This window comes from Balearica regulorum, chromosome 16 (assembly GCF_011004875.1).
Source record: "Balearica regulorum gibbericeps isolate bBalReg1 chromosome 16, bBalReg1.pri, whole genome shotgun sequence".
Taxonomy (NCBI): Eukaryota; Metazoa; Chordata; class Aves; order Gruiformes; family Gruidae; genus Balearica; species Balearica regulorum.
The window spans coordinates 7,967,276-8,084,318 of NC_046199.1; the positions used below are offsets into that span (position 1 = coordinate 7,967,276).

Genomic DNA, 117,043 nt, shown 5'->3' on the forward strand with positions numbered 1-117,043 from the left:
GGGGGGCTGCTGCCAGGCTCTGGTGACAGGCAGTGCCTAAATGTGTGGGACAGTGGGAATGCTCCCAGGAAAAGACTCGAAGCAGCATCAAAGAGCCTCAGCAAGGCAGGGACTTTTGGCTGGCAGGAGTACATGGGGTGGCACATGAGACATGGCTCTGGGCAACAGATTGGGGGTTTTGGCCCGTGTATGCTCAGCAAACTTAGGACAGCGCTGGGCTGTGTCCCTCCCAACCATGTTGTGTCAGCTCCATCTTGCTGTGGACACATTCTGTGTCGTATTAAAGGCATGTCCCCAGCTCTGCAGGACTGTGTCAGCATAGAATTGCTGCCTTGCCCCTGTGTCCAGCAGGAATCACAGTGCTGGGCCTTTTAGGGGGTGTAGAGCCTGTGGGGTATGAAGAAAGTCAAGTGGTGCAGCCAGCCCATGGGGTCTGGCAGAATCCAGGAAAGGCAGGGAGCAATCCGGGCATGTAACGTGGCATCCCACATTGCAGCCCCCAGGGGACAGGCAGTGTGAGGCAAGGACGTGCTGCTTGCAAGAGCTGGCTGCTAAGCACAGCAGGAGTGAATGTGACCACCCAGGGACCCTCTGCAGGGAGTCTGGCAGGGGCACTTGCTCCCATGCAGCCTTCGTGGTATCCTGAGCTGCAGCTCTGGAGCAAAGCCCTCTCTGCCAGTCCTAACACCCAGTGTTCAGCTCCTTTCAGGCTGAACTTGGAGGGCTGCAGACAGACTCCTGCACCCCATGAAGAGCGAGACTGGTGGGACTGAGCTGTGTGAATCTGTTTGTTCTGCTGAGATGAGGTGGGGTGAAGTCAGAGAATGAAAACAGGTCTGCTGGGCAGATGCTGAGCACCTGATCTCTGCAGCCAGATATTTCTTTGCCTAGCAAGCACCCATCCATCCCAGACTCTGTCCCCTGCTGTCATCCTGGGCAGTGGGCTGCAGACTGTCCATGTCCCGCCAGGGAGAAGCCCTGCAGGGCACCCAGCGTCAGGTAGGCTCTGACTGACAGGGGAGCTGGATCCTGGACAGAGAGCTGGACTGGAGATGGATTGCCTGCCAGCCAAATGTGGACATTAGACAGGGAGTTAGATTAATGGGCGCTGGCTCTGCCAACAGAGAGGTGAGTCACAGAGCTTGTCCTGTGCTGGATCTGTTTCTCCAATAGGGAAGAAGTAGGAGGATTTAGCGAGATTAGTCTCTCATAGAGTTGTGAGAATAGCCAGGGTTCACGGGCTTCTCAGCAACAAATTTCCAAGTAAGCAGACAGCACTTTGACTTGCTCTATGTGACACAGCACAACTCTGTACTGGTAACTCCGGAATTCCCTGCCACTGGTCACAGGTAAGATCGACCATACTTCTGTGCTCACACCTGAACCCCGCAAAGCACAGGCTGCAAGAAGCACCAAGGCAGCAGTGGCTCGAAAGCATTTCTTTCCTGAATTTTCCTGAAGTCGTTGTCTGCAGCTGCTCTACCCCAAACAATGCTGGACCCTGCACAGAACAGATGAGAAACTGGTAAGAAAAGAACTCCTTTTGGCAGCTGAGAGGGGTTGGTGACACATCAGCTGGGAGGGTTTGCCAGGTCTCTCTATCTTTGCATGGAGGAGAAGCAGGGAGCAGGACTGGACAAGAGCCAGAGCATCTTTCCTGGTGTGATCAGCTCTTCCCTCTGGCTAGCAGTTTGTGATACAGCAGGAACGACAGACCTGGCGGGAGCTGTGAGAGGGGAGGGAGAGCAGCTCAGTCATGGCTACCTTTTGGTAGGAGGTGATGGGGAGGTCTTGGGCACCCCTGTGTCTGCCCCTCCCAGCACTGAACTCACCAGGCAGGAGGATGAGGCCAGGAAGAGGAAATCTTGGTAAATGGGGTTTTTGTTGTGTTTACAGGAACTGTGGAGAGAGATCCTCAGTGCTGGTGAACCAGAGAGATTTTCTTGGAGAAGGCAAATTTCCATCCCACGTTGGGAGTCCTATTTTTTTCTGGTATTTCTTTAGTTGTTCATGTCATGGCTCTTCAGTCTAAGCAGTTTTACAAATGTGTTGTGGAGATGAAAGCACCAGGGAAAGCTGCTCAGGATCAGGTTGGAAAAGCTTTTAACTTTCAACTCCTTACAGACAAAGGCACACAGAGGAAGCGAGGGGGGGGTGCAAAGACTGGGAAAAGGAAGAGGAAGGAGCAAAAAGAGATAAGGAGAATAGATGAGTGAAAGGGACAGAGCAGAGAAGAAAAATCAAGACAAGAAAAGGAACAAGTCACTAGCAGAAAGAAAGGGAGAGATAGGGAGAGAACAAAGCAAAGGGGCCTGGAGCTCAATGAGATGGGGAGAGTATATCAGAATAAGGGAAGAGTGCTGCAGGTAGGGGAGAGCTAAGAAATACAAAAGAGCTATTTGAATGCTGGGATAAAGCGATGATGGGAATCAGAGGAAAGGAGAAGCCAGATGAGGACTAAATTCCCATGGAGATAAAGGGGACGGCAGCAAAGTCAAAAGATAACCCATCCATCCTTCTGTCACTGAGAATACAAGACAGGACATGAAAGTGACATGTCGACTTTTGAGACAGGCTGTGGGACAGAGCTATGGAGGCTGCGTTCAGTGTTCACACGTGTGGGGAGCCACGCTCCCAAAGGGAGTGATCATGTCACGGGTGGTCCTTGTTCTCCTGCTTTGCATCCTCCATCATCCCTTCCCCACAGTGCATGGGGCGGCTCTTGGCCTGTGCTGCTGCGTGACCTGGGCATACTCTGAAGCGCTGCTGATTGCAGGTCTCACGGAAGGACTGTCATGATGTTCCAGGGCTCTGTGGGGCTCCTTTGGGAGCTGGGCTGGGGTGGGCCCTTATCAGCACCCTGCAGGGCAGCAGCAAGAGGGCATAGAATCATCGACTCATCGCATCATAGAAGAGTTTGGGTTGGAAGAGACCTTTAAAGGTCATCTAGTCCAACCCCCACTGCAATGAGCAGGGACATCTTCAACTGGATCAGGCATGGAGCAGCTGGGACACAGGGGAGGGGGTGGTGGCAGGAGAGACAAACCTTCCCTGGCTCCAGAGTAAGGGGGTCTTAGCAAAAACAGATTGGAAAAGGGCACCACAATACAGACAAGTGCTGGAACCATCTCCACCCAGTATCACACCGGTTTATTGGGTGCTTTCTGCCGGGGGGGCTCAGCTCCATCTGTGCTGCCACTGCACTGTGAGACGCAGCCTCTTGGCTGTCCCAGGGAAAGGATCTGGGTGTTCCCAGTGCCTGTGTCAATGCTGGCACAAGAGCCTAGCAGCTGTCCCAGGGCTAGACTGGCACTGAGCAAGGTCTCTGTTTGCAGACAGTGGAGCAGCTGTGCTCCACGCTTTGCTCCTTTCCCTACAAGAGCATCAGGCACAAGTGGGATCTACTTTGGCAGCAGTGCTTGCAGCTGGGAGGTTTCTCGCTCTCACGCTGGGACTGAGGATATTTCTAGATGCTTCCATGACTGAAGGGGCTGATATGGAGCATTTCCTAGGTCTCCTTCAGGGCCCCAGTGGCCTTTGAGGGTGGGAGTCATGCAGCAGTATGAGGACAGGAAGCCTTGTGCCAGCCAGTGCAAAGGTGGGGAGGACAGCTGCCTGAGCCCGCTGCTGGATCTGTGCCCTGCCTGTCTCTTGGCCCTGGAACGGAGGAGTCACTCCTCCTGGATTCATGCTGTGGTTATAAACCTCTCTCTTTTGCTTTCCGTCCGCCTCTCTCTGACCTGCAGGCCGCCTGCCTGTGCAGGAAGCACCAGACCCAGGTGGTTTGTGGATAACCTGCTGCTGGGTTACCACTGTTTCTTGGCCTGTATTGGCCATGCAGAAGATTTGCTTGCCTTGCACAAGGCACTGCACTGCACACATGGAGCAACAGGGTGTTCCTTTCTCTGGTGTTCCCTCATGTTCTTTCCGTGGCCAAACTCCAAGGCCCAGTACCAGAGACTGCTCTGGAAGCAGGAGAGCATGTTCTTCAGGTAAAACATGAGACCCTGGACAGCAGAGACTGGAAAATGTCCCACTGGTGGCTGTTTGTCTGAGATGTGGCTAAACCCTGACTTGCATGATCAGATTTATCTGTCCCAAAATGATATTGCAGCCTCACCAGCCTTGAGCTTCTTCCCTGCTTCCACCTTCCACCCATCCTGATCATGCCCAGAGTGGTTGGTAAACTTGGCGCTCTGCTGTGGATCCTGCTGGTATGTGCCTCTCTCCTGCAGGCAGCAAGCTGTGCAGCCGTTCCTGCCCCTGCGACCCCAGAGTGCTGCTGAGCCGGGATGGTGCCCGCCATGGTTCAAGCGGGGTTCTGGGGGTGGCACCTGAGACCTGGGGTGGGTGCTGAGGATGCCAGCTGCCATGGCTGCCCAGGTGCACATCGGAGGGGGAGGTCTGCCAGCCCTAGCTCCAGCCCCTGCGGTGCCCAGAGCCTACCCGGCATGCCCAGAGCCCCTACGAGAGCTCCTGCCAAGCTGCCAGTGGGCCATTGGGATCTGGCCCCATTCAAGGGCCAGGGAAGGGTGGGCTGGGGTCTCCCTGACCTGCTGGATGCCCTGGCACCCCGGCACAGTGCTGCGCTCCCGTGCACAGAGTTTGTGCGTTCTCAGCCCCGGGTGCTGCCCGGCGTTGGTGCTCGGAGAGGCCGGGCCTGAGCCGGGGGAGGCAAGCTCAGCCCCTGCCCCCAGCGCCGCGGCTCTCTCTGCCTCCAGGGCGGCCCTGCCCGCTCCCGACGGTGCCCGGGCAGGCACGGGACTGGGGTCAGCGGAGGGGACGGGGGTGCCCGGGCACCGCAGGGCTGCTGACACCGCAGGGCTGCGGGCAGCCCCTCCCCGCCCTCCCGGGGGCCGCGGCAGCCCGCGGGGGGGAGCGGCTTGTCCCCAGGGCCGGGGCCGGGCGGGCCCCGAGGGCAGGGGTGGGGTAGGGCCTGGAGCCGCGTCCCGAGGCACGGAGCGGGCCGGTCCCAGGGGCGGGGTCCCCAGGGCCGGTTCCCCGCGGCCGGTGTCTAGGGGAGGTTCCCCAGGGCCGGCTGCCCGGGGCCGGTCCCGGGCGGGGACCCGGCGCTGCATTCTCAGAGTCTCCAGCAGAGGCTGGGCTGGGCTGGGCAGGGCTGGCGGGGAAGGAGGGAAGGAAGGGAGCGAAGGAAGCGAGGGGGAGGAAGGCGGCTCTCGCCGCACATGCATCCCCAGCCACACACCCCGCCGCCCGCGCCCCGCCTCGCGCCGTGCCCGCCCGGTGCCGGCAGCCGGCTCCGCTCGCCGCCGGTCGGGGCTCCGCACTGCCCGCCGCGCCGAGGCTGCGATCCGCTCCGGGCCGGGGCGCCGAGGCTACGATCCGCTCCCTGCTCGGCAGCCGGGGGTGGGGGGGCTCCGCTCCGTGCTCGGCTGCCGGGGCGCTCCGCTCCGTGCTCGGCTACCGGGGCGAACCGCTCCGTGGTCTGCTGCCGGGGCGCTCCGCTCCGTGCCGGTGCGCCGCGCCGCCCGGGTGCCGCGCAGGATGCCGCGGGAGGCCGAGCGCCCTGCGCGGGGGGGCCGCCGCGGCCGCCGCCCCAGGTAAGAACCGGTGCGGGCGGCGGGCTCGGCGGGGCGGGCACCGCGGGGGAGCCCAACTTCTCCGTCCCTCGCCGCGCCGCAAACTTTGCCGCCGCTCGGCGGGGCTGCGGCTGGCGCTCCCCGCAGGTGAGTGCGGGCTCGGCCCTGCCCCCGGCCGCCCCGGGACCGCGGGCTGCAGCCGGGGTCGCCGCCACCTCGGGCCGCACAGCCCCGGCACCCCGGGGTGCCCCCGAATTCGCGCCGGGGCGGGAGCGCTGGGTCGCTTCAGTGTTGGAGGGCCGGTGATGCTGGAGATGTTGTGCCCCTTTGGGCATCGCTGCCAGGGTGCTTAGCGTGTGGTGCCCAGGGCTCCAGCACCGGCTCTGTCAGCAGCAGGGTTCCAGCATACCCTTCAATTAAAGCGCTCGGGTGCTTAAAGAGCTGCAGCTCATTTTTAAACCGGTGGTATCTTAAAACATCCTCTTTGGGCTCCTTCCTATCCAAGAGCTATCTCCCCATTTTTCTTGCTGAGACCAGAGCCCTTCATGCTAGTTACCACAGGGGCTTTGCTTGGGGATGGGTGTGTGGACGTGAGCCGAGATGCCCGAGGAGTCCTGCCCGAGTCCTTTTAGCAGGCAGGGTAACATCTCTCTTTACAGAGCCACATTTTTCTAACAACAAACTAAAAATAACTGTGCTAAAACTAGCACTTTCCTCATTTAAAATGTGGTTCCCAAATGGCTGTGCACAGGCCTTCTGGGAGCAAGTGCTGCAGCCACGTCTGCTCCTCCTGCATGCCCGGCTACAGCAGCTCGTCCAGGCCCAGAGCTGCCAGCGCCGAGTGTGTCTTACTGAGCGTCCTGGGAGCACATCCTGTGGCAGCCAGGCTCCTGCGGTCGCTCGCCGTGCCGGCAGGGGAAGGAGGGATGTAGTAGATGCCTCTGTTCTCTTTTTTGTTTGATTTGTGACAGTTGTAACATCCCTTACAATCTGGGGAGATCTGTGTTGTCTTTTCTTCTAACCTCATTTTATGCACGAACAAGACCAGTTACAGGGATGATGGTGTAGATAGCAGCAAAGAGAGGCAGGCTCAGAGTTCAGACATAACTTCATTAGACAGTGCAGTGCATCGCAGTGAAGCCTTTGGACCTGAGAGAGCTGAGAAGGACGGCTCCACCAGAGCTCTGCTTCTCCAGAGCTTGCTTGTATGGTGTGAGGAAATAAATGGGGAGATGTGTCTCTCTGTCCCTGCTACGAGGCTGGTACTACGCTGTTAAAATACCATGCGTCGCAACGACAGCCAATACCATAGTCTTGCACACCACCCAGGAAATCTCAGATGATGACTGCTTCTTTGGGACCTGTTTCTATCTCTTCAGAGTACCTGATGTTCAGAGAATGGCTGAAGCCTGCGGTCTCTGTACTTGTAGGTCTTGTGTCCAGCTCAGACAGAGCCTGGGCTTTGCCGGTTTTCCCTTATGAGACTGGTGGATGCTCTCCACCTCTTTCATGAGCACTGTGTAAGGAGTATTTGCAGCAAACAATTATCAGGGTTGGAGATCATGATCCTGGTATGTCAGTTTTCAAATGCTGAAAATAAATTGCTTCTCTGGCTTTGGGTGTCACATAGCAGGGAGAAATGGAAACAAGAGTCTGGAACGGTTTTCCTGTACTGACACTGTGTGTGTTTGTGTTCAAGGCCAAAGGGTGGTTGTCCTGCTCATTGATGAGATCCCTGAAAATGTTGACAGTACCCTGAGTGCAGCACAGGGTAGAGCCCACTAAAATCTGAATAAGCTGCCCCAGATTCTGTCCTGACTTTTGTATCGCGTACACCTCTCTGCTCCAGTGAGGTGGGAGTCAGAGCAAGTGAGGCTTGGTCTCTGTATGAAATGCTGGTTGCTGAGTAATACAACGTTGAAATTGGTGGGCTTGTGAAAGAAAAAGTATGTGCTGTTTCATAGGTAAAAGGAGCCAGCTTTGTTCCTGCCTAAAAAAAGAAAAAAAAAAAAGCCCTTTGCTTTTTGGTGCATTGGCACTTTATATGATATGGTGATTTCATACCTAGGACAGGGAAGTGGCTACTGAAACAAGGTCAATTTTAAAACTCTTTTTCAAAAGAAGCTAGCAGGTCTCCGGAAAAAAAATGAAAAGGCTGTCGGTGGGTTAAAAATAACAGTTAAAATCCTATTTTTCCGAGCTCTGTGTCAAATAATATGATATTTTCATGATTTAAAATGCAATATCATATTTGAAAAAATCCATAATTCCTTGCTTGTATGTAAGGATTCTCAGAATAGGGCAATAATTTACTGTTTGTTGTGTGTATTGTCTGATCAGCTTTTTGGTTTTTTTTTCACTTTGAAAATGATAGTAAGCTAGCAGGCTTGTTTCCTAGCAAATTTTACTTTTGTGCTCCTAATCACTAGCCCACAGTAGTAAAATTTGGTTGCAAATATTGTGGGGGAATGTTTGTTTGTTTGAAACCCCTTTTGCTACCCACGAACTTTATTTCGTTCGAAGGATTAGATTGTTCCTTGAAGCTAGGAAACAAAAATGGACTTCAGGTGGGATTTGAGCTGATGTTATTCCTTTAAAGTATAATTGCATATTTTTCAAATAATTATTTTTATATTTTGAAAGCCCATATTTGAAAAGTAAAGAAAAACAGATTAAAGAAGAAATAGTGTGGTGATACGTGTGTTCTTTCGGCATCAGGTCGCTAAACCCTATTTCTACGTAAGAATACAACCATGTATGAATTTGTGTCGTTATCTTTTAACTATGTGGTTATGCAACTGTGTTTGGGTTTACAAGCAATGACACTTCTCTGCAGATAAGTCCGTACATACCCCGAGGCACGGGCCATTTTGAGTGATCTGCTTTTTTGAAAAATTACATGTAAAGATTAGGTGGGTGTGAGTCCCCACAAGATTCCTCGCCTGAGGTGGTAGGTGGACATGGTGTACAGCGCCTTGCTGTTCGCCGAATCTCTTTTGTCTCTACCACCAGTTTATGCCATGGCATTTCCTTGCAGGGAAGGGTGGCCGATGGGAAGGGATGTAACCAGCTTTGCCTCAGACGCTGGTTGGGGACCTGAGAGCATCCTGCCCTGCACCCTTGGCACTTGCCGGCTCCTTGCTCTCCAGCTGGCCGGGCTCTCCCCGTGTTACCTTTCCTTGGGTGATGTCTGTGTGGGGCTGTGCCCTGCGCAGGTGAGGGTGCAGAGCTCTGCCCCTTGGATTTGGCTACTCTAGCATTTGCAGGGCTCATGCCTCCACGTCCCTGTGAGCCGTGTTGCTTGTGAAGCGCAGTCCCTGCTCCACCCCAGCTTTGTGGCTGGGTTTGGGCAGCAGATTGCTGCCTGTCAGCCTTCCCTGCTCCCGTGCAGACCTGGTGTATGGGGAGCTCATTGCAGGGGTTTGGGCTGGGACTCACCCATTCAGCTAGCATGGGTTGGGTGCCCACTACGTGCTCAGCCCTGTGGGGCAGCTGCAGCTACATCCAGTTTGTGGGTTGGTTTCTGCTTCAGAGAGCTGTGGAGGGGGCAGTGGAGGGGCTCTCTGGTCCTGCCGGTAGCCACTGCAGAGACCCATCCTCCCGGTTCACAATTTCTTTTTCATTTAATCATCACTTTTTATTATTTGCAAAGTCCGTAAAAGGAATGCAGCACATTACAGTAATTTTCAGTCTTACCCTTTGCAACAACCCTGTTTACAGAGACTAGTCCAGACTTTAGTGTTTCCTTCATTTTTTTTTCTTTTCATTGTCTTTTGTGCTGCTGCTGAGAGGAGATAGTTCTGTGTTACCCTGTTGGGGAAGTCTTGTTGGGTGGCATTTTAGAGCTGGTTCTACAGTGCAATGTCTGGGTAGCAAAAGTGCTCGTCTTCTTCAGCAATCTGTGCCTTCCCTAATCCCACAAGGCCCGCCGGGATGCCCGCAGAGGGTGTAGGTTCTTTCTTTTTCCTACAGAAACTGTGGGTTGGTGATGCCGTTCCTCTGATCTTCTTGCAGTGTGGTTTGAGTTCTCCCTGCAAATGGACGTCTCCGACTCTTTGCCAGGGTTACGGCACCTTCTCTTTTTTCCTTTGAGGACTTGGGGGACACTGTGGGCATGTGGTAGGTGGCAGCCAGGTGTGGAGCCCGCTGCAGCTGCAAAGCTCCCTTTGCCATTAACAGTACCTGGTGCACGTAAGGGGATACACGGCACTACTCAGAGGTGGGAGCATGAGGAGAGACTGTTCACGGCGCATGGGTTGGTCTGTGCCTCAGCGGGTTGGGCATGGCTTTTGGCAAGGGCCGGGTTTGGACTGGATCATTCCCTTCTGCTAAACCTACAAGCAGTGCTGAAAACCAAAGTGCTTTGCAGAAAGTGTCTCCTTTCTGTTGGGTGCCCCATCTCAGGACAGCTCACTAAACACAAGTGAGGGTTATAATACTCATTGCAAGCTAATAACATTTTTTTCAACAAATGGCAGCACTTCTCTGGAACCCCAGTCCTGCCCTGCTTCTCTTGTTTGTGGGAAATCTGCACTTGCCTCCTCTCTGCGTGCTGTGCCCCGTTCTGCTGCCCTGCTTGTCCTCACTTCCTTGCCTCTCACTCTGGCTCTGGCACGGCCATCAACGAGCCTGGAGAAATAAGCCCAACAGAGCTCATTCAGTTTTGACTTTACTCAGTGCTACGCTTCCTAATTTCAGATCTCTTGTGAGAGAGCTATGCCTTAGCTCACTCGCCGCAGGAGGGAGACTCTGGGCAAGGCGCCTATTAACACTACTACCCAGCTGTTGTGTGCGGGGTCTGCCCCACAGAGAGCAACCTTGCCTGTCTCACACGCTCTGTCACTGCTGTCGCCTGCGCTGAATTTGCCCCTGAGGGGCCGATGATGGAAGCTGTGGCTGCGATGGAGGTGATGCTGGGCCTGGTGCTTGTCAGCAACAGCCACGGATCTGCAGCTGCCCTGCGGAATCATTTAGCCGGGTGCTAACCGAGCGGAGCTGGGAGCATCCTGCCCTGGTTTAGGAGGCGGCGTGCCAGGGCCAGCCGCTGCATAGGGTGAAGCGGTCCTGTGCTCTGGCCTCAGCAGCTGTGTGAGCCTTGCTGACTGGGAAGGCCTTCCAGGGAGTCGTGAAAGCAGAACTGTTTGTCCAGCACCTTTTTGCAGATACTCCTTACCCCTCTTTGTTGCTCCTCCCTGCTACAATACTCCAGAGAACACCAAGGGAAAGGAGACGTAGGATTGCTGACATTGCCCCACTCACCATTGCCACTTCAGGTGGGTTTTTGTTAATCTCTTCCTAATTAACAGTAGCTGGTGGCATTAACAACTGCAGGTGACTTGAAGCCTGAGGCCCTCAACTCACCTGAAGCTGTTGATGGGCAGAAGCTTTCTGCAGCCAATGATGGGATGTGAAGGGAGTCGCCATAGAAACATCTTGGGCAATAAATGGAGCCTCAAATGCTTTGAATTCCTTTTAGCAGAAGCCTATGTGTGAGTGTGGGCACGGGCAGGTAGTTGTGTGCACGTGGATGGGGAAAGGTGTGTGTGCCCAGCAGGGTGAGGAGCGGGACTTTTGGAAACAGCAGCTGCAGGAGCAAGCACAGGATTTAAGCGCTGCTTTGGTAAGCTAGCATTTCTCTGAGGTTTTGATTGTAAAACTGAGTCAGAGCTGGAGTGTGTGAAATGGTCCTGATGCTGGTCTGGCAGGAGAGAGCTCCCTCTTGCAGATGAGGTGTCTCGGGTGCCTTACAGCACGCAGCCCCTCCTGTGTGCTGCAGCCACAGGCTTGGGGGGCAGGCAGGGAAGCCTTGTCCCGCAGCGTGGTGCGCAGCAGCACCTGGGAACTCAGCACCGCCTCTGCTGGTGGCACCCATCTGGCTCTGACCTTCTTTCCTGACCACTGCTGCCCTTCCCCGTGGTTTGGCACTCGGGAGCTGTGTGCAGGCAGATCCCAGCTTACGGAGGGTCTGAGGTGCCGTGCCCACCCGAGAGGCACTGGAGCTGGGTACCCCAGGATGTGCATCCTCCACCCCCAGGCCCTGTCCTGGCTCTGCCCCCCACCGCCTTCCCCGGCGGAGCCTGGATTCCCCTTGCTGGCGGTTCACTTGTGGGTCACTTGGGGGCTGGGGAGCCTGATGGCAGGCTGTGGGGCAGGTCGCTCCTCTGGGTCTGAGCCCCCACATGAGCCAGGGTCAGGAGGGACAGACAAAGGTTTGCCTGTTCCAGAGGCTTAGAAACCTTCGTGGTCTGGCTGTCCCAGGACAGAAGGGTCCTGGGACCCTTGGGACAGACCCTTGTTCTGGCAGCTGCTTTCTGCTGTGGGATGGCTGTTCCTCCTGTGCGGGATGCCCTGTGCAAGACAGTAGCTTCTGTGTGTTCCTGGGGATGCTGTGCGTCTTTCTCCAGTCCTGCTACCTTGCATCTCTGTCTGTCACACTGGGATTATCTCCCTCTGCTCCTACTGCTGCTGCTTCCTGGAATCCCAAATCCCCAAAATGCTGTTTCTCCAGTAATCCTTGTCATTAAAAGTAGCTCCTAAGCTCAGAGCACCTCCTCCTCTCCACAACCAGCACCCTGTCACCTTCTCTAGAGAGAAGCAGTTTGAGATGGGTGTGTACTAAAAGTGAGCAAATGAGCTTATTAACCTGGGATGGGATACTGCCCCTGCCCCCCCCCCCGCTACCAAACTCCAGAGTTACCCTTGGATCCTTCTGGGTTTTCATTATTCTATCTTTTAACAGTGTGAAAACATGTTTTCTGCCTTGTTGTTATGGCCATGACAACAAGGCACGTGGCTGGTGGTGGTGGTGTTGTGCATGTGTGGGAGAGGCATTGTTCCCCCCGTCACTAGAGTCTAGAAGGTCGAGGACATATGGGTGAGGGGTTCCTTCAAGAGCTGGACTTCACCAGATTTCTGAGCTTGGCTGCCTTCCCACTTATGAAATACAGCTGAACCTTTTGATAGCGGGTAGGAATAGCTGAGCATCAGCAGAGTCCTTAAGAAATTACATCCCTGCTTAAACTTTTGAAAGTCAGCTGAACACCTGTTTGGTACAGCCCTCCTGGGCTGTTCCTCAAGGACATGATGCTTTTGCGATAAAACTCCAGCTCCAGTCATGCTGTCCAGAGGCGGGGTGCACCTGTGCTGGGCATCCCCACCTGCACCGCAGGAGACGGGGAACCTTCCCGTGCCAGACCTGGCGCTTGCTCTGGCGGTGCCCGCCACCGAGGTGCGAGGTCAGCTCTGCCCGCCGCTGGTGCGTGGCCGGGCTGGCACCCAGGGCCTGGCCCCGAGCCCTGGAGCAGCTGCAGGCAGCGAGCAGGCAGTGAGAGGGCGTGGGGCTCTTCCTCGGGCCGCGTGCCGGCAGAGGGAGCCATGCATCCTCCTTTCATATGCACAGCCTGACATGCCAATTAACGAATTAATTTGAAAGGTGCTGTGAGAGATGAGATTAGAACCAGGACGCTCCACTGGGCAATGGCTCAGCTAGTCTCGCTGTGGCTGAGAAGTGACCGTGTCCTTCCCAAATCCCTCCTCTCTGCGTTGCCACCCAAGTTCATCTCTCAGGTGAACCCTTGGGTGGGTTTGATCTGGCCCAGCTTGTGGTGGCCGTGCAAGGCACGAACGGCCTCCATGGTGGGTATGGCAGAGGTTGATGCCAGCGCCTTGGTCAGCTGAGTGTGTGGGCGGTGGGCAAGCCACAGGCACGCAGCGGACCGGGGCTGCAACTGTGAGGTTCCACGTGCTCTGGGATGAGTGACCAGGGACTGTGGCTGAGCCTGCAGATGAAGACATGGCCTTGCTTTGCCTTGCCCAGGACTTGGCAATGGATAAGCTAAGGCAGACAAGAGCTTGTGAGCTGGTGCTGGGGTTGTGAAGTTTGACATCATTAGTCCTGCCTACAGGACTGACTGTTGTGCTGCAGACAATGCTGCTCCCTTCCTTGGTACCACAGAGCGATTGAGGCATAAAGTGAAATGCGAGCACTGAACCTTCCCCAGCTGGAGTAGCAACCACAGGTGAGCATTTCTGGATTTTGTCTGAAGAAGCTGTTTACATTTTTGTGTGATGGGAGACTCATGGCGGGAAGGATGCTGGAACCATCAGTTCAGGCTTGGATTGGTTTTACACCTAGAGTGTTGATGTGCTTTGGTGAATTAGAGATGGAGGGGGGGTGCTTCAGTGGGAGGTGATGAGCAGGGGGTGCTGGGCTGCTCCAGGACGGGAGTTGTGAGCTTATATCACAGGACTGAGAGGCTCAAAGCGTTGTGCGAGGAGAGCGGCAGCTTCTCACCGTGCCATGGCTGCTGCTTTCTGGTTAATGCATTCCGAACAGGGTCAGTCTGACTTCCTCTGCTCTGGCAGTGAACGTGGCCCGCAGCAGTGCTGCCATGTGTTTTGGGACTGTTGTGGGTTAACCCCGGTAAGCAGCTAAGCACCACACAGCTGCTTGCTCACTCCCTCCCAAGTGGGGTGGGGGAAGAGGAGAGGAAGAGTAAAAGCAAGCAAACTTGTGCATCAAGATAAAAATGGTTTAAGTGAAGGAGAAGTGGAAGAAGAGAGAAAGAAAACAAAACAAGGGATGTAAAGGCAAACACTCACTGCCTTCCATGGGTAGACTGATGCCCAGCCAGTTTCTGAGCAAAAGGTGGCTAACCCCCCTGAGCTCCCTCCTCTCCCTTTGTATTGCCATGCCATTAGATGGCATGGGATATCTCTTTGGTTGGTTTGGGTCATCTGTCTGGTGGTGACCCCTCCCAACCTCTCGTGCACCCCCAATCTGTTTACTGGGGAGGGGAGGCATGGTGAGAAGCAGAGAATGCCTTCTCTGTGCCTGATGGCACATTAGTGTGTTATCAGCGTTGTTTTGGTCACAAACCTAAAACACAGCACTGTATGAGCTGCTGTGAAGCCAATTAACTCCGTCCCAGCCAGACCCCGTACAGGGACTGTTAAACACCTTTTATTGTGTGCCCCTTTGGGGTGCCTGCACTGTAGGAAGGTGCCTGATGCCCTTTGCAAAAGAGCCCTTGTTAGACCTGGGCAGTGCAGTGGGAGATGTGGCCTCTGTCCTGTGGATCTGATGACAAAGGCACACTCAGACTGTCCTGGGCAGAAGCATGCCCCTGTCTGCCATGCTGCCAGGTGTGGTTTTTGTTGTGAGACGCTAGAGACCACTGAGTGACGGAAGCAAGCTTCAAGGAGCAGGGCTGCATGTGTGCAGTGAGCTGCTAGCTCAGCTGGTGTGAATTAGCCTCAGTCCATCACAGTGGTGGAGCTGCAATGACAGGATCTGACCTGTGACCACGCTGGGGCTGCTGCTGCTGAGTATCTCCCTTCAGTTCCTGGGCACAGGCTGCAGCCAGGCTTGGTGCTTCTAGGGAGGTCTCTTCCAAACCTTAGGCTGTCCCAGAACCAGAAAATCCTGCAGCTGAGCCTGTGCTGCTTATACCAAGCACTGTCCTGGTTGTGAAAAGCTGCTGTGAAACAGAAATGAGAGGGAGGGACCATGAAGCACCAGGCTGGAAAGCCTTTTCTTTAAACCACAGCTGAGCTGAGCTTAGGCAGAGGTAGGACACAATGTCTGGTCCTGGCTTCCACAAGGTGACACGTGCATTTCCCTTGTGAGCGATCAAAGGCTGGTACTGAGAATCATCTCTATCTTTTTTTATATCTAGTCCATCACTGTGCTATCTGGTGCCTCCCAAGTATATTTAGAAATAGCAATGACAGTTTTTCTTTCTACTTTTCTAGCCGGTGCACGAAGTGTTTGATAAGTTTATATGTTTTATCTGGCTTTGTGTGTGAGGTCTATCTGTGGCTCTGTGCATCAAGATGAGGAAAGCAGTCTCATGAGCTAATGCTTGTGGGGGGCTGAGGATTGCACAGACACAGTGCTTGTGTCTGGCTCAGTCCTGAACCTCTCAAAAATTTGGTATCAGCCCTGCTCAGAGCAGCTGTGTCTTGTGGTTCTGTTTTTGAATCACAATGACTGCATGTTTCGGTGTCAATTCACTGTAAGGTCTGATGGGAGAGGCGAGCAGCAAGAGATGTGTACAGCTCTGAGTACAACACGGGGGAGAATGGCTTTTCGGCTGGACACCACTTGGCTTTGGATGCCCAAGCTCTGCCTGAGGCTGCTGCCAGCCCAGCAGCCTGAGAAGGATGGTTATTTGGAGGGGAGGACATGAAGGAGCGCATTTGGCTGCATTGCAGGGCTCCCAGTTGACTTCAGCCAGTCCAGTGTTCACCTCCCGATGAGCGATGGGGGCCGGGAGCCTGGCGTGGCAGCATGCAGGGGCCCGGCATGGCCGGAGTAAGGGTGCACGAGCAATTCGGGGTTTCAGCACTTCTGCGTCTGGCTGCTTGGGTTGGGGGTGGTGGGCTCTGGATGGACCTGTTCCTGCTCGGGCACGCGCTGGGGACTTTGGGGTGATGTGCATGAGTTCTAATGCAACTGTCGTGAAACAGGCTAGGGAGGAGCGTGGAGAGTGAAACAGCCTGTGGGATAAGGGGAGAGACAGCAAGGGACTGCAGCGTAGTGATGGAGAGAGCAGGATGCAAACGGACAAGGTGTGTGAGGATGACAAAGCCAGAGAAAGCTGTGTTTGCACGTGGGGAAGCAGGAGTGTGTCTGTGTACGTTTGTGCTGCGCGTTCTCCCCATCTCAAGCATGGAGCTGCTTTGGGGAAGGGATGCATGCTCCTGGTGAGGGTGCTCAGAGCCAGCTTCTTTCCATTTTTTTTTGGTTGTGAAGGTCTTTCTCTGTCACCAGTACCAAGTGGCTGTTGGGCTGTGTGCTGGATGGAGAGAATGAGGTCACAGGAGTCCTGCGCGTGCACCGGGGCATTCTGGGGGAGGCCCCTTGCTAAAGCAGTGCAAGGCTGCAAACGTGCAGTGGGTCTGAAGGACTCGGAACTGCAAATGACTGCACCTGCCCGCGTGGGTTTCCGTGCCCCCTCCTGTGTGCACGCATACTCACATGTTCCAGCACGCTCCCACTTGCTCACGTGTATGCATATCTCTCCTTGGCTCTATTCTTTCACTTGCACTTTGTCCATTTGCTTTTCTGTCCTCCCTGTTGCTACTGTAATCTCCCTCTCTCTCTCTTTCTGCCTTTGTTCCCTGGGCTGCTTTGCTGCCTCTTACTTCACCATGTCCCTCTTTATTCCTTTTGATAATAATAACATTAGAACCTACATACAAGGCCCCAAGGTCCCTGCTTTGTGCAGATACATCAGGAAAGACCCTTCAAAGCCTGTGTGCTGGAAAGAGAAGATTCTCACAGTCTCACTATTGCCAGGACTGGCAGAGGCAAAGGGCTCGATTGTGAAATACGACCTGTACAAAACCCCACAGCGTGTCCTGTGTCCATCCCGGAATGTCAGAAGTGAAGATGCCAGTCTTGTTTGATGGAGTTTTACACCAAAGCCCTGAACCCTTCTGCCTGATTGAGGAATTGGCCAATTAATCTCCCTTTATCACTTGTGCTGAGCAGAGTGGTTGTTCAGAGCTCCCAGTCTGTCCCTTCCTCGTTGTGCCGTTGGTTTGGTAGTGACATTAAAGTGAAGCTACTTGCGGATTCTGTTCTAGTCTGCTGTGTTCACGTGCTTCGAGCTTTCAGAAATGTTCTCCTTTTCAACTGCAATTTGCACATTTGGCCTCTGCTGAGAGCTGATGCTTCAATAGGATGCTGAAGTCTGGTGGTTGGAAAGCAGCATGACATGCTGAGGCTGTCTTGTTTTGCATATGTGGTGTCCACTACATTTCCTTTGCTTAAAGGTCCTATGTGGCTGCTGGATGCAGGTGCACAGTCTGCAAATACAGCTGGAGGAAGTGGAGAAGGAATCACATATTTTTTTTCTTTCACCTGACAAAGTGGTCTGAGTTTCTTGCAGAGGGAAGGCTAGTACTGTAGCTAGCTTGCAGAATCATATCCCGAAAGCTATGGTGTTCTTGTTGGTTGGTCATAAGGACATGGCTCTGCTGTGCTAGTCCATCAAGATTCAGGCTCTAGCTAGAAAAGGACTCAGAATCAGGAGATGGATTTAATGCTTTAATTTTTTTTCCTCTTAAAGTTCTCCAAGAAATGTGCATCCTGTCTGGACCTGGTCAGGTAAAGTCTTTGAACAGCACCTATAAGTACTGGCGGGGCTGCCCTGTGCTGGCTGCCTCTCTAAGGGTCTGTCTGTGTCCCATTGGACTCAACCAGGAGATGCTTGTGATACGGACAGTAGCAGGCATCGTTCTGCTTGTGGGGGGTATGTGAGAAGTGTGATGGAGTTGTCAGAGTAGGGAAAGCCTGGGTCTGTCTGGCCAGTGCAGGGCACGCTCCCGGGGCAGACAGGACAGAAACAGAGCAGGGCATCGTCGCCTGTTGTAGCGTTCACTGGTCTGTGCTGGAAGAGCCAGGATCTGCCCTTCCTTAAGGGGAGGTGGGAGGACCAGCACTCCTCACCTGCGTGCACAGGGGAAGGCAGTGGGGCTGGCGTGCCTCTCTTCAAACTGTCCCATCGCTCCTGCTCTGCAAACTCTCCTCCTCTTGCTAGTTAATATTAGTATTCCGTTTGTGGAACGGGCTATGCAATTAACACAAAGGTACAGTCATTCATTCTGACTGGAGGACTCGTGGGATCAGATGTACTGGGGATAGGAAGCAGAGGCTTTCTGCTGGGAAAGAATGTCACAGCACAGCGGACACAGAAATGAAAAGCTATTAATAATGATCCCAGAACTTCACTTCCATCAGCTGTTTATTTAAAGGTGCTCCGTATTCAAAGCCTCCTGATTTATGTGGGCAATAACACTCACAGTCCTGGGATCACTTTTTTAAGCAAGGCTAATGGGGTGAAACCATCATACTGCGACAGTAGAGATCAAGCTGGGAAAATGATACTGGAGAGAAAAATAAACTATTGCCTAGATTATCCAGGAGCTACGCTGGGCTGGGAGTTGGTGTGAGCTCCCTGCTCTTCCAGCATTTATTAAGGCTTTTACTTTCTTTTTTTTTCTTGTTCTTTGTGAACAGAATTTACCGGGCATGGAAGGATATAAAAATTTGATTCTACCAGACAGGATGCTAAAAGCTTCTGGTTTTGCATTCAGTTGAAGTTTTGTCTGTAGTGCAGCCATGTGTAGCAGTTCTGCCATGCAGGGCCCCGGGGGAGACAGCCTCCCCATCCTTGTCTCCAGGGGTTCCCATCCTGACTCAGCCCCGTTCCTGCGGGACCGGTCCCTCCAGGGACAGGGGTTTGTCCCTTGCTTGGTTTTGCTTGCGCAGCTGTGGTGCGGGGGCACCTCTGCCTTCAGCTGTGTGCCTGGAGGGGTGGAGGTGAAATGTTCAGGGCTGCGGAAAGGAGGGGGAGAAGGGGCTACTCTGCCCTGGGGGGAGACCAGTTTCCATGAGGATTTTCATCACTGGGGTGTTTGCCCTGGCAGCAACAGTGAGGGCTTGCTGGGGCCATGAGCACCGGGTCAGCACTGACCTGGCTGATAGATTTGGCACAAACTGCTGATGTTTACCTCTTCCTGCAGCTGGGAGGGTGGGTTGTGAGTGCAAGAAGGGCTCGGGGCGGGAGGAGTGAGAGCTGTGCCAGTGTCTGCTCAATGAGCAAGTGAGCCCTTGGGGGACAATAGTTGGTTTCACCAGCTCCCTCTGGACATCTGGCAGTGTGCAGGAGTGCCAAATGTTGGTCATCCAGAGCATACATGACTTCGTGGTGTCTGTGAGGCACTGAGCAGCTTTTGGCAAAACCTGCCTGGTTTTCCTGGGGAAGTGAAACAGCACTTAATGCCGCCGAGCCATGATGCTGGCAGTTATGATTCGTGTTGTTCTGGACAGGGTCTGACTCCTGGGACATGACTCCCAAGTGCTGTGCGTCATCAGAAGCTAGTAGTGGTGATGTAATCAGTAGAATGAAACAGATTATTCCAAATAAATAATGCATCTATCGTTAATGAGCAAATGCAAAATTTAGCCTGTTGCTGTTGTCTGCAAGTTGCCTACAAGATCATCATAATCTTAGTCTGTTATAGGCTGGAGAAAGCCTTTATCTACAGGTCCTTGGTGAACAGTGTGCTGTGAGGATTGCTTGCTTGGAGACTCGGCCCATCTGCTCCAGCGTGTAGGTCCCTGGCCCAGCAAGAGGGTCAAATTCCTCCTGGTTGTGCTGTGAGGGGAGGTGGGCTTTGCTTTGAATGAGTCTCTACCTGGGTGACCATCCAGAGGCTCTTCTGAGTCTGGGAAGCTCTGGTGCCCTTTCTCAAGAACATCTGCTCGCTACTGGCCTGTTTCTGCACAAAGTGCAGCCTTAGGGACCCAAGGAGGTACCTAGCAGGGCTGTGATTGCCTGGGGCAGCCCCGAGGGGTGTGCGGTGGCTCAGTTCTTGTTTGTGCTCCTCCTGGAGACACAGACTTTCAAATAGACTTGGCCTAAACGTGCTACCTGTGTAGGATTTTTGCCAACTGTGGTGGATTTTTCTGAGCAATGCTGAATCTTAGCAAAGCGTATTTGCTTCCTGTTTGGGGGTAAGGTTGTGCAACATTCAGCTTCAGGTTCCTGAATTTCTGTGTACCAAGAGTCCTTCCTTTCTCCCCACTGTGTTTGCTCAGGAATTTCTGGAGAGCCGGAAGGTTTGGGGCTGGAGTCTTTTTTTTTTTTTTTTTCCCCCACATGCCAGAAAAGTTTGTGTTTAGGTAGGACAGTATTGCTCGGGTGGTTGGTGATGATGACGGTGCATTTGGGAGTGACGTGTGCTTGCATGGTGCTCTGGCTACCGCACGGATGCCACAGGGGCAGGTCTGGTAGCCTGGGTGGCTGAGGAGTGCAGATGCAGAGCAGTGGATTTTGACAGAGTATCGTTGCAGAGATAACTTTCTTATCCGTTATACTGTCTTGTTTCTAATTCTTATTTAATGAGCTCCTCTGAAAATAAGAAAATCATTGTAACAGTTTTCTTAAGTGTGAAAGATCAGACTGAAATTGTCATTAAAGAGACTAATTACTCTCATTCTTCCACCTTTGTGACAGCTGTTTATTGCTGCAGACCTTGTCCTGAGGTGCTGAGGAAGCCACTTGCCTCTTCAGGCTGCTTTTGGCCTGAGGTACCTGCAACAGAAAGTTGGCGCCTGGTTCTAATGTGAGCTGTGCAGGACTCGATTGTCCTGTCACACCGGAAAAAAGTGCTGCTCCAGCTGCGGGTGTGAGACCTGTGGTGCAATTCCCCCAGCTCTTGTCCTGCTTTTTCACTGCTCTCTTGTCCTCCCTCGTGACCTCCCCACTTCAGCATGAGTGATCCTATGCTGACTTGGTCTTAGTTGCAAAATGACAGCGTGCTGCCACCCAAAGAGACTTCCCTGGTCTCCTGTGCTCTGTAAAGAGGGGTCATGTGTCTCCTATCACCAGGACTGAGAGATTTCCAGGGACAAAATTGCCAGGAGGATTAAAATGTACAGGGAAGAAGAGTAAGCAGCAGCAAGACCTTCCTGAAAGCACCATGTGCCTGTCTTAGTATTTATTTAACCAGAGGACTGAGTCTGAGCCTGACCTTGAACCCTGAGCAGCAAATTGAAGGAGGTTTCTTTGAACCCTCCTGGTTCAGTACAGTACAGGAATTTGGGGAGACTTTCCAGAGAGGTGGAAAGTGGCAGGCAAGAAAGCTGTGAACATCTGAACATCTTCAATTTTCCATGTAATCACACAATATTGAATGATAAATAATTCATGCATCTGCCAAACATTTGATTAAAAGAACCCAATTCCCTCCACATTTGTCAAAGTGTAAGAATTCCTTTTGTGGTTTTTTTTATTTTATTTTAATCTGTCCTTTAAGTCCTGTCCAGATGCCCACTTGTCTGGGCTATCAGCTTTGGGCAGTCCAGTGCTCGTGCCTTTCCTTTCTTGTCACTTCTGGCCCCCAGGGCCCAAAGAAGTGGCAGCAGGATGGACGGAGGGGAGCAATGGTGGTTCCTGTGTGTCCTTGGGCTGTGCCATGGGGATCAGCTCTGGTAGTGGCGGCTTGTGGGGGGTTCTCTGCCCTGTTGTGTGGAGCATTTCTGGCTCCTTAGGACGTAGTGGGGCATAAAAGATGCAAGGCTGTTGGGAATGCAACTTCTGACTCTGTACAGGGTGTTTGTAAGAGGATGACTTTCAGAAGCGGCTGTCTATCCAGAGGAACTCTGTCCGCCCCAGCAGTTGACAGAGATGCTGCAATGGCTGCAGACGTCCCCCCATGACCAGCGCTGTTAACCCTTGGCTTGTGGGGGCAAAGGACCTCTGATGCTCTGTGGTGGTAGTGCCAAACCTGGGGCAAGGATGTGCAGTAAGTGTGATGGCTCCAGCGTCCATTGTTGCAGGCAAACGTTGGAGGACTAGCAACGTCACCTTGTCTTCCTGTGCAGCTAGAGATAGCGTCTCCTTCACATGCTCTTTCAGCTTCAGCTGGGTGTTAATGCCAACTGGGCACTGCCTTCCAGTTCCTGCTTGGCCAGTCCCCTGGCTCACTCCAGTTCTTCAGAAGTTTCTTGCAATAGCCTTGACTAAGATAATCTCCTGTAATTTATGGATTTTGCTTCCTCCATGGGGTCCCTTGTCATTTTCTGCCAGGTCACGACTGAACTCATTGCTTGTTTTTTTCCCTTTCAGTTTTTATATCAGATTTGGTCTTGTGGCAATGGGGCTTCTCTTTTTTGTTTGGTTGTTTTTCTGTCTCCCCTCTTGATTTTTTTTTTTGGTCTCCCCTCAGCTGTTGAGAACTGATTCTTCTGCCTGTTAATGATTCTGGTCACAAGCCTTTGAGAAGCTGGACAGATAGGTCACGTTTTCTGTCTCTGCTGAAGCAATTGGTGGGTCCTGGCACGCACAGTGCTTAGCAGCGTACGGCTTTCCTATGCAAAGGAAAGGCTAGCTGTGCCCTGTCAGATCTGAGTGCTCAAGTGCTTTGTTTTGCTTTTTTGCTAGCACTTCAGGCAGTTTGTCAGGTTCACAGGAAAGAGCGACTTGCCTGCGGTCCCTTGAATCATCCCTTGGGATCAGCCTTCTCTCTTCCATAGGGTTGGAGACGCCAGCACTCCTGATGCATGGGGCTCGGCGCGGTGGCAGCAGGAGTTTGTGCTGCAGATGTTTTGCTCTACGCCAGCGTCTCTGTGTTCAGCTGTGCCAGTGCCGATGGGTGTACCCTGAGCTGCTGGATACCCAGGGGATTTGTGGGGCTAGGGAGACCTCCCCTCTCGGAAGCAGGAGGGAAACACCTGCTGCTGCTGCTCCTTTGAAGCTGTGCTGAGTGTTGCATGTGGGTGTTGGTCTCTTCTCCCAAGTAACTGGCATAAGGACAAGAGGAAATGGTCTCAAGTTGCATCAGGGGAGGTTTAGATTGGATATTAGGAAGAATTTCCTCACTGAAAGAGTGGTCAGGCATTGGAACAGGCTGCCCAGAGAGGTGGTGGAGTCACCATCCCTGGAGGTGTTCAAAAGATGTGTAGACATGGCACTTCAGGACATGGTTTAGTAGACATGGTGGTGTTGGGTTGATGGTTAGACTTCATAATCTTAGAGGTCTTTTCCAACCTTAAAGATTCTATGAATAACTGCAGCAAGCAGGATCCTGAGGGGGAGCAATGGGGATGTCCAGGGAGCAGGAGGGACTAGCAGAGCTGGTGTGTAATGGATGGGCAGTGCAAGCACTTGCAGTCCCTGTGCTGAATGGCAGGAAGGGACCTTGGAGGGTGAAATTCAGAAAGTGGAAACCACAAATGGCATAGCAGAGCAGTGGCTGCTGTCTCTGGGGTCAAGCAGTTCCTAGGCTCTGGATGTGGACAGCAGTCCTCTCTGGCGCTGTGGTTTCTCCCATCTATCTGACTCGCCTCCTCGGCGCTTGGAGGCAGAGCTTTTGCATGCTCAGCTGGGACAGCAGCTTGTCCTGGAGGCTGATTGCTCTGCCTGGTTAGTCAGAGCCTCCTGAGAGCTATGGTCAGCTGGCTCCTTCTCTGGGGATTGGTGCAGATCTGCAGGCCTTGCTGGTGCAGCTTGCTCTGCTTGATGCGGCCAGCTGTGCTCCAGCCTCCAGATGTGTTTTGGTGTAGAGTGGCTCCATGCTTTCTGCTCCTTTCTGGCTTAGAGGTGGTTTTTCCCAGGCCTGGGCAGAGGGAATCATGTGTGTATTCACAGCCACAGGAAGATGCCCTTGCTTCCACCTCCTCTCAGAGATTGTTTTTAAAGGCAAATTAAAAGTATTGTGTTCATGTAGACAAGGCATGAAAATTCCATATTTGGAAAAGAATTGCTGCAGAGCGAGACCGTTATGGCTGTAAAACCCTCTTCCCTAAGGCAGACTTTGAGATTTTCTTTGCAATTAAAATTTCTTTGAAACTTGGACCAAAGAAGATTTGGAGGAAAAAATCTCCTGAACTTTGAAAATACTTTTTTCCAAACAATGCTTGTGTGAGAGCTTTAACAAATACTGTTCCTCCCAGTGTGTCTGATAGCAGAAAGTGACTGAACATGAGAAGTCAAAAGGTTGTGAATAATTCCTGCTCTGACAGTTGCTGCACTCTTCTATTAGAATTTCTCAAGGCACCATCAAAGGTGACAATAATTAAACTTAAAGTAACTTAAAAAGAAGGGAGAAAATGGATGTTTAGTCATGCAGTCCTGAGTATTGTGTAGGTAGAAATTCCTTTTGGAAAAAACAACTTTACCTGGACTGTGTGGTAAGTTTATCTGAGAAGAAAAGCAGAGGAAGAAGTCCCCTGCTGGGAGAATAATTCCAAGGAAACAGCAAGAGGAAACCCAGAGATTTAATTCAAGAATAAGCATGACTAAAATTTTACTAAGTATAATGGGCTTTCTGCCCTGTGTCAAAGCTGAGGCCAGGGTGACATTAGTGAGAACTTGATTTTTATCATTATCTGCCTGTCTTCTGTGCTCTGTATCAGGGCCGAAGTCTTGCCAATAGGCAGATTGCTATCAAACTTTGCTTTGCAGAGTCTGGACCTGCACTTGGGATATGTTCATCCAGTAATTGTAGTTACACAACCCTTTCACTGCCTAAGTAAAAATAAAAGTAACTTAAATATCTTCTTTCAAAAGCCTCTACAGTTTTGAATCCCTTGGCCACTTATCTCCAGCATTTGTACACTCGGATGCTGTGCGCCATCCAGATTAGTATTTCTAGCCATTGCTCACTCGATTGGCAAAATGTGGTGAGATTCCGGAAAGGACGCCGAATGAGCGCGTGCCTTCTGCAGAATGTATTTCAGCAGAGGGATGCTTTGGGGGTTCCAGAGCTTGCAGAAAACCCGTCTAACTTGCAGTTGCTCTCTGTGGCACCACAGTATTCTGACACATTGTCCAGTGTTGTTTTAGCCAAACGTTGGGCCTCAGTGCCACATCACTGATGGGATGTGCTATGGAATGGGAACTTGCAGTGCAGTGGCGATGATCATAATCTGTCTTGATGTGAGTGGATGTCCCACACCTTTGCTCTCACCAGTGCTGATGTCCCTTACAGATGAGCAAAGATTCCAGCCAAAGACACTTGTTTATGGTGGCTGTGGGTAGTGCAGTGGTGCAGAGGGAATTGGAGCAGCAGCCAGGCTGTGGTGTTGGTCCCTTGTGTTTTAAATCTGCAGAGCACTCCCTGTAGGACTGAGGGCTGGATGCTCTGACTATTCCATTGTCCAGCCCAAAGGGGTAATGGTAAAATACCTCTTGGATGCTAGGAAGGAGCTGCGGGAAGTTTTGGGGATATAGGTGGGTGCTTGGCCATGGTGCAGTGGTCCAGGGTTGGTGTGGTACTGAGGTGCAGTGTCAGAGGCAGCGGGTGGGATGTCGGATGCTTGCATGTGGCATGCTTGCCATGTGGCCTGATCTGGAGCTGATAGTGTCTTATGTCTGGAAGATTGCCTCTTCCCTTGTATCTAGATTTCAAGAAGTTCGTAAAAGAAAATAAGTATCTTTGCCTCATCTTGTCTTACAATATCCAGTAGAGAAAGCGAGCTCCAGAGAGCCTGAGTTCACGTCTTAGCCCTAGGCCTGGAGATTATGAACCATCTTAAAGCTTTGCAGCAGCCTTGCCACACTTATATTACCTCCCTACAACAGATACTAGAAGCATGCTCCAGCCAGACCGTTCTCCTTTTCCCAGGAAGGGGAGCATTAAGTGGATTTGAATCCTGTTTAACAGGAGGAGACGTGGTTACACGCCGCGTGCTGCGCTGTAGGCAGCACTAGAGAAGAATTGCTGTTGAAGTAATTGCAGGCTTTTTGCTGCCCCATCTCCCAGCGAGGTCTGTCTGAGGCTGGGCTGTCATGCCGCCCACGTGCTGGGGTGCGAGCCAGGTGGGCTCCCCATGGATGCAGACTCTGAGCCGGCGCTAGCGCGGTCGCCGGAGCTGCTGTTGTGCACGTGGCCTCAGCTGTTCCCTTGCAGCTGATGCAGTTGGCACGTGTGGATGGTGCTGGACCCTGCGCTGGTCTCCCTGGTCTCTGCTGTTATTGCTGCGTGCAGGACGTGGCAGAGCTGCCCTTGGGCTCACCCGCTGAGATCTCGGGTAAAGGCACACTGGGGTCGGGAGGTGCTGGGCAGAGAATGGAGGGGTCTGGTTGGTGCTGGAGGTCTGCCCTGCTATTTGGAGAGAGTCTCTAGACAGATGTGTGTTTGGGGAAGGAGCTGGTGTGACGCTGTGGTCATCTTGCCGCTCCAACAGCGAGGCATGTCCGACTGATCACTGAGGACCCTAGCAGGAGCTTTTGTCTATCTGACTCCTGTCCTGTGTCATCTCCAAAGACGCTGTAGTCCTGCCCGTTGGAAGCAGCACTGCAAACCGCTGACATCTACACCCATCTCCAACCTGCCTCTGACATCTACAACCATCTCCCCGTGCTCTTCTCTCCACCCTCCCTGTGTAGTAGCTATGCTCAGTGCCAAAGGTGACAGAACAGTGCTGGGCCAGCATGGCTTCCTCGTGATGTGGTAAGAGATACCAGCTCCAGACCAGCAAGGCAGACCTTGGGATGCAGGCACACCACGGCTCTTCCCCAACCCCCTTTGTTGTTGCATGGTCTGCCCTTGGGAAGCCAGTGGAGAGCACAGTGTGAGGAGCAACTGGCCGGTAGCACAAGAGTCCACAAGCTCCCAGTTTTCAGCTGTGAGGGTGGGCTTCTGCATGCAAGTGCTGGAAGCAACTGCTGGTCCCTCCCTGGAGACTGACTGTCCCTGCTGTCCTGCTGTCTGCTCCTTCCTTGTCGTTGTTGGGTAACAGGGCTGGAGCAGAGTAACTGGTACTCCCAGTTTGCACTCGTTCTGCAGATGGCTAACTGAGCAATGAGGGCCATGCTCAGGACCATAAGGGTCAGGACTGAGGTGTCGTCTCTGACCAGCGACCTTCTTGCTGCAGCCTTTGTTTCTTTGTGTCCTTTGGGGTGTGGGTATGCTGCGGAAAAGCAGGAGAAGGCTTGAGCTTTAGGGAGCTCCTGTCTCGTGCTGGTATTCATTCTGTGACTCTGCCTTCCCAGGGGTGGCACAAGCAGAGCCTCACTCCCCAGCAGCTTTTGTAGCATCCCTGTAGCCATTCCGATCAGATGGAGCAGTCCTGATGCTCATGCAAGGCTGTTCATGCAACTCTGCTGGGAAGTGCTAAGAGCCAGCACCGTGCATCCAGGCCTGCGTTAGCTCCTGCAGCGAGCTGGGGTCGAGGAGGGAGGGCTCTCCTTCCGCTCTTTTGCGTCTTTCGTAGCTGATGGAGAGCTCTGCAGTTTTTGCTGATAAGGGCTTGTCCAAGAGGAGCAGTACTGGTGTGGCAGTCCTTCCCGTAGAGCTCCCGGGGGGGCTCGCCCGGCCTCTGGCTGGGATCACCCCTCCCTGCGCTGCTGGGGCACCGCTGCCCAGGCTCTGGGACTGCACCTGCGCAGGGCAATAGTGCAGTTTGGAGGTGTAGGACTCTGATGTACTGGGCAGTGCTATCTTTGTGTGCTGTTGTCTGCCTGTGTCTTCCCCCTCCCCCACTTGCTTTCCCCTGCATCAGCCTACATTTGTAAAATGAAATAAATATTGACACGGACGGGATGCTATTCAATTTGTCCTGATCACTGGGCTGCGGTGAGTTCTGACAGAGCACAGTGTAAAACATAAGCTCAGGATGTAATTTCTACTGTCAACATGATGTACAGTATGGCTGTGCCAAATACACACCGACAAACTGCACAAGCTCTTGTGGGGAGAGGGAGGGAGTTGTGCTGATAGTTGGGAAACAGGGATGACAGAGCAGCGGGAGAGGGGGGCATCACCCTGGGCCCAGGGTGGTGCGAAAGTCTGGTGCTTCATCGCATGCATGAAAGCCTGCCTGGCACAGCAAGCACCTGGGCACGCTGCCGCGTGGGTGTGTGTGTGCTGCGCACCTGGGGCCCTGTGCTGCTGCCTGCTTGGGATGCTGTGCTGCGGGCTGGATCTGGCTGCAGCAGCAGCTCCTGCTAGTTATTTATGGCTCCGCTACTCACGTGTGGCAGAGAGAAGTGGCACTTCCGGCTGTTGGTGGAAGGTCTTCAATAATATGGGGAAATAAATGTTGTGCTGGTCTCGGTTCCTGCGCACAGGACCTTCTGTGGCGCTTTGCAGCCCTGGGGTACTTTGAATCCTGCTGCAGCGTGTGCAGGCTGCTGCAAGGGCACGAGCAGAACTTGGGGCTCTTGGGTTCGCTGCCTCTGGAAGAGGTCTGTGATGTGGCAGCCAGAAAGGTGTGCTCACTGAGGAGAGAGATGGCACTGACCCTAGCTGTGGCCTGAAGCTGTGACAGAAGAGAAACAGGCTGAGAATTTGTGGGTGGAGAAGAAGAATCCAGTTTGTGGCAATGAGCCTTGCCACGGATGTGTGTCTGGGTCAGTGTTTGTAGGTGGCCCTTCCTACCAAGGGCTGGTCCTCGCAGTAAGCTGGATAGATTGGCTTTGCAGTCTGGGACCTGAGCCTCTTAGAGGCGCATCGAGGCGAATTGGGTTACACTGCCTCCATTGCTGCCTGTAGGAAGAGCTTGCAAACAGCTCAGCTGAATGTAGCTGAACTTTGGACACGTGAGGCAGCCACCAGCAAACCACATTAGTTCAGACGTAGCAATAAGATGAGAAATCTGTTAAATGTAAAAAGCGGCATAATGGCTGAGACTCTAAACACAAGGTTGTGGTTCCCACAGCAACGGCAGCCCAGCCCATGCGTGCTCAGCGGGACTCTCCTCTCTGTGGCAGTAGCTGCTCTGTGGAGTGCTCAGATGCAACAGGGCTGAGCAAGTTGCCTTGGGAACTGTGGGCCAGCTTGTCTGCCAGCCGGGGAGCAGCTCTGCTGGAGCCGTGCTTGCCCACTGCGGCATCTTTTGCCCTCTCTTCTCTGCCTTGCTTTAGTGCGTGCATTGAAATTGTTGCTTTTACTGGTTTATTGATACTGTTTGGGATTTAGCTATTCCGTTTATATGCTGTAACTCTGGCAAGGCTGAAAAGAGGCATGGTGCCTGTTTCCCCAATGAGTAGCAGTGCCATCCCTGCGTGCGTACAGCTGGCTGCGGGATGTGGCTCAGGTAGTCAGGTTGTGGAGGAAATCGGCAGCTCGCAGCTGCCACTCAGGTGTGAAACGATGCGATGAGGGGAAGGAGGATGGCTCCTGCTGCCCTCACGGAGCCAGTGTTGATGCTGTCTGCCAGCTGTGTGCCCGAGCACTGCGTGCTGGAGACAGCGTGCTGCCTTCCTGCCAGCTCGGCGCCCTTGGATGCCGACGTTACTCGTAGTGCCTGGGTTTGCACTGTTGGGCTGACTTTCAGCCTCCCCACGTGTTCAGGAGGTCTTCAGTGGTTGCAGAGTCGCTCTCTGGCAGTGGCGTTGCTGCCTTGTCAGGCTTCTGGCAGGGCTTTATAAACTGGTGTGGAACAGCCTGGATGGCAACGAGAGAGTGTCAGGGTGGGCAGAGTGGGAGACTTCAGCAGCTGGTGGCTGCCTCTCCCCAAGGCTCTGCTTACGCAGTAGTCCCTGAGAACATGTGCAAGTAGACTATTTGTAAAGTTCCCTTTCTGGCGGTTGCATTTACTGGGTACAACCCATTGGTACTTGGACTTTGGACACATCTGGAGGCGTTACCCGCAAAAGTGCTGCGGAGTGGCAAGGGCAGAGATACGGCATAGGGGGTTCTTCCCACGCTTTTGGACTGGGTGCTGGCCTGAAGCTCTTGCTCTGGCACAGCTTGTGCTGGTCAGTTTATTGACATCTCTTGCTGTCTGGGGAACTTACTCCAAAATAGCCACAAATTTCCCAGATGTGAGAAATTGGAGAGATACCTTTTGTGGCAGTGGTGCACTATATCTTGTTAAATGTATCTTCTATATATCCATGTAAGTGTGATAAAATGGGTTTGTACGTGTCCAGTCACTGTCATTGCGAGTGTCTTGCTCTGAAGTCTGCTGCAGGTGGGGCAGCCTCAGCTCCGTCGCCCCAGAGTGGAGACCTTGATATCAGTGTCTGATCGATGAAGGCTGCAGTTCCTTTACCCTGTGAGACTTCTGACGGTGGGAAGGACTGACTCAGTCCATCACCCATCTACAGGTCATCTTGCTCCCCTAGGTATAGTCTCTGATGTTAAATATTTTGATGTTTGATAAGGGTTCTCACCAGATTGGCAAGGGTAGCTGGCCCTTCAGGAGCAGTGGCAGGAACGGCTCCTGCGTGGGGAGGCCTGACTGCAAGAGGGAGTCGTGCCATTGCCGACAACCTTACGTGGCTGGTGCGGAGGTATCTTAATAACAAACGGTCTGGAAGAGGGGTGGGGAGGAATGTTTGTGCTTCTGTACAGTGATTGCTAACATAAAAATACACCGGAGACCCTGTGCTCCTTGGAGCATGAAGTGCACGGGGCCTGCACATGTGACATTCTGTGCACACATGCGTGTCACCTACAGCATGTGTACACAGAGGGGAAAACACATGTGTACGCCCAAAGGAGGCACAAACATGGACAAAATATGGATACAGCATGCCACTGTGTATAACTGCTCTTAGCTGTGCATAGGATGGAACACAAGTGCAAGCCCTTGTGCATGAGTACGTTTGTGCACGTTGCATGACACGCTACTTGTGAACCATGAGTAGGCAGCGTGAATGATGCCTGCCACTAGTGCCCCGTGTTTCTCAGTAAGTGTTTGTCCGGACAAGCAAATGCAGAAATGACAGTGCAGCTCACTGGATGCTTTGGGAAACTGCCCTGTTGGTGCGGTCACACTGGGGGAATGGCAAGTGCAAGGAAGAACCGGGGAAACGCTTGTGAGCTGCCCCTGCTCTGAACTGCTGGGGCTGTTTAGAATCACGCGGGGGGCTGTGCGGAGCACAGTCCAGTGCCCCTTCTATGGGGAGCAGATGGATATCTAGTCCAGGATCATTCCCCTTTCCATTCATCCTCTTTCCCTCTCCTATTTAGAGACAAGACAGATTAATTCAACAAACTGGTGAAAATGTGTGAGTTTCATGAATAGTTCTGCCTGTGGCTGGTGTTGCAGAGCTCTGGTGGAAGCTCAGGGTGTTGGTGCAGGGAGAGATGGATGCTGCTGGTCAAGGCCTCTTCTCCCCAGGTGCTCACTGAATGCAATCAACCCTTGGCCACAGGTCTCATGTCTTTATCCTTAGTGCCTAGTGAGTGGCTTGAAGCTTATTCCAGAGCCCTTTCTTAAACTGCTAGCGTTAAAGTCAGCCAGTCCTTGAACAAATGCTTTTCTCCTAGCCTATGGCTGCAGAGCGGAGATGCTGGGAAAACTTCTGCCGGGGAGACTAGCAGCCGCCGCTGTCAGGCACTGGCATCCCCTGGTGTGAGCATTGACCGTGTGTGCAGGACTGGTGTGGTCTGCCCTGCGCAGGCAGCAGCAGCTGTGCAGTGCTGGGGGTGCTGCCTACACATCTCCCACCAGCATGGGCAGCGATGACCCCCAGCTGGCAGCAGACCTCACTGCCCTCAGCAGCCAGGGCAGCGTGGTGAGGAGGTGGCCTTGACAAGCGGGGCTTCTGGGTCTTGGGGTCCCTGCTGGAGCAAATGTCCATAGTGATGAGAGCTCTGCAGCTTGCTGCCCTCCCTTCTGGGGTGCCTGTCCAGCAGGACCTGTGGGGCTGGGCTCTGTTGTGGGGCACCTGGGGCAGGGCAGGGTGGGAGATGCTGACCAAGGCTGCAGGGGCAGCACGGGGAGGTATGGAGCCCTGCTCTCACACCAGCACTGACACCTTGGCCTTTTCCAGGCTCCTGGGGATGCTGCCGGCTGCCCTGCACCTCCCCGCGTGAGCCAGCAGAGGATGGAAGTGACGGGCATCAGCTGGGCAAGGGACCCTTCACCAGGTGCTGGGATGTCGTCCCCCTGAAGATGGGAGTTACAAATGGGCTTGTGAACTGCACGTGCAGCACAGACGCCTGCGCTGCCAGACTCCTTGCGCAGTAGTCCAGGGCCACCGCGGGACAGGCGGACGTCAGTTCATCCTGTTAACTTCTCTGTGTAACCGTACGTGGAAAAGCTTCCCTTCGCTTCCTGTGAACAATGGTCACGGGTGCCCGATCCCCGCGCACCGCTGCGGAGCTCCCTGCCTGCTGGTGGGGTGGGCGGCAAACTGTGTGTGTCCCCGCTCCCCAGTGAGACCAGCGGCAGCCGAGCACAGAGCCGTGCAGGTCTGTCCCTGGGGACAAATGCCAGCTGCCAGACTCTTCTCTGGAGACCCAGGAGCAGCCTGCGAGGCACCAGCACTGACTGCTCCCGCATCAGCAGCGGGCGGTCCGGGACGCCTGTTGTCACAGATGTGACTCCAGCCTGCTGGGACAGGAGTGCTCCAGCTGCAGGATACGGCATGCAGCAGGGATGGGGATGCTCTGCATTGACTGGTGTGCCCCGTGCTGCTAGCGTGGACTTTCCTCCTCCTCTTCCCTAAAGGATGCTAATTGCCTGTCCAAAAGCTACTGCTCATGCAGCCTCCTAGAGTGCAATGGCGAAGGGTCTGCAGGGCTTCTCGTGGACCATGCTGCTGCTGTTCTGCGCCATCCAGGAGCTGGGGGCCTGGGCCACGCACACTGCGGTGGAGGGACCTGGCCTAGGGCAGCCGGGGGACCCTGCGCTGCTGGCCACCGGGCGAGTTAAGCGTGGCTGGGTCTGGAATCAATTCTTTGTGGTGGAGGAGTACACGGGCACGGAGCCACTGTATGTGGGGAAGGTAAGGTAACCCTATGTCTTCACGGGACTGACCAAGCCAGTGGCAGAGCAGGGCATGACAGCAGCGTGGTTGAGCCTGGCAGTGGGGGGGGAGGGCCCCCATGGAGGTTCCTTGTGGGGGCCTGGGTTGAGAAGTAGTCTATGGACTGGGATGGCGGGAGCCTGGTCCCTGCGGGGGGGATTGGTGAGGTTAATGTGCTCCCAGAGACTCTACGGCAGGAGCACACCAAAATTCACATCTACGTTCTTCCAGTTGTGTGCTGGGTTCTCGTGGTGTTTGGGGCGGGTGCAAGAAGGGGTGCAGCTCTGGCTGTTGTGGGGGCAGTGGGGAAGGCTCAGCCCCATCTCTGTGGGCAGACCTGGGCTGGAGCAGATGTGTAGACCAGACTGGGGTTGGCAGGACGGGCATCTGCTCGTGCTGGTTCCTGCCGTGTCTTGGGAGCCAAAGTGCTGTTGTAGCACCAAGAGCTTTCCTGCCCCAGCAGTTGCTGCCATAGGTGCAACCCTGACTTTCTGAAGGTGGTCCATCCCTGGTCCTGTAGCCCTTTCAGCATGGGGATCATGTGCTGGGGTTTGTTTCGTGGCCCCTCCCTGTGGCTTCCTCCTGGTCCTGGAAGGACTGTGCTCTTTGGACCTGCAGGCGACAGTGGCTATTTCCTGGCTAACTATCTCTGCAGGCTGGGGAGGGCAGAGGACATGTCCTGCTCTAGTTGTGGCATGGAAATCCTGCTCATCTGTGGCCTGAGCAAGGCTTTTTCAGGATTTATATAACTCAGGCTGGCCTGTACAGCATGGTCTGGTAGGTGCTTGGTGTGCAGGGCTTGCAGGGACCCTGAGGGTTGACACTGGTGATAGCTCCTGGCACCCCCCAGGAAAGCTCTATGTCCATCAGGCCGGTACTGCTGGCGCTCCTGGGTGCTGGCCGGGAGCTGCAGTGTGTTACTGTGCTGCTCGCAGGGCCAGACCCTCGCTGGGTTTTGCACGGGCAGTGGCACCAACAGACTTCCAGGGAGAGGAACTGGGAAGCTTCAGGTTTGTTGTACCCAGTGCATCCTGCTCTGCTGTCAGCAGGTGTGATAGCGGTCACTGGAGCGTGCTGGTCTCCCTGTGCTGGAAAAGCCCTGATCGCCTTCCGGCAGTCTCCCTTCCCTGCAAGGGGGTGGCTATTCGTGCTGTCCTGGCTCTTGCTGTTGCTTGTGCGCCCTGCAGAGAGGAGCACCAGCAGACCTGGAGCTGCTGGCAGATAATGGTGCCATGCTGGGCAGGACTGGGTCTGTCCTTGGGAACTTGCCGCTTCTCTGCTGTGTGACCTCCTGGGGCACGGGGAGGCTGGACATGGACCTCTGCTCCCTCCGCTCCTGCTGTCCTGAGGCTGAAGGAACATTTTTACCTTGTGGTTGCTGGGCTTTGTCCCTTTTCTGGGAGCTGTGGAGAAGCAGCACTGTAGCTCCCGTGTGTCGGGAGGATGTGTTGTTTGTGTACCGATGGAGGCAGTGCTAGCTGTTGGGACCAGTCAGAGGAGCATGCTGCAAGCCAGCTAGAGCTGCCCCTGTGGGAGCATGGGCTATCCCCAAAGGAAAATGCCCAAGAGCTCATGCAGCAGGGCTGTCTGATGGCCTCGGCCGTCTGGTCGTGAGCCTGGAGGAGGCTTGAAAATGGGCTTCTTGGCTAGGGGCCAGCTGGGGTTTCAGTGGTGATTTGTGTCCATTTCAGCAGACACTCGAAAGCCGCACTCCTCCGCCACGACGTTCAATGCAGTTACAGCTAATTCACAGCTCCCCTGGGAAGCGACTCGAAGCATCAGGCCCTGTCAAACTCCAGAGGTAGCCTAGCAACCACCTCATCTCCAAAACGAACCCAGGAACCTACAACTAACCCATTTTACAGCCCCTTTCCACATCATTCACTGCATCACCCACCCCGCTCAGAATAAACAGCCAGTCTGCACTGCAAACCATTCCCTGCAAGTATTGCTCCCAAGGGCTGAAAGCAACCCGGAGCCGGGCTTTTCCCTGGAGCTGGGAGAAGCTGGGGTGCCCATCTGGAGTGGCCAGGGCTGGGGTGGCCCCCAACTTCCCAGGGCAACGTGCCAGCCCTCCTGGCACAGTCTATGGGTCCAGGAGCCTTTCTACGTGGGGGGACCCGTGGATCCCTGTGGTGTAGCTGGGGCTTGCCCTCCATGGATGCTTCTTGCACACCTACCTGTGCTTTTCGAAGGGCCGATACCGTTTCCATAAAATCTGGGTTCTCTAGCTAATCCTTCTTCTGAACTGTAATTTCCCCTGAGGCTGCTGTCAGTTTGATGTGGATTTCTTTGGGTTTTTTAAATAGAATTATGGGGTCAGCACTAGTTACAAACTTCTGCATGTGGACAGATCTATTTTAGATAGAGGAGAGGATTAAAGGGAAAAAAGCAGATTTAATTAAGTTGCTAATATTTAAAGAAAATTGATGAACTCAGGCTTTATGAGTTGGAGCAAACAGAGTGCGCCTTTATTATGGGCTAGTTTTTATTTTATTTTCTTTCTTTTCCAGCCCCAGAGTCATTTTTTTATTTGTGTATCTGTGCTTTCTGTTTAATTGCTTTTAATAAGGAATGTGCACCTCTGTTCACATTTAATTTTGATTTAATTACTAGTAACTAATTAATGGTTTTGTAAAATTCCTGGTTGTAGCCTTTTAGGACAAGGAAACTATATTCTTGTTTAACAAACTCAACAGATCAGCCTTTTGTCCACCTTTTGGGCAGCCTTGGTTGCTGTGGACACTCTTGTCCTTGGCTGGAGGAGTGGAACAGCAGCCGGGGGATTCCCTCTGTTCCCGGGGCGCAGCGCTGCAGGCAGCTCCGGAGCCGGAGGGAGCTCGGGGAAAGGCACAGCGGGGCCCCCGTGCCAGGGCTGCCCAACTTCACTCGCCTGCCGTGCCTGGTGACGACGGGGGTCCCCAAGCCTGCGCGGGAGCGTGATGCTCCGTGAGCCTGCCCACTGTAACGGCGAGGGCGGGCAGGAGAGAGCATCCCTGGGATGTGGTCCGGGCCTGTGGCATCTCCCCTCAGATGTCTGTAGCGTGTTATCTAGCCCTCCCCCATTAGTTGTTGTTTAGTCAAGCAGCACAGATTTAGCTCTTTTAATCTCCCCTTGTAAATCAATCAGTACAGCCCCTTGAGCCCAGGCTCCATTTTTCTTCCTAGCGTTCCAGTTTGCAGGGATGCTGGTGTTTGCTCTGAGCAGTCAGCAATGAGCAAATATGTAAAGAGGATGTGCTGAGAGCTCAGTGTGGTTCTGGGAAGGGGTGCCGAGTGGTTTATCTCTGGTCTAATTATTAATCACGAGCCTGGTGTTCAGCAGAAAATCGCAGGTTTCTGTTACCTGCGCTGTACAGACCAGGTGCACCTTTTTCTTTCTGAAAAGCTTGATCTCTAGTGGAGTAGTAGTGAACGTTAGGGAGAGGATTGTAAAGCGGAGGGGGCAGAAAGCTTTCTGGCAGGCAGTGGGGAGGGCTGGGGCTGGATCACCAGGACAGGATGCTCCTGCAGACCCTGGCAGAGCATCCCAGCAGGTCTGTACCCGAGCCACTGCGGCGGTCCCAAAGCACCGCTGGGCTCACAGTCCCCGAGTGAAGGTCTCCTTCCCAGGCAAGCCTTGGGAGATGTTTCAACATGGGCAGTAATATGTGAATGTTGCGTAAAATGCATTGAATTGTCTAATGCGTGGGCCCCTCACTCATGAAATAAATATATAAACTGTATCTAACAAGACAAATATAATGAAGGCATCATAAAAAAGAGGCAGCTCTGGTATAAATTCTTGCTGGTAGAGCTGTATGTCTGAAAGGTGGATTATAGAACTGCAGTTTGGAAGATTGAATGGCCCATAAACATTTTCATATTTCATTAGCCAATTAATGGATGGCTTTTTTCCTCTTTTTGGGGGGGACACACATGACTTTGCTGATTCTAAGCAGAAATTGTGGGAAGCAAATGAAAGCAGCTGATGAAACCTTTCCGGGGGCCTGTCCCGTTATGGATTGTCCCAATTAATGCCCATGCTGCTCTCTGTCAAGATGCATTCTGCCTGTCCAGTTACTGTTAATAGATTTCTCATAAGTGGCTGGATTGTAAAAACCTCATAACTCAGTTTAATGCCACCAATAAAATTATCTTTGCATGTCTGGCCTGGATTCCAGTCAGCTCCTGGTCTGTAGGGAGCTGCTGTTTACCCTTTCTTTTCTTAATTTCAAATGTTGTCTTAATTAGAAAATGAAGCGGGGATTGGCTACAAAAGCATCTTCCCCAGGGTCTGTTTTTCATCCTGAACACAGCCCTAATTTGCCACATTCTCCTGCAGGCTTTGCTTAGGTGGGGGCTCTGGGTGTGATGATGTGAGGGGTTGACACCCCCCGCTACCTGTGCAGCGAGTGTGTGAGCTCTCAGGCAGGGACACTTGTCAGCACCGACTGCCCGGAAAACGGGGGGCGGCCGTGGTGGAGCAGAGCTTGCAGATGGGGATGGGCTTTGGGTAGATGGGGACCGATGCTGGTGGGTGAGCTGCCTTTACACCCTGCTCTGCTGTGCAGCTTGGCAGAGGTGATCCTACATTGTCAGGGCCCAGGGTCCTTGCCCGCAGGGAAGCCTGTTTTGTTTTGGAGTGCTGTTGAGTTGTCCTTCCCTTTTCCAGCATCTCCTAACCTTGTAGTGGTGCGGTTTGTCTCTTGGTTTGTGGTGTGGGCGGGTACTGGCAGGACTTGTGATCTGCTGAGCTTATGGTGGCATAGGCAGGACTGAAGTTCCAGTTTAGTGGGCCTTCCTCCACGCACAGGCATCGTTTGGTGCTCTGTGCTGCTCTCCAGTCCAGCAGTAGCAGAGGGAGCAGACAGTCATCACGCAGGGACCGTGGGCACCTCGCACCAGGGGCTCCACACCCACGTGGTCTCAGCCGTGGGGGCACCGGCATGGCCCCAGCCTGCTCCCACCCTCTCCCTCTTTCCCTGGCAGATCCACTCGGACTCGGATGAGGGGGACGGCTCCATCAAGTACACTATCTCCGGGGAGGGCGCAGGGACTATCTTCCTCATCGATGAGATCACAGGTGACATCCATGCCACTGAGCGCCTGGACCGGGAGCAGAAAACCTTCTACACGCTGCGGGCTCAGGCTCGTGACCGGCAGACGGACCAGCTGCTGGAGCCCGAGTCTGAGTTCATCATCAAGGTGCAGGACATCAACGACAGTGAGCCACGGTTCCTGGAGGGGCCCTACATCGGCAGTGTGGCTGAGCTGTCCCCCATCGGTAGGTCTCCTGGGTGGGAGGAGGTGGGTTGGGAGCCCTGCGCCTCTCTCCTGTCAAACCTTGAGCCCGCTGTACCCTGCAAAACCGGCTGCAAATCCCGGGGATTCTGGCTGAGACCAGAGCTAGGGAGACAAAAGGGAAAAATAAATAAGGTGGCTTAAGGAAAACAAGTGAATAAATCCTCTGAGCTGATTGCCAGCCTGTGGCTGAGCGCTCGGTCTCAGCCCTAAGCTGTGCCCTGGAGACAGGTCATGGTGGTGCCAGCTGCCCGCTGTGTATTTACCCTGGGTTTGCACAGCCCCCTCGCTCCCAAACGCTGGGGAAGGTGGGGGGGACGGACCGAGCCCTTGCATGCCGAGGGGCTCACGGCTTGCCTGTGGTTCAGATTAGCCTGAGTGGTGTTTCTCCCTCTCTGGCTGCCTGTGCCCCAGCCCATCCTCAGGCCATCCTGTGTGCTGCTTTGCTGCTCTCTAGAGCCCCGCGGCTGCCCAGCCATCCCCTTGTGCATCCCCGAGCAGCGCTGCCGAGCCCCTCTCACCTGGCCTCTGGCCTTCCTCCGAGGGGCCAGGCACTGTTGGCTGAGACTTGGGGAATTCACGTCCCCTGTGACAGAAGTGTGGCTTCCCCGTGTTACTGTTAGCCTGCCCATCCCCTTGCCACCAGGCATCTTTTAAGTCCGTTGGTGATCAGCCTCACCAAAGTGCTGAGGGCCAGGCTGGGATGTGTGCCATGAGGCTGCATGAGCCCACCCCCCTAGGGCTGGCAGAGGAGGGCACTGAGCTTTGTGCTCACCTGGGCATCACGAGGGGTTCAGGGAGGCGGTGCATGAGCTGCAGTGTTGCTGCCCTTGCCCCCTGTGCTGGCCCAAAAGCGGGTTCCCACACTGCTGAGCACAGCTCAAGTCTGGGGAGGGTGGCTGGCCTGCTGCACTGCCCAGAGCATCACACCGTTCCCCATCCACATCGGGCTATCTGTTATCCCCCATTGACTAGCCAGAGCGCGTAGCAGACTGCGCGTACCCGCATGCGCCGCGGGCAGGGAACTATAAATCACTGTTCTCCAAAGGCTGCATCAAGGTGGAGGACAGCCTGCAGAAGACTGACTGGCATCAAAGATCAGGCAGGTCCCCAGTGCTGTCAGCAAGGGATGAGTCAGCAAGCGGGAGAGTGACAGTGCCAGGAAGGCAGTGAGCTCAGGGAGGTACAGCATCTGGGGGGGCCAGGGCGGGGGGAGCAGGGCTGAAGCCACAGGAGGGGCTCAGCAGGTCAGGGGAACCGCCAGGTCCTGCTGTGCTTGTGCAGGAAGGTCTGGCTGAAGAGGCATCCTGGAAGCGGAGCACAGGGGATGGTGCTCAGGTCCCCGCTGCCTCGGGACAGAGCTCTGGCTCTCCGTGGTTAATGTGCAGCATATTGTGAGACTGGTGCACGGCCTCCAGCAGGTACGGATGTGCAGGAATTGCCCACACCAGAGGAGCTGCTGCTGCCTGGATTTCTGCTGATGGATGGAGAACGAGCTCTCCTGAGGCATCCCAAGCTCTCCTTCCTCTTCCATTTACCTGCACAAATCCTTTCCTGAGTCAGAGAGTGACCCCTTGAACTACAGCCATGTGCTCCTGGAGAAATGAAAGACAGCATGTGGGCAGCAATGCAGGAGGCATCCTGTTCCCAAAGGGAAGAAAGAAATTAAATTAATCTATTTTGCTTGAACAACATTTAAAAAGGAAGGAATTCTCAACTCTGAGTATTAGACAAGGATCCCGGTTCTTTGAAAATCACTAACAATTATGGAGCTGCCTGATCAGACTGATGTGAACAAGACATATCAAAGGAGACAGTTTCTATGCGAAATTGGAGATCAGAGAGAGAAAGAAACACGGTTTCACAACATGAAAGGAGGCGATTCCTGTGAATTAAAATACTCAAAAGTTTAATGTAAAGAGGAGTGCTGTGAACGGTGTGGGCTGTGCTTCCAAGCTGCGTGCTCAGAGAGGGAGGCTGGAGCCAAGAGCCTGCTCTGCTTACCAGGCTGATGTCTGTCTGCCTGCCACAACCTTGGAGCCTTCTGTAGCCTGGCCGTCCCGGGGAGCGTAAGGGCTCCTCCGTAGCAGCCTAGCCCTGAGATGGCCCAGCTAACGGGGCGGGGAGGGCTTCATGCAGCATCTTCAAGTGGTGCTGCCGCGTGGTCCCCTGCAGTCTGAATGCAGAGCTGGAGGGTACCCATGTGCTGCTGCAAGTCCCCAGCTCCCTCCCGGTTCCCCCTTGGTGTACCAGTGCTTTGCCCGGGAGCAGCTGGCACAAAGGACAGGGTGGACACGTCCTTTGGAAGCATAAACAAGCAAGCCTGGGAAGTAGCTTTCTCCTCAACCCTCTGGGGTTCTGCAGCTGCCCTGCTCTTCCACTGTGGCCCTGGTGTGGACCCAGAGGGAGATGGGAGCTGGTCATGGGCCTGGTGTGTGCAGTTCTGCTCCAGATGCTGTAGGAAGGGCTGAGGATGCAGGACATGGGATGCTGCCTGGGCCAGGGAGATAAAGTTCAGGACTTACGGAAAATACCCTGCCAGGGCCTGTTTGTGGGGGAGTGCTCCTTTTGTGGCGTCAAGGCCTGGTGCAGCTGTGATCGTGGCTTATTTTTGTGGTTGGTATTGGTGGCGATGATTGCTGTTTCTGAGCTGGACAGATGATCTCCCCTGGACCTGAGGGTATTTTTATAACAGTGAATGGGCACCTTGTCTTTTTGCCTTCTGAATGTGGATGGAGGTGATCCCCTGTACTGGACAAGCAGGGGTAGGAAGGCTGGGCAGCTTGGGGAGAGCTTGGACTGGCTATTAATAGATCAAGGTCAAAGCTTGGGGACCTGCTGGTGAACATGCCTGGTCTCAGGGTGCGGACGTTTTCCTGGATCACAAGCGTTTCTGGTTCAGCTGTGCTCTCTGAGGCCACCCCAGGGGTCAGGGGCTGCTCCCCAGCTTGGAGCTTGTTTGTAGGGAGCTGCTCATTCCCCGTCTCTGCTGCTCAGACAGCCTTTGCTCTGTAGCCCAGGCTGAGAAGTGAGAGGTGACCCCCTTCCTCCTCCTCGCACACTCCTGCCTCGCTGGGGTTTGTGCTTGGGGCTGCCCAAGTGGATGGTTTTTCTTCTCGCTCGTGGCAGCTATCAGCTGCAGCTCCCCGTTCCCTGCCAAAAGCGTAGTCCCAGCTCCCAGAGGTGGCTACCTTCCTGGGGCAGAGAGGAATAAAACAAATACGGTCAGATCCGCTCTGTGACAGCAGGAGCAGATCAAAGGACAATATTTGCATAATGAAGGAGTACTAATTGGGAGGGAAAGTCGTTTGATTTCATAGTGTCTAAGATGGAATAACAAATGAGTGAACTGCACAAACTCTGACAGAGTAGCTGGGAGTGCTTTGCAACACACCTGCCCCTTGCTCTGCGCTGGGGTCAGGGCAGCACGGTTGGTAGCAACGGCATACTTGCTGCTTGAGACTAAGTCGGGGGGACTAAAGGCCTCTTTGTTCCAGGATCTTCTCCTGGCAGTGGATAAAGTGGATGCTTACGGAGGAGGAGGAACAGCACACGCAGCATGTGATGCTCCTCTTAATACTCTCCCAACAGCAACCAGTTTCAGCTCGGGGGTTTCTTCAGCTGTGGGTGGTTTTCGTGGGTTTAGTCAACTTCAGCATCTGTCTTCCATGAACTCACCAGACTCATTGTAAACCTCTGCAAAGGGAAAGGAAAATGGGTTGCTATTGATGGATCAAAAATGGCAGATGCAAGATGGTCAGGAAGGTGAGGCCAGAGTCTGGGATTTGTGAAGGGGCGAAGGTGGGGCTTGGAGCTAACCCCAGCCCATGGAGCCAGGCTGAGCACGTGCTGTGCTCCTGGAGAAGTCAGTGTTTTCTACACAGAGAGCACAGACCTGTGGCTGGCACTGAGCTCCTGCACTTGGAGGAAGCACATCCAAAAGGGAAGCTGACCCACCAGTTCTACCTGGGCTGCCTTGGCATGGCAGGACTCGCTGCAAGAGCAGGCTTCAAATGACTCGTGTCTAGAAACCTCATCTGGTCTGGGGCTGCTGGGGCATCAGGAGAAATCGCACCGGTGCTGGGGACGGTTTTGTGGACACCATGGCACGGAGCCATCGCATGCTGCTGTCGGGGTGCAGAGGAGGCAGGTTTGACCTGGCGCTGCGTGAGGCTGGCAGGGAAGGTGGCTGGAGCTGCAGCTTGGCAGAGGGCTCTCCCTGCTCAGCCCCACAGAGGGAGCAGGGCCTTGTCCTGCCCCAGGGCTGGAGGCAATGCACTGGGTCTGCCTGGGCAGGGGAAGGCAGGGGCTGGTGGTGCTGCCTGGGAGCGTTTCTGGTAACTCCCCCATGCCTGCTGCCAGGTCAGGACAGCCAGCTGCCATGCATGCATGTGGGCTAGCCAAGGAGCAGTCTGTCTGCAGGATGGGGTCTGAGCTGCGAACCCTGTTGCAGCCCCGCTGCTGTCCTGTCACCTCAAGAAGAAACTGTGAGCTAAGAGCTTGCGCTGTGCTCTGTGCTGGCACCTGAGGTTCAGCCTCTGCGTAGGTTCCCTGGTGCACATCACTCCAAAATGCCTGAGTTGACCAAAGGAAGAGACCTGGAGCTACAGAAGAAGGTAGGATGGGACCTGGCCAACTGCCTGGGAACTGCAGGAGCTTCACCTTGTATCAGGAGATGCTAAAATTAGCTGTGGTTTGGGCTCCCTTCCTGAGCTCCCTGGGTTCTGCTTAACAGCTGTCTGCCACACACAGGCATGAGCCCAAATCCAGCACACAGTGCCTCCTGCAAGACAGCTCTGATGATTGCACAGAGTGGGTGCTGCAGCCCGGAGCTCGCTTCTGGGCTGTTTGGGGAGCGTGCAGAGCCTGGAGTAAGGGACACACTAGGAAATGTGCATCCTTTCATCAGAACATCACTCCTCCCTGGTGCATTTTGCTCTCCTTATTGCTCTGTGTAGCACCAAGTCCAGATTAGAGATGATTTGGCTGTACAGACAGAAACTTGGGGTCAAGCCCTGACTCTAGCACAAAGCTGGCTGAATGCAGAAGTGATTATTGTGAAGAGAAATTGTTTAATCTCCATGCTGGAAGCAGAGAAAAATACTTTGTTTAACATGCAGCCAGAACACTTGCAGGCAGTCTGATCTTTTTTTTTTCTTCCCCTTGATAGAAAGTGCTCAAAACACTTGTGTGCCTCTGGAAGCTGCTGGGGCAGCAAGTAGCTGGGGCTTACCCTGCCTGTTGGTCCTCAGCAAGAGCACCCCTTCCTTCCCCTTCAGCACTGCACTCTTGGTCATGGTGCAAACCCTGAGCCCTCTGCCCTGCACATCTGAGCACCTGCTACACCCTCGCTGCATCCTGCCCGCATGCGCTAAGCCCCTCAGGCATCCTGTGCCCCCTTAATTTAATGTTTTGGTTTGATCCCCAAGATGCCACTTTTACCTGCTTGGTGCCAGGGCCTGGGGTGCCTTGTGCAATGGGTTTCTCTGGCCAGACGCCCCCCCAAAGAATGTTTCCATAGCTGTATGTTTGAGTGATTCCACCACAGCCAGATTAGCTCCCTCGGGCTTGTCCTGTGGGCTGTGAGGACTCTGCAGTGAATCTCCTCTGGGTTGGATTTGGCTTTCTACCAAGTCAGGATGTTCCTGAGATTGCAAGAAACTCACTTCTGCTCCAGTAATTTTTAAGCTCCTCTGGTTTATTTTCTTCCCTGATATCCTGCCTGCGTGTTTCTGGGGTGCATCAGCCGCTGCATGTGTCTGGGCAAGACAAAAGCTGTAAATTGCATTGTTTAGAAAATTTCAGCTGCCCCCTCGTCCCCACAGCAACTGGGTCCCCGAGATGGGGGTGCTGCACTCCAGCATCAGTCCAGGGCCTGTGGCTTTGCATGACAAAGCACTCCTCTCAGGGTCTGTTACATTCTGCAGGGCTGAAAGGACCATGTGCCATCCTGGAGTGCCCAGATGTGCCCAGAAAGGCCCTCTAAGCATGGGCAGAGAGTTGTCCTTTGGGCTCAGCCTGAGCTGGAGGTGCAGGGTGCAGCCCCAGAGCTGGTCCGGACAGCAGTTGGAGGCTCCAGCCTGCAACGGGGAAGGGGTGAAGGCTGCCATGAAGGGGGGGCAGTCAAATTTAGCAGTTGTTGGCTTTTCCTGCTGTTTGGCTCTCTGCAGGCCTGGAGCCTGGCTGTACTTGTGTCCCTGGGGAAGTGACAGGTCCCGTTGGCTTGCTTGTGGATTCAGTGCAGGGCCTCTTTACTCTTGGACGTGTTTGGAGTTTGCCTGTCGACATTTATTTTAGCTAAACGGGTTTGGAGTGAGTGGCATAGCAAGTGGTCTGGAGCCATTAGCCTTCTGTGCACAGGCGGATGGCATCTCCCAGGACCGCTGAAAGTGGCCCCAGAGGCTCTGGCTCCTGTGGGGAAGGTGCTGATGGATGCTAGGGCAGGTCTGCGTTGGTATTTCAAAGATGCTCTGCAGAGCCCAGCACCTGCAGAGCCCTTTCCATCCAAGCCAAGGCACTTGGGGCTGAGACGGCTCCGCACAGCAGCGTGCTGCGGCGGGCGCAGCTGACGGGGCTGATCTCAGCGTTTGTGGCCACAGAGGGAAAGGGCCTTGTGGAGAAATGGCCTGGATCCCACCGGCTCCCCGGGGGCATCACCAGGCGCCTTTCGGTGCTGGGTGCTGGCAGCCCCTCTCTGCGCTGCCGATCCCTGCTCCCTGCTGGGCTCAGTAGGGATGGGATTAATCTCCCTGGCCTGTGGAGTCAAGGGCTGGCTGATGTCCCTGGCAGGCCTCCAGGACGGCTCAGGGTGCGGAACGGGGACAGCCCAGGGCAGGAGGGTGGCTGGCGGCCAGGGTCTGTGTCCCCTCCCGCACCCAGCCCTGTGGGTCTGCCGGGCGCTCTGTGGCCCCAGCGCAGGCTGTGGGGCCGATTGCTCTGGAAGTGAGGGTCTTGCTCCCCCCTCTTTCCTCTGGGGGGAAACACAGTGTGTTTGGTCTGCTGTGCCAGATTGCACCTTTGCAGCAGGAGAGTAAGAGATGGACTCTGACTCGTTAATTTTTATGTAAAATTGTTGGTTTCCTCTGTGGGGTGAGCTGGCCAGGGGAGGAACTGAGGTCTTTATCTCATTTTACATGTCTAATTATTTCTCTGGATATGAGTTCAGGCTTCCTGCTTATGAGAGGTGGATTATACAGTACATGATAGATGTTTAGATTTTATTTATCGTATCTTTTATGGCTAAGGCACATGCCAGAGAACTAAATAAAAGTTGTACATGCTGTACTTGCTGTGGGCAGTGCTATGCTTGGAGAGCAGGGGTGGGAGCCAGCGTTCCCAGGCTTGTCTCTGCAGGAAGGAGGGGGATCAGGTTAAACTTAAGAGCTTTGTTCTTCAGCTTGAAAGAGAGGGGGAGGGTGGAAAAGGGTAAGTGGGGGTTAAGAGAAGATGCTGGAAAGTTGGACTTCTAGATTCCTGGTATCCTACAGGTGACCTTGAGCAGGCTGCATTGCATCTTTGCAGATGTCAAGAAGTCAAGGCACAGAGTGAGGATAATGTTCCCTACCTGTCTGGTGTTGCTCATCTGTTAATGAGATGCTGTGAGAGCAGGTGGGGAAGGGCAGAGCTGTCATCTTCAGGGTTGCTGGCTTCAGCCTAGGGGCAGTGTGCCATGATCCTGCTGCCTCTGAGCTGAAGGTGCCTTGCTGCAATGCTCCTCATGCTGCTTGGTTTCCCCTTACCTTAGAGTGGAAAGTGCTGGTCCCAAACATGGGGCTCACGCCTGGGATCTGGCCGCCTGGATCTGCTGTCCCACAGCGCTGTTGCTCCAGCACCTGGGAGCACCCAGCAGCCCGAGGCAGCCCCAGGAGCCTTCTGTGCTGGCACTGGAAAACTGAGAGCAGCAACCTGCCTGGCTTGTCCACGGCATGGCTTAAAATGGAGAAACAAAACCCCCCCTCTGGGCAGCCGTGGGTCCTGCCTTCCCGTTGGACTCTGGCACTGGTGCAGTTTTGCAGTGTTAGGTAAATGCCGGACCACAAGGAGTATAGCTGTTTGTCTGATAGGGATGCATTAGTAGGTAAATTATGCAATTGAGTGAATGCATCTGGGGAGCAGCAGCATGAGATGCAGAGACTGATGCAAACTTTTAGTGGCTAGCCCCCATCTTTAATGGTCACTGGGCTGGCACCTGTGGGGTGACAGCACTGAGGTGGCTGGGGTAGAGGGTTGTAGTCTTTGGGGCACTTGCTCTGTCTGCGTGCATGCAGTCCTGACGCAGGTTATACTGTATACAGGGCAAGTGCAGGCAAATGACTCTGGGCTCATGTATGTGTTGGGTGAGTTTTGGATCTCCTCACCCTTTGCCTCTGAGGTGCCTAAGCAAGAGCAAGTGGTTCTTGGAGTGTGGGATGTTTGTGCAAGGTCAGCAGGTTCTGCCTGTGGTGGTGATGGGTGCTGCAGGGTTTAGGTGCAGGAGCGGGTGCTGCTGTGGACACTGGACATGGACTCTGAGCTGCCAGGCTGGGCACAGCAGGAGCCCTGCCTGTTGCCAGGGGCAGGTGCTGCTTTTTGTGATTCTCAGACTTTGGCACCTCAAGCATCCCTAGCTGGGCTTCTCTGCTGGAGCTGGGAGAGGGGTGCTTGGAGATCCCAGTGCCACGTACTTCCCTTCTCTGATCCCTTCCTTCTCAGCTTTCTGACCAGAGGCTTCCCAAGGGAACGTGCCAGGGTGCCCAAGGGGATGTGCGGTGGTGGCGCGGGGGTGATCTGCCTTGGCTCATACTGGAGAAAGAGTTGTGTGATGGCAGGTGGGGGAGGAGGAGGAGGCAGGACAGACCCTTTCAAGGAAATGCAGCAATAGTATTTCTTAAACAGTTGTTTGCAAGGCGGGGAGCTAGTGTTGCTGTGGTGTAATCTGGACATGCCTGGCAGGGATGCACTGTAACTTTACTGGAGACAGCAAAGCATAAATAAGTCGACTCGAACTAGCTTGTTGCTGAAGACCGATGAAGGGGATTCTCATGTTATCAGCAGAGCTGCAGCTCTGAGAAGATGGCCAGGGAGAATGAAAAGCAACCATGGTAACTGCTCATTTTCTTCAGTGAACACCCTTTCCAGGAGATCAGAAGCGAACTGGACTGGGGGCAGCATGTGTATCGCAGCAGCATTGCTCTCTGCTGTCTCGTCTCCTGCCTGAGTCCGGGCTGGGCTGGTGCAGAAAGCACCCTGGCTGCCTGGCTTGCCTGCAAGCTGTGGGCTTGTGGTCTCCTGGCAGGGGAAGAGGAAGACACCAGGGACTGGAACTCCTCATCCTCCATCTGGATGGTTCCAGCTCCAGTTCTGCCCACTGTGACATGGGAACAGAGGCTGCTTCTGACTTTGTGTATACCTCTGGCATTTAAAAATGTAATGAGTCTAGACTCAGATGCTGACAACTAGTAGTAAGCCTGGCTCTGGGTTAATCATTCCATGGGTCTAGCCAAGACCAGCCTGTGAGATTCTGTGCAGCATATGGACAGATGCACCGCAGAATGGGTGGGTTTCTGGACCAGAGCGTGGTACCTCTGGTTTTCAGCTGGTGGCACAGCAACCCGAAGAAGTGCGTGAAGCCGAGCAGAGCTGCTGGATGCAGCAGTGTAAGCTGTGAAATGCTCTTTCCTGGCCCCTTCAGTTTGGACTGCTCTTGTGCTCTGGAGTCATCTCTGAAACAAAACCTACTGCAACCATTGCTGGAGCATCTTGTCCACTATAAATTATCGGCTTCTCTGCCAGCCTTGTCAGCTCTTGGCCCTGGCAGTATCTTGCAGCAGTGAGTTTCCAGTTGGTTTGCTCTTTCCTATGAGCAGCTCAGGGCTCTTGTCCCTGTCCTGCATCTCATCCCACCAGAGAAGTGACTAGTTCCAGTGCTTGACCTCCGAGACAGGGACACTATGAGTCTGGTGCTAGAGGTGGAACTGGGTAGCCTGTCCTCACAGGTCTTTGGTCACACCATTTCCTTTCTCAGAGGTGTCTGTAGGTAGGATTAGGCTTCTCCTCCTTCCTCCCTCCTGTTGTCTCTGTAGATCTCAGCCCCTTTGCTCCTGGCCCCATTCTCATGTCCTGGGTCCTGCTTTTGTCAAATTGAACATGATGTCAAATTAAAGCCGTTACAGGGACACTTGGAGTGAAGCACCCAGTTTAATGAGGCAGCGTTGAAAATCAATAACTTAATTGCAGACATTTGATGGACTTTTATCCAATTTATAGTCCTCCTGCCCTACTACGTGTAGAGCATGAGGGCGTGGTGCTGTGTGTGACTCTGGGCAAGCAAAAGCCTTTCCTCTCCCATGGCTGTTGTCCCTTTGCAGGTCTGTCTGCTGCAGAGATGTGGTGCTGCAGCGTGGATCAGGCCCTGGCTGGGTGGAGGTGACTGTGTTGGCGCTGACAGGAAAGGGGCAGCTGTGGTGATAGCATCTTGTTCTCAGCTCCTTCCCAGATGGTCCAGCAGAAGTCTGCTTGGAAAAAAGCTCCTAGCTGTTCAGACCGGCGATCTCCTGGAGAGCAGGTCCTGCCAGGACAGCAGCCCTGAGGTGGCCCAAGGTCCGCTCCTTCCTGCCACTGTGCAGGACAAAACGGATGTTTGCAGCAGGGTCTGGAGTCCTGGCTCTCAGGCTTTTGGGGGGGAGGCAATGCTGCATTTGCACCCAGCTGTTCTTGTTTCCATCAGCGTGTGCGAGTGATCAGTGTTGGCCCCTGCTCTCCCATCCTGCCAGCCCCTGAGGTTTGTGTTGCTCTTCTCGCCTCCTCCCTGACTGTTTTCCTCCTTGTCCTTGCTGCAGGCACCTCTGTGATGCAGGTGATGGCATCTGATGCTGATGACCCCACCTACGGGAGCAGTGCCCGGGTAGTCTACAGCGTCCTGGAGGGCGAGCAGCACTTTACTGTGGACAGTAAAACAGGTGAGCAGCACCCAGCTGGGTGTTGGGGTGATGCAACCAGACCGTGGCCGCGTGTCCTGTGTCTGTTCGGTGCACGGCTGTGTGCCAGCAGCCCTGCATCTCTGTGCTGGCTGTTGGTGCTGGGGTACCCGTGTCGTGGACATTACTGGGTGTTGGAGAGGAAGCTCGACAGCCCTGCAGGCTGCTGCCCGGCTCTGTGCAATGCCTGCAGCAGGCAGCACCGTGGAGCAAGACCTGCAGCTGCCAGCCCTGCGTCCTGCCTGCACCGGCCAGAGCTCCTCCGTGTGCCCTGTGCCCAGAGCAGGAGTGCACCCGCAGGCGCGTAAAATCTCAGTGTGAAAGGTTTAAGTACTGCCAGAGGGGCCTTACCAAAGGCTGCGTTGTTATCACCGGGGCTTTGATTAAAGGTAACACTTTAAATTAAGGATCGGTTTATAAATGTTCTATTAATATTTAATGAAAGAACAGTAGAAGCTGCTCCATTCCTTAATAACTTATAATAGAGCCTGTTGTAAAATGCCTCTGTAATAAATCCCTAGCAGATGATGCTCTGACACACTGGTTAGAGTAGACCATAACCAGGAGATGTTGGGGTATATATTCTCCTTGCCTCCCAGGAGTGTGACTCGCATTACCCTTAATGGGAGCCTTGCAAGCTTTCTAAGGAAGACACTCAAATGCTAATGAGAGGTATTTAAGGCACAAAGCATGCGGTAAAGTACCCACAGTTTAATGAAAAATTGTCAAAGGACAAGCAGGCTGGGTAGCTGCAGCTCTGTTGGAAAGCTGGACAGCAAAGTCCCCTCCCACCCTGTTGCTGAACCACAGCGACACAGGCTGAGATCAGCCCCTGGACTGAAGTGCCGAGTCTCTGTCAGGCTGACCTGTCTGTGCTAATAGATGTTTTCTAAGGCTGTTTTTATGTAAGTCAGTGAAATTTGTTTGGAGGCTCTGGCATAAGGAGAGCGCAAGGAGGGTATGTGTGCCTGAGCCTCTGCATCTGTGTGAAACCGTGCACCTCCCGAAAACCGATCTGGTGTGCATGGGCAAGGCTGTCGCAGCCCTGGCTGCCATTGGAGTAAAGCTCAAATTTGGGTAGCCCCTAAGCACACCTGACCCGCTGGGATCATTGTCTGGACAGAGGCTGGTGTGGTGGGGAGAGTGCACAAGAACAAACTTGGGGCTGCACCCACTCCTGGCCCAGAAGCTGCTGCACCTGGGCTTTCTTCTCCCAGACTTGCTTTGTTTTGGGGCGGAGGGGGGGGATGATGGATGAACAATGGGCTAAAAATTCAGGTGCACATGAGAGCATGTTAATCTGAGAGCTTTGTGTGAGCGGAAGCCTGGCTGCTAGAATGAAGGACCACCGGGAGCAAAATGCACAAGCCAGGACGTGCAGAGGCTCAGCTTCCTGCAACAACATTAATGCTCTGTATTAAGGCATAAACTAAAATGTGCCCTGTGGGACTGTGGTGAGAATTAATGTCACTCTGGGAATCCAAGCTTCTTGATTCCTTGACTTTTTGTGTCTTAATTCTCAAGCTGGTTGTTTCATACACTGGGGGGGTTGATTTACTGTTCTACTTGTGATTCATAAAAGTAAAACTGCTGACAGTCTGCAGAAGAGTCCTCGGCCCCTCTTGAGCATGTCTGCTTCCAGAATATCTGGCTGCTAAAGCAGGGACTGGGGCTGACTCTGGCGATGTCTGAGCTGTGAACAGCCTTTCGTAGCTGCCTTGCCCAGGCTCCGGGAATGTGCTGTGCGGCTCTGCCCGCTGGCCGCTAAAGATGTGGCTGCAGTCTATCCTGCACCGCCTGCGGCCTCGTGCCTGGCATGATCTGCGTGCCCCGTGTCAGCACTGGCCCATGTGGATGCGCTGCTGGGTGCAGCAGGTACAGGGCTGGCGGTGCTGAGGGGGGATGTAGTTTCATCGTGTCTCCGTGGTACTGGCCAGGAGCCAGCACATCTACCCAAGCAAATCCCATCCTGCTCCTGCTCTGCACTTGAATAGGTTTTTAGTGCTCCACACGGGAATCCTGGCCCGACTGCCCTGGCTGGCCTGGCTTCTGCCCTGAGCATAAGATTTAATTATCCATAGCAACAGCATAACTCTCAGAGCCACCATTGTTATTAATGGCCATAAAAAGAACTATAAAAACCTGGCATGTTACGTTTCTTATAATATATGGTAATGAAGAACAATTTGTTTTTCCCCTTTTGGTTTTGACCTCCTTTTCCGCCTTTTCTTGCAGGTCCATACCTGCACGTGCTCCTTTGCGCACCACCTAAGCCTGTGACTCCTTCCAGTGCAGGTGTTCTTCCTTCCTTGCATTTACAACCAGCTTTTTGCACTGTCCTTCATAGCATAGGTGTTGCATGTACAAGTGTGGTTTGCACACTTGGGTGCAGGATATGGACCATGTGCAGGTTGTGTAGTTTGTCTCCTGTTCTTGGATGTTACAAACTGTAGTATTCAGCTGGGATTTTGGATTTGATGGACCTTTTAAAGGCAGACCCAAAACGTCTGGATGCCATGCTATGCCAAGTCCTACCACTCAATATGCCCTGAATTCCCATAGTGTCAGATGTCTTTTTGGAGGGGAACGAGCAACTAAATGGCCCCACTGGAATAGTGGGTGCTGCAGCATGGCATTTGCTGGTGTCCACAAAGCTGTGGAGAATGATTCCAGTTTCCACAGTGTTGAATGACGGTGAAGAAAAAACTGACGCATACGCGTGTCTCTTTCATATACACCGGTCTACTTGTGCTTTGAGAACTAAGTTTCAGACACTGAAACTGTCTGTGGGTTTGTGTTGTGTACCTCACCTTGCGTACTTCACATCAGGTCCCAGAACGTACCCTGCACGTGTTGAAGGTCTAGGGTGGCTTTTTTAGTGTATGAGTGGAGAGCTTTGTACGCACAAACTTTGGAGGCATGATTTTCTCTGCCAGTTATGAGAATATCCCCTAGATTCCTTGCAAGAGCCTGCAGGCATTAGTCATATTTAGGTTTTGTGCTGCCTTCCTCATTCCCTCTCAGTTTGCAGACAGGGTGCAGCTGATCTTTGCCCACTCTTTGTAACTGCCCTGTTCCTGCTGTGCTTTTACAGCAGTCAGCACGTACGTCGGCTTTGCTGTTTGTTTGGAAACAGCCACTTCTGCTGTGGGTGGTGGGTGTTGGCTGTGGGCAAGAGCACTTCAGTCTGGCTGCAGAGAGCCCCTCGCACCCCGCAGCAGGCTGCTGGCTGTGGGGCAGGCTCGTGACTGCAGGGGCTGTGAGCCCCAGCTTTGCCAGCAGGATGTGGGTCCGGAGGTTTAGTGCTAGTTCTTCCTTCTAGCTCCAGGAAGCCCGTCCTCACCAAGATCCTTCTAACTTATATTTTTCAGATGCTGAGGTGGGCACAGAGAGCGTGTGACTCCCAGTGCATTTATGTGAGAAGAGAAATCAGAGTGCATTTAAATTTGCAGGCCAAATTTTCATGTTGCTTTTTATCACCCACCCTCTCTGTACCTCTGCAGATTATTCACCTTTAAAGGCGCAAAGCTCTTCAGTAGGCAGCTGTGCCTGCCAGCTTATGTCTGTTGCTGTGTTCTTTGCAATGCCCTTTCTCATCTCTGGCCAGCATGGCTGGAGACTCGCTGCTGCCTGCAATCCCTGCCCGCAGCTTCAGGAGGAAACCTGAAAATACTCAACACCCAGAGGGGAGGCACAACCTGGTGCCCTTGGCTCCAGCAGTCGTCTTCATCCCTTTGCAGGAATATTGACTGCTACAGAACAATCACAGCAGGTAACATCATAGGTCTCATGATATTTGGTGTTTTCCTAAAAGCCCGGCTTGTCAGTTCAGGAGAGTGCATGGGAATCTCTTGCTTTTTACCGAACGGAAGAGGTTGTTCTTAAAATCTGTCATTCTGCTGTATGCAAGGGAAAAGCAGGAGGACTCAGAAGGCTAATTGAAATGCAGTCTGGCATTTATGATTTCTTAAACCAGCTCCTGAGTTCTAGAGCCTGTCTCCTGATTTGGAGGCTTAGCCAGTAAGGGCTTAGAGGTACTTGCGCCAGGGAGAGGAGGACAAGAAATACTGGCCTGCTGGGACGAAGGTTATTTGTGTGCAGTCATTAGTTGTTTCATCCTTACCTGTCAGCCTTGCCCTGTTTGGAGACCGACCACAGCCCTAGTCCCAGGGTAGTAAGGGTAAACTGGGAGAAGAACTGTTGCGGGGAACATGCTGAATTGGGCTGATGAACTGTTGTATTTGTGCGATGTGATGGTGGGAGGCAGCACATGTTTCTCTGCTGCTCTTGCCAGTTTGTTAAAAATGCTCCTCGGTGCCTGGAAACACAGATGTCGGTTATGTGCGTGTTTGTGTGCGCTCATGGGTTTATGCAGGTCTGTGCCCCGTCCCAGAAGCTTATTCACCAGGGCTGTGCCAGAGGGACGAGGGGACTCTGAGCATGGGTGATGAGAGTCTGCAGAGAAGCCACACTTATGTAAGGTGCTGTTATTAGCAAGACTGAGTGTTAACAGTCTTTTTCAAAGACTGCTGCAGGATTGGGACCAAACTGTATGTTTGGTCATTGTGAGGAAATTAGGGTATATCTACTAATGTGCAGTGGGAATTAATATTAAATGATGAGGGATTTAGCTGCTAAAAGAAGAGACAAAGGAAGGGTAACTCTGCTGGCCTAGCTGTCAGAACTCACTGCAGATGCTTCCCTCCAGGGCACTGCTGCTGCTGTGTGGGCATGGGAACAAGGCTGATTCCAGCCAGGAACAAGCCCTTGCTAAGTGCTCCTCTGAGCAGTGGCAGCAGCTCTGTGGGTGCTGCCCTAGGAGCTATGGTCTGACAAGGACTTGGTCACCCACTATGAAAGGTACCACATGAGAAATGCACAGGCAGTGACATCCCTCAGCCACAACAGTTGTGTGAGTCTGCACCTGGCTGATTAACTTTGTTGCTTAGCTTGGTTATGCTGATGCAACCATAATATTTCCATTTCTGGATCTCAGCTCTGTACCTTATTTGCTAAAGAGCCATGAACCTCCTGAACCTTGTGCCTAGTACCTTGCTTAGAGCTTCTGCCTCCCCGATTGTCCTGAGCTGAAGGACAGGAAGGGGGGCTGCGCATGTAGGGCGGATGAAGTGCTGGTTCTTGGGGCTAAGACCCCATCTGCAGTGGGCTGACCTTCTCCAGGATGTGTGCCTCGAGCGGCACTTGTGTCTTGGCAGATACGTTGGTATTTCTGTGTTCCTGCAGGCGGGTGTAGGCACAGGTGAGGAGTCTGCAGTCTATTTGGCAATGTCTTCCCACCCCTGGGCTGAGGCAGAGATCTGTTTGCTTTAACTGACCAGGCTGCTGGGAGGAGTGAATCTGTTTTATCCAGCTACCTAATAGGAGGGGATAGAGAAGACAGAGCCAGACTCTTCTCAGACATGCACGGTAAAAAGACAGAAATGGCAGGAAGAGAAAAATGCCACCTTCGTGGTGACAAGTTACATCCTTGGAGATACTCAAAACCTGACCAGACATGGCCCTGCTGCCTTTGGAGACTGCCTGCTTTGAGCTGAAGCTGGACAAGGGACCTTCTGAGGAGACTTCCATGTATATTATTCCACGACTTTCTGGCTTTGCAGTTTGTAGCAGGGGGTGTGTTGCTCCTGACTGCCCTCAGCTGGGAGGTGTCTTGTCCAGAGGGTCTCAAAAAGGATGTGGACATGTGAGCTAGAAGTATCCAAGAGCAAAGCCCATAATGATGGGATTCCTGGAAGGCAGTTACCTGCTGAGTGCTTTGTCCTGCTTTGTTTTTGTCACCCAAAGAGTGTCTGCTGTTTGAGCAGATTTTATGGTATTTATGTGATGCTGTAAGTGTCCCCTTGCCTGGTAATTATACTGATTAATCTGGATCATGCTGGAAAGCCACATGTGCCTTGTACCAGAGGGTATGCCACCATGAGTCTATATTATTCAACTATAACAGATGCTGACAAAACTAGAGAGATGAGTCTGAGCTGGAGGTTGTTCTTGCTTTGTTAGCAGTGTCTGGGAAGGACAAAGTTTGGCAGCTTTTCTACCTAGAAAGAAGGTCAATCTTGGGAGATGATAGCAAGGACTTTTCCATGTTCTACACACAGCAGTGGAGGTCCCTGCCTCTTCTGTCTCTGTGCCCTGAGAACAGGTCTGCCACCATCACTTGCTGTTGCTTTTGCAGAGTCCCTGGGGGTCAGGTTTTGAGACCAGAGGCTCTTCTGGCTTTAGGAGATGGGACCATGCAAGTTTGCTGCTGGTGCTGCTTTATGGCAGCACTCAGTGCCATGTTCTAGGAATTCGTGTGGAGTATGTTTGGAGACCATGATTTGTCAAGGCCATTAGGCTAAGGTACCACTTACCATTTCCTAAAAGACAAAACCAGCCTGACACTTGGGGTAGCAGCCTGGTGTGACCCATACGACTTTATGGGGAACAGCTTTCTCGGTGGCAATCCTGCTGGGGCTCTTGGAGGCCTGGGGTGGTTCATCGGTATCAGACCCCTACTTTTCCAGGACAAACACCATGCATCTTGACAGGAGGTGGTTTCTGCTCATAGTCTACACCCTCATCAAAGACAGATTTTGTCTGCCTTGTGCCACTAGAAGATCTGGAGCCGGCTGGGGCCGTTTGTCTGCTCTGCACGTGCCAAATGGCCTGGACATGCTCCCCGCTGGGACGGGTGACCTTGGAGGTGTTCTGGGAAGTGCCTGAGCACTTTCCTCCCATCTTGCATGGTGTATTATGAGCTATATCATTACGAGCAGCTCAGTTAAGTCATTACAGCTTTGGTGAATGCATGAGCTTTTTCCCTCTCATCCCAATTCATCACTATTGTGCTGACATGAATCATTTTCATTATAAAATGCTTCAGACCCCGTTAATTAACAGAATTGCTTAAATTTCAATGAGATAGTGCTTGCCCAGAAATAACGGTTTTGTATTCACAGTGGAGTGGCAGGAGGGGCCCAGAATCACGACCAGCTGAGGCCAGTCCCGTGCACCCTGGGGAAATGGTGCTTGTGCAAGGCCAGTCCTGCCTGCCCTCGGATGGGAGGTTGCAGTTCTCGCCGGGACGCGTGCCTGGAGCTGCCTTCATCGCTCCCTTGTCGGCGCTCCTTCAGCCCACTTGGATGAGGTGGGGTGGGACTCCTGGTGAAATGGCTTCCTCTGAACAGACCCAGGATGAACAAAGGAGCCAGCACAGACCCCGAGCCCCATCGCAGGGTAAACACCTGCTGTCTTCCTGTGAAGAGCTTGGGATGCTCTCTAGCAGAAATTCTGCAGTGCTGTGTGCTGCGTCTCACCTTGCATGCTGGCCAGGAGCAGGGACCTTGGTGGTCGAGCAGTAGAAGGGCTGAGAGTTACCCAAGGGTGTAAACAGGCAGATGCTGGAAGTGCTCGAGAGATGGTGGGTGAGACAGAGCCTCCTCTCGATTCATGGGACTGAAGGCAGTGGGAGTCCAGGTGATTGCAGAACCAAAATGACAGGTACAGGGGAAGCTGAGTGAAATTCTGCCTATCCATGAGAGCTGGGGAGCTGCAAGGATATGAAACTGTGGTTATGTCTTTTATTATAAATCCTAACAATGATAATCGTTAGAATAATTGCTAGTTTCAGAAAGCAAGGAGAGATAAATGTCTCCAGAACAGTGTTGCCAGCTCTTCCTGCACCTGTAATGTCATGCAAAGGAGGAGGGAGAATTTCATCCTCCCAGCTCAGTGGCATTTCTGACTGCCTTTGGGTCACAGCACCAGCGGCTTCTTGATGCGAGCCGTCCACCCACAACAGATCAACGGAGAAACTGTGGCAACCTGCTGGCTCTGGAGGTCTGATGCCTGAAAGCCTCGGGGTATGTCCCTGAAGCCACATCTTGTCTCCTTGCAGCCTGCTGGCACCCAGCTCTCCTTTCCACTGTGCTCAGGTTGTGCTGAAGGCTTCCCAGAAGTGTCTGCCTTCAGCCAGGTGGCTTGGATGGCTGCGATGCTCTGCCATTGTTCGCTTTGGTGCACGTCAGCAAACCTCTTGCAGGTTGCTGACAGCAACTGGATGATTCTCTGCTGTTCACTTGGCAAGGGATGAGCTCCTTGTTCCCTCCGGGTCGGACCCCCTTGCTGGAGAACCACACCGCACAGCCTGGCAACCCCCTTCCAGCATCTTCCCTAACGCCAGGCAGCATTACTGGTGAAACAAAGCAAAAATGGATTTTGCAGCTCACAGTAGGAGGAGGTAAATCTAATAGTTAAACAGAAAAGCCTGGAAGAGAGCAATTAGAAAAACAGAAAACAATGTCTAAATCTGTGGGAATGTTCAGAAACTGAGCTGGAGGGGACTTTAAGCGGATTCCTGGCTGTTCTGGGGTGTTGCTGGTATAGCGGGACTGGGAATGTGCCGCTAATGACCTTTCATCCGTGTATGCACTCATGCATACCCCTGGTGCCGCCTCAGGGCAGAGTCATTTATTTCTTTCATTCTCAAAATATTTCCTCTCTGCTTTGTTTCCATGTAAATGAAACACTCCTGGGTGACATAGGAAGCCATAACTTACGCCATTCACAGTGTTTGCTGGGGTTTAATACTCTTTGTTTCTTATTTTACATTCCTTTATATTTTAGTCCTGGTCATTTCCCCCAAGCCCAGCTGCCTACTGAAGACCTATAAACACTTTTATTTTTAAGAGACTTGATTTCATAAAAACCAGTAACATACCACACATTTTGTTAAGCTTTACAGTCTCCAGTGCATTCTCGGTGCCTGACACGGAGCATGTACATCATCTCTGGTCTCCTTAACTTACAGGGACACTTGAAAATGAGGGGTTTTGCACACACAAACTTTTGGAAATACGCTGTCCCCCCTTCATTCCCCAAAGCAAATGGGGGGGGTGTGCTTGGGGCCACGAGGCACCTGTGAAATGGAGCTCGGTGCTGTGGGCTGGGAGCACCGATGTTCTCTTGGGAACGCTGCGGCAAGCCTGGCTCCTGCCTGAGCAGATAAGGATAAGTGGGCTGTTGCAGATTGGTGCCAAAGGGGTTTTGTGACTCAGCCCAGGCTGTTACACCGCCCGCCCTTCTGTGCAAACCTCGAGGCTGGCCCCAGTACAGCCCCCGCATCTGGGCGAGTCCTCTCGCCCTTGTGCCTCTGGCCCCTGCTAATCCTTCACCCGGCTCCTGGCCTCCCTGGAGAGAAGTACAAACCTCCTCTGAGCTGGAGTTTAACCCTGTCAGAGCTACTGGCAGCCCGCAGTAGAAGCAGCAGTTGGGAACCTTTCATGCAACATGCCTGCAAACTGGCTGCAGAGACTTGCTGGGATCAGGTTGGGCCTGTGGCTGTCCCTGGGCTCCGGGGGGACTTTCAGCATGTTTCCACCTGGCTGACAATCCCTTGGGCTTGTTCTTTTCCCCAGAGCCCTTTTCTTCCCTCAGTTGGCTCTTGCTTACATGATCTCGATGAAAGCTGCAAAAGGGTTTGCTCCCCTTTGCAGCGAGGCCCAGCAGATGATGTTTGTTGTTGCCAGCAACGTGCTCCTATGGCAAAGGCAGCGAGCAGCACCTACGGCTGTGTTAGGAAGAGCATCGCCAGTGGTCAAGGGAGGTGACCTGTCCCTTCTACTCAGCACTGGTGAGATGACGTGGGCGCTGTGTCTGGTTCTGGGCTGTCAAATATGACAGACACGGGCATACCAGAATGAGTCTAGGGAAGGACCGTGACCATTGGTGAAGTATTGGAGCATCTGCCATGTGCAGAGAGGCTGGGAGATAGAGCTGATCCTGTTTAGAGCTGAGGCTCGGACAGGGTAATCTCCAGCAGCTCCTGCCAGCCTCGCCCCATCTGTGACCCTGTGGATGGATGCTCTGCGACCTCCCTGTGCTCACGCTGTCCTGCCGGTTTCCAGGTGTGATCCGGACGGCCGTGGCTGACCTGGACCGTGAGACGCAGGACCGGTATGAGGTGGTGATCCGCGCAACGGACATGGCAGGACAGCTGGGTGGCCTGTCTGGATCCACCACAGTCACCATCGTAGTCACCGATGTCAATGACAACCCGCCACGCTTCCCTCAGAGTAAGTCCTGACAGCAGTGGGGGGCAAGCACTGGCCCTTGTCCTAGTCCTGGCCCTGGCCCCTTGGGAGTGGTGGGGCAGAAGCTCAGCTCCCAGCACAGCCTGGCACATGTCCGCAGGGTGAGCCAGCCCGGCTGCTCATCTTGCTGGCTGGCAGCACCAAGGTACCGTAGCACGCGCAGCTCCTTGCCTGGGTCTGAATGCGTCCCTGCGTGGCAGAGCGATGGAGGGGCAGCTGCCTTGGCCGAGCCTGTCCAGGACCCTGAACAAGCCCCCGGCTCCTGGTGCCGCTCCTGGGAGCGAGCAGGGCTGGTGAGGAGAGCAGAGCTGGCCCTTTCCTGACCCCTGTGAGCAGAGCTGGGGGAGAAGGCAGCCTGCTCTGTCACACTGCTGTCTCCTGGGAGCTTGGGCAGGGACTCAGCTGTCGGCTGCTGGCCTTGGCCCTGCCTGGCTGCTGTGTGAGAGCCTGGTGTGCTCTGCCCCAACGTGAGGCGCGGTGATGCTGCCCAGCTTGCAGACAGTGGACTGGTCACGGGACAGCTCTGTTTTCTAAGTCATTGCTAGTGGCCTGTGGCTCAAGATTGTCTTCTCCGGGACCCTCCCCAGCGAGGATCCTGCTGCGAAGACTGGGCTGTGCAGTCTCTGCAGCGCACACCAGTGCATGGCTGGCAGACCAGTAAGGTGCTGCAGCTGGAGGAGGCTCAGCTCTTTAGCTGCATCTCCTAGAAATTAGAAATGGTAAAGCTTGCAAAGAATCAGAAAACACTTATTTTTAGGGCTCTGTCCATAGAGGAATCCGCCCTTACTTCACCCAGCACCTTGAAACATCAGTGCTCCCCGATTATCTTCCCTCAGCCCTTGGTTTTGGCTGGGGTATGTGTTTCTCGTGGTAGGGCGTTCTGGACTATAGATACTGGTAGAGTTTGGGCAGCCCTCGTACCTCCCTGGGGGCACCCTTGGACTATGCGAAGGGCTGTATCAGGCTGGAGGGGGTTCAAAGGCAGAAGCAGTGACCCTAGTACCCTTTTTTCCTCCAGAGATGTATCATTTCAGCATTGTTGAAACTGCCCCTGTGGGCACTGCCATCGGGAGGGTGAAGGCAGAGGACTCCGACGTCGGCGAGAACACGGACATGACGTATCAGGTGAAGGATGAGGAAGGGGTGGAGATGTTCAAAGTCACTACAGACAGCAATACCCAAGAGGCTGTCATCATGGTGCAGAAGGTGAGAGATGAGGAAAGCTGGTTGGGTAGGGAGGGCACAGATCTCTAGGAGGACCCTTTTCTTTTGGGACTTCTGCTGCTGTGTTTGAGATTAAATGCTCCTCTGAGCGCTGCTCTCGCAGTAGCATTTTTGTGCCTGCAGGTGCAGGGAGAGCCCTGCCTCTGTTCTGCCTGGATGGCAAAATGCAGACCTGTGTCTGGGAGGAAAGGCTGAAAAGGAGCAGCGAGCAGTACGGTGTCTGCTGGAGCCTGCGCAGGGCAGCTCCCTGGGCGGCAGCGGAGAAGTGAGCCGTGCATAGGTGAAGCCATGCATGGGGCTATGGAGACGAGAGCTTACAGGTGTTATTGATAGCACCTGTTAGGGGAGAAATATGCCCCCCTAATTCCTATACCAGACCAACAGCACTTTGACTGTATCTGTTTTTGGTGGCAAAAACAATCAAGCAAACACTTGATGCAGGCAAGAAAGAATGATTGTTCACCAACGCCGCTGCATTCAGCTCTCCTCCTCTGTAGAAATAATAGCAGGGTGATTAATGATCAAAACCTGCTCACTTGCAGCACACAGTGTGCCGTCTTCCCAGTGAATACTGACTGCCCGCACCCTGCGCAGCCTCGATGGGGGCCCTGGGAGGAGTGGGCTGGAGGCTGCTGCTTCCTCCTCGGTGTGGGTGCTGCTGGCGGGAGGGCAGAGCTCCCAGCCTCCTGTGGAGCAGGTGGCTTTAGTGCTGCCCCCGATGTCTCTGGTGAAGGGAGGGGTAGCAGGGGGGCTCCTCGGGCTGGGTATGGCTAACCCTCTCCTGTTGTCCCAGCCTCTTGACTACGAGTCAAAAAAAGTGCACACTGTCGTGGTGGAGGCCCTCAACAAGTTCGTGGACCCGCGGTTTGTGGATCTGGGCACCTTCCGGGACCAGACCATTGTACGGGTCTCGGTGCTGGATGTCGATGAGCCCCCTGAGTTCCGGCCCCCCTCCAACCTGATGGAGGTCCAGGAGGACGCCCACATTGGCTCTGTTGTGGGGGTGGTCACCGCCCTTGACCCGGACACAGCGAACCATCCTGTCCGGTAAAGCAGCTGCCTAAACCTTGCATCATCTTCCTTCCAACAGTGGGCGTGGGGTCACCTGCAAGGGACACACGTGGCCTTGGGGGGATCGTGGCCATGGCTGGGGCAGAGGGGAGGTGATGGCAGAGGAGGAGGAGCAGCGCAGGTGAAGGTGACAAGTGCCGCACGTGTGGCCAAGTGCGTAAGTGTCATGTGGGATGGGTAGCTGGTGAGCGAGCGTCAGTCTGCGCACAAGCAACAGGCAAGCAAGAGCAGCCATCTCACGGGTGACAGATACATCATTGGCAAGTGATGGGTTTGTGAGTGGCAAGGGAGTGTCAGGGAAGGTGCCTGCGTGATGCTTGCGTGTCCTTGCTGCTGACAGTGAGGCATCTGCAACAGTGCCTGACGCAGGCCAGACGAGCAACCAGAAATGACAGGAGGGCAGTGATGGAGGATGACAAATGAGGTGAGGCTTGGGAGGTGTGGAGCCACAGCAGGGCTGTGTGTGCGTGCGTGTGTGCACAGGGATCAAAGATCAGAGGAGTTTATATTTGGGCAGGGGACATAATCCAGGCAGCAGCTTATCTGCACAGGACATTTCCTATTTCCATTTAATTTGTGGCTAAAGAGATTGTTACCTTGTTAAATTGTTATTACCTAAGGCACAAAGCAGCCTTCTGGCTCTGCCAACTGGCCTGAGTCACGAGCAGTTGGGTTGGAAAGCCGGTGTTCAAAAAACATCCTCAATGTGTGGAAAATTTCCTTGAAATGTGTGTTCTTGTGCCAGGTGACGGCAGGGCTGCAGGCACTTTGTGCACAGCCACTCGCTTCAAATGAGCTGCGGTGGCTTTGCATTTGAGAGCTCTGTAGGGAGCCCATCCCAGGCAGCAAGAAACTGGGACGCAGCAGGGACAGGGATGTGGGATGGAGGACGACATGGCCGGGAAGGGCTCAATTTCAGTATTGAATCCATTCGATGATGTCCCTGTGTGGCTGCTTGGGGTGCTGAGCTCCAGCGCTGTGCAACCATGGGGGACGCACTGGTTCAAGGTGGGGTGAGGGGTACCTCCTGGTCTTCATGGAAATGAAGATTGAGATGTTTAGAAAGCTCAGAGAAGAGTTTACACATGGAAAACTGCCATCCACGGCTGCCTGGCAGCTAGCAGAGAGTATTGTGTCAGAGCTGGATGCTGAAAGTTGTCTTTGGGGTGAATGTGAATGAAATCAGCCTTGGCATGCCAGGAACTAGAACTATGTATGCGAGTGTTGCACCATTTGCACTAGCTGGTGCTGTCTGTTGGACGTGCTCTCAGAGTACCTCTGCTTACCTCATCACGTGGCTACGTAGCCTCTCCATTCCGGCTACTTGCCTGATTTCTTTCTTTGTAGCCCACCCTGAGCGGGTGGCTGTTAGCTTGCACTCTTCACATGTGTGCAGTCTTTCCACACATCTGTGTGTGTGCGCGCATGTGCTTTTTCACCTGACTGTTTCTAGCACTGCTACAGAACATAGATTTTATTTTCTGATCTGTAATTGTAGGAAAGGGGCCTCGGGGACAGAACTATTCTTATTCTCATTTTTTCTTGTTCTTTGTGCTGCTTCCCTGTGGAGCTTGTTGCATTGTTTGCAGACAGAACAAAAGAAAGCAGAGGAGGGAGGCTTTCTACTGCTGTGCAGAAGGTGATGGGGACTTGGAGCAGAGAGAAGCAGATTCAAATACTCAGTAGGAACAAGAGGGTTGGAGCCCAAACTTTGCTATGCAAGTGTCTCTCTTACAACAAGCTTAGTGCCAGACAAGGCAATGCCTCGTGCTCAGGCACGAGGGCCCAGCCAACAGGACTCCCAGGCATCTGCTGCAGCTTGGGAATTGCAGTGTGTTTTTCCTTGTTAGGCTTGATGTATTCAAATGTGTGTCCTCCCTCCAGCTATCCCCAGGCAGGTGGCTCATCCTGCGTCCCCCATGCTCCCTTGTGGCATTTGGTCTCTATCCATCCATCTCTCCACTTCCCTCTGTTCTCGCAATGCCTGCTGTCCTGAACAGCCCCATCCCCTTCTGCTGCTCCCTTGGTGCTTGCCTGGCGAGGGCGGGTGGGTGAGCCTTCCCCGTTTTAAGGCTACCAAGTGGAGATGCAGGTTTATATTGGTCATGCTGATGTGGCACCAATGCAGGAGGAAGGTGCTGTTGGATCTATCCTCTGGCTAGCCAGGTAATTTAATAAAATACTTTTCCATATAGGCAGCTGTTCACCGCTTCAAAGCGGTGCACAAACATTAATGCAAGCATCCTGCAGCACCCTGCCAGGATGTGACACTAGCTCGTCAGCAGGAGACAGCAGTAAGTCACCTCGCGTTTCAAGTGTGCTAGTCCAAAGTACAGTCACAAGAAGCCAGCGCTTGTACTTCACCTCTGATACATTAGAGAGCAACTGGTCCTGACAGCATGACCAGTGTTTGATCCTCGGCTCCTTGAAGTTGGTATGAACCCTTTCAAGTCGCTGCAGTTCAGTGGATCCCTTTAACTTCCCGATCCTCGTCTGCTAGAGGTGGGAGCAAAGACATGGCTGTGTTTCTGCAGTGGCTGCTGTCTCCTGGACTCTGGTCTCTGTGTTGGCTCTGCCCTGTAAATAGAGGAGAGCCACAACCTTCTGTCATGATGAGATGCACTCTCCTCTTGAGGCAGGAAAGAACAAGGATTGCCAGAGACAGCAGAGCAAAAATCAGCTCTGTCAGCGTTTCCAGGTCCTGTTGACACCAGGCTGCCAATAATGAGGTTTGGGAAGTATTTTTAGCCAAATGGGAAAGGAGGTGCCCTTGGCTCTCTGTTTTCATCCCCAGGCCAGCAAAAACAGGGCTGTGTGGCTCCTGCTGCACCATCCAGCCTGAAGCAGCTGCTGGAGGCACGTTTCAGCCCAGCGCTCCCCTGCCCTCCTGGTCAGCTGCTTGTCCTACAAGGATGTGGCCACTTGGTGTGAGATCCCTTCCAGGTGAGCTGGGCTGGGTCACAAAGTGACCCGTTAGGAAGACACGAGGGTTGAAGGGGCGTCCAACTCCCCTGTTCCTGGGAGGTGACCCTGAGGCACTGCTCGCTGCCCCTCTCCCAGCTGCGTATGGATGTCGAGCCCCTGGCAGCCCCTTGCTCGGGTGGGAGGAAAGCTGGGGCACAGGGTGCCCAAAGAGCACCCCATCTCTCTGGGTGAGCAGCCCCAGCTTGTGGCTGCTCAGAGGGGGACACCCTCTCTCCGGTGCCAGTGCTGCAAAGCAGGGAGTCAGAAGTTCAGCACAGCAGAGGGGCTGTGTCCATCCTCAAGGGGAACCATGAAAACCCACCTTGGTACAGGCAGAAAATGCCTTTCTAAAGGACCAATGCTTTTTATTTTATTCCATCTTTGTTGCCTAACAAAAGCTGGAACCGTTCTTTTTCAGAAAAAATTTAGTTTCCAGTTGGCTTTTTGGCTGTAGCTGTACGTTTCCTGGGCATAGTGCAATTTTTCTCAGCTGAGCCATTGTGTGAGGTAATACAGCGATAGACTGTCTGTGTACGTGAGGCTGTTTGTATGGGAGCCTTTTGTTTTTCACTCTGCAGTGGGAGCCTGTGCTCTGATTGTGTGCATTCCAGGCTTTATCAGGACTGGGAAGACATTGCTTCGGATTTAAGGTTCTCGAGATATTCTTGTTTGGCATTCACCAAATCTGGAGACACGTGTTGGACATGGACATTTTATAGACTCCAACAGCACAGCAAGAGCTACAACCTGCTTCAACACAAAAGGGAGAGGAGGAAAAAACAAACACAACAAAAAGCTTTTCACACAGTGTTTGAAAAGCTCCTTATTAACAAAACACATGGCATAAAATGTGCTCCTTGTTGCGTTCAGGGGGAGAAGTGAAACAAACTGTTTGAGAAATGCATTCACGAGAAAGATGAGCACCAAGAAAGCTGTCTAAATTAAACAGTCACTTGTAACATCCAAACCAACAGGCAGTGCCAGCAGGAAGAGAGGAAAATGGATTACAAGGTCCGCATCCCAATCAGAACTGGGGACTGCAGTTCTGGATAGGGAGCACCAGCAGCCAGCTTTAGGAGGAATGAGCGTATGTTCTGTCTCTGAGTACCTGGAGGACCCAGGGATTAATTGCTACCCCTTTCCAGGTGAGAAGCACTGTTTGACTTCAGTGGACGGATGAATATGAAGCTGGACTACTAGAGGTGGAGAGGCTTGTGATGGTCAGTACAGACTTTGGTTGGTAAAGATCGTGTTGCACAAAACGATGTCACTGAGCACGGCGGACAGTTTCTCGTTCTAGCTGCTCTAGCACAGAGTTAGGCGTAAGCCCTTGAAAGGGGAGGTCTGCCGTTGCGTAGAGCAGTGAGGAGCAGGTTGATCTGCAGCTCTGAGCGGGTTATAGCTGTGTTTTTTTGGGGGGCAGATGGACATCTCTGTGCCCCCTCAGTCCCCAGCACTAATGCCAGCCCAGTGCTCCAGGGTCTCCACAGCACTTTGTGCAGATGGAGAGCTACAAACCCACCTGGACCGGCCACCTCCAAAATCACAGTGCAGAGACGCAAGCTCACCCCTGCTTTTGTGGCAAATGCAGGCCATGCTCAGAGCTCCGTCTCCTTCCCCTGGCGCAGCGCTGAGCAGGCGGCAGCTCTCCTTGTAGCGGTGGCGACAAAGGGATCAGATTTATGGTTTGGATGGTGTCCTGCCACAGGGCATGGGCAGTCAGTCCTCAGCAGCCAATTTGGAAGTGACAGAAGACAACCTTAGCAGCAAAACAATTAGAAGCGTAAGAAAAGGTTACCAGTGGCATGAGGCAGAGCGCTCCCCTGCCAGCCTCCTGCCCTCTGGCCATGCAGGCAGCCGGTGTCAGATTTTTCCAGGCTCAGTGATATCTCCCATCACTAACTGGGTTTTTCTGTGTAGCTATTTTTTGCAGACATCTTTGTTTATGCAGGAATGACATGAGTGTGAACAAAACAGGCATGTGCTTACCCGAGAAGCAGGAAAGGCATATGGAGAGTGAAGTACTATCTTGAACTCTTAACAGTATTAAAAAGTGGAATGAAAGAACAGGATCTGTTTGAGGTCAGGTGATGCGGGAGAACAATGGAAGCAGTTATGCAAATGCATCAATTATGCTATTGGAAAGATATTAGGTGTTGTCATCCCAGTTTCTGTTCTTCCTTCCAGCAGTACGTTGGACTGATGTGTACTAGTCAGAGTGGCCAGACCTCTCCTTTCCCTTTGCAGCGAGCGAGCGCAGAGTGGATGAGAGGCTGCAGTACGTGCCAAGACAGTGTCACTGTCCCTTCTGGAGCTGGCTACACGCCTGTCAGAGGCTCTGTTTCCAGCTGGGAGTTGGGGCAGAAAATGCAGGATAGCTAGAAAGTCCCTGGCAGTTGGTTCAGAGATGCCTAGGCTTGTACCTGGTTTTGTGTGGCAGATCCCCATCACCTCTAGATGCAAGGAGGGGGGAGGAATTCAGCCTCATAGGTGCAGAACATGCTAGATTGTGCATGTGCACAGATGCAATTTAGATAGTGATTTTTTTTCTTGAACATTTTTCCTTAACTACAAGCAAGTGCTATTGTATTTTCTCATCGCCCTGTCCGTCTGAAAGGGAGAGAGCTAGGGAACATAATCTGGTACTGTATAACGCTTTAAACAGCATAGAAATGCCTTTGTATGTGCCTCCATCAGAAGCAGAGCTGCCCGGCTGTGTGGATAGGTGCCCCTCAGGAGGCACTCTCATCTGCAGCTGGTTCCCCTCCCCAGGGCAGGGGACAGAAAGGCATGGAGGTCATCGATGCTTCTGTGCAGAGTGGTCATCCTTGCATACAGAAGGTGAGCTGGTGTTCCTTGGCTGCGAGCCGTGTGGATGATGGACCCACAGACTACAGCTGGACTGCACCAGGCAAGACGCAAGCACTTGGAAAAGCTGCCCCGCGGTGTGTGGAGCACCTCCGCCATCCAGAACATGCCTCTAGCCTGGAGCCTGTCCTGCTCTGCTCCTCTTGTCTGACCTGGCCTCTCAGTACTGTCCTGTCTCATCAGCTTTCCAGTTTGCTTTGTGCCTACGTTTATCTTCCTTCTGTTGTTGGACATGTGACTGAAGGCTTTAATTTATTCACAGCCCTCCTTTTGGTAATTTATCCTTTGTACTCTTTGCTGTCTTGTATTATTTAATTCTGAAAAGCACTCTGGGATGCGGTGTGTATGAAAGATGCTGTACACAATAACATTATGCTGTATTGTTTGTGATTTGTAGGCCTTCTGGATTTCTAATTCTGATTGCAGTGGTGGTGTGTGTTATTTGTGTTACGGCTGTGCTCGAGGGCCCCAGCTGGATCGGGCTTCCCTTCCAGTCCCTGTCTCCAAGGAGCACACATCTAATTGTGCCCCAATCTTAGCCCAAATCTTGTGCCCAAATCTTAGCTGGCTTTATTCCGTGTGTAACGTGTAATGGTTGGAAATGCAGGACATGTCCCTGGGACTGGTTGCATGGGCTGGTGGTGTTATGGCTAAGGCAGAGGGCTAAATGTGGGTGTCTGTTCTCGTGAGCTGTGGGTCACCCTTCGGGAAGAGGTGGGAGTCCTGCTCTGCAGGGGTGGCACGGGGAGCGAGGGGGCTGTTTGGGGCAGCACTGGAGCAGCTGAAGGAGAAGAGTGGGAGCTGTGTGTGAAGGGTTTCTGCTGAGCAGCTGGAGGAGCTTTTCAGCCTGCTCCCGTGAAACTGGGGAGCCCAAACAAGGGCAAATCTCAGGGCTGCTGGGGATGATGTGCTGTGTTGACTGAAGAGGTGCTGGCTATTGCCCACCTCTGCTGCCAGGGTTCTTGCTTCAGTTGCACAGGTTCAGTCTGGATTCAGAGGAGATCTTGCCCATATAACTGCTGTAGCCGCAGTTCAGGTCATCTGCGGGTCTGGCTCACAGCCGGCCCGTGTGCTGCCATGCTGTCCTCCAGGTCTCTTACTTGGGTGGGTGCTGTGGATCAAAAGAGGGGGTGATAGGTGAGGTGAGCTCCTTGACCAGGAGTACCCTTCTTTGGTTTGGGTTGGTGTTTTTCCTGAATCTATAGCTCAGAAGCTTTCCAGGCTCATGAGTGGAGTTACAGCCCATGATTTCTATTTTGCTTTATCCTGAGCATAAGGTTCCCATCAGAGTGGGTTTTTCTCCTTGCCCACAGTCTGTGCTTAGTTTCACTTTATGCACCAAAACCCACAATTTAATTTTACTTGAGGGCTTTGGGCTCACAGCCTGGTAGATCCTGCAGCAGAGGAAAAGTGAGAGTGGTGATATAGGGCCTGTGGCATTAGATCCCCACACTCCTGAGGCTGATGGTGAGGTTGGGCTTGGTACATCCAGCTGTTCACAATTTCCCCCTTTGCCTGGTCTCAGGTACGCCATCGACCGCAGCACAGACACAGAGAGGATCTTTGACATCGATGCCAACACAGGTGCCATTGTGACAGGAAAGGTCCTGGACCGGGAGACGGCAGGGTGGCACAACATCACTGTCCTGGCGATGGAAGCAGGTGAGATGGAGTGCTGTGTGGAGCAGGCAGTCTGTGCTGGACTGGGGCAGAGGGGGAAATGGGGATATATGGGTGTGTGTGCTGCAGAGGTGGCCAAGATGCAACTGTTAATTACCACTGAAATAAAAAAAAAACCAAACCCCACAGTGCAGCAGCACCGAGTCTGACATCTCCCTAGACAACCTAAAAATACTCTTCCTGACTCGAGCATTAATAAGGGAGCATGGTCGAACAGTATATTTGATGAACACTAATCAAATTTGTGTTATCTCTGCGCCAGCTCTGCCAGTCATCCCTGTGCAGCTCGCTCCCTGCATTCACACCTGCCGAGCAGCTCCGGGGGCTCCCGGGGGGTCTGCGTTCACATCACCTGCATCCCTGCAGTTCAGCCATGTGCTGTGGGTGGATTCCACGTCAATGGGAGCCCTGTGGCTCAGATGGCTGCCAGTGCTCGCTTCTGCTGGGGGCTCACGGTGGCTGGGATTTGCAGGCTGTACCATGGCTCTAGATGCCTCCCATGCCCTTGGTGCAGCTGCAGGCTTGGCAAGGCACAGCAAGGAGTGGATAAGGAGGTCCTAGCACTGCAGCAATGGGAAGGCGCTGCGGGGGCAGAGCATCCCTGAGCCCCATGCTGGGGACGGGAAGTAGCGGTGCTGCCAGGGTTGGTACCGCCAGGCTGCTTCGGCTCTGGCCGCAGCACTTGGCCTCACCCTGCAGCCCACCAGGAAAAGTCTCAGAGGATGAGGTGAAGCTCTTTTGTCCTCTTCTGAAATTAGCTCCTTTCTGACCCTCCCATAAGAGCCCTGGTGATGGTCTCTTCCCTCCCTTACGGCTGTGCCATCCTTTGGCCTGTGTTTACAGTCACTGCCACATCTGCTCACACCCAGCTGGGAGAGCCGGGAGGGAACAGTGTAGTGGGCTCTGCAGGTTTTGTTAGTTTATCTTCCCTCTGTGTGATGGGGGCGGCAGAGCCTGGTGCGGATGCTTCCAGCAGAAATTTTGTTTGTCTTTTCTTCTCCAGTTAAGAAAGAAAAAAACAAACCTGGGTCCTGCTGCTCAGTGGAGCTTTGAATAAACCCTTCTTGAGGAATTAAAAGAAAATAATAGCAGCAAAGGGCAGGCTTTGCTTCCCTGCAGGTAGGAAGCTGGTGAGGCTGCCCTGGGCATCCTGCTGCCCTCCGTCGTGTTTGCACAGTGCCTTGGCTCACAGGCTCCGCGGGTCCCCGTGCACAATGGTGGATCTGGCCCTGCTCTGTTCCTCATTTTTCCAAGGCTGAAGATGGAGAAGAGACTTCAATCCTAGGCACAGTGCTGGGAAGCAGAAAGGCATTGCTGTATTCTTCAGTTTTCCACATTTTGGATGCGCAAGTCACCAGGGCAGCCTGGGACCTGCTGTGCTCTGCCACCCCACGGCAGCTGGTACCAGGGAGCTGCTTTGGCTGCAAAGCACCTTCTGACATCTTGCAGACATGTGCCAAGACCTGTCCATCTGCGGGCAGGAGCTTGCCCCGAGCTTCATTCTGGGACACCCCTCAGAAGTTCTGGTTCTCATTTCTTTGCTTGTTCTTGAGCAGGAAGATGCCATTTACATCCAAGGAGCTGTGTCTGGGCCTGATCTGGGGCCTGGAGATCGGTCCCTGCTGTGGGGCCATCCCACCGTGGCAGCAACCATCTGCTCTGGCCAGACCAGGATGCCAGGAGGGGAGGGGGCAGCAGCCCTGGCCAGACCCCCACTGCCCTGGGGGGGGACATCTCTGGCCCTGCTGTGTGTCCGAAGCCCCTCTCTGCGCTGATGCTTTGTGCCCGCTGGCGGGGGTGACCTCTGCACCCTCTGGCTGCGGTGCTGTCGTGATGCCTGGCATCGGGCAGCGATGGGCAGGCGTGCCGGTGCTGCCTGGCCGCACTGGAGGGAGGGGAGCCTGTTGCAGAGCCATGGCATGTCTGGGGGCTCCATGGGGAGGCTCTGCCAGCAGTGGCTGGGGAGGAGGGGATCTCGTGGTGTTGCAGCACAACTTGGCATCCAGAGGAAACGTAAGGTGACAAGAATCAGAAGGACAATATTTACATGCAGCGGCTAGGATTTCAGAACAAGTCAGTAAATGCTGCGGCTCCCCTCCGGCAGGGAAGCCTGTCAGGCTGGATTGCTTCAAAAACCGGGGAGACTCTTCAGCGCTCTGACTTCTCCCATCGGTGAGCTCTGACTCATCCATTTTAACTGCCCAGACATTCCTCCCAGTGACATTATCCTTAACGTTTTGTAATCATGAAATATTAATGACTGATATTGAATTTAAAGTACAATTTATGTCTGAATCCTCTGGTGGAAAGGGCAGTTGTAAAGGTACAGCCTTCCAAGTGATAGAGGGGGTTTCGGAGCGGGGCTGTGCAGCGGCTGTCAGGCCATGCAGTGCGAGTGCGGAGTACGGGGTGCTGTGGGAGCCTCTGCACTGGCATCGGTGTGTCCGGTGGCAGGGGGAGCTGGCAGGGCCCTGAGGGGTTCACCATGGGCACGGGGGTTGCTGCATGGCCGGGCAGGACATTAGCAACTGCAGTGCAGGCAAGTGGTAAAATATTCTTTCTCAGTGAGATGTAAACTTTGCAGAAGGAATGGAGCGAGCCTGCCAGGCATCCTACCGCCTGGGCTTGTGCCCGGCATCCCAGCTTATTGGGGCTGGTGGGAAGCCGTGCCTGCTTGATTCTCACAGCACTGTCCCCACTCGATTCCTACAGCACACGGGCATGTGGCTGGAGCGCGTGGCATCAAAGTTTTGCCTCTCTGCAGCCTCCTCGAGCTGCCCTCCCTGCCTGCTGGCAGGACTGTCCTGAGAAGGGGTTAAGGAACGGCAGCTGATGGAAAGCTCGCCTGCTGGCAGGACTGTCCTGAGAAGGGGTTAAGGAACGGCAGCTGATGGAAAGCTCGCCTGCTGACAGCGCTTGTTCTGCAGGCAGCCTGTCTGTTAGGTTTGAGCAGCTTGACATGAGAGCTGTGCCCCCACCTTTGAGACCTCCATCTGGGACCTGGTGCTGCTGGTGCAGCAGAGACCGCGTCCAGGGGTGTGTGCCCCACCAAAGAGGGTGTATCTGCGTCTGAGCAGCAGTAAGAAGAGCTGCAGAAGATGTCTGCTGAGCTGACTGCTGCTGGTGGGAGGAGAGGAGGGGCTGGTCTCCCCCTTTCCGTGGAACAGGCCCTCCCCAGCATGAGCTGCCTCAGCCGGCTGGTGACCAGCAGAATATTTGGCCTTGCGATGTGGCAGCCGGCGGGAAGCATGGGGGCTGTTCAGCAAATCTGGCCTGGGACCAGGCCAAGCGTTTCCAGAGATAAATCTCCATCTTGCTCACAAGCTGTTTACCTTCCTTGGGCTAATATTAGTGATTCTCTTCCTGTTTTCCTCTTTGCTCATGTAAAATGATGAGGCCTTGACTGCTGTGTCCACTGCTGGTAATTGAGATGATAAATCTTCCTGCTGGAGACTGGCTTTAATCAGAGCATTGTGTTTGGATGCGATTTAATGACTCACGCTGCTGAGTTCAGGCAGGACTCAGGAGAGGTGAGAGCCATTTATATGTTACTTGGCTTAACTGCTGCTTCCGCTTTGCTTCCCCTCATCTGGGAGCCGCGTTTTCAGCTCCAGCCTCTGATGTAGCCGCCTGTGTCCGACGAGCCGTACCCCTGGCATGCCCCTGCTTTGTCCTTGCCATCAGGCCTCTGCTTTGCAGGCAGGCAGCTGCGCTGACATCTACAAAACCACCCTGTGCTTCACAGCCGTGGGGCGAGAGCTGGAAAGCAGCGTGGCCCATCCTAGTCTTCTAATCTGCATTTTGTTCTCCCAATTTGCTGAGATAGCCAGGAATAAATTCCACCCCTGCCTTTTCTGGCTTCCCTACTAAGGTAAAAATTTTGAATTCAGGATGGTACCGATTTGGTCTTGAGGCAAAGGAGTGGGTCGTACGCCACACCCAGCAGCGGCTGAGAGCTGTGTTTCCCCAGGTGCTGCAGCCCCAAACAGCAGCCCACGGTCCTCTGGGCTTTCCTCAAACTGTGCTCAGACCCCAGGAAAGGTGCAGAGTGCCTTTCTGTGTGTGGTATCGCTACACAGCTACATGTGCAGGCAGGAGTCCAATGATATGTGTGCTTCAGCAGTGGCTGGATTTGGAGCTTCACAGTAGAGGTTTACATGTAAAAATGCAAAGTGCTTTATTGTGAATTTTTGTGAGGGTCTGGAGGGGTAAGGACTGGATCCCAGCACAGCAGTAACCGTGGATCCTCTCCTTTCTTGCCACTGCAGGAGTGGCCGAGCATCTCGGCAATCCCTTCCCATTACTGTGAGCTGCTTCTGCGAAGCTTCCGGTGTTTGAGAGCGGTTGCCCAGAGCTGCTCGGTGTCAGTCCAGCAGGCAGTCAGCTGTCCGGAACCCAGCGAGAGGGCAAGTTGTTGGCATTTTGCATCTGAACATTTAAGATAAGAATATCGTATTGTTCAGATTATGTTCATGGTTAATTAAATTAAGAAAAAATACTTTGGGATGTGGCTGAAGATTCAGCTGGAGCATTTGCAGCTCGGTCTCAGCGTCGCTGTGCAGCAGGACTGGGGCTTTCTCCTGCTTCGCTGCCCGTCGAGCGGCACCTCGGCGCAGGGGTCTGGGCTGTGCTCACTGCTCATCCTGAGCTGCGGTGTTTGTAGCATTGAGGAAAGTGCAGATGCTGTAGCGTGGAAGCGATGGGCAGAACTCTGTCCCCTACCCCCGGCAGGCTCCAGCGGCTCTGAAATAATTCAGCCCATGTTGGCAAAGGCAGCTGCCAGTCATCAGCCTGGAGCTCTCGTACTGCACTGCTGTGTTTCCAGCATCTCCCCCTTGTTCTGTGTGTTTTCCATGTCTCTTTCCTCAGTCTTTTCAGATTAATAGCATTCCAACTCCTGGAGGAAATGCAGAAAAACGGCATGTTTAATTTTAATTTAGGAAAGCGTTTAGGTAGCAGCCTAGTTTCCTTGCTGCTGTCAATCAGGTTTTCTCAAGGCTGACATCAATTAGTTTAAAAATATTGAATGTAATTTTGCCTGACACAACATATTGCAGCCACTGCAAAATATAATTTATTTTAGAAGAAGAAATAATTAAACTAATTTGCATGTCAGTCAGCTGAGCTGGAATACCGAGGAGAGATGCTGCAATGGAAGATGACTTTTTTTTTTCCTCTCCAGTCGCGCTCAGCCTGGCACGTGCAACCCTCTGCCCCGTCCACGGCCCAGCCGCTGCTTGGCAGAGTCCTGCCCGGGCTCCTTTCTGCGCCTTCCCGCAGCCGTCACCCACCCAGTCTGCTGTTCTTCCCGGCAGCGGTACATGGCTGCTGAGCATTTACTTCTGTGTGCTGGAGCGTGTGTAGGGGTACGTGCGTACGTTTCTGTGTACACAGAGGAAGCACAGGTCAGAGCTTTTGGCCTTCCATATGTGAAGTCTGTGTTAGTTAGGCATACCATGTCTTTCATCACAGGTGTGCTCCAATTTTATTTGCACTTCTGACCATCATAAATTCAGCTTGTCACACAAGTTACAGCAAACATATTTCAGAGATGTTTTGGAGATTGTTTTTTTCATATTTTCCACCCATAAATCCTGGTACTGGCTCAAAGGAAGAGAGAGGTTGATAAAGCATTTGAAGAACCTTCAAATAGATCATGGTACAGCCAAAATAAAAAGCAGCCGATGCGTGCCTCACTGGAAGAGTAGACAGCGATGCAATTCTAACCTTGGTCTTCCTGGAGATGTCAAATTTTAACCCTGTCACTGAGGCAGGAGTAAGCATGAGCCTCAGGCTTCAGCAGTTTCTGAAGGGGCAAAAGGAGAGCCTTTTTGTGACCGGGTGCATTTAGAAAGGACAACTGTGCTTTGAGCTATGCTCAGGGGAGCAGGATGTTAGTTATGGCTCTGGCAGAGGGGTCGGCACGGGTCCTCGGCACTGTGCCATGGCGCACGGATGACCCCACTCGCGTGCGTGGCATAAAACACTCTGGCAGCTGCTCGCTGATGCTGTGGAAGAGGACGGACCTATGGTTATGCCCAGCTCTAAATATGCTGATTGCAACCCTCCTGCTGCAAAAACGTGATCTCGAAGGGAAGCTGCTGTGCTCAGGCTCACCCAGGTGTCCAGACCTGGCCCTGCAGAGCCTCTGTCACACGCGCCATGCCGACAGGTCCTGGGGAGAGTTTGGCAGCGTGGGATCAGCTCCTGCTCACTGCTGGCTTGGGCATCCAGAGAGGAACCGCTCCTCCAGGTCGCAGTAAGGAAGGGGAAGAGATGGGGACCTGGACTCTTCCTCCTCCTGGGCTCTTCTTCCTCCCCTCTCTTTCTGCCTTTCCTCATCTCTTGGCAGTGTGTCCAGAGCAATACCAGCTTGCTCCAGAGCTGGGCAGCAGGGACGGTTATCCATCTTCCTGTGGGCTGAGCAGTGGGTGAGGAGATGCTGTTGTCCTTGCAGGAATTGAACCCTTTTTCCTCCTGCTTGTTCGTGGCCTCAGGGGGCATCAGACTCGCCCCTCTGCTTCCCCGGGCTCCCCGCTCCCAGCCCCGCTGCCTCCCCCTTCCTCTCTCCCCGAAAGCAATTGCAGTTTATTTCACTGCACCAATATGCCTTTTAAAATAACACATCGTTCCAGGCTTTTAGTCACGACTTCTGCCTCCCTCCCCCGAAAACAACCATCTAATCACCAGAGCAGCTGGTCTGGGTGAGAGGGAGTGATAACGCGAGAACGGGGTGAAGGCAGCTCTGGGGAGGGGGCTTAGGTTCCCGACTAATTATGGAGCAGTGCTAAATCTCCTCTCCCCTGGGTCCTCCCCCACCTGATCTGTGGGGGCCAGCATTAATTTTATAGACAAACAGGCAGCAGAGCTCCTGCCCAAGCGAGGAGAGAGGCATCGGGTCTGTCACAGTTGCAACCTCTGGGTAAAACAACGGAGATGGAGTACGAGGGAGTTCTCATTTCTGGAAGCACATGAGGTGCTTCACAAAACATTAGGCCCTCCAGAGTGATTTATAATCTTATAGCGAGGGCTCAATGTACCTTTGCGGTGCGTGCCGTGGGATAGAGCAGCACTGCAGTGAGTGGAGCTGTAAGTACAATCCCCGTCTGATATGCAGAGCGAGCCCAGGGCAGCACCAGCGGCTCCGTGTGCCCCCAAGGGAGGGGAGCAGGCCGCGAGCCCCCCCAGCACTGCTGCCTGCACGAGGCACGGGCTGGCGAGTGAAGGGGCTGCCCTGGATCTTGCCGCGTTACGCTCCTGCCGTGCCAGCTGGCAGATGGTGCTTGGTTCAAGCTGCTGATGGCAAGAAAAAAAACTGGTGTCAGTGTGTGCAAGACCCAGGGCTGGAGCCTCATGCCTTGACGGGAGGCGTTTAACCCCGGATTGCCTGGGTGTGATGGAGGTGCACGTGGCAGATTTCATCACCGTCGATACCGGCTGTTTCACGTCCTGGCTCTGCTCGCTCGCCACTCAGCCGTTGCTGCCAGCCCCTGGGGTGTAAGGGTCAGGATCCAAGTCAGCGTGTGATGTTCTCGCATCTGAATTTGTTTATCCCCTCTTGGTGCTGTCTGGCTCCAGCGCAGATGCTCATCGGTGGTGACTGACCCTTATCGTGGGGACTTGCTCGGGGCTGCTCTGCTTTTCCGGAGGTAGAACGGCAGCGTTTTGGGAGTCCTTGGTAGGCAGCCCAGCAGTTGGGTTTCTTTGTAGGAAAAGGGGTGTGGTGAGGCTGAGCGATGCTCTGCAGGTGCCACTGGCCCACAGAGATGGCCTGTGCCACGGGCTGGCAGAGGTGCGGTGCTGTGTGACCCTCTAAGCTGGCAGCAGCTGAACTGATCCAGTGATGGCCTCTGGATGGACAGACACGAGGAGGGTTTGCTCCCTGCTAGTAGCAGATGGCAATTCCTGCTGAAACTCTGCTTCCTTTTTTTGTTTCAGATAATCACTCTCAGGTGTCAAGAGCCTCTCTCCGTATCCGTATCCTGGATGTGAATGACAATCCACCCGAGCTTGCCACCCCCTATGAAGCTGCCGTGTGTGAGGATGCCAAACCAGGCCAGGTACTGGGTGTTCCCCAGCCCTTCTCCCGAGCTCCATCAGCGCCTGCAGCAGTCTCATGCTGCGAGCAGTGCTCTGGACTAGTGCCATCCTGCCCGTCCTTCCCCTTCTGCCTGAACATCTTCCCGTGCAGCTGCTGTCAAACTGGGAGCTGCTTTGCTGGTGTCCTACGGCTAAGCCCGTCTACAGGGGCAAAGGCTTATCCCTTGCTGCGGCAGAAGCCGGTGATGCTCTGCTGTGCCGGACCCTGTGAGCGAGACCCACAGGAGGGGCTGCGGAGGCAGCACCGATTCTTATCTCTGCTTTCTCCCCATAGCTGATCCAGACAATAAGTGTTGTGGACCGTGATGAGCCTCAGAGCGGCCATCGTTTCTACTTCACGCTGGCACCTGAAGCCACCAACAACCACCATTTTTCTCTGCTGGATATTAAGGGTAAGCCCTGCTGCACTCTTCCCGGTCCTGCAGCCTCCAGGCTGGCCGTGGGGAGGGAGATGGGCTTATGGTCCACCACTGCCGGATGGAGCTCAGGATGCTCTGCGCACCCTGCAAGGCTCCTTGCCAACCTGAAACAGTGGGACTGGTCAGCTAGCAGTTTGGATTTCCTCAAAGAGGCTCTGCCAGCTTTCTTCTCTGCTGCAGACAGGTTCAAAGCTCCTCTTGTGCTGTCTGTTTAGCCTTCGATGTTTTCAGGGCTCTTAGTCCCTTTTTTGATGTGAAATCTCCAACCTGCCCACAGGCAATGAGATAACGTAGGCTTACAGATGAACACGCTCCCCTTTTGAACGTTACGATTTATCTCTCTCCAAGGTAAATCCTGGAGCATGGGTCGTCTTGAGGGTCCCGTGTGGGTGGGCAGCCTGTGTGCCCCTGACAAACGGGAGCAGCTCAGGAGTCCCGGGAGGCAGCAGGACCGTGCAGCAGCCAGCCCTCCGCCATTGCAGGTTACCTGGGATGCGGCCAGCAGAGCCGGATCCCCTGTTTGGTGGCAGCTGAGGAGCACAGTTCCTCTGTATTTCCTGAGGCTCGTCCTGTCCTTTGGGAGACACAGCCAGGCAGGGCCCGTCTGTTCCTCTGGGAAGTTCTGGGGCTCTGTTGTGGTTCCTGATCACTCGATCCCCATCTGCTGCTGTCACCAACGGGGTGCAATGCGGGTTTTACTGGCTGAACCCTGGCTCCTGTTTGGCTTTGTGGACTGCAAGGTCACTGCAAGCTGCATTTGTGTGGATGATACCAATCCAGACAGGTAGTTATCAGGCTGCTTCCTATTTTTGACTGGTGTTTTGGGTGAATTTAGGTGCCGATTGCAGTGGTAAGTACAGCAGGGACCCTTGCAGATACTGGGATCTTTTCCAGCCAGATGTGTTCTTACTTGTCAAAGGGGCCAGCCCAGATGGAGGCCAGTAGACCACATTGAAATGCTTCTTTTTTTTGTTTTGGTTTTAAACCATTTTTTCTCTGTTTTTGCAGTTTCATCTGTCAAAAGTCTGATTTATTTTGTTCTGAGCTTATTAAAGGAATCCTCTGCTGATATAAGATCCTGCTTGCTCAGTTTGGTTCAGCATTATTAGGGACAGTCAAAATGGAACTTGCAGCAAAAAGCTCGAGACATAATTGTAGAAGGACTGATACTGCTTTGTGTCCTAAAAAGTGCAGCTGTCCCTGACCCGAGTCCCTCCCCCTGCACTGATGGGGCAGCTGTTCACAAGACCTTTGCTTCTTATCATGTAAGCACGCTTTAATCCTCTGCAAGATTTTGCCCCACGCCCAGCGATTAACTTCCTTCACGTTCTCTTAAGGACTTTATGAAAACATGCTTGAGCGCCCTGGGCTACACCCCGGTGTCCATCCCTACCCGGACCCCTCCAGAAGCTCCGAGGGGCCCGGAGCCACGCTCCCTCCTCTAAGCAGAGATGTCTGCGATCCCAGAGCCGTCACTGCTGGGCCTTGACCTGTCCGGCAGGAGGGACCTGGCTGGGGGTGGCTGGAGCTCAGCGGGGGCTGCTGCGCTGCCCGGTGCTGCGTGGGGATCGCTCCCTCTTCGTTCAGCCGGGGTTCACCAGCAGCAACCCAAGAGCTGGCGGTGCGGGAGGGTGCAGGACGCGGGCTCACGCGCCGCCATCTCCTCCAGAGCTGCTGCTCTCTTGAGTAGGACGAGGCTTTCGTTGCACAGAGTAATCCTTCGTGCTAAATGATCCCACAAACTTTGCATGTGGTGCAACACTGTGTAAAATGAGTAAAAGCTGGCATCACCTCCTGCCTTCTGTTCTCAGGAAAACAAATGCTGTTGCTGCAGGGTTATTCCCAGGGTGTTTGGAGACCCTCCCAATTGCCAGGCGATGCTGTCTTCCACAGCAAGAGGAGGTGGCTGCCTGTGCAGATGGAGGCACCCTTCCTTTCTAATGTGTGTGCGGTTTAGTGTCACCTCCCTTCTTCTGATTTCTCCTATCCTTCCTTTTCTCCAGTCCATTGAGCACCCCAGGTACACTCAACTTTGGCCCCTGCTCTCGTGGGTTCCCTTGCTGCATCCTCCTTTGTCTCCCCCCTGCCTTGCCTCCCTCTCGTGTGCTCACCCCTCTTGCACTTGTCTCTACTCCTCCATATAAATATCAGTGGTGACAAACTGCTACCACCAGCCCATCTGTTTCTTTGTACAAATTTGTAGCCAGTTTTGAAACGTGATTTATAAATATTGCTTTTGCAGCCAAGGAGTGACACTGATGGATGTCAGCACAGATGGATTCGCTAAGCTCTTGCTTAAATCCTTCTCTCTTTTGCTTTGCGCCTACTTCCCTTGGCTCCTGCAAGGCAGCAGAAAGCCACCTCAGGACGGTGACTTGTCCTCAGCACGGCGGGGACCAGCGTCCGCTTGGGAATGCTCCCGTTTTACAGTTCATCAGGCGGGGCAAGAGCACCCAGAAGTGGCAGGGCTGGGAGGTGGGGAGCCTGGGTGGCTACAGCCAGCAGCGAGTTAGCTGCGAGCTGCCCAAGGGGTGTCCAAGGCTCCGAGCCAGCCGCAGTGTGGAGGGGCTCCCTCGGGGGGCTGCTGGGTATGGGGGGACCGAGGGACGCAGACACCTTGCTGACCCCACGGGAGGCTGGAAGAGCAGGAGTGAGGGTTGGTTAAGCGTTAAAGTGGAGAGCCCTGACGCAAAGGTGGGAGCGGAACCAGGCGGGGTAGCGCAGGAGGGTGGGAGAAGACGCTGGACGCTGCCTAGGGTCTTCTAGGGCTCCTCGTGGACAGCGTGGAGGAAGCCTGCAAGGGTTTTAGGGAAAGCCCGCGGTGATCGATGCGGCAGCCTGTCTATCAGATGAAGAGCTGGTTGGAGTACCTGCTGTAAGTGAGTGTGTGGCAGTGGTCATCGGGCAGGTCTGCTACAGCCTGGTACTGTCGTGATATAGTCACGACACTGCCGCTTGCCAAACCCTGCTGGGTCAGGCCCCGCTGCAGCCAAAGCCGCACAGAGCAGGGATGGCTCTTGCAAAGTGCCTGCAGTTAATGCCTGCAGCCCTGCTCGGCAGCTCCTGGCGGCACGCAGAGCTGCCATGGCTCCGATGCTCCGGGTCAGAGATACGAGAGCAAAAGGCGACCCTGCAGGAGACCTTGCGTTAGCTGAATTACAGACGGTTTGCAGGAATCCGGCTTTTAGAAATGGTGCCGTTTCCTGCTGGTGCCTTTCTTTCCTTTTGCTCTGTCCAAGGGAGTGCTCAAGCACCTCCTAATTCATCAGACAAGGAACAAACGGCCCCGATCCAGAAGGAAGATGCCCAGCAAATGAAGTGCCTAAAGGAAGAGATAGCAGTGGAGAAGCTGACCTCACCCAGGTCCAGTTGGTGCCATTCCAACGGCATCCACCATCCCCTGCTTCCTAACTCGCCTTTTTCTGGGTCTTTCTGGCCTGGGAAAATTGATTACAGAAGGATCAAAGGCAATTAAAGCCTGAAATCATGTTCTCCAAGAAATGCTAATTGTGTTGGAAGGGATGGTAGGAAGCATCTAAGCCCAGCAACCTGGAAGGGGTGCTGGATAATATGGAGAGACACATGGAGCTACTGACTCCATAGCTCAAGGGCTAGGCAAACAGATGTCTGAACTCTCTGCAGGTCTCATTACGAGCATGTAATGGGTGATAGAAGATCTGAAAATCATAACAATCAAAAGCAAAATGTTAGGATTCGAGGATTGCCTCAGGATAAAGGAAGCCTCCTTCAGCCCTGCAGGGTTGCTGTTCTCAGCACAAGCAGCGCAGACGCTGATCTGACGGGGGGGGGGGTGAAAAAGAGCGTGGGGTCTCCATGAGGACTGAGCAAAAGGTAAATGAGCAGCAGCGATGCCGTGGCCCGGCACCCAGAGAACTTGGGAGAAGGAAAAATCGGATTCTTCTCCTACCAGCTGCACCCGCCTGGGGCTGGAGAGGGATCCTGCTGCTTTTGGGGAGCCCTTAGGGGCAGCTGGCAGCTCTGGCAGCAGTGTGGCCACGGGCCCGGCCGGGAGCCATGTGTAGTTCCCTGGAGCTGGTGTGCCTGGGCACCGGGGCTGCGGGACGGCTGCCGGAGAAGAGGAAGGCAGACGCTCGTGGGGCCTCGGGAGTGTGGGAGAGGGCAGGGATATCGAAATCCAAACTTCCCTTCTGCTCTCCCAGCGCTGTTCAAGATTGAGTCATGAGAAGGATTTATTAGTTCTGTCTGTGAAGTTGCCAAGAGACTCTTTGGAGAGGGAGTCCGAGAGAATTATTTTTTTTTTTTATTCCTAGTGATGTTATGCTGCCACCAGTGAATATTGCATTCCTAAACTTTCCTCTTTCAGCAGTACTGACTGGTTCCTGCACGCTCGACCCAAGTTGGTTTCTGCCTTGTCTGGTGTCTTGGTCCTCGAGCAGGCAGAGGAGCCATCTCCTGTCCGTCGATATGATGCGACATGGGATAACATCGCTGCGTGGTCAGGGAGAGGGTGGCGTAGGAAACCTGCAGAGGAGACGTCAGTTTGTGTAACAAGATGGCAGTGACGGTAAATGGTTCGGCTTGGGGCTTCAGAGAACACGTGGAACAACCTTGAGAGTGGTGTGACCGTAGCACGAGGTGCAACCTCATGAAGACGGAGCAGGAAAACAGAAGTGTGGAGATCAGACCCATCTGTGCAGGAAAGCTGTGGATTAACGCCTGCTCGAATTTCAGTACCGCCTCCTGGGAAACGCTGCTCCTCAACCTCGTGACCCAAAAAACGGACTTAGCAGAAAGCTGCTATGGAGGAAGAGATGTGAGAGGCTGCCGGGCCAGGCCTGCCTGGCTTTTCTTTGCAATGACTCAGGCTGTGCTGATACAAACAAATCCACGCCAAGACACACATCCTGAAGCAACTGCCTTGGATCAGCTGTATGTAGAGAAATAACTCTACCAAGAGAAATTACATTGTTTTATAGGAGGTTACTTTGGATGCATTTTCCAGGATACTTTTTCCCAGATCTGGGCAAAATTTTCTTCACTTCTCTGGTGAAAGAGACCACGTTGCATGGCAGCATCACTGCTTTTTCTGGAGTATCTTGGATGGGAACACAGAAGAAGTTTGCAAGTAACGGGTATAAACACCCGACGGAAAAGGGTTGTCCAGGGTGCCTGAGGAGCCATGGGCAGCAGGGAGGGGGCTGGTCTCTGCCAGACTGGGGTCTGGCTGTCCAGCCTTGGTGAGTAATGTAGGTGTAGATGTGACATTTCCATGGATCTCCCTCGTCTAGGAAGTGCTCATGTCACCCTGTTCAAGAGAGAAAACGTAGTGTCACAATGCTTGAAATAGTGTTTTGTAGTTGCAATTTTTGTCTCTCTCCCTAGCACCAAGTTTTGGGTTACATGGCAAGACCTCAGCCCCTTCCTGAGCTGAGGTTTCTCAGAACAGAGCTGTCTGTCGTGCTGCTGATATATTTAAGTACTGGCTGCTTTATTTTGACTTTGTGGGTTCAGCAGAGAAAATATTTCTCCTTCCCATACTCGGAGGTGAGGGGGCTCAGCAGTGCAACGTGCTGTCTGAACAGTCTCAGCTGAGCTGAGGTTAGTGGCTGCCTCTCTGTGACTTGCACATGTATTTCCCCTTGATTTCTAGAGACTGTTTCTAAAAATACAGCGTGCCTTGTGGCAGGTCCCTAACAGGAGCTGGAGCTGGCTGTAAACAGAAGGGGAGTTGCCTTCTGCTGCGTTTCTGGAGAGCTGAGGAGCTGGTGCTACGCCTGCATTTACGCAGCATTAAAGGGGTGCTTGCCCGAGCGGTGGGGAGAGCTCCCAAGCATCAGAGCTGGGCCAGAGACAGGCTCAGCAGCACGTGGAGGTACACGGCTGTGCGCGCAGGGATCCTCCGAGCCAGGATCTGACCACGAGCTCAGGCTGGTTACTTGACTGGTGTGACAGTGCCAGTGAAAGCAACCTTCCTGGGCTGAGGGCCAGAGCCTTGATCACTCACAGCAAGCAGGTCTGTCCCATTTGTCCTGTGGCTTCATCTCCACTGGATCCAGATGCCTGAGGCTTTTGTTTAGCTAGGCTAGTTAGGAGTTAGTCCTGGCCTCTTGCTGAGATGATGCCATTAACGTTATTTATATCTCCCTGCTATGCTGCAGCAAGCTGAGGGAGCACACCAAATGAGATCTTGTTACCTTTGTGCAAATGATTAGCATAACAATATATTATTTTTTTCCTAGCTCATCCTTGGTAGGCAATAGGCAGCTTCTCGGCAAACTCTGCTGCCAGCAGGCCGCCGTGCTTGCTTCAGTCTCCCTCCTGGGGGCTGGACCTCCCCTGCTCCTCCTGACGGCTCTGCCGAGTCGCCTCCGTGCTGGGGCAATGTGCTGCTCCAGGAGTCTCGGCCATGGTGGCAGATGTCCTGCAGGACCAGGTGGCTGCCCAGGCGAAGGGTTGGTGGTCCCTGTCTTGTGTACAGAGAAGTCAGGCAGTGCGTGTGGTGCAGAAAGATCGTGCTTTCTGCTGTGGGCAATCCCCTCCGAGAGCTGGCAACGCTGCAGCGCTCGGATCATGTCTGACACGGGAAGTGTGGGTCAGCGCTGGGCACTGCAGCCTTGCAGGTGGAGTGCTGACATTGCAGGCAGTACCTCCCTTCTGAGGCAAACTGTCCCCGCATCCACTCGCACCAGCATTTGCCTTATTGCTGGCATCTGCTCTGTGCTCCTGAGGATGTTGCCTGCCTGAAGTCTGCTGCTGCGAGCAGGGATGAGTGAGGTTACCTGGAAAATTCCCTTAATGGGTAAAAGGAAGAGGTTTTCTAGTGACCTGCAGTACAATTCTGTGTGCATGAGTAAGATCTGGTTTTGAATATTGCCCTTGTGCCATTCAGTGCAGCCTCCAAGTGTTGGCTGGTGTGGTCTTCTCTCCGGTGTCCTTGCCTTTCCCATCTTGAGCTCTTCAAGGCAGATCTGTGCTCTCAGGTGAACTGGAAGAGATTACTTTCTCCTTGTCTCCTTTGTGCTGGGTTCCCAACTCTCCCCAGCTAGGGTGCCTAAAGCTCTGCTATCCCCAACAACGTGGCTGTATTCTGGCAACACAGAAAACTCTTGTGGGCTGAGTCCAGAAACCTGACGATAGGAAGCAGCACTCTGGTATTTAGCACCAAGACAGCTGAGCACCATCCTGGGCACAAGCCGGTGCACTGACAGCCCATCTTCCTCCCCCTTGCTGCACCTAGCCACGCTCAGCTCCAGCACACGCTGGGTGCGTTTCACGTCTGCACCCGCGTGTTGGCACGGCGGGCACGGATTGCCCCAGCTCCTCCTCTTCCAGACTGCAGTGAAGCAGAGACCAGCCTTGGCCATTGCTGGGGCTGGTTGCAGCAGTCCTGTGGGCAGGTCACCTGCGTCTCTGTACCGGCAGAGCTGGGCGAGGGCTCAGCGCTGGCATCCTGGCAGACTCTACCCAAACTGCGTTGCCCCGAGCAGCCAGGGAGGAGACGGGCTCTGTGCTCTGCTCTGTGCCGGCTGCTGTGTGGCCCCTCCAGGATCTGCCCTGCTTCCCGGCCGGTGGATCTTCCCTGTCCCGCGGCTCAGCGTGTGCCTGCCCCTCTGCTCTGCTCTTGGCTCGCCTCCCGTCCCCACCGTGCCCTGTGTGCTCCCACACAGCACCCGATCCATACGGCAATTTCCGTGGTGGCAGGCAGCCCAAGAGCCAGAATTAGAATAGATGTCTTTTCTGATCGAAGAGCTGATTGATACAGAAAGGGTCCAGTCCAGCATAGATCAGGTGCAATGAGGAGAGAGTCTGTAGACAGCAGCGCCTTGCTGTGAGCGGGCCAATCTACGTTTTATTAGATAAAGACTGCAGACAGTCGGCAGAGACTTCTGACATCTGGCCACAATTGTTCAGCTGCTATTCAATCCCTTCCTGCCCGCTCCGCTGCTGGCTGGCAGCAAGTAGCACGCACGAGCAGGGAGCCGAGCTGATTTTCAGTGCCTGTTCCTACCCTCCCTGCTCCAGGTTGCCTGTGCGCAGCTGCTGCTTGGGTTCATCTCTGGCACCGGAGCCCTGGAGGGGCCCGTGAAGTGGCCCTGTTAATGGGATCGTAATGGGTTGTGCTGTGCCGGCTGAGCCCCGAAACAGCAGGGTTTGAGCAGATGGAGAGGAGGATGGCTGGCTCGGCTGAGAGGCTGGAAGGAGCTCTGCCTGCTCCTTCAGAAGTTACAAAGGATCCCGGGGGGATTTGGCCCTCCGGCTGAGGCAGGACCCTTCACCTGCGGCTCTCAGGTTTGGAAGCAGTAACTGCTCTTGCAGGTTCAGTGCCATCTGCAGACCCCTGTCCACTCTGGACCGAGTGGGTCAGGAGGGGTTCTCGATGTCAGCAACTGATTTTTATCCTGATTCATGCTCTGTGCCACGTTCAGAGGGTCTTCTGGAAGGTTGGTTTTTTTCTCTCTCTCTGCTCTGACTGCATTGTTTGTCAGCATGGCTCAGACACCTCCTCCCGTGTTGGGTTCGCCATGCCCTCGGCGTGCTGGCAGGTGAGACGCCAGGCTGGCCCCAAGGTGCCCGGTGAAGGGGCGTGTTCTGGGGCAGAGCTGACCGTCTCGGGGTGCTGAGGGGCTGCACTGCGGGGGAGCCACCAGCTTGCTCCCTGCTCCCCTGTGAGGGAGAGGAGGGAGGGAGGTCCTGTCCCCGCTTTGGGCGATTGCTGGAGTTGGTGCACAAACAGCCACCGTGCAAGCAGTAGGAGCCCACCAGCACCCTGAGTGTTCATCTCGAGTGTGGAGGAGCTCAAGGTGAGTCCTGCTGGCCGTGCTACGGGAGTGACTTTGCTGTGGGTTTACTTGTTCCCTGCAGACAACACGGCTGCGGTGCACACACAAAGAATGGGCTTCAATCGCCAGGAGCAGGATGTGTACTTGCTCCCCATTTTGGTGGTGGACAGCGGCCCCCCAGCCCTCAGCAGCACGGGGACTCTGACCATCCGCATCTGTGGCTGTGACAGCAGTGGGGCCATCCAGTCCTGCAACAGCACAGCCTATGTCGTATCAGCTACGCTGAGCCCTGGCGCCCTCATCGCGCTGCTGGTGTGCATTCTCATTCTGGTCGGTGAGTGCCCGCCTGTCCCCCGGTGTCCTCCTGTGCAGTCCCGTCTCCTTTCCATCCAACATCACGCAAACAAGCGCAGGCGGTTGCTGCGGGCATGGTGCAGACTCTACCTGTCCCCTTGCTGGTGGGGGTTCATCGGGGAAGCTCCCACGTTTGCCCCGGCTCCCCGCATGCTGGGCTCAGCAGGGCAGCCAGAGCAGGGCTCCCGGTGTGCGGGCAGGCTATTCCCCCCGATGGAGGCTGGAGAGCTGCTGGCTTGCTCCCTGCCTCGCTGGGCAGGAGCCGAGAGCTGCTTGCAGGCTGCCGTGCTGTGCCCATAGCAGGCATGTCATAGCAGACAGGGCACGTGTGTGTCCCAGCGTGGTGGCCAAGGGTGGCAGGTGTGGGGCACGCACTTGTGCTCTTACCTCAGCACAGGGAGGGTCAGCGTTAGAGCATGTGTGAGCGTGTAGGCAGGACATGGAGCTGGGCTGCATGCAAACCAGGTCAGGACCTGAGCCCTGGGAATGCTGCTGGCTGCCACTGACACGCTGGCAGAAGCTTGTGCTGGGCTGCCACGGCACGATGTGAAGGTGCAAGGGAAGCAAGGACTTGTGTGGCATGGGAAGGGGCTCTGAGGGAGAGGTGTTGCAGTGCCCTCAGGTTTAGCACAGGGCAGTTGATGGACGCTGCTGCTGAAAGCCCTCCGGCATCAGCGCTGGCTCCCAGCTGGCTCCCGAGGGCTGTCCGGACATCTGCGGAAGCCAGCGTGTTGTTCAGTGAACTCTCCTCTCCTTGGCACATCTCTACTCCCTGTCTCCTGCTGTGTCTCCGTTTAGAAAACCCTTTCCCACAGGGTGCACTTTACACTGGTTTCATTTTCCAACACAGCGCAAACAAATTTCTGCCTAATTGCCCAAACGAATAAAGTGCACATTGGTGCTTTAAAGGTGATGGGATGAATGGATGATGATCCAGGACACATCTGCGGCTCATTGCTCAGGCTCTGTGCCATCTGCTCCACATTCACCCTCCTAGCATTTGGCTGCTGCTGTGATTCATGCACCCCCTTTTCCTACTCATCTTCTGCAGAATCCATCCGTTTGTCCATCCAGCTGTGCGTTCATCCATCCGTCCCTTCTGTCTCAGCGGTCGCGCTGCATGGGAAAGGAAACTCCCGGTCTGCGCTGGAGCCCGGGCAAACCTCTCTCCCAGCCAGTGGCACAGCACAGCTGCTACTCGATGAGCCTGGCCGACAGGACCTAGCCGGCATGCCGGCGGTCTCGGCTGCAGGGCTGCCCGTGCCGGAGGGTGCTGTGCCTCTGAACCCTGCAGCCGAGCACAGGTTGTCCTCGTCCCTGCAGGAGCACAGCTTGGACAAGCCCCTGCACCCATCTGACCGTCTCTTCCTTTCCCAGTGCTGGTCCTTCTGATCCTCACGCTGAAGCGACACCACAAAAGCCACCTGACATCCGAGGATGACGAGGACATGAGGGACAATGTCATCAAATACAACGATGAAGGGGGTGGTGAGCAGGACACAGAGGCCTATGACATGTCAGCCCTGCGCAGCCTCTACGACTTCAGTGAGATCAAAGGCGGTGACGGAGGCGGGGGGCCAGGAGATGGGGGCCTGAGCGGAAACCCGGCTTCCGAGCTCCGTGCCCTCCCACAGTGGGTGCAGAGCCCAGACCTGGACTTCTCCGTGTTCAGAGACTATATCTGCAAGAAGGTGGAGCAGGCGGACGAGGACCTCTCCGTGCCACCCTACGACTCGTTCCAGACCTACGCCTTTGAGGGCTTGGACTCCCCTGTGCCCTCCCTGAGCTCCATCAACACTTGGTCCAGCGGCTCGGAGCAGGACTTCTCCTACCTGGGGGGCTGGGGGCCACGTTTCCGGCAGCTGGCAGCGCTCTACGCTGGGCGCAGGGGCGAGGAGGACAGCGAAGAGTCCTAGCCATCCCGCTAAACCCCTGCGAGGCTTCCGGCACCTCCTGGACCGGGGCTCCGTGCTGCGAGGGGACCGGCCGGGCTCCACGGCTGCCAGAGAGGGGCTGTGCCGAGGGGCCGGGGAGCACCGGGCGATGTGCTGCTCCGCTGCTGCCTCCTGTTCGGGGCACCTCTGCACCCACACGGCGAGGCTGGAGTGTCTAAAGGAGCCACTGTGGCCATCATCATCTCCTTAATACCAGTCTCCATTAAAGCACTACACATTAATTTAAGAAAGAGCAAATCTAATTCAAGAGAGTTTGGAGGGGGTTTCTCCCCGACAAATTATCATTTAAATAGATCTGTTCAGTGAGCCCAGTTTAGGAGAGGAAAAGCAAACCGGGAGCCTTTTGTTGTCTAAATTGTTTTTGTCACTTGAGTCAGAGCATTTGAAGTACTTTGATTTCTTTAAGAGCTTTCTTTGCAGAGGGAAGCAAGCTTTTAACTTCTGTTCAGCTTTTTTCCCCCTTAAGTTCACTTGCTTTTTGGAGTTGTCCTTTTCTCTGCGTGTGGGCTCCTCGGCAGGGCCCGGCTGCTGGCACGGCGTCGGAGGGAGCGTGCCACACTGGGGATGTGCGTGCTGGATGCAGGCTCCAAGGTCACGTCCTGCACAGAGCAACTGCTGCACTAGAGTTCACTTCAAAACACACTTTGCCTCTGAGCTGCAATTGCTTCGCCTCTCAGTTCTGAGACCTTTCTTGTGGTTATCGAAGATGCCTGCGATTCGAAGGGGCTCTCCCTCCCTGCACAGCGGATGTTGTCATTGAGGTCCCGACGTGCCCCACGGCCCCAGTGATGGATGGGGACATCCCGCCCGCCACCGAGGCACGGTGCTCTTGTCTGAGGTGCAGAGCAGCCACAGTGCTGGGGAGCGCTGTCAGTGGCACTCCCGGGGTCTGCTCTGCTTACACCTAGCTGACAGCAAAGCATCACGATTGGCGATAGAAAAGCCATCCCCGGGACATGTGTGCGAGGCCAGATCCTGCTGGCGCTGCTGCACGGCCGAGCTGGTTGCTGTAGGCTGGGCAGCGGGTCTGGGACACCTCGGGGTACCCAGGTTGTCCCCCAGCACAGTGCCCTGCAAGAGCTCCTGCAGCAGGGCTGCCCGTGCCATTGCTCCTCGGGCTGCAGGTGATGCTGGAGGAAAGCGCTCGGTGCCCTGCGCCTTTCCAGCCTGCTGACTTCCCCCTACGGTAAACTGAGCAGCACGTTGAGCAACGCCTGTGGGCAGCTTCTCAGGCCATGCTGGCTAGTGCAGCTCCTTATCTGTTAATGCTGGAAAAAAAATAAATCAATTATATCATTGATAGGTAACTGATAAGGTTTCCCAAGGCCTGACACATCCTGGGCTTGTCATTGGGTTTGTCCTTTTAGTTTAGCCACAGATAGTGTTTACTCTCCTTGGAGAAGGTTTAACTGTAAATGTACATGTGTGTTCATTTTTTACTGTGTTTTGCTTCCCGGCTGCTGGTGTTGGTCCTTTGGCTCAGCGCCAGCCCTGACAGCAGAGAGGGGCAGGATACGTCTTTGCCACGGCTCCTGCCCGCTGCCGCCGCGTCCGCCCACGTGGGAGCCACAGCTCGGGTTTTGCGCTGGGACTGGGAGCTGCTCGCTTCTCAGGGTCTCTCCAGTCTCCCCCAAGGAGGTGGCGGGCACCCCGCTGCCGGCACCTGCGCCCCAGCGTGCTGCTGGTTCACTGTGATGATGCCGGGGAGGCAGCGGGACCAACGGGCTCCTTCCTACTGGCCCTTGAGCGCTGGCTCTGGCCACGCCGCCTCAGGCAGGTGATGCCCCGGAGCAGGAGAATGGAGCAAGCCCTCTCTTTCCTCAGGAACCGTGTTCGTGTTTTCCCTCAGCCTCCGGGCTGAAGAGCTGTGCCCGAGCCCCTCCGGAGCTGGCCCTTCCTCTAGCAAAAGTGTTGTGCAATAGCAGGGCTCTGTCCGTAGGAGATGGGGTCTGACAGGGTATGTGTTTAGCAACCCTCCCACCGGGTTTTTTCCCCATCCCCGACCAGCCAGTCCTCCCCAACGCGCATGCACGCACGCTTGCGTTTTAATTTCTATCCCACATGTAAATACAGGAGGAGCGTGGTGCCGAGCGAGCCGGCCGTTCTGCGCAGTGCTGCCCTGCACTCCCTGCCCACCCGCACCCGGCAGAGGAGCTGGCAGCTGCCACAGCGTCTGACGGAGTCACTTTGGTTTTCTTTCTCTACCCAAATGAAATTAGGAGGTTGATTTCCTCACCCTTGTTATTTTTTCAAGGTCTTTCTAGGACCTGGAAATAAATTATTTCCTTGTCGTCTAGCCTGAGTCTTATTTGCCTATTTTGTCTTGTTTTGTTTCCTCACGTTGCACCGTCAGCGTGGTCCCATCAGCGCCTTTCCAGAGGAGCGTGCAGGCTGCCCCGCCGGTGGCATGGGCTGCGGCACAGGCCTGCTGGCAGGATGCTGCTTCTCTGGCTTCTTCCTGCTTTTCGTTGAAATGCTCATCAGAAAATCTTCTTTAAGAGAAGGGTCAGTCTTTCTTCTGAATTTGAAGGAAATGATGAAAAAAAAAAAATGCACTTGGCTTTCTTCATCTCTTCAGGAGGAGAAAGTGGGGTCGTGCTTTGGGTGGCACAAGGTGCTGGGTGCGTGCTCCAGGCGGGCTGTGGTGCCTGCCTGCCGTGTCTGCTCCCAGCCAGAGCCACCCCGGCACCAGGGTCCGGGCTCTGAGCTGCTGCAGCCGGGCGCAGGCTGCTCTGCGTGGCCCCAGAACCACTGTCCCCGTGGGAGAGCGGCAGCAGCTCGTCCTGCGAGGGGGTCGTTGCTCCTTCATCCTGCAGAACAACAGCAGAAAGGACAAGAGGCAAACTTCACACCAAGCAACAAAAGAAAGTCAGATGATGCATCCTCGTGATCTTCCTTTCTCAGCCAACAGGGTTCCTTAAGGTTCTTTAAAAAGAACGTCTGTCTTGATGTTCTCTTGAAGTCAGGGACAGCCTCGCAGCTGACCAGCTGATCGCTCCCAAGCACTCATCCTGGTCAAGTACTTCTTGCCAGCTTCAATACATCTGGGCACTGCCAACGGGATTTGTTACCATGACCCATTCTCATGTTGGTAATGGTGTGTATTATGGCAGCGTTCGGTTACTGGCTGCGGAAAAAAAATCTCCTTCATACTCAGTTTTAATACTGAAATGATGCAAATAAACGACACTCTAGCCTGACCACAGATAAATCAATTGCTGGTGGTTTTCTTGATGGCAAGGGAACGGGGAAGGATCAACGTGCTAATGGCAAACAAGCGTGAACCTCCCTGGGCCCGGGAAGCCTTGTCAAGGCACGCAGCTGCGAACGCTCCGGCACCCGTCAGCGGTGGTGGCATGCTGCAGAGGGCTGGATGCGGCACGCAGCAGCTGGCTGGCACGGAGAGAGGGGCACGTGCGCTACACTCTGTGGTGGCATCAATGTAGGTCAGCAGGTAGCACAGGCAGAATTTAAACCTCTCCGTAAAGTGACAGTCATTTAAATAGCATCTTGCAGTCCTTGCTCCGAAACAGGTTTATTGATCCCTGAGGTCTTTAAGCATTTCCATATCCTTCACCATCCCTGTGCCTCCACTCCCATCTCGCTCCCTTGATTATTCACTAAATGTTATGGAAGAAGCATCTGGTGACCTTTGACGACAGCAGTTAGTGGGATGCTGTAACAGAAGGGAGGAGTCTCGAGGCCACAGGGCTTTTCAGATGCACAAGGTGTGCTGCCAGACCTCAATGTATGCACTACTTTTCACAGTTGCAGCAAGTGCCTCTATAGTTGCCATCCTTGAAGAGGCCTTTTTGTGAGCATCATCATTAATTTCCCACATGAAGCAAGTGTGTCAGCAGTGCCCTCACAACGGTATGCTCCTGGACACGTCAGCCAGTTGCTGTTTGCAGAGAGCTACTGATGGTTGCTGTGTGTTTGCACCCCGGGTTTTCAGCTCTTATGTTCCAGCTGCAGCAGCACAGAGATGTGCTTTCTTTGAATCCTGCTGTCCAGGCACGCAAACAAGCAGCCTGGCTACCTTGGGACTCTAGGGATCAGGTGGGATGGATTGTCCTAGGAGCTCCCCATTGACAGCGGAAGCGCCTGCGGTTAGCATGCTCCTAAGAAAGGAGGTAACAAGTGCCTAGCATTGAGCATGATGAGTCTGGGCCATGCAGAAGGATTTCCTACTTGATATTGTGGAGGAAGGGAGAGAGCTCAAAGCAACAAATTGCCAGCCAGAACCAGACCCTTAACTACAAAAGAGGAGGATTATTGAGAGCTCTGATTGCAGAAGCATCTGTGAAGATGTTTTAAGAGCTCCGTGCCCCCTCAACACAGCCCCTTTTGAGGAAATTTTTCTATAGCAACTTCTCTCTCTTCAGCAGTTGCACAGCAGCCTCTGGCTTCTTGCAGGGCAGGGCAAGGGCAGGTTGATCTCCTCCTTGTTTCTGCAGGAGAGGAAGCTGGTCCTGCTCTGCAGACTGGTGTCCAGTGACAGGACTGCCTTAGATCCAGGGGCTGGCCAGCTGGGCAAACACAGGGGCTGCTCTTCTGGCGAGTGTGGAGTGAAGATGCTTCTTCCAGGTCAGTTTTCTCACATCGGAGGCAGCCCCAGGGGTGTGGAGCATGCAGCACCATGCGCCAAGGGCTCCCAGCTCATTAACAACGCCCGCATTTGTCCGCAGGGTAGTGGGTGCACAGAATAGGCAGTTGCTGAGCAGAATGGGCTCCTGTAGGAGCAAAGTAGGTGCATGCGGAGGTGACTGCTGTGTGCTCGGAAGGTGACGGCAGCAGTTGGAACCTGGCCGTGCTGTGCCCTGCGTGCTGACATCTGCAGCTTGGGGTGTTTCTTTGCCTGAACGAAATCTGCTGTGGAGCAGCAGCTTCAGTGCTTTAGTCCAGGGTTTTTGCCAAATTGCGGCTGCTCCCCGGGTGTCCTGGCACAGTGCTCCACGTCCTTGCACAGGGCTCCTGGCACCTGCACGCGAGTCACCCCCTCAGCACCCCACTCCGAGACTGAGGCACGACCCTCACCACACGGGATGCAGTCTGCGGCTGTCTGCCGGCAGAGGACGGTGGCATTTGCCACTTTTCGCAGTCTGAATGAGTCCTGCAAGGTTGGTGCCCCTGTGCTACGACAGCAGCTGGATGCTGCACCTCCGCTCCCAGCCCCAGCACAGAGACTCTGCAGCGGTCACCTCTAACACCTTCACTCTGAGCCACGGTGAGCAACAGAAGGCAAGGTGTCCAAACCTCCTCCAGAGAGTTATTTACAAAAGATGGATGTGATCTGCTGGGATCATTAAGGGGAAATGAAAAAAGGGCAGTGATATCTGCACCCCCAGGAGAAAAATACTGGTAACTGAGTGCAAGCAAGGCCATGTAAGCCTCCGCCTCCTGCTCGCATTGGTAAGACGCTGCTCAGGAAGGTGATCGCTCTTCCCCCATATCCTCCAAGGAAGCTGCTCTGTCGCCAGAAAACTGACTCTTTTAACCACCTCTGCCACAGCTAATATCACAACTCCCTGCATCCTTTCATTTACCAAGCCCTTGAGCTTCCTGTAGGGTTGGTATCAGACTCTCACTGCTCAGCATAATCTCAATTTTGCATCTCTGCTCTTTGTGTTCAGTGCAAAGACAGCAGCTGTGTCTTGTTGGGGGTTTCTTGCTGTGCTGCGGTGCCCCGGTTCGTACTCTCGCCTTGCTCTGGCTCCGCTGCCTCTCAGCCCATCCCAGGAGTGTTTCCAGCACCCCGGAGGTGACCTAGGCTTGTGGTCTGCGGCGGCAGGTATTCCTCCCCGCTCGCTGGCAGGAATGGGAGCTGAGTTTCCAGGCAGCTGTCACAGCTATGTGTTGCCACAGCCAGAGAAGTTAGAGAGAAACAAAATCATTGAATATTACTTGGCCTTGGAATCTTGCTCCTGGGAAGCCACTGCGGCTCATGGGGGAAGGTCTCCCCCTCATCTTGCAGTGCGGTGAAGAACAGGCGTTCCTGCTGCCTGCCAGGACTGCTTCCCGCTCAGGACACCAGTGCCGTGCGGGGCGGCCAGGCTGGCTGTCAGCTGCTCACACATCCCAGCCTGGGCTTTCTCCCGGCTTCATGATCCTTTTCCGGATCAGCGTGGATTTAATGACTGTCCTTCAAATTCTTATGGAGAGACCTCAGGCTTTGCAAAGCTGGATCTGACACAGGGCTGAAGCAATCAGGATACGCAGCCATTGTCCCAACACGGCAAAGCAAAACCGGGGGCAGGGGGGGCCCATGCAGTAATCACACAGCCCCAGCTTTACAAAGCTTTACTCGGTCCAGCCTGCCCTCACTGTTGCTGGAACCCAGGTGCGGAGGGAGGGGGGGGGTGTGTCAGCATTTGGCATTTAATGTCATGACATTGGGCAGCAAAGGGTAAACATGGGAGTGGGAGTTGAGTGCCTCAGCATGTGCCTCTCTTGGGCTGTGCAGCATGGCACGCTGCCCATCCACCTCTTCTGCTGGTGCGTTTGCCAGTCATTTGTGGTTAGAATGCCAAGCGGTTGTTCTTAGACATCCCTCATCTATTGCCAGAGACAGCGAGTGTTTGGGGCTCGGTGATAGTTAACTGCCCTGTCCAGCTACACCGCAGTTTTATGGACAGATATTTTTCATCTGTCTCCATCGCTGCTGTAGAGGAGCTGCTCAGGTGAGCATGAATTGGTCCAGCTGTTCACCGGGGGGGGAGCAGACACCAGCCATTTCTGAGCAGAATGCATCCCCTTAGCTAGTGTTTTAACCATGGTAATTGGAGAAGTTTTAATCCTTCTTCTGCTGGGGGAAGCACGCATCGCTAACAGAAACGATCCACTCTGACGTATCCCCAGCTGAGTCAGCCTACAGCAGCTACCTCCACGGTCAGAAGTCACTCACCTTTAGCCAGGAACCAGGCAGCTGTTGAAATCCCTTCACATTGCACGCAAATTAGGCATTGAAAATACTCATTACAGCCAACATGACACGCCTTCATTATTCCAGAATAATTGTCTGAAAGGCTCAGCTCGCAGCACAAGCTTCACTTGGTGCAGAAATGTGATAAAAAGAAAACAGGAAGTGCAATCAATGCTTGTAATCCTTTTAAATAAAAAGGTACTTGCTAGTAGCTGCCAACATCTTTAAAGAGCTGTGATTTCCCTGGAGAGAGCCCTTATCAGCTATGACTGCATGTCATTCTGACTGTCTGTCAATCCATCAGACTTCAGTGCCACTGACATTAAGAAGCCAGGCGTTAAGATTATCACATTTAGCCATAATGTAGCACAGATTGTGTTGACATTTGGAAAGTATTCTGCCACAGGAGCCATTTGACTTCTCTACTTTCTTCCCAAAGAAAAAAAAAAAAATGCTTTGAAATATTTCAGGGAGGGAGCCTGCTCTGCCTGCAGGGTGCTGGATGGCCGTGCCACCCTGCCATCGCCGTGAGCAGGAGGAGGGTGAGGGCACGCGGGTGCAATGACCGCGAGCAGGAGGGACCCCGGCACACGCCGTCGGCGCAGAGGGCAGGCTCTGGCTCCGAGGTGGCTGTCGGGCGGCAGAAAGCTGCACTCGGCTGCTTGCAGCTTTCTCCAGAGCCCTTCCACGCAGCTCTGCAAGGCCTGTCGGCCGACGCACACCCAGTCCGGGCATGGCTTGCTTTGGAGGTTCAGCTGCCCAGCCCTGGCTTGTGGCAGGGGCTGCTTCCCAGAAACGCTGCTCTCCAATTCCTTCTGCTGCACCTAGTGCAAGGCAGGCCTGTACTTTCGTTAGCTGAGGAGGCATCCCCTGTGCACGCCCTGGGCAGCCGTGGTGCAGCACCTGCTTTGCTGGCAGGGACCAGGAGAGCAGCACCCTGCGCACACACCGTGGGGACAAGGGCTCCTTTCCTCCTCCTGGCACGCCTCCTCCCGGGAAGGCCTCAGCTCTTCCCGCAACGGAAAGGGGGATATTCCAGGCCATACATTGGGGGGGGGGGCTAGGCCATCGAAACAATGGTAAACGGCCTAAAATGAACTGATTAATCTCTTTAAATAACTGTGAAACCATTTTCCAGAAAAAGTTAATCTACTCTAAATGGCTCTGGTGCTTTTCCTGGGCTCCAATCAATATGTGGTCACTTGCTTTTCATGTGTAATTCACAGTAATTGCAAAAGAGCATTTTCTGAAGAAAATGACATTCTGCAAGCAGAAATGCAAAGAGACACTAGGACCAATTAGCTTTAAATCCCAGAACAAGGCGTGCTGCCGGACACACACAGCTCTGTGTCCTGGCTTCCTCTCCAGGAAGCCGCCGAGGTGCTGGAGCATGTTGTGTCCAGCCAGCTTGCTGGGGAGCCTCTGCTGCTTCCAGGTCTGGCTGCCAGGAAGCCCACCAGCTGCGGAGGGAAGGTGGCTGCAGGATTACAAGGTTAGGCAGAGACACATCCCTTTCCTGCCACCACAGCAACAGGCATTACTGGGACCTGGGAGCAACCATGCTCCCCTGCCAGGCTGTCTTGTCCGGGGCTGCACGGGCTCAGCGCTGCCTCTGCACAGCAGCTCTCTGCCATCACCCAGCGCTGCTGTGGTCCGGGATGGGCCCCTGCGTGCAGAGCTGATGTAGCCCAGCCGCAGGTCAGATCCCTAGGTCTGTCCTGTCCCCTTCGTCTCCTACTCCAGTTTGCATCTGCCAGGTTTGCCCCATCCTTGCCCAGCCTGCCAGCACATGCCCCCAGGACTGACTCCCGGACAGGGAGGCAGACAGGCAGATGGGTGCACAGGCAGATGTCCCCAGCAGCGCAGAGCTTCCCCAAGGCTGCCCAACACGGGGTGCTGAGGTCCTGCCCAGCCTCAAGCCACAGCTGTCTGATGGGAGGACAGGCACCCCCTTCCAAGGAGTCCATTGCTTTTCTGTCATCTGCTGTAAAACCAGAGCATAATTTTCCAGGATGTCATTCTAATTCTAGTGGGAAAGCTTATTGCTTGTGATTTACCCATAAAAAGGCCTGGTGACTTATGACTGTGTGTCTGTGGGTTTGCCCATCAATCCATCACAGGGACGGCGGGCGGGCTCTCCGCAGGGCAGGGGGAGCACGATACAGGGACTGAGGTGAGCATGCCACTGTGATTGACACGCTGCTTTTACCATCCGTAAAGCCTCTGACATATTCCTTTTGGTTCTGTGCAGATCCGCACTGCTGAGCTCCAGCACAAATGTCATTAAAACATGTTCTACCCATGGTACCTATAAATAATTGAGGCAGCAGGTCTGCGCTTAGCTCTGTGCTGCAGCTTTCTGCTCCTCCACTGAGGGGGGCCCAGGAAGATGACCTTTCCTTCTCCCATGTACCATCTGTGAAATGAAGGGGTGCCTGGCACTTCGTCCCTACACTCATTTCTCTGCTGTGTCCCCCAGGTCGTGCCGGATGCTCCCAGGGCTCCCTGCAATGTGGTGAGCGCAGACCGGTCGGGCTCCAGACCTTGGCCTCAAGGGCAGCCAAATGGAGGGTGGTGCAGCAAGCCGTAAGTGGTGTCTGGCTCCTGCCCTGGGCACTGCCGCACGTGGATGGGTGGGGAGTGCCTGGCATCCAGGCAGAGTGGCCCAGTGGTCTCAGTAACCCGGACCTCCTCCTGCTGCCGCAGGGTCAGCAGCTCCAGCCCCTGCGCTGCCGCAGCCTGCGGTTCCCGGCTGCTGATGCCCACCACTCCCCCATCTGCGCAAGGTTCCCAGAGCTGCCCAGGGCAGCGCCTGCACGTCTCACTGCACCCACGCGTGACCTGCACAGGTGTCGCTGCATAGTAAATACCATCTGAAATAGCTTAATGCACTCGGATGCATTTCCAATATTGTCACTAAATATGTGGGAAATGCACAAGCCTGGCAGGGAAATCCATGGCTGAGAACATTTGTTGCTGCTGGGGCCTTGGCAGTGCCTAATACGAAGCAATCAGTCTGTGAGCACAGCTTTCCTTGCCTAGCCAAGGTTAGTGGGAGCATCCCATCTCTGTGCGAGACCCACCAGGCTGCTGGCAGCGTGGGATGGTGCAGCGCCTGACACCCATCCCGTTCACAGGACAGACCCCTCCCCGGTCCTTCTGCATGTGCTAGCATAATGCAAAGGGCAGGTGCCGTCCTTGATCTGGCTCCTGCAGGCCAGCAGGCACAGACCATGGGCTAGCAAAGATGAGCTTGCAGGCAAGGCAGCAGTGTGGGACAGCAGCAGGCTGCTCAGCCCCTGCAAGCAGGGACCTGTCTCTGGTGAGAGGGGTGAGATCACATCTTAAGCATCAGCCCCCCGCACCTCCTGCCACACAGGTGCTTGTTCCCTCTGTGCCCACCAGAAGATGCTTCTTTTCTCCCTTCTCATGACAGTCACCAGCTCCCTCGTGGGAGCAACCCTCACTCTGGGAACATGCAGTATAAATACTGAGCGCTAATATCACTGCTTTGTGGTGCTGGTAGCAGTAGTCCCGGCATGACGCCATCTCCCTTCAGCAGCCCACGCCTTGCCGCCCCTTGGCTCCTCCAGCCTGCAGCCAGGCTTCCTCCAGCTGCCTCACAACTCCCTGGGGTTCAGGTGAGCACACGTGCAAGTGAGCTGTGCCACCGCAGGCATGGCCACACATGGAGGCGTGCACAGGCACACCCCCATTGCCCAGCACAAAGGCACGCGTGGAGCCATAGCAAGGTGTTCTGGCGATGGAGGAACACCCTTAACCCCAGCGGCAGACCCGTACCACCATGTCCTGGGCCAGGCTGGCAGCACCGGGAAGCAGGGCTGAGCATGGCTGTCCTGCCCCCCTGCACACACGCCTGTACAGCGGTCATGCCTGCACAGCGGTGGGCATGTGCAGAGGCAGATGCTGTTACCTGCATGTGGAGGCGTGCAGCCATGCAGAAGCATGTGTGTGCTGAGGCACAGACGCTACACTGTGCAGCGTGCACATGCCCTGACAGATCATGAAGGTATATTAAATAGCAGCTGTCGAGCTCTTTCTGAGCACAGCGGTAACACAGTTGGGACCATTGTGATGTCTTCTTAATTTAAACTCGTGTTGTCTTTCAGCCACGTGCTAATGAGGGCTAATGGGGAGATCAGCTTGCTGTTTGCCAGCATCGCTGTGTGCTTTGCCATGGCCCTGTCACTCCTGCAACCTGGCTGTCCTCGCTAACTGGTCCTGCTCCTTGCCTTGCTGCTCCAGTGGGGAGAGGGACTCGGGGTCTGCTCCCCAGGGAGCGAGCTCCAGCTCGGCATGTCAAAAACTGTTCCGCTGAGCCGTTTTCTCCAACCACGGAGCAGCAGGACTCATTCAGGGAGTCAGCCCTCCCCTCCTGTTCGTGGGCAGCCCCCCCCAGTCTCTGGGGCCCCCTCGTATCGCAGCATCCACAGCCCCAAGAGCCCTGATCAGACGCTGTGGCTGGGACACCCACGGTGCTGGCATGGTCCCTCCTGCCCCTGGAGCCCCAGGACAGCTGCACCCTTGGGACCCTTCACAGAGAAGGGGCACCCAAATGCTCGTGCAGGCCGTGTCAGCCCCTCATACTGCCCCACCATGCCTCAGGGTCTGCATGGGGTACAGCGGTCTCTGGTCACCAGAGGAATGATAGCCCTGGCTGGTTTGGCTACGGCTCGGTAACTTTTTGTCACTCGTGCCCATCCTGGCTTGCGTGGCTGTGGTGCCGGTGCTCAGGGACAGAGCAGCTCTGCATGGGAAATCTCTGCCTCGCAGGGCTGCTGTAGGCTTTGCAGGAAGGATGGAGCTCTGGGAGCAGCCCCAGGGCCCATCGTCCCTCTCCTTGCCTGTCCCACGCTCCGGGGCTGCCTGCTCTCCTCTCTCCAATGCCGCAGGTGCCAGGTACGCAGCAAGACCTTGTCCCAAGGGCTGCAGCAGGGACCCGGCTGTGCCGTCGGGCACGGCTGGTGGACGAGCAGCCCGATGGGTGCCAGCGCAGGCCAGCGGAACCGGGAGCAGGGTGCTGGAAACTCCATGGTGGCAGCATCCCTGGAGCTTCTTTTCCCAGCCCAGTCTCCCCAGCCCTGTGTAGCGCTAATCCACATATTTATCAGGATTAACAAGGCATGCAACAAATGTATAGGTGAGGCAAAGCACGCAGCAGAAAGAGACAATGGATGACAGCAGGCGAGGAGGAAGATAAGGCAGTGTATTGTGCAGCCTGGGGAGCAGTACGAAGCCACATGTGCACTTGCTGGCCAGGGCTGCACGTGAGCCATGCACGCTCCTTTGTACACGCTCCCAAATACCTGCACGGACACACAGAAATGCTCACATTTGCTAACCGTCATGTCTCTGCACACAGGCATAAAGAAAAAGAGAGACAGTCTTACCAGAGATCAGCCGTCAATGTTTAAAGAAAGCCGTCGAATACTAACACAGCCACTTACGCCATATTTGCATACTTGCTTAATAAAAAATTATGGCTGTTCAAAGCCCAATCATTAATTACCCAGCATATTTTCTTTTAACTCCCTCCTTTTTTTATTACAGACTAAGCTGTTTTCCTGCTTATTCAGCAAAACCTCCTCACTATTCCACCAGGATGAGACGTGCAATAAATATGTACTTATTAAGTGTGCATTACAACTACACAAGCTGGGAGAAGTAATAACAGGCCCAACATAAAGCTGAAGTATTTATGCATGTACCTAGGGCCACTTTAGCTATTTATTTTCACAAAGAAATTAAATTAGATAGTTTGATAGCTCTCAGTGTGATTATGGTGGGAATTTACATAGGGCCCAGCCTGTCAGGTGGAGACGTGTGTGAAGGAACAAGCTTAGGCTGAGGATGGGCTGCGGACGTCCTGCCAAGCCACGCGTGCGGGGCAGGACCCTCTGCCAGCAGCTCGCGATGCCCCTCAGTGCAGGCAGCTGCCCCACAGCGCCCGGCCGACTGCCTGCCTCCCGTGCCAGGGTCCATGGGGACACCGGGCAGCGAGGACACCGGGCAGCGAGGATGCGGCCGCACGCATGCTCACCACTGGAACCGCGCAGCAAAACTTTGTGGGAAACGCAGCCCTTGGAGAAAAACTCTCTGGACATGGAAGAGGAGGAACTTTTCTCAGAAAAATTGCCTTTTAAAATCATTTCACTTGAAAGAATCACAGCGTTCTTATGAGGTTTTAACTCTCGTTCTTTATAAATGCTTTTAGACAAAAGACATGACATCTGCCCTGGACGAGAAGGGACGAGGATGCGCAGGGCAGGGCAGGGCAGCCGGAGCCGCCCCACCACCCGCCCGCTGCGGCAGCGCCGCCGGGCGCCCTCCAGCCATCACCGCCCTGCAGGAGGCCCAGCAATTAGTGAGCGACCTGATTACTGCTGATTGCGCACCCCGCCGCCCCGCAGCGGAGGGAGCTCCCCCCCCCCGTCCCCCCCAGCCCGGCGCTGCCTGCGGTGCTGCCGGCTCTGCCCCGCCGCGATCCCGCACCGGCCCCGGAGGTCACCCCAGGGCGCAGCGGGGGGCACCGAGCCCGGGGGGGGGGCGGGGGGGGCCGCCCACCTGCGCATTGGGGGCCGGGGCTGCCTGCAGCACCCCCCCGGTCTCCAGGGACCGGCTTTCCCCTTGCGCTTGTCCCTGTCATGCCTGATGTCCCCCTGTGCCCGTCCTGCAGGTTCCTGATGTCTCCGAGTTATTAAAGATGGGATTTTTAAATAGCACGGAGGATCCACAAGTTTTGCGGCGTCAGCACAGGGGAGTGACAGGGAGCTGCTGGGAACCAGCCCAGCCCCTCCAGTGACAGTGTCCTTTAATTACAGTTGATAACCTGGCATCTCTCTCCCTCAGTGCTCTCTAGCTCATCACCTTGCAGTGGGACAGTGGGTACACCAGGCCCTGTCCTGCTAGTCCCCCAGACTCAGGTACGGTCTGCTCTGCTCCTCCCTTTGCACAAATTTAATCTAATAAAAATGAAACATTGGCAAGATGCCTCCCAAGGAGGCAGAGGCGTCTCTTGGAGAAGTGCCCTGTGCCTGCCCATCCGCACATCCCGTGGCGTGGCGTGGCAGTGCCCGATCATCCTGTGCCCTCCAGCAACCACTTCCAGTGGGGGCTCCTAGAAAGACCAGCAGCTCCCAGGCAGGGGAGATGGTGTTTGCTGGGAGAGGGAGTGAAAGGAAAACTGCCTCTGCCTGGGTGCACGGCTAGGGTGGGTGGGAGCAAGTGGGCTGAGCGCTGGGGCTGAGCACGGGATGTGCTGGCTTGCCAAGAGGAGTGTAAGAACCACCACTCTCTGGTGAAACAGGAGGGAGCACAGCTCAGCAATTACAGCACAATTAGCTCAAACAGCAGGTTGATTGTAAATTGCAGCTCTGTGCCAGCTACAAGTACGGAGCAAACGGCAGGCGGGAGCTCTCCCACAGCCCTGCTGTCTCTGCTCCGGGCCTGAGCCAAGCTGGAGGTGTAGGGCCACAGCCCCCAGCATCCCCCGTGGGGTCTCCTGGCACCGAGCCCCACTCCCCCACCCCGCTGGGCTGCTGTGAACACAGGAGAGGTGGTGAGGAGCCCCGTGGGCTTGCTGTGGAGCAGTTCCTCTGTGAGAGGGCTGCCAGGAGCGACTCTGCAGGCACCCAGCACAGCCACCACGGCGGGTGTTGTCAGCCCTTCCTGGGGCCCGGGGGGACAGGAGCCATGCTACCTGCCTGGGAGCACCCTGGGCCCCCAGCAGAGCTCCCGGGCAGCCCCCAGTCCCTGCCAGGGCTCTGGGGCTTGGCCCATGGTGCCAGGACTGCCGCTGACTCGGGGCCCGGGATGAGTGGTGCCACTGACTGCCTCTAGCGCGGAGCCCCAAACCAGATTTCCAGGGTGCGGCAGCCTTGCTGGTAAGCTGGTAGTTGTAACACTCCTCCTGCACCCCTGTGGTGGCAGGGAGGGACTGGGCTGAGCGTGGGCTCGCCTTGCAGGAGCTGCCGCAGCCGAGCAGAGGAGCGTATTTTGCTGCCAAGGGGACAAGTGGCAACTAACGTTTGCTCTTCTCCTGGGAATGACCCTGCCTTAAAGCAGCCTGTTCCCTGCTGCCATTGCAGGGAGCTGTGGGTCTGCGGGATGCCAGCGCTGATCTGCCTGGAGTAAACAGGACAGCCACTGCCAGGTAACAGGGAGGGGGCCCCGGGTTGTCCTTCGTGCGCAAGCAGGCGTCCACCCGGGTCCTCGTGCAGATCGTGTGGCAGCCCAGCTGCTCTGTCCCACGGTGGGGATGTGGGAGGGCTCCTGTGCAGCCCTGGGGAGGGGCAGGCTTCTGGGCACCCCGCGCTGGAGCCCCACGTGCTTGGCTGTGCTGGGGGGAACCCGTGGCAGAGGTGCAGGAGGGCACAGTGCTGCCCACGGAGCTTGTGGCAGCCCCTGTCCCCAGCGACAGCACCCCTGTGAGGGATGGCCGGGGTGCTGCTCCCAGCGGGCTTTGGGGACGGCCGTGCCCTCAGCAGGGTGTCCCGTGGGCTCTGTCCCGCAGATCGTGCTGGCGGTGGGGCCGGTGTGCGTGGAGCCACGTGCTCAACAGGAGTCGGCAGATGATCACCAAGTCTGTGCCGGGGAGGGGCAGGAGGGGCCCCCGTACCCCAGCTTTCCCTTCTGCATGGGATGTGGAGGGGCCTGGGGCTGGCAGGGGGGCAGCGCCTGTCAGCCTGCTGAGGCTGATGCCTTTCATCTCCGAGTTACTGGCTCATGTCAGGGCAGAGCTGAAAATGTCAGGGACTGCTGCAGGGTGACCGTGCAGAGTGGCAGATGGTCAATGATGGATTTGTCACTTCAGATTCAGGCGGTTTTTAAATATTCAGCAGAATTGGAGGTGACAGCTCATGGCAGCAGGAAGAATTTCTGTACGTCTTGGTAAGACCTCCTGGCCCCCTGGGAGGGAGAGCACAGCAGGACAAACCCTGGCACCTTGAGGCAGTGGCTGGGGACAGCGCAGCCTGGGACCACGCTGTGCTTGGCCAGGGCTCTCTGTGCTCCGTGGTGCTGGTGACCTGGTGGGTGTGCAGGCATGAGGCCAGCGCTGTGCCTGGTCTGTCCCCGGCTGCTCCCTGTGAGCTGGAGCACTTTGTGAGCACCAGCCGGTCCGGGTGCATCTCGAGAGCGCTGGGAGCTCTCACCGGCTTGGTGCAGGGGGTCGGCGCACCCCAGCCCTTTGGCGATGGCCATGGAAGCCACGGCCCGAGGAGAGGTCCAGCGAGCGGCAGTGTGCAGGAGGCTCCTGGGCCCAGAGGAATGGGGGGTCTGGGGAGGCCAGCGGTGCTGGGGGTGCGGGCAGAGCCAGCTGCGGGCTCGGCTGGGCATGCAGCGTAACCTGGTCAGCAGGGAAGAGAGATGCAGCACGGCGCAGCCTGCAGAGCCGCCCTCCGGAGAGACATGCCTCCGGCCAGGGAACCTGGCATCCTGTCAGGGCGCACACAGATGCTCTGCAAATTCACAGTGGCAGCAGCATTAAGGCAGGAGCTGGCGCTACCGCAGTGCTGTGCAGCAGTCGGCAGGGCTGCTCGGGGGGCAACAAGGAACAGGCTGTCAAAAGAGATTCTCCTTCCAGAGTTGCTGGCAGCAACCCCGATCCCACTGACGGTTATGGGTGAGCAGTCACCAGCCGCTTCTCCAGAGAGCTTAGGAGAGCCCAGCAGCACACAGTGTCGTGCAAAGACTGCTTTGTGCCAGCCAGGGTCTTTGTGGGGTGCAGCAGGGAGGGACGTAGCCCTGCAGAGGGACACACAAGCCAGCACGGGAAACGTCTCCTGTTGCAGGAGTCAAAGAGCCGGGACAGATCATGGGCCTTGGTTGATCTGAGGGATGTGGGGCTTCCCCTCCCTGGGGAGATGCATGGCTACGGCTGAGCTATAGATGCTAGCAGGGGAGGGAGGCGGTGAGGTCAATGCACTAATGAACACACTGGCCTTTGAGGGCAGGCGATGTATTACTCACTTTGCATCCCACGTGCCTGCTGCCTAGCAGAGAGCTCTCGCTCACGCCAGCTTGATTGGCTCGGCTGTCCTCGTGCCGCAGCTCGTCAGGTGAAGACCCTGACTGCAGGGCACTGCCGACTGTGTGCATTTTCATCAAACTTTGCTAACAGTGCAAGTCCTCCTCCGGTGCTCACATCTGCCACGTGCGCAGAGGTGCCTGCAAGGCACAGCCTGGCTGGGGGAGATGAGCAGGGGCAGATGGCACACTCTCCCTGGCCCTCCTCTGCTGCAGGTGGGTCCGTGGTGCATGGGGCTCGTGCAGCCCCGGGGAGGGGGGGGACACACCACCAGTGCAGTGGCTAAAGTGCAATAAGTGACCCCAACCAGGCAGGACTGCACTTGCTGGCAGGGCAGGTGCAGGGCACAGGAGACTCCACACCTCCATGGGCAGCGCTGGCCGTGACACAGCCTAGCCAGCTCTGGCAGACCTTGCCCTGGGTGCCAGCTCAGTCCAGGCAGGACACAGGCCTGTCCTCATCCTCAGCGGGCTGGGTTCAAGCTTCCTCTGCTGCTTGGTGCTGAGCAGCCTTCCCATGAGGCTGGCTGCAATCTCTGTGTAACAGTGGCCGCTGACCTCCACCAACCCCTGCTCATGATGCGCCAAGCAGGCAACCCCCGTGCTGGGGACTGATGAAGGAGGACAGTAACTGTCCTGCGTGGCACAGGCCGGCGCGTGCCCTTGCCATGCAGAGCTGCTGGCTGGGCTGCCTGTGCGACCCTCTGGGGTGGGCTGTGCTGTGCAGGGACTGCCCCATCCTGCGGGGCTGTCGCCCTGTGCGCGGTGCAGCACCCTGCCCCGGCAAGGCAATGCTGACAGCCCAGCCGGCCTTCCCCCAGCCTGGCCTGGGGAGAGCCGGGCCCCGTGGGAGCACCTCAGGTCAGGGGGTGGGACGGGCAGCTGCCGAGCCTGCCAGACCCAGCTCTGCTGCCAGGGACAGAAATGGAGCCCCTTTCTACTGCTGCCTCTTCCCTGCCAGGACCATGATAGACAGTCAATAATTAATGCTAAAGAAAAGCAAAAGCTAGCGGTACCAGCCCTTCCCACCAGCTCCAACCTTGAGAGCGCTCTGCAGCAGCACTGCAGCCTAAACTGGTGACTCCCCAGGAGCCAGCGTGTTCACAGACCACCCCAAATGCACCCCAGTTGTCTGCAGCACCGTGTAGCTTTGCGGAGCTGACTTCTCTTCATTACTGTTGTCCGTTGTCAACAGCTTGTGCCTGTCTTCTGCACGGTCTGCGTGATCGCAGCAGCTTCCAGCAGGGTCAGTTTTCTGCAGCCCAGCCCAGTGCCAAACTCTTCTTCCTCTGTTAGGTGCTTCTCTGATCAGCAAGCAGAAGGCAACTTGCTGGCCAAGCTCTCCTGGAAGAGCTGAGCTTGGCTCTGACTCTAGCCTGCACTTAGAGCAATTTAATATCAGCAGCAGGAGGGGATGGGGAATTAATTTTGGTTGCTGCCACCCCTTTGGGCCACACCTGCAGGTGCGCGTGCGGTGCCACACACAGCGATGTGCTGGCTCCCTCCTTCCGCTGCTCTCACAGCTGCTTGAATTTCCTTGCCCTGCCTTCATCGCTCCTTGAATTAACTGTTTCTCAGCCGTCAAACACTGAAAGGACTGCAGTCTGCTCTGCCCAACAGGATTTTTTTCCTTCTGGTGATGGAAAAAGCATGAAGCTCTCAAGGAAACCACAGGCTATAAATCAAGGGCAGCAGCAGCATCAGGCAGCCCTTGGCCGTGCAGGACTCACTAGCAAAGCTCAGGTGCTTGGTGGTAACCATCCACTCCGTGGCACTCACAGTCCTGAGGGATACAGGAGGAAATTGCTGTGGGGGTCTCGCTGAGATGCAAAGTCAAGGATTTACCGCAGAGCCAGAATGGCTGGCCAGCCGTGTGCCCTGCCCGCACAGCCCTGCCCGCACATGTGCCAGCATCCCTCAGGAGAGGATCAAGCAGACCCTGCCTCAAGAGTGTGCTTTGGGCAGGCTGAGCTCGCTGGCAGGGGTGGTTCCACAAGTGTCAGGCTGGTGTCCCACCACATGCTGTGTCCCCCTCCCCAAGTGGCAGCGCAGGACGTACTCCAGCCCGGGGGCTGGGGAGGGGGGGCACTGCCCGAGGCAGTGGGGCTGAGCACTCACCCTGCAGAGGGGCACGTGGCTCTGGCTGGCTCTGAAGAGGTTAAATCTTTCTAATCGCTCAGTAAGACCTTCTCTAAGAATTTATCTACTTTCTGCCTTCCAAGAACATATGGATAAAATCCCCCTGAGCGGGACTTACATTTATAGCATCTATTACTGAGATCAAGGTTAATCCAGAGTAATCTAATGGGGTGAAAAGGACTTTATATAAATCTGTTTTAATCTACAGGACATGATAGCCTGACAAGGCCATCAGAAAACTCGTGCGCCATGGGCTGGGGCCAGGAGAGGTGTCTGGGTTGCTTGGGGTATACACGAGGGCAAGTTGGCTCATTGAGTGCCCGCACGTCCGTAGCGCAGCAGGGCAGTGACAGGCAGCCAGCGGGGCTGGGACATGGCTCACCAGGCCAGAGCTGTGCCGGTGTACAGCTGCTGCTGGTGGCTTCAGGGAGATTTAGTGGCTCTGCCCCTGTTGGGATGTTGTGCCATGGGACAGGGAGGCTGTAGATGCTCTTCCCACTAAGTTATGAGCCGTCCTTGGTAGGTGCAATTTATGTGGGGAAGTTCAGCAGGGAGAGGCAGAAGATAAACTTTGCATGCCCCATGCTGAGGAGCCCGGTGCCTGCAGCATCATGCACGGGACGCTGCCAGGCAGGCAGAGTGGAAAGACTTCCCCTGATGGGATGTCACGCTCTGGTCCTTGCTGCCCCCGCGTCCCCCACAGCCAGGCCAGCGCACCCTCCCTAAGCCATCTAGTGCTGAGCACTGCTCCTGCTGCTCCCGTTGCCCTCCATCCTGCCACCTCTGGGCTCACTCCAGCTGCTCCCTGTGTGAGTCCCGCAGCGCCCGTGCCCAGCCCCCGGGGATGTGCCGAGCCCAGCGCTGCCTGCCCGCGCCAGCGAGGCGCAGGAGCAAGTCCTGTGGACACGGGAGGCCAAATAAGACAGTTCTCCAGAGCATGGCATGTCGTTTTACATCTGCTCAGATGGAGACTGAGTTATCCAGGTCCCTGAGTCCCAGACCCGCCAGAAGACAGTATCTCAGCTAAACGATGCAAAAATGATTTAATGGAGGGAACTAATCAAGGAATCCAAGAGAGACTGCTCACCAAGGGCTGATGCAAGATTCAATTAAACTGCAGCCTTTGTGGGCTCACCATTTTAATTTTCCACAAATTAGCTTAAAAAAGGTATGGAAATGAAGATATTAGATTTTTTTTTTAAGTCAAAAGGAAAAATCCTTTGAGGATTATATTAGCTATTTCGCTTTAACAAACATCATTTCTATACTCATTTTCTTGTTTTAATCTCAGCTGTTGAGATGCTGTTTCCATTTCAGCTCCAGCGTCAGTGTTTTGAGAACAAGATGGGGAAGGCTGTTAACTCTTCCAGGAGCAGGCCCTGCGGCCCGGCTGCCACAGCTCCCCTGGCTCCCACACCGGCCCGCAGCACTGCGGGGAGAGGGAGCACTACGGCCCTGGCAGCCCTGCCTGTCCCTCCTGGGGTGGCTGGGTGCCGATGCAGGAGCACTTGCTGCACCTCCAAAGTAAGCTTTGCCACCCAGCTTTGCCGACCACGGTGGCACCAGCAACGACAGCTCAGCTCGGCGGTGGTGCAGCCTGCGCTGGCATGGCTGCATGGGACCGGCACAGCACTCAGGTGCCCCACGCTCTGCTTCAGACCTGCGAAGCAACGCCATCCTTGCAATGCTGTCCCCAATGTGTGGCTGCATTCCTGGGGTCTCCCAGGGGGCAGCCCCCTGGTTCATTAGCAGCAGCCAGCCCTGCCTCACTGTAGCAATGGAGATGCCTGCTGCTGTGCAAAGCTCTGCCCTGTCGCTGCCTGCACCCAGCTGGTTGGGCAGAGGCTGGTGGTGAGCGAGCCCGGTGCTGGGGCAGGACGGGGCCATGGATCCGCTCGAGGCTGCAGCAGCTCTTGGCTCCTGCCGTCCCACGTCTCCTGTAACTTCACCTGCTCTTGCCCTCAGGCAGCTGGAGATAAACATGGAGCAACAGTGTTGTGTGTCAGCTGTGATTTGTCTTCTGTAAGAGCGTGTCTTGTGCTAAGGATGTCCTGTGAATAATAAAAGCTGCTGTTACGGCCGTGCCTCCTCTGGCATCCACTGGCCTGGCGCAGCCGTCCTCTCCCTGCCCCATGGGGCACAGGTCTTTGTGTCAACTCCTGCTGCACCGGGCAGCTGCAGCACCAGGCTCGGCTGGAGGATGCTCTCTGGCAGGAACCATGCCTTGAAAGCGGCAAGGCTTGTGGCTGGTTCCCTGGGCTCAGCCTGCGTGGACAGCCTGCTTCCCATCCCAAGGAACAGTGTTCCTGTCCCTGGATTCACTGCTCATCAGTGGGAAACGAGTCCCTGGCAGCATCGTTTACCAGCACAGCAGCTCGGGCAGGACTGCGGCAGGTCTCCTGGCACGGCCGGGCCACAGCCCCAGGCGCTTACCACAGGAGCATCACCCGCAGGCCCCCTGCTCCCTGCCTGTCCTCTCACGGGGGGGGGGACACAGCTCCCGCTCCCCCTCTCCTCCCACCACTGCACCTGCCTGCACCTCTGGCACTGCCCATCTGGGTCCCACACCCACCATCCCACACTGCTCGCACCTTCCCATCCCGCACTGTCCCCTCCTGGGCACTCCCCTCGCCCCATGGCAGCATTGTCTGGCTCCTGGGTGACCTTCAGCTCACAGCTCCTGGAAGCGCCTCCCTGCCCCCTTCCTCCACGCCTCGAGCTGGAAGGGAGCTTCATTTGTCACTGTCTCTTTTAAAAGGTCCAATCTTTTCCGCGGGGTCACCTGGCTGCTCTGCCAGCAGCTCCTCGCGCTGGCACAGCTCTGCTGCAGCCACCGCAGCTGCCAACCTGGGACACGTCATCCCTGTCCCCTCGTCCTTGGGGTCCCACCGCGGTCCCCCTCTCCCCGTGGGCAGAGGAACGCTCGGAGCCGGGGCCCTGGGGGTGCCCAGGGGTGGCTGCAGTCCCTGCCGAGCACTGCAGCCCATGGTCGGGGCCCAGGGCACCCCCTCCCCTCTGCCAGCATGGGGGAGCCTGTGGAGCCGGCGCAGCCCAGCCCGTGGGACCCTCGCAACAGGTCGTGAGGTCCCGGCTTCGCCCCGCGGCGCGGGTCTGGCGGCGGAGGCTGCAGCCGGGACTCCGCCACTCCGTCGGCCCCTCCCTGCCCTGCACACGCTGAATGGAGTTCAATGCAGAATTAATTTGTCATATTGACACTGATCGTTTATTACGGAGCAGAGTGGAGCCCATTCATTTGAACAGAAAACATTTCATCTTATCTCCTGCCTTTTCATGCCTCAGCTCTCACTCTTTAACCTTGGACAACGAGACATTCGTAATTTCCTCACTGGCTCTATGGCTCCTTTAGATAAGAAACTTATTTTTTAATCTTTCTTTCTATTGAATTTTAAACATGTTCCATTACAAAACCTGATGCACATAACAACATATTTCGCCCAGCATTAATGTGGCCACATTGTGATGCAGCCTCCGCTCTGAGCCAGGCTCCTGGCCCCGCTGTGCCCCGTGCGGTCCGAGGCCCGGGGACCAGTGCTGCTTCCCCAAACGGCTGCAGGGGCTGCCCGCAGTGGTGCACGGGTGCAGGCATGGCACAGGCAGCAGCCTGGCTCAGCCCACACTCAGCCGTGCTGGGGCTCGGTGAGCACCCAGTCTGGGGGACAGTGTGCGCCATGGGGGTGCTGCCAGCAGCCATGGGGAGGGGGCACAGGGCTGCGGGGCTGGCTCTGCCGGAGCCAGGGATTGCAGCCCGGTGGGGCTGTGCGAGACCGGGTGGCCAGAACTGCCATGAGAGGAAGATGCCATCACTGGCGGATCGTTTCTAGCAGTTCCTGTTTGCTCTAACGTGGTCTGAGTTTGGGGGGGGGGTATTTGTTGTTCGTGGATGATCACTGGAGAGCTGCTGCGTGATCGGGAGCCTTCGCAGCCCCACGCATGAGACCCGCTGTAGCCTCGGGCACAGCAGTGCAGGGTATGGCTCATCCGGGGCCGCATGCAGCCACAGAGGGACCGATCGCATCTCCAGTCCACGTAGCCACTGCTCTGACAGTAAATAGCCCCGTCAGGGCCCCTACAAGGAGAGGCCATGATTGCTTTCCGTGTGCCGGAGAACCGCATAGATAAGGCTTTCACCTCCAAGGCTCTGCTGAAAAATTAGGGAAGGGAGGTGGGAGGGAGCAAATTGAGATAAATGAGTGTGCTGCATGGCATCCTGCCCACAGGATGCTGAAATAAAAAATCAGTAAATAAAAAATCACCAGTCTTTATCTGGTCAGAGCCTGAATGGGCTGTGTGATAACTATAACGGATGAGCCTGCCGTAAGGGCCTCAGAGAGGAACCTGCCGTCCCTCGCTGCCACGCAGGAAGGCACCTGCTGGTGCTGGTTTGCTGGGGAAATGGCTGTGGCACGAGCGAAGGGCTGGGGCGGGCGGCTCTGCTGCAGCACACCATGTCCTGTCCCCCTGAGCGCGTTGCACTTGCTGCCGTGCCGGTCCCAGGCGGCTCTGGGAAGGGCTTGGCTCATTCCTCAGCATGAAATGCACTTTTCCAAGTCGTCCTTCACAGCGAGGGAAAAAGCAGATCAGATGCCGAATTAGCCTGCGAGAGCCGTGTTCCCGTCTCTCTTATCTAACTCACTGTAACAAGCTCTTTGCATTTATTCTACCAAATGTGCTGCAGAATTGCGTTACAGCTCATGGCTGCGAGCCATCTGTGGAGAGAAATCCAGTTATACCTTGTATAATAAGTTCCTGACAATCTTACAGAGGACTCCGGGTCATAAAAGTCTCCCAGTTTTATCGCCAGTAACAGACACGGAGAGAAATTAAGTTGTCTTATCAAATTTAGATAATATATATCCCTCTGGAGTGGAAGGTTTCTGATGGATCTTTTACAGTATTAGAACATTTAGAGGGGTGAATAGAAATGTACAGTAAGGGTAGGAGAGCACTGGGGAGCAGAAAGCCCCGGGGGCACCCAGGGAGCAAGAGTCCAGTAGCCGCCGGGCAGAGACGGGCCTTGGGGAGCCCTTGAAATGTGAGATGAGGCAAAGGCTGTTTGCAGGCAGGAGCCGTGCTGAGACATGGGCTCTCCTCCCATCTTGCTTACCTCGAGCGCTTGCATTCCATCTATTTATGAAAGCAATAACCTCCAGCAGTCCTGATATGCAAACTCCTTCCCTGCTGCCTCCTGTGCTAGTCGTTGTGGGAAGAAGGAGCCACAGGACGTTTGCTGAGTTTCTAGGTCCTGAGGTCTGTTGGAAATCAGCAGCCAAGCCCCGCAGGGAGGCTGGACACGGGATGCCTCTACCACGTATCCTCCATCCCTGGGGTGCACCTGCTTCGGGCCAGTGCACTGAGTCCCCGGCAGCTTCCCTGCTGTGGGCAGGCACAGCAAAATGTCCAGCACAAGGGAGGAGGATCCCAGGTGCTGGGAAGGTTCCCGCTCCTGCAGCCTTTGCAGGGCTGGTTTGCACATGGTGAGGTCCCGGCTAGGCTCTCCCTGCTGCTGCTGGCGGGGAAAGGAGCTCTGCTCTGCTCAGGCAGCAATTTTAAGCTCCCTGGAGAAGGGTCTCCTGCTGATCCCGTTGCCCAGGGCTTGGCCTGGTCCCTGTCCCCCTGGCTCGGGTGCGAAGGTTCCCACGGCAGGGCACGCGGGACGGGGACACTTGCCTCCTCGCCGGGCCCACGGCCCTGCAGCTGAGCGCTCCCTCCCAGGGGATGTGGCTGCCTGCGGAGACAGCGCTGATGGCTTGGGAGGGCTGGGATCCTCCACGCACCTGCTCTCTGTTCAATATTTAGTTTTCTGTAAAAGCAGAGTGCAGTAGTCATGGTAATGAAGCGGGCAGGCCCAGCATCGCTGGCGTGCCATTTATTAAGAGCTGTGCAGTCTCAGGCACTGGGGATGCAGATGCATGCCTCCCCTGAGATCCCTGTGCTAATAAAAAAATGAATCCTCACTTACCGATCTCTGTATTTTTAAAGACCGGTTACTCTGTCTTTTCCTTTTTTATTCACTTTTTAAAAATCTATCTTGCCCTTCAGTGCAGAATTATCTGTTTAGCGCCATCATTACTTTAATCACAATTAGCTTTCCCACTCCATTAATAAGACTCTAAATGGTGCTAGATCACGGGAATGGGTCTTCACAGCCATCCCGGCGTTTTGCTGGGTCTGATGCCCAAGGGTTTGTTCTCCTACCGGAGCTGGTGGCTGGTGCTCCCCATGCCCATGCCATGCGCTCATCCCTGTCCCCTCTGGTCTCCAAGAGGTGCTGAGCCCCATGGCCGGGCGGGCTCTGGGGATGGGCAGGCACTGGCAGTGCTTCCCTGGCAGGCTGCGCAGCTGGGCTGGAGTCGTTCCCACTCATCGCAGCAAGAGCAGAGAGGCTGGGAATTAGGATTTAACCGGAAGAGTGGGTCAAGAGCCTGCCTCGCCTCCCCACATCTTTTCTTCAGAGCATTTGGTGAACAATGCATGCAGAAGGCTTTTTATTTTTGTGTAGAAACGTGTGTCTAATGAATTAGCCACGGATTGGAGCCTAACATGGGTAATTTACACTGAACATTCACTCGCTCGGAATCATCCATCAATTTCTCACCACATTAAAACCAACGTCCCGCCCTGGGAGTGCACGGCCGGTGCTGTCCCCCCCCCCCGCGACTCCCTCCCCATGCACCCCTCGGCACGGCGCGATTGCATGGATCCCCTCTGTGGAGAGGAAGGCTGGCATGCCTCAGGCTGCGGTCGCTCCAGTCCAGCCCCTGCACAGCTCCATGGGTGACAGGCCGTGCCGTGCCCGGGACCCATCGGCACATGACAGGCAGATCCGAGGATGGGCACAGGCTCCCTGTCCTGCAGCCTCTGGCCTCGGGGTGCCAGAGGGTGTGGAGGGAAGCTGAGAGTCTGGTGAGCTGGGAGGGGGGCTGGACACTGCAGCAGGGTCCCGGGTGGCCGCGTGGCCCTTGGCACCCGCTGCCCAGGCGTGGGAGAGGGCCATGCAGGGCTGGCCGTGAGAAGCAAAGCCCCTGCCCCGAGGCTGGGCACTGACCGCTGGGGCCAGCGGGGAGCCCTGCCGTGTGCTGAGCCTCCTCTGAGAGCACAGACAGCTTTTCGTCTGGGAACCATGTCCTCTCAGCGCACGGTGTGGCATGAGCCTAACTTGCTTGCCTGGGGACCAGCACCAGACCCAGGGGAGGACGCCGCCACCAGAAGCCACCGCGGCAGGAGCAGAGGGGCAGGTGGCGAGGGGGGGGAGCGCACCCGTGCCAGCGGAGCAGCTCCCCCCTCCTCTCGGCAGCACCGGTGTCTCTCCTCCCGTTGGCCTGCCCCCGCTGCAAGGACACCCCCAGGGGAGGGATTACACGGGGGAATCTTCAGTGCAGAGGTAATTGCTGAGATAAATGCTGATTGTGGAGTTTGCTGACAAAAAATAGAGTGGCCGAGGTCAGTCATAATTGGTAAATATTTGTCTATCTAATCAAAAGGCCTTTTAATTAACAATTTTGTTCTTGCAACTGGTTTAATTTTTTTTAAGAACTTCTGCAGGAAGTCAATTAGACCCAACAGATGGTGAAGAACATCCCGGCATCAGCACATCCTGCCATCTGCCACCGCTGAAGAGCGGGGCGGCCCTGCCAGACCCACACACCCCATGGCAGCCCCCTCCCTGGGACTGGGCAGCTGTGGGCCCTCGCCTCCACCACGGGGCCGTGGACAGGTGGGTTCCCCTTCACGGGAGACACGTGCAGCCAGCGCCGCTGCAGGCGCAGAGGGTGAGCAGAGGGGCCAGGGCTGCCTGAGCCACACGCACCGGGGCTTTCAGGGCTGCAGCTCTGCCCGGGGCGGTTTTACCTCTCCCTGGGCAGCTCTCATGAGCCTCCGCCCTGAGCGATCAGCAGGCAGAAAGGGCAGCTCTGCACCCTGCTGGGCCTTGGGGCTGGCTCCCCTGCAGCAGCTGGCACAGCTCGGGGCAGGCATGGCACGTAGTCCCCAGGTGATCTGTCCCTGTGGGGCTGGAGCAGAGCTGCCTGGCCCTCAGGAGAGAAATGCCTGCAGGGATGCAGGGCACTGCTGGGCAGGGACATGGCACATGCTGTGCAAGGACAGAGGGCACACGCCGTGCAGGGACACAGAGTGATGCCAGGCTGGCTGCAGTCCCGGCATGAGGAGTTCTCCCATCTCCTGCAAGCAGGAGGTCCATCAGGCCTTTGTCTCGCACGCACGTCCCTCCCTGCCCTCACGCTGCCCTTCCTTCCTCCTCTGCAGGCAGGGCTGCGTCTCCACAGGTGAGCTGGCAGCACCCGCACCTGCTGTTCTCCACAATCAGGAGATCGCTTTGCACAAGAGGCATCTGACGCGTCTCTTCCTCAATCAACTGCTCTTCACGCCCAGCTCCGTGCCACTCGCCGCTGATTGCCCTTTGTCTCCTGCAAGGCCGCGCTCTGCGGTGGCGCAGGCAGCGGTGTCGTGGTGCTACCATGGCAGGCACAGCGCTGCTCCCAGTGCGGCTCTGCCCTCCTCTCCATATGTTCCCCGCATCCCCCACAGCTCCTGGCTGGAGGTCTCCCAGCTCCAGGGGCTTATCCCAGCACAGGCTGGAGGGGAGCCCCTGGGACAGGCTCTCTGCTGGGTGCTGGCTTTGGCTCCACATGGGTGCAGGGTCCTGCTGCTCCTGCCCTGGTCCCTGCCCACAGGAAGGTGGCTGGAGAGCACGTGGCCGGCCGGGTCTCTGGGTCTGTGTGGAGACCAGGCATGGGGTGAGCGGCCGGTCCTGCAGCTGGCTGGGCAGGAGGAGACGTGGGTAAGCGGAGGGCTGGGCTGGGTGCAGGGCAGAGCACCCGTGCACCAGGGCTGAGCTGGCAGTGGGGCAGGAGGGGGCACGTCCACCCCGAGCATCACTCCTGAGCCACGCCACTGAAATGTGTCCAAGGCACCAAGGAGCAAAGCACCTAAATCTCTCCTGCCAGGCCCTCCAGAGATGTCCCCCTTTATTCACAACTGCTTTTTAATTGCCTTTTGTCAATTACAGCGAGATGGATCGGGTTCCTCGGGGAGGCAGTAATTAGCACAGGGATGAATGCCGAGGCAGCCAAGCTCCCTCTTCACACAGCAATGGTGATTTGTAAACCTGTCACTGAGACACTGAGCTCAGCTCCCCCTCGCTGCTGCACAGCCTCGCAGGGGCAGCGGGAGCACCGTGCATGGTGCGGGGAGGCGCCTGCATTCGCCCCCCCCCCAGAGCGAGCAGGACCTGGGCACCCACCCCAGCCTCTCCCTGCAAAGAGCCTTGCCATGCCCCCCCGTCACACAGGGCCCAGAGTGCGGCTCTGTCGAGGGGGGGTCCCCAGCCAGCGTCCGGGCGGCATGCACCCTGCCGATGGGGAATGGCTGCGCGTGCAGGGCAGGAGGGGTGAGGACTGTGGCA

General features: G+C 54.9%; 1 protein-coding gene across 3 annotated transcripts; it reads left to right on the plus strand.

Annotated features, from left to right (window-relative positions):
- The first annotated feature begins 5,106 nt into the window (after window positions 1-5,106).
- CDH22 (cadherin 22) lies at window positions 5,107-90,790 on the plus strand. 3 transcript variants are annotated; one of them, XM_075768630.1, is made up of 12 exons: window positions 5,107-5,335; window positions 32,193-32,743; window positions 37,736-38,030; window positions 48,865-48,984; window positions 58,911-59,078; window positions 60,115-60,302; window positions 61,114-61,367; window positions 68,749-68,885; window positions 76,842-76,963; window positions 77,278-77,395; window positions 86,267-86,518; window positions 87,916-90,789. In XM_075768630.1, exons 2-12 carry the CDS (start codon window positions 32,519-32,521, stop codon window positions 88,452-88,454), a joined length of 2,418 nt encoding a protein of 805 aa, XP_075624745.1. In that variant the 5' UTR covers window positions 5,107-5,335; window positions 32,193-32,518; the 3' UTR covers window positions 88,455-90,789. The 3 variants fall into 3 exon arrangements, with proteins under 3 accessions (XP_075624745.1, XP_075624744.1, XP_075624746.1); XM_075768629.1 differs by having other exon boundaries at window positions 5,219-5,561; window positions 31,787-32,743; window positions 87,916-90,790; XM_075768631.1 differs by lacking the exons at window positions 5,107-5,335; window positions 37,736-38,030 and having other exon boundaries at window positions 32,621-32,743; window positions 87,916-88,582.
- The last annotated feature ends 26,253 nt before the right edge of the window (window positions 90,791-117,043 follow it).

Excerpts from the sequence above, each read along its gene's own strand:
- CDH22 (XM_075768630.1), top strand. The coding sequence starts at position 32,519 with ATGGCGAAGGGTCTGCAGGGCTTCTCGTGGACCATGCTGCTGCTGTTC. Across the intron at positions 61,368-68,748 it reads ACAGCGAACCATCCTGTCCG|GTACGCCATCGACCGCAGCA; the intron begins GTAAAGCAGCTG and ends GCCTGGTCTCAG. Across the intron at positions 77,396-86,266 it reads TTCTCTGCTGGATATTAAGG|ACAACACGGCTGCGGTGCAC; the intron begins GTAAGCCCTGCT and ends TGTTCCCTGCAG.